The following is a 118,697-nucleotide window of genomic DNA, read 5'->3' as shown; positions in this document are numbered from 1 at the left end:
TGCACAATCGGAATCACAAATCTCTTAGGTGACAAATAGTGATTGAGATGAGAACCCCATCAACCTCCTGGCCCAAACTCCTGGGGAAACTCCAGAGGGAAGAATTAAGAAACCATCCTCCTAGGCATAGAGTGATAGGCCATCTGCTAAAATAAAGCCAGGTCGTGGTACACACTTCAAAGTAAATCAGGAAGCCTGTAATTGTGAAGTCTGCTTGGCAAGAACAAAGAATGCTTATCCACAGAAGATATGCATGTGTAAATCTTGTAACAATCCTGGCTAATTGGAAAGCGGATAAAAGTAACATGAGTTAGCCAACTTGCAGATCTCAGCTAACAGGGATGGTCTGCAGCAAATCAAATGTGTATTAGATAATTCCTAGGGCATTCATTAGCCAAGGCTTGGGAACAGGGACAGCTAGAGACCAATAGAATAAATTGTAGAATTATTACTAAAATGTTTATTAGATGAAATTTCTTATTATCTGACTTTGTCCCACCTTCTCCTTTAGTGAAAATGTATAAAACTTACTCAATCCTTGGCATTTTGACCAGGAGCCCTTTTCCTTGGAGTACTCCAATAAAAAGCAATCAGAAAACCTGAACCTCGTGTCATGCCCCTGGTGGAGACTGACTCTGAGGAAGAGGAGGAACAGCCAACAGGGAGTGGGAGTGTGGCTCCAGAGGTGGTGGAGGAGGCTGGGGAAGGGCAGAGGCCAGCTGAGCAGTCAGAGGATCATCCAGGCCCATCCCCTATGCATCCTAGGTCACGCAGGGAGGAGACGATCAGGGAAAAGCGAGGTCTACTCAAGAGGAGATTACCATGATCCTCCTTGTGGTTGTAGGTGGGAGCTATGTATATAAGTTTGCAACTGCACAGTTAGAATTTGCAGGAGTAAATTTAGTGTTCACCTTGAAAGAGGTTTATCTTTGCTGGCGTTCTTCCCATGGACTTTTCTCGGTTATTTTCCTGGAGTTTATGATTAGTTATCTTGTCTTGCTTCGGAACTCTCATCAATGCGGTTTGTTTTAGTTTTCTGTTTGTCTCATTATTTACTTTTGTGATTTTAAACTGTGCCTAATAAAACAGTGAAGTTAAGTTGAAGGCCTTACCGGACTTTAATATATGTTTTGGGTTATTTTGAGAGACTACGGGTCATCACATCTCATGTCTGGTGTTCATCATTGGCTTTGGCACCAGACTCAGACCCGAATTGGGGACAACAATCTGGGGGCTCATTCCGGGATTCCACACCTGGATTCAATTGGAAGACACCAACTACTACCAGAGGAGGGCCCCTGGATGGGTAAGACAGTGGCTGAAAGATGTGTGAATGCTTTGAAATAAAACTCCCGGTCAGTGACCAAGACTGTGTGTTTCTGCATTGGCAGCTGCCCTCAGGGCTCATGACTTTTGACAGTGATTGAGTACTCTGAAAAGCAAGGGGTGATGCAGAGATCAGTGTGTCTCACTGATGCTTAGAGTGGATTGATTGATTGCAATAAGCCACTGTCTAAATGAACGTCCAGCCTCGGTAAGATCCTTGGTGACTTCTTAATTGAACTCAAAGGCTAAAGCCCTGAAGAAACCGAAGAGCAGGAACAACCACCTGTGGAGGGAAAAGAGGCAAAATTTGGAGGAAAGGGAAGGACTGGACAGGAGACGTCCCAGGGGATAAAGGGTATCTGCCTGAGATCCAGCCCTAAGTAAAAGGCAAACAAAGATAAAGACCAGACAGGAGAGCCCCAGGGGATAAGAGGAATCCACCTGAGTTCTGGCTTTGAAATGGGAAATGCTGGTGAGTTGTATTTTGCTTAATTTTGAGATATTAAGAGAACTAGATATAGGGATCAAAGGCAGCCTTTTCTCATTATTGTATGTCTGTCTGGCCTCAAATTCCCTTGAACAATCCAGGTGATTTTTGGCTGTTTCAGGGACTCATAATGTGGAACTTATTGAGCAACTAAAAGCAATATTGGAGAACAAAAGAGACAGACAGAGATACAATATTTGAGTTTTTTTGTGAAACTTGTTAATAGTCTACTTCTGTTAGAAGAGTGTGGAGATAGTGTATATGTGTGTCTATGTTGTGTTATTTCCAAGATTTGGGAAAGGAGCAAGACCAGGGGTGGGATTCAATTTTTTAAACAACCGGTTCTATGGGCATGACTTAATTGGTGGTCATGGCTTGGTGGTCATGTGACTGGGTGGACATGGCCAACTCAATATCACTCACATCGAGGCACGCATCTCCTCTCCTGGCCTCTCATGACTGTGGGGATGCTGCAACAGTCGTAAGTGTGAAAAATGGTCATAAGTCACTTTTTTCAGTGCCATTGTAACTTTGAATGGTCACTCCACACAAGCAAAGTACCAGCAAAGGAGGGGGAAAAAACTCCAGAGAAGTTCCTGAGACAGGAAGTCTAGTCCTGCCAAGAATGTAATAAGGGTTAACGGAGAGGCAGTTTCTGTAAGCAACACCAGAATGTTTCCTTCCTGCCTTCCTTACAGGATTAGGCCAGTAATTTCTTCTAACAACCGGTTCTCTGAACTGCTTAGAATGTTAACAACCGGTTCTAGTGAATAGGTGCAAACTGGTAGAATCCCACCCCTGAGCAAGACCCTCTCATAACAATAAACAAAAGGCATTATTATTATTATTATTATTATTATTATTATTATTATTATTATTATTATTATTATTATTATTATTATTATTATTATTATTGTTATTATTATTGTTATTATTGTTATTATTGTTATTATTGTTATTATTGTTATTATTGTTTGTTATTTGGAAAAATGGAGCTCATTGGCTTGTGAAAGCTCCCTAAAATAATGATAATAATGAATGGTTTGCCTAGAGAAAGTATCAAAGGAGATATTTGTGGATTTTTTTATGCAAGCAGTTTGAATGGAGGATAAATGTGCAAGTATGCTGATGTCTAATGCTTGTGTGTGTTGACTCCCTATCCTAAACTATGAAAGGGGTTAATTAGTTTGATTCCCTTTCTTATAAAGAAACCCAGTGCTCCTCCATTTATGCTGGAGGACTCTGAGACTGCTCTGCCACCCCCCTATTTACTCATGGAATGGGACAGCCCAGACAAGGAGATCCCAAAAAAGGGGGGAGGCTGAGGAACAATGTAATCAAACAGTGAGTGACTCCCCTGACATCCAATCTCGATCAAAACTGAAACCGGAGATGCAGGCTCCACTTAAGAGAAAATTTAGTGGTAGGAGGAGGAAATAGATTCCGGAGTGCTAGTTTACACACCATTTACTACTTCAGACCTTTATAACTGTAAGCAACAGAATCTCGTTGTAGAATACCTTATGCCACCAGACTTGAAATTCTAGAACTAGAAAACCTTGAATTACGCCGTCTTCGGTCTGACTTAAGCATGGTATATAAAATCATACATTGCAATGTCCTACCTGTCAATGAATACTTCAGCTTCAACCATAACAACACAAGAGCACACAATAGATACAAACTCAAAGTTAACCGCACCAAACTTGATTGCAGGAAATACGACTTCAGCAACAGAATGGTCAATGTCTGGAATACTCTACCTGACTCTGTGGTTTCTTCCCCAAACCCCAAAAACTTTAACCTTAGACTGTCTACTATTGACCTCACCCCTTTCCTAAGAGGTCTGTAGGGGGAGTGCATAAGCGCACCAACGTGCCTACCGTCCCTGTCCTATTGTTTCTCTTATTCTTCTTTTATTTTTCTTATATGTACCCATTTCATGTATTCACAACTATGTATACACTTATACTTATTATCTTGTAAACAATTGGCAAATCAAATAAATAAATAAAAAATAAATAAAAATAGAATCCCAGTTATAGGGAAGACCCAGAGAAAATGCACTCTCTATTCTTATCTATCATAAGGACACATAACCCCACTTGGACAGACAACTGCTGACAATGTCCTTTCACAGAGCCAGAATGGGATCTGGATGATGACCGGGACAATAAGGGATTATGAAACTATCAATTCTTACTCTCGTATGGAATCCAAAATGGAGTTCTTAAAATTAAGAATCTTGCAAAAGTATATGAATAAGGCAAAAGAAAGAGTAAAGTCCTGGAGATTTTCTTGAAAGAATATACCAGGCTTTCAGGCAATACATTGATTTAGACCCTGAAGCCTCAGACAAACAGAAAATGCTAAACATGATTTTTTTATAGGGCAATCAGAAGAAGAGACAAGAAGAAAGTTACAGAAAGTAGAAGGGGGTCCAGGGAAAGGCATTTCAGAATTGGTTGAGATAGCTTATAAAGTTTTTACTAACAGAGGACAAGAAGCAAATAAGAAAGAAACTCAGAATGCTTGCTGAAATGCTATCTTCCTAGCAGATGCCCTTAGGCAGGAAAAGCGGGGAGGGTTTTCTCCGGTAATATCACACTACTAACTAGAACATACACATTTGCTAGACCAATACTTGAATACAGCTCATCAGTCTGGAATCCTCATTATGTATCTGATATTAATACAGTTGAGAAAGTCCAGAAATATTTCACAAGAAGAGTTCTCCACTCCTCTACTCATTGCAGAATACCTTATGCCACCAGACTTGAAATTCTAGACCTAGAAAACCTAGAACTACGCCGCCTTTGGTCCGATCTAAGTCTAGTACATAAAATTATATATTGCAATGTCCTACCTGTCAATGAATACTTCAGCTTCAAACATAACAATACAAGAGCACACAATAGATACAAACTATTGTAAACCACACCGAACTTGATTGCAGGAAATACAACTTCAGCAACAGAGTGGTCAATGTCTGGAATAACTCTACCTGACTCTGTGGTTTCTTCCCCAAACCCCAAAAACTTTAACCTTAGACTGTCCACTATTGACCTCACCCCTTTCCTGAGAGGTCTGTAGGGGGCGTGCATAAGTGCCTTCCGCCCCTGTCCTATTGTTTCCTTTTTATTTTTCTTATATGTATCCATTTCATGTATTCATAACTATGTTTATACTTATACCTGTTATCTTATAATCGCTTGACAAAATAAATAAAATAAAATAAACCGGAAGAGGACGGTGAGGAGGGGGAATTCAGGTATCTCGAGGAAGTAGTATGGGCATGGAAGAGGAAGGTCTCCTTGGGACCCAACCAGTGTGCTATATGCAGAAAGGAAGATTATTGGAAGAGTGGATGCCTGATGGCTACAGCCATGCAAGCAGAAAAAGAAGAGTGAAGAGGCCAAGAGCAGGGAGCTATTGCTCCCCCAACCTCCAAACACCTGGTGGAAGTCCAAAGTGGAAGATCTAAACATAAGATGTTAATAGATACAGGATCCAGTATATCTGTCTTTAACAGACCTATTGCTCCCCAGACTACGGATGTGATACCTTTTGTTGGGGCTTCAGGGAAGGCTACAGTGTGCCTGAAACAACATAAGCTCAAATTGCACAGCAGGAAGTTAAATACTTAGGGTATGGCATCTCTGTAGGACAGCAGAAACTGTTAGCCTCAAGGAGGGAAGCAATATGTCAATTAAAGCTCCCTGTTAACAGAAAACAATTGGGATTCTTGGGGATGGCTGGTTTTTGCAGAATTTGGATTCTTAATTTTTGATTAATTGTCAAGCCCCCTTACCAGGCTGTTAAAGGGGGGGATGGAAAATATTTGAAACAATTAGGTAATGCTAAGATTCACACAAATAGAGAGTGAGCTTATGGGAGCACTGGCACTGGGGCTTCCAGACCCCGCTACACCTTTTACTCTCTTTGTACACAAATGGAAAGGGATTGCCGTGAGTGTTCTCACCCAGAAATTAGGCTCATGGCAAAGACCTGTGGCACTGGGGTGGCTTGTGAATAGTGGCAGCAACAGCCCTGCTAGATGAAGAAGCCTGACTCTGTGGTTTCTTCCCCAAACCCCAAAAACTTTAACCTTAGATTGTCTACTATTGACCTCACCCCTTTTCCTAAGAGGCGTGCATAAGGGGGCGTAGGGGGCGTGCATAAGCGCACCAACGTGCCTACCGTCCCTGTCCTATTGTTTCTTTTTATTTTTCTTATATGTATCCATGTATTCATAACTATGTTTTTACTTATACCTATTTTCTTGTAAGCAATTTACATAAATAAATAAATAAATAAATAAATAAATAAATAAATAAATAAATAAATAAATAAATAAATAAATCTGACACAGCACTAAAAGTGGAAGGCCTGGAATCTTCAATAGATCATTTCCAGAGTGAGAAATATCCACGATCTACTATTCCTGATTCTTGGACTGAGCAGCCTCAGATTTCCTCAGTAGAAGAACTGGGATTTAAGTTGTTGTTCCAGAAACAAAAGCCTCTGAAACCACAGCTGCATGGGGTGGGGTGGGGGAATACTACCCCCCATAGTCATTCTCTCAATTAGAAATTTTCCTCAAAAGGTATTAGTAGCTACCCACTTCACCTGAAAGGAAGGTTAGAAACCATAGAGACCTTGAACAATCCACTATCCGAAGAACTACCAACACCCTACTTTGTTCAGTGGGCGCTGGTCCCTCAATAATGTCGTGCATTGTATACAGGCAGTGGAGAAAACCCTAGCTATTGAGACGGCTCTAGATATGGTATTGGCATCCCAAGGAGGTGTGTGTGCACTACGTGGACAACTATGCTGTGTGCATATTCTGGACAAATCGGGAGGAATTCCACAGCTGAACTACACACATTGCAAAGATAGCTGCAACCCCCACCCCCACTCCACATGGATGAATGGAAAGCTGGCGGTATTGGCACACAGGATGGTTGCCTGATTTCAACTGGTTAAGAACCTAATAACGACCTTGGCAGGCATAGTCATTGTTCTCTTGATCACCTGTTGTGCATTACAATGCCTTCTGCTTTGCTTTTTCCACCTGTAAGCAAGTTATAGGGTCTACCAATACACTGATATTGATGTTGGGTGAATCTTGGAAAATTAAATCATTTTCAGATTCAAAGGGGGGAGATGATGGGCCATCTGCTAAAATAAAGCCAGGTCATGGCACACACTTCAAAGTAAATCAGGAAGCCTGCAATTGTGGAGTCTGCCTGGCAAGAACAAAAAATCCTTATCCACAGAAGATATGCAGATGTAAATCTCCTAACAATCCTGGCTAATTGGAAAGCAGATAAAAGTAACAGGAGTTAGCCATCTTGCATACCTTAGCTAAAAGTTAGGCCTGCAGCAAATCAAATGTGCATTAGATAATTCCTAGGGCATTCATTAGCCAAGACTTGGGAATAGGGACAGCTAGAGACCAATAGAACAAATTGCATAATTTGTTTATTAGCATAAATAAATTGCACTAAAATGTTTATTAGATGAAATTTCTTATTATCTCACTTTGTCCCACCTTCTTTAGTGAAAATGTATAAAACTTACTCAATCCTTTGTTCTTGGCATTTTGACCAGGAGCCCTTTCCCTTGGAGTACTCCAATAAAAAGCAATCAGAAAACCTGCACCTCGTGTCTGGCATCTATCATTGGCTTCTTTGGCACCAGGCTCAGACCCGAATTGGGGACAACACAGAACTAATATCTAAATGAATAAACCATCTATGCTTTAACCGTTTAACATGATGTGGGGCATGGCATCGTCTGGTGTGCTGGGAGAACCAGTTGGTGGTGAAAGGCTGGAAACCAGGAAACCGAGTTCCAGTCCTTGCACACCTTGTATCCAACTTCTTGCACACGGGGTTGCAGCCTTGCATGCAAAGCCAGCAGGAGCGACTTCGGCAGGTCGCTTCTCTCAGCCTAGGAAAGAGGAGGGGAGGGAATCCCCTTTTGAAAACGGGGCCGCGAAACATGCAGGAAACTGTCCAGGAGTCAAGGCTGCTTTGAAAGTAGAAATCTCTGCTTTCCAAATCTCCCCCGCCCCGCAGGGTTTCTCCCGATGAAATGGAGGGGTAAACGCATCCCTCGTCTCTGCGGTCCTCATTCCATGTCCCCCCAAGAAGCAGCGCGATGGTTCGGAGCTTTGCTTCCTCCCCTGCCTGGCCCGTGCATGCACAAGGGTGGCAGGGGAACATGGGACCCCGGGATCTCCCATTCCCATAACTCCGAACCTGACGAACTTTTGCAGGTCGCCACTCTCACCTCCAACAGCAACGTCTGGATCTCCATCCGTGTAAGATTTCCCTGCAAACTCTTGGCCTTCTGGAGAAAACTCAGCCCAGGGCTCCCAGCGAAGGGGAGCCGGATCGGACACGGTAGAAAAGCCAGATTCGCTCCCAGCCTTTTCCGGGGGAGGCCCGTAGAACACTTGCATCTGTTGACGGGGAAAGAACAAGGCGCATGCTCTGTTTTCTTCAAAAGGGGGATGGGGAGGCGCTGCCCAGCTCTTCCAACGGCTACCGAGGGAGCCCCCTGGGGGATCCAGCCAGCGATGCCAGAGGACACGGAGGGCGTCATCACGTTCCTTGCGGGACTCGGATGGTGGCTTAGAAGGAACGTGTCTTTCTCTAACATTGCCTGGATAAGAGAGGAGGTATTGTCTCCAGCATGCGGTAGTTTCAATATTTTCCTCTTTTTAAAGCCTAAGAACCGTCTGCGGTTTTGCGAACATTGAGAAAATCTCTTGTGGAGACTCAAAAGCCGCTTTCCTCGAGAGCAGCTTCTCTGCTGAAGGGTCTGTAGGAGGCATCAAAAACGAGCAACAATCCTGTCAGAAATGGCAGGTCAGTCAAAAGACAAGAAACAAAGCCTCTCTTTGAAAGACAAGCTTCTGTGTTGTGGTTGTTGGCAAACTCAACCTTGAAGTGATGGTAGATATTATGGGGGCTGGCAAAGACACAGGGAGGAAAGAGATACGTTTGGAAAATTAAGATTTGTATTGACTTTCTTTAGTGAGTTCAATTATTATCGCTGCCTTTTCAAACTCATGCCTCTGGGTGACCAAGGAGGTTGGAAGCACCAAGAGGTAGCCTGAAATAATAAAAATAATCCTGAGGAAACAGTCCTGATGAAAAAAAGACCCCCAAAAGAAATCAAGTAGCAAAATAGAGAGAAAGCTGAAATTCATCGACCTTTTAGAAATTTTACCTCAGAATTTGTGACCTCAATCTACCACTTATTAATTGGACCCAAAACGAATATACAACTGTACCCATACATGTAACCCTGTACAATGCTGTAACTAATCTGGGACTGGATCAACTATTAACCAACACACTAGACTCAACAACTGCCTCGATCTCATCTTCTGCACAGTTTAAACTCAATTTATGAACTACAAATACAAGATCCCTTTTCCAACAGTGACCACAGCATGATTGACTTTTGTCTCAACATATATCCTCACAAAAATCATCATAATAATGGGATCCCCAATTATAACTTTAAAAAAGCCAACTATGATCTCATAGACACTGACCTCTCATCTCTTCATTGGCAAATTCTATTCACTGGCTGCATACTGCTGAAGACCATTACAACATTTTTTAACTTGAAGTGAGAAGAATCATTAAACTATATGTACCACTAATAACCCCCCAAACCAGGAAAAACAAATTAACAAAGCTCCAAAAAAAAAGTCTCTTTGGTGAATAAACAAAACTGGCTATGTAACTAACTTTAAAAAACTTATGCCACCAGATGAAGACTGAATACACCAATTATCACATCAAACAAGAGGAAAATCTTCTGTGCATGAAATCCATGTGTGCCTTCTATAATTTTGTAAACAACAAACTTAAAAGACTCAAGATCCATCCCACCCCACGGTAAAGACTGTAATGATGAAATCATTAAAGCCAACCTCTTTAACACATTCTTCGGCTCAGTCTTTGTAAACAGCAATGGCTCATGTCCAATATTTCATAGTTCATGCCACAGATAGTTGCAACAATCTAATACATATCGATTTTACAAAAGATAACATTGAAAAAGCACTATGCAGTCTAAAACCATCTCTATTTATTGGACCCAATGGACTATGTGCCTACTTCTTTAAAAAGCTTTCCACTGCCATAGCAGAACTTCTAAGCATAATCTTTGAAAAATCTTTCAGGACCAGCTCCTTGCTCAACCTATGGTCACTAGTCATGGTCATCCCCATCTTCAAAAAGGGAGACCTCAGCCTAGTTGAAAATTACAAACCAATCTCTTTATGTTGCATCACCTGCAAAGTCATGGAATCAATCATTAACCAATTCATTACCTTCCACTTAGAGACAAACAACCTATTCTCTAACAAACAATTTGGTTTCAGAAAAAAATATCCTATAATCTGCAACTCCTACACTGCAAAAACATATAAATTATACAACTCGACACAAAGCAATAGACACAATTTACATATTCTGTAAAGCCTTTTTACAAACTACTTCTAAAACTAAAATCTTATGGCATCTCGGGACCCCTGTATAAGTGGATAGCTGCATTCCTGTCAAACAGGCAACAAATGGTCAAAGTAAGGATAGGGTAGCCCTATTAAATCCTGTATCTGTTAACAGCGGTGTCCCCTAAGGCAGTGTTCTAGGACCAATTCTCTTTATAGTTTACATAAATGACCTTTGTGATCATATTAAAAGCAGCTCTTTGCTGATGATGTAAAACTGTTCAACACCACCGACAATGCTGCTGCCCTTCAAAAAGACTTTGACTATGTGTCAGAATGGTCAAACAAGTGGCAACTTCAAATCTCAACCAACATATGCTCTGTCTTGGCAAAAAAATATATTGGCAAAAAAATATATCAGAAAATAAAATACACACTGGATGGGTATGACCTTGTAGACAACCCTCACTCTATCAAGGACCTTGGAATACTCATCTCTAATGATCTAAGTGTTAAAGCCCACTGTTAACAATATTGCCAAAAAGGCATTACGAATTGTTAACCTAATCCTGCATAGCTTTTTCCTGGTAATATTGTACTGCTAACTAGAGCATACAAAACATTTACTAGACCAATTCTCAACTACAGCTCATCTTTCTGGAACCCGCACTGCATATTGGACATTAATACAATCGAGAGAGTCCAGAGATATCACGAGAAGAGTCCTTCACTCCTCTACTGGCAAGAGAATACCTTATGCCATCAGACTTGAAATTTTAGGCTTAGACAACTTAGAACTACCCCACCTTCAATCTGACTGAAGCATAATACATAAAATTTTCTATTGCAATGTCCTACCCATCAATGACTACTTCAACTTCAACCATAACAATACATGAGCATACAATAAATACAAACTCAAGGTAAACTGCATCAAACTCAGTTGCAGGAAATACGACTTCAGCAATAGAGTGGTCAATGCCTGGAATACACTACCTGATTCTGTGGTTTCTTCTCCAAACCCCCGAAACTTTAACCTTAGACTGTCTGCTGTTGACCTCACCCCATTCTTAAGAGATCTGTAAGGGGTGTGTATAAGCGCACCAACATGCCTACCATCCCTGTCCTAATGTTCCCTTTTATTTGTATCCATTTCATGTATTAATAGTCATGGTTATATTTATATCTGTTATCTAATACATGCTTGACAAAACAAACAATAATAACAAAACAAGGTGCCATGATGGAGAAAATGGTGAATGGAAGATTTAAATCTCATGTGACTGGAGAAAAGGTGGAATTACAAAACTAGGAAAGGCAAATATTGAAAAGTAAATATAAGGCTCAAATACCATGAGGCAAAAAAAGAAGACAAAAATAGTTTTATTTTAAGTGTTCAGTCAGGAATACACCAGTTGTGGTATTCAGCAGGTTCGGACTACTGAAATACACTGCAGGAAATATGAGTAGGAACCTTAAGACCTTTGGAGTAAAAAAGGTGCATTTTTTCTAGCCAAAAGAAATGAAGACTTCACTGGTTTGAAGAGATTAGTCTGGATTTGGATGTGACAGCACAAGAACAACAAAAAGATTAATAAAATAAAGAAATGGGGAAATAGGGTAAAGAAATAATTTTAAAAGGATGGAATTAACACCTCTCTCTTGCCAAAAGCCTGCTTCTTTTCAGCCCATTTTTTTCTGAAGAAAAAAAGATTTAGTTACAATTATTGAAAGAAAACATGTAAATAGAAGGAAAATAGTAGTTAAGGAGCAATTTTAAAAGAATGGCCTTAACTTGTCATTCTTGCTCTGCTTTTTTTCACCCCATTTCTTTATATATCAAGACTCCTAAGTACCACCTGTCTAATTTTGTCAATCTTTTATTCTGAAAAAAATTAACATGATTACAAAACCAAAATCGATACCCTTTCACCTGTTTGATCCAGAACCATCAGTCAAAAAGAAGACTCAATCACCCAGCCAAAAGTATCTAAAAAGATTAAATCATGGTGATGATTTAAATCAGGGGTCGCCAACCTTTTTGACCTCAGGGACCACCAAACTCATAATTTTAAATCCCAGGGACCACTAACTGGTTCTGTGGGTATGGCCTAATTTGTGGGTGTGGCTTGGTGGTCATGTGACTGGCTGGGCATGGCTTGTATATAAATATATAAATATTGAATTTTTTATAAAAAAAAGTGATGAGTCCAGGGGTGGGATTCAACTGGTGTTACAACCGGTTCGGTGAAAGCGTGTTTTGCCACGCAAAGCAGCTGACGTTGAACAAGCAGGAAATAAAGGACAGCCAAGAGCCCAGGGGAGCGGGTTGGTCAAACAGATGACCAGAAGGTCATCGCAGCAAACCGGTTCGGTGTCAGCTGCTCTTCGAAGCTACCGGTTCTATAGAACCGGGCCGAATCGGTAGCATTCCACCCCTGTAATAGTCCATCTGGTTTGATACTGTGCATCCCACAGTATTGTATCTTAACAAGAAGTAAGTTGTGGTCAATCTTGCCTTTCTAAAGTCCATGTATACTATGTCCATAGCATTTCATTGGTCCTAATTTAGTCACTTTGTCAAAGAGTTGGCTAATTTAATCCTGTAGTTCAGGAGAATTTTCCTTTCTCAAAAGATGTCCTGTACAACCCATTACATCACAGGCAAAGCTAAAAAGTGGAAAGAACCTTGTTGAAGAGCTCGTGTACAGTTTGGAGCTTCCACATGGGACAGAAACACTGTCATGCCCCTTTCAGACTCTGATTCGGAGAGCAGCTGACGGAGTTGGAGTGTGGCTCCGTTGGCTGTGGAAGAAACTGGGGAAGGGCACAGTCCGGCTGGGCAGAGCAGGGGAGAAGTAGAGCAAGGGAGAGTGAATTTGGGGGAAGACCCAGGCCCACCTCTCCTTCATCCTAGGGCACACAGGGAGGAATGGAGAAGGGAGCAATGTGAGTTGCGTGGCTTACGGGGGAGGAAAGGGCCTTGATTCCCTTCATTACTGCAGCTGGGACACAGTGTTTAAAAAGGGAAGCTGCGCACAGCACTTGTTGGGAGCAAAACGTGAATTATCTGGTATCATTGAGGATTATCTGTGTTCCTGGAGTCTTCCCAACTGTGTGTGTTTTGCTATGCTTTCAAGTTTGCAATTCCTTCTCCTGCCCTGTCCAGTTAATTACTGCACCGTGGTTTGTTTGGAGTTTTAGTTATAGTTTGTATGTACTTTGTTTTCAGACTGAATTTCCTCCACTTAAAGGCTGTTCTTTTCTCCAGCCAGAAGGTAACCTGGACATTGTGGGCAAAGTTGAAGATAATAAAGGGACTCTTCTTGCTTATTTGACTGTGTTGCCTTTGTGCCACACCCAGGTTCATTCACAGACACCAATTTCTCATGCATTTCCTATTTTAATGGCTGTAGCTGTCAGCAAATGTTCAATTCTTGGACAGAGTCAAACAGCTGATTTCAGAAAGACTGCCTAGGAATTTGTTCTGCATTATGTTTTGATGAGATTGCCAAATTTTCACCTCTTGTAAAGGGCTTCTTCGAGATCCTGGAGCTCTGTCTCTTCTGTAGAAACATTTTGCTGTAAAAATAACAAGATTCCCACAGATGCAGCGTCGGTCAACTTTCCTAACTTGTAACCTGTGTACAAGCTGAGGCTGGTATTGATCTGACCTTGTATGCTCAACAGGAACTAAAATGAGAAATAATGAGAATGGTCAAACAAATGGCAACTTCAAATCTCAACAAATAAATTCTCTGTCTTACATATTGGCAAAAAAAATCAGAAAATAAAATACAAGCTGAATAGTCAAGATCTTGTTGATGACCCAAGCTCTGTAAAGGACCTTGGAATACTCACCTCTAATGATCTAAGTGCTAGAGCCCACTGCAACTACATAGCCAAAAAGGCATTAAGAGTTGTTAACCTAATCCTACGTAGCTTTTTCTCTGGTAATATCACACTACTAACCAGAGCATACAAAACATTTGCTAGACCAATACTCGAATACAGTTCATCAGTCTGGAACCCACATTACATATCTGATATTAGCACAATTGAGAAAGTCCAGAAATATTTCACAAGAAGAGTTCTCCACTCCTCTACTCGTTGTAGAATACCTTGTGCCACCAGACTTGAAATTCTAGAACTAGAAAACCTTGAATTACGCCGTCTTCGGTCTGATTTAAGCATGGTATATAAAATCATACATTGCAATGTCCTACCTGTCAATGAATACTTCAGCTTCAACCATAACAACACAAGAGCACACAATAGATACAAACTCAATGTTAACCGCACCAAACTTGATTGCAGGAAATACAGGGAGCCCCACCCAAGGCTTTTTCTACCCTCTATGCCACATTGTGGAAAAGAGGCAGCCAAGATGGCTGCCACAAAGCCAGTGACAGTGTAACATCCAAGAAGAGTGCAGGAGCGGACTTAGTGACAGTGTCAGAACTGGGTGAGAACAATCTTTTTTATTTAAAGTGCAACCCCAAGAAGAATATTCAGAAAAGAGGAGTCATAATTATCTTTAAAGTGGTGGCAACCTAACACTGGAGTTAAAATTCTGAATGATGAAAACGGAAGGAAAAGGAATTAAAGGAAGAAAATTGAAAATTTGTTAAATATATATATATAAAAACAATTTTTACTCTGGACAGATACTGGCTGTGGATAGGCCTTTTAAAATGCTGTAATCATATAACAAAAGAATTATATAACATCTATTTTTGAAATATATCAGTAAAATTTGAAAAGAAAACAAGACAAAGTGAAAACTAATTTAAGACCACCATCTGCTGTCAAAGGGAGACATAACATACTCCCAAAGTTTTGGAAAGGTTTGGTTTATGGAGAATTAAAAGTGAGAAATAAGAGAACTTTATTATCAAAAGACCCCAGAAAGCAGTACAGCAATACAAAACTCAACTGGAAGAGGGATTTGTGAAGGTTTTACCCTTGGATTAATTAAAATAACAGATTGATTAATTCTATGACATAAGGTCTCCTGGACATTGGACATTGAACTTTTTGTTTGAAAAGTGGCTTTGGTTTGAACAAAAGATTGTTGGACTATTGGATAAAAAGAAACAAAAGAAACAAAAACAAAGATGAGTGGAATTTGGAAAGAAATTGTGTCAGAAATTCAGGATATAAAAGACACCTTGACAAGTGGATGCGAGGAGATCTTCAACGTAGAGCTGGAAATTGAGACACAAATGACAAAAAGAAAATAGGAAGTCCAGGAAGAGGAGGAGTCAACTTAAAGAGCAGCCAGATATGTTGTTGATATAAGAAAAAATAAAAAAACTTATTTAAAAAAAGATTTGTATTGATGTTTTATTTCCATTATTTCAGCTGCCTTTTCAAATTCATATCTCTGGGCAGCTAACAGCAGTTCAAAATAGCAAGTGGCGGCAGAAAAAATGGGAAGAATCCAGAAGAAATTATCTTGCTTGAAAAGCAACATCAAAAGGAAACGAGTTTGAAAATGCGAAAGCTCAAACTCATGGAAGTTTTAGAAATTTTATCTCAAAACAAGGTGCCATGATGGATAGATGAATGGAAGAATGGTGTCTCATAGGTGACTGGCGGAAAGGTGCAATTACAAAATACAGGAAGGAAAATCTTGAGAAATACACATAAAGTTCAAATTCCATGAGGCAAAAAAGAAAAGTGGCTTCGTTTTTTCAGTAGGGAAGACAAGCTCAGGAAATATGAGTTGGAAGTTGAAAGACAATGTAAATCATCTAGATGAAACAAAGTAAGGATTTTCTTCAAGCCAAAAGAGCTGAAGACTCCCACGGTTTGAAGAGATTAGTGTGGATTTGAAGGTGACCCTGCAAGAACAACAAAGAGATTTATCTACATTAATGAAAGAAAAAACAGGGAAATAGAGCTAAGAAGTGATTGAAAAAGAATAGAATTAACTCCTCTCTCTTGCCCAAAACCTGGTTCTTTTGAGCCCATATTTCTCATTCTTCTATAATGGAAAAACCTGACACAGTGGCTACAAAACTAAAATTGATGCCCTTTCATCAGTCTGATCCAGAACCATAATTGAGCAGTATTTTAATAGCTTCAAAGCAGTCTGAGTCTCTGAAAACCTAAAGTATTCCTTCCCTCCTCCAAATCCTTCCAAAGGTTTTCCTGTGTGTTTAATGTTTAATTCATTAAAAAGAATTTTAAAAAATGTCTCATGGACTACCATACCAATGATATTTAATTTTATTTATATCCAAAATTAATTTTATTCCATTCTAATTAAAATCCAATTAATTTCAATTAAACCCAATTTATTTAAATTGAATTTAGAGATTTCCTTATTATCATGTGATAGAAAGACAAAATAGCAATAGCTATAGCACTTAAACTGATATACCGCTTCATAGTGCTTTATAACACTCCATACACAGTTTATAGAATCGGCATATTGCCTCGAACAATTTGGGTCCTCATTTTACCGGTTTCAGAAGGTTCAATCAACCTTGAGCAGGTCAGAATCAAACTCTTGGCAGTCAGCAGAAATAGCTTGCAATACTGACCAGAATCTGACTGAATCGGAAGCAAAATCAATGGAAAAGGCTGATTCCCTTAACAATAGTGTTATTAACTTAACCACTGCAATGATTGACTTAACAAATGTGGCAAGAAAAGTTGTAAAATGGAGTACAACTCACTTAACAACTGTTTCGCTTAGCAATAGGAATTTTGGGTTCAACAGAAGTCATAAATCTGTATCTTTTCTTTTTTAAAAATATTTTTATTGAATTTTCACCTTTAAAAAATGAATTCTATATACATTTTTTGCAGTTCTTTGTATCATCGGTTATTCCATGTTCATGTATGTATGTATGTATATGTGTATATATATATATTGTCTAACCAGACATACCATTTTCCCCAGACAGTATTGAATTCTTTTTCTTCCCTCTCTTGCAATTTCATTGTGAGTTTATTCATTTCAGCACGACCCATTACTTTCTTTATAATCATATTCTCTGTGGGGCTATTATCAACTTTCCAATTTTGAGCATATAATATCCTGGCCACTGTTAATATTTGTATTATTAAGCTTTCAATATCTTTTGCATATTCCCCATTAGTTATTCCTAGTAAGAATGTTTCAGGTTTGGATACTATCTTTGAGCTTGTTATTTCCTGTAACCAGATCTTTACTTTATTCCAAACTTTTATCGCTTTTGGGCAGGTCCACCACTTGTGAAAGAAGGTACCTGGTCTCTTTTTGCTTTTCCAACATTCTGATTTCAAATTTGGATAGATTTTGGCCAATCTCGCTGTGCTAGATGCCAACGATAAAACATTTTATACAGGTTTTCTTTATATGAAGCTGCCATTAAGTTATAATTTCTCGTTCATAATCTTTCCCATTCTTCTAGTTGTATACTGTATTGAAAATTTTTCATCCAGACTATCATTGTTGGTTTCACCGCCTTCTCTTCTCTGTTGAATTTTAATAAATAATTGTACATTTTAGTTATAAATTTTTCCTCTGTTCCTAATAATATTTTATCTATTTGTTGTGGAGTTCTATCTATGCTGAATTCTTCTAAGTCTTTTTTGTATTTTGTTTGTATTTGTAAGGGCCACCAATCTATTATTATCCGTTCCTCTTTCAGTTTTTGGTTCATTTTCAAAATCCCTCGGTCATCTAATAATTGGTTATATCTAATCATTTTATTTATTTCTAAGGTATTTGGGTAGATCATAGCTTCCGTAGTGGAGAACCAATCTGGTATTTTCATGTAATGTGTTTTCCTGATTTTAGTCCAGATCTCTAACAGTGCATCTCTAATTTGACGGTTTAGGAAGTGTAAATTTGTCTTATTTCTCTTTTTCCACATAACAGCATGCCAACCAATTTGTAGATCATGTCCTTCAAGTGTTAATAGCCTCTTATTGCTTATGACAATCCATTCCTTGATCCAAATTAGTGCTGCTGCATGTTGGTATAATTCTCAGTCTGGGAGTCCAAAGCCACCTCTGCATCTACTCTCTTGCAATAATTTTAACCTTATGCGGGGGTTTTCCCCCCTCCCATATAAATTTAGTCACTGCCCTATTCAATTCTCAAAAAAAAAATATTTAATTTTATAGGAATTGTCTGAAATAGATATAACCACCTTGGTAGCAGGTTCATTTTTATTGCTGCAATCTTTCCTACTAGGGATAGCTATATTTTTCCCATTTCTACAACTGTTTTCATTTGACTCATTATCATAGTCATCCTCTTTTAAAGACGAGCATCTTGATGTCAGACAAATACCTATTTAATCTTGTTCGTAATTTGCAATTCTGTTTCCTTTTCTAATTCTTTTGATATTCTGTCAGGTTTTTAACAAGCATTTTAATTTTAGTTTTATTAATCTTGAGTCCTGCTACATACCAAATTCTTCTATTTCTTTTAATAGAATTTTTCTGGTCTCATTTGGGTTTTCCAGAATGGTTTCGACAGGATCCATGCATGGGATGTATTCAGCTCTGTTCAGCTATAGACTGAATAGAAAATCTGAAGACACACCCCTTCCGGGCCACCGTCTCCAGTTCTTCTATTCAGTCTCGGCGGAGATAGACATTTTTAATCTTGCTCCTCTATACTTTATCCATAGAGGGGTGTTTGTAGTATTTTTAATTCAGATTTGTTATTTTGGACTAACCACACAACAGTCCTTAAGGGACTAATAGCACCTTAGGCTTTTCAAAAGCCTCGATGCTTATTACAATCACAAGCCTCTATTCCATCGGCTTTTTCAAGCAAATAGACTTCCACAGTCTGGAGTTTGCAGATATCACTCCCAAAAACCTGGAATAGAGTTTTGGGGGCATTAAAGAGGCACCTTTTGCCTGCCCGTATAAGGGAGTGCTAAGCAGTCTGAGCACAGAAAGCACCTTTATTCAAAAAGACTGTCAGACAGCCTTGCCCAAATAAGGGAGCACAATCTAAGCAGAGCTGCTGTGTTAGCTGCAACGAGGTTCCAGCAAAGATAAAATCAACTTGGTGATGGTTTAAATTGGCGGGAGCGCCATTTTGTAGAAGCAGCCATTTTCTAGCCAGCTCTAGTGTGCCTCACAACTTGATCTATACCTCTCACAGACAGTTAACCTTGAAAGATTCTGGTTATTGGGCTATTTAATTGTCTTCAAATTGGCGGAATTCTGTCCTGAGGGGCAAAGCCTCAGAAAAAAGACAATAGGTATTTTCCCTCAGCTTTTCTACCCTTGTATGCTGTGTGCCTCACGACTAGAGCTGTACTGCTTATAGACAGTTAACCTTGAAAGATTGTGGTTATTGAGCTATTTAATTGTCTTGAAATTAGTGAAACTCTGTCCTGAGGGTCAAAGTCTCAGAAAAATATTTTCTTAAAGAATTTAATAAGACGCATTACAATTAAGTGTTGTTTCTATTTTAATTTGATATAGTTAGAGTAATGTTACAGTCAGTTATAGACATTATGGAGGAATCTTCCAACACAATGTCTTCACATCTGATTGCTTCCAATCAACAAAAAGGTAGGGGTAAAAGAACCTGTAAGACCAGAGGATCAGTTCAGGAGGCAGCTGACAAAATCAGGGCCAAGGCCAGAGCTACTAGGAAAACTAAAGCTGATGAGCAGGCCGAGCGTAGACTACATAATGCGTTGGTAAAGTAAGTAGAGGAGAATTCAAAAGAACAAATGAAATCACTGCAACTAAGTACTCCTAAGGGGGAATAACACAAGTCAATCTATTCTACCCCAAGTGGGATCAGACATGGACAATTTGGGCCAAGTAGTTTTCTAATACGCAGGATTCTGAACTTCCAGGGTGTTCTTACTTGAGTAATCCAAGACCAATGGCTCCTCCTTTAACTAGATAAGGGCAAATGCAACACACTGGAACAGGAGGGCAGTTAATGCCACTGGGGATTCAGCAGTGTTTTTACGTAACTTATTGGTCAGGGAATGATGGGAGAACTTCAGACTAACAGTCCAAATCAGGTGGGCTCTAGAGTAGGTCCCTCCCACCATAGGAGGCATTCCCACTCCCTTAGACACACACTCATGACATGGTCTCCTGATACTTCAGAGGATAAACAATCTGAGTATTCAGTAGAGGAAGGCAAAATAGCCCAGTCCAATGATTCAATTAACAAATGTGGGAAGAAAAGTAGTAAAATGGGGCAAAATTCACTTAACAACTATCTTCCTTAGCAACAGAAATTTTGGGATCAATTGCGGTCATATTATGACTACCTGCATTTCTATTGAAGCTCTTCTGATAATTTCTTTATTGATAATGGTTTCCCCTGTGTGTTGGTCCCTCTATGGCAAGTAAGAGCGTTACTCCTTGCAAAACTCTTACCACACACCATTCATATTGTTTTTTTCTCCCGTATGGATCCTTTTATGGGAAGTGAGATCACAACTCCTTCTAAAGCCTTCTCCACAGTGCACACATTTATATGGCCTCTCACCTGTGTGGATTCTTTTGTGGGAATTAAGACTACCATTACTAGCAAAGGTCTTTCCACACTCCATGCATTGATATGGTTTTTCTCCTGTATGGATTCTTTTGTGGCAGGAAAGAGCAGAATTCCACCTAAAGCCTTTTCCACATTCTACACATTTATAAGGCCTCTCTCCTGAGTGGATCCTCTTGTGGGAATCAAGATGTCTGCTGCAACTAAAGGTCTTTCCACACTCCATGCATTGATAAGGTCTTTCTCTTTTGTGATTCCATTGATGTCTTATGAGAGAGTCATAATAACAGAAGGTCTTTCCACATTCCATGCATTTATATGGCTTCTCCTCTGTATGGATAGTTTTATGGTGAATCAGAGCATATTTCCTACTAAAGCTTTTTCCACATTCCATGCATTGATATGGCTTCTCTCCTGTGTGGGTCTTCTTGTGGGAATTAAGACTACTGGTAGAAGTAAGGATCTTTCCACAGTCCTTACATTGATATGGTTTCTCTTCTGTGTGGATCCTCTTATGTGAATTGAAATTACTACTGCAAGTAAAGGTCTTTCCACACTCCATGCATTGATATGGTCTCTCTCCTTTGTGAATCCTTTGATGGAGCATAAGAGAACGATTATAACAGAAGGTCTTTCCGCACTCCACACAATGATATGGCTTCTCTATTATGTGGATCATCTTATGGGTCTTCAAATGACTGGCACAAGTAAAGCTCTTTCCACACTCCATGCATTTAAAAGGTCTTTCTCCTTTGTGATTCATTTGATGCATTATAAAAGACTTAGAATAACAGAAGGTCTTTCCACACTCCATGCATTGATACGGTTTCTCTCCTGTGTGGATCCTCTTATGGGAGGTAAGATGACTACTCTTGCTAAAACCCTTTCCACATTCCATGCATTGATATGGCTTCTCTCCTGTGTGATTCCTATGATGAATTATAAGAGAGTAATTATGAGAGAAAGTCTTTCCACATTCCTTGCATTGATATGGCTTCTCTCCTGTGTGAATCCTCTTATGGGAATTAAGACAACCACTAGAAATAAAGGTCTTTCCACACTCCATGCATTGATATGGTTTCTCTCCGGTGTGGATCCTTTTATGGGAATTGAGATTACTGCTACAATTAAAGGTCTTTCCACATTCCTTGCATTGATATGGCTTCTCTCCTGTGTGGATCCTCTTATGGGAATTGAGACCACTACTAGAAGCAAAGGTCTTTCCACATTCCTTGCATTGATATGGTTTCTCTCCTGTGTGGATCCTCATATGGGAATTGAGACTACTACCACAAGTAAAGCTCTTTCTACACTCCATGCATTTATAAGGTCTTTCTCCTTTATGATTCCTTTGATGTCTTATAAGAGATTTATTATGACAGAAGGTCTTTCCACACTCCATGCATTGATATGGCTTCTCTGTATGGACAGTTTTATGGTGAATCAGAATGCTTTTCTTGCGAAAGTGCTTTCCGCGCTCCATGCATTGATATAGCTTCCCTTTCCCAACTTTCAAATGGATCGCTTGGCATTCCTCCTTGAAATTCTTATTCTCGTGCCCATTATAGCCTTAAAAAAGAAAAATGGAAATTGTAGTAAGAATAGGGGAGCAATCAAACATTTTCTTATTAATTTTAGGCAAAAAATCATCAATATATTTTGGCTGCTTTGTTGGCAAACATGATTCCAAACTACGACTTTAGCAAGGAACCACTTCCAAATGTATCCCTATTGTTATTCATATAACCAGATTGGATCACATCACAATGAATCTAAGACACAACCTAATCTTTGGTCTGGAACTATTTCATGGGGCCACAAACCCCTGAAGTCCATTGGACACGGTATCATGCTGGGTCAACAACATGCCTACCTACCAGCTCCCCAACTTCATTGGAAATCTCATCCCCACTTGTCTGCAGGGCAGAATCTTTGAAAGCCAAGGGGAATTTCTGGATGGCAATAGCTCCCCACCCTCAATTAGGCTGATGTCAAACACAAATGGGCACATCTCAGAGAAGGGACATCCCACTCTGGACCCATCCAGTCTTGGTTACAGCAGCTCAGGGCCATTGAAGATGAGATTCAGGAGTAGGTAGAATCTTGCTCAAGAGAGGCACATCATCCCTGAAGCCTATCCCTCAGATTCTTGCTAATATCTTCTGAAGCATGGAGATGATTATTTTGTAATTTATGACCAGAAAGCATTAAAACACATTTCCTTTATGTAAGGAGAGAGGCTATGCAATTTTCCAAGTTTTCTTTCAATAAATTTCCTTCTTCCATTAAGTCAGTTTAGTCAAATGGTGAAGGCACCAGGCTAGAAACTAGGTGAGTGAGTTCTAGTTCAGCCTTAGGGATGAATGCTGGTTGGGTGACTTTGGGCCAGTCTCTCTCAGCTCAACCATGTCACAGGATTGCTGTTATAGTGAAAACAGCAGGAGGAAGGAATATTTGGTTTGTCCGCTGCCTTTATTATTTCCCAAAAAATAAAGGCAGGATACAAATAAATTGTTTTTTAATCACTTATTTCACTTAATCTATTTCTGAACATCTAAGCCCCCCTCCCTGACCCCATGACTTTTCAATATTTCTGAGCAGAGATAAGGATTCTTACCCAGAGAAGCCAGATTCCTGGAATTCTCCAGCATGACTTCTCTATGGAGAGCTTTTTGGTCAGCATCTAGTTGAGACCACTCCTCCTTGGAGAAATACACGGCCACGTCCTCAAAAGACACACCACCCTGAACAAGGAAACAAGTTTTCCTTTTAACATATCATGTCAATTCAAGGAGAGAGATCCAGTGAACAAAATGGGCATCTTGTGCAGAATTCAGAATGAGATCTCACCGCTTTTAACTGATGGCACATTGGATCATGTTGGAAGTATGTGGAATGCCTTTCAGTGTAGCCAACTAAAATAGTTTTCTTGGTCAATTGGTAGTTGGGTCTTAAATTCACTAGTTATCAGTTGCCCCAATTCTTCCTAGGATGTGCAATGCCAAATACTGGCAAAAGCCACCCGACATTTTTGCCAATGGCTTACTTTATTTACTGAGGGGGAAATGTAACCAAACTTTACACCTTCATGAAGGTGTTAGAAGAGCTTGTAACAGGATATGTCTATGGAAATTCTCAATCATCAGGTCATGGTTGTCCCAAAGATGCTTTTCAAAAGGTGCAAAAAAAAAGTAAAAAAGTGATGGAGAAAGTGCCTCACAAAGGATCCCCTCAGAAGAGAAAGAAGCAGTGGTGGGATTCAAATAATTTAACAACTGGTTCTCTGCCCTAATGATTTCTTCCAACAACCAGTTCACCAAACTGCTCAGAAAGTTAACAACCGGGTCTCCCGAACTGGTGCAAACTGGCTGAATCCCACCCCTGGAACAATATCTAAGCTAAATATGAATTATGAATCTAATATCAGATTTGTATTGCTTAGAAACAACAATTTATTACATTGAACTCCAGAACAAAATTAAAAGCCACCCAAGATTCATGGACCTTTTCTGATGTTTCCTCTTCTTACCTGAAATAGCGGTTCAGCCAATCCTTCTCTACCACAAAGATGAAATGATTCTAAAAAGTCCAAGGACAGCTTTCTACTCTCTGTGAGAAAGAGAGAAGTAGTGTAAGCAGATTTGTTAAGAAACATTCCAATCAAGAGGAGCAGAAGAACCAGCTAAATGTTGAAATCTCACATCACAGAGAGCTTTTCTTACTTGGCGTGGTGTCCTGACTTTGATCTTTGTGTAAGGTCTCTGTGAACAGCAGCTCTTGAGAAGTTCTGAATGAATCTTTCCTCCCCTTGGGATACTCTGTCATAGCTTCCAAGGATTTCTGGACATGATGTGATATGAGAAACAAAGAAAGAGCAATAAGGAATTACCATACTGCACCTTAAAACTAGCAGACCCCAATGTCCTTTGGCGAAACTCGAAAGAGAATGGAAGACTTGCCCCAAACACATCTCTGGAAGAAAAATGGAACAACTGGCCTTAGGTATTAATAATCCCAGAAAACTCTACCAAAATGGAATTGACAAATTCAGAGAGATTCTCTTTAGAGCTGAAATGATAACATTCTCACACCTGCATCTTTTCGGACTCCTGGGTCAAGAGGAAGCCTTCGGCCAGGGCCACCGCCTGGGAACTAGTTTGTGCTCTACACTCCCGCACCCATTTCTTTATCTCTGGGGGAAGGAGAGCCAGGAACTGCTCCAGGAGCACCAAGTCCAGAATCTGAGCCTTCGTGTGTCTTTCCGGCTGCAGCCATTGATGGCAAAGGCGGTGAAGCTGAGTGCAAACATCTCGGGGACTCTTCCCTTCCTGGAACTGTACTTTTCTGAGGTGACAGTATTGAACCTCTGAGCTGTTGGCTTCCTCTTCTTGGCTCCTCTGCCCAGAATTTGCCTCATTTTCCCCACAGCTCCAAGGCTCAATAGCTGGAGGACCTTTTCCAACTCCTGCATCTGCTGGGCATTGTCCCTCCATCTTTTCACTGGTCTCTAATCCAGCTCCAAAATGAATGGATGGATCTCTCAAGCGTTACTAATCAGAAGACGTCTGGCCAAATCTCCTAAAGGCCATTCAGCTCTCTTTCTTCACAAGATACTTCAGACTCCAAGGTAATCAGGAAATATTTCCAACTTATCTGAAATGGAAAACAAAAGAAACTTCCAGAAATACAGGCTGACCAACTTATCAACTGAGCATCCACAAAAACCCAAATAAAAAATTCTTATGAACCCAACAGTATCTGGAAAGAGGGAGGAAATCTTACTATTGGTAGACTACCATATCTGTATGTGGAAAAAATTATGTAGTAACCTTCTGTATCAACTATGATCAAGGACTAAAAACTTTGGGATACATATATTTAAAATGTTTTTGTTTTTTTAATTCCTACTTATTCAAATAATTTTGATGGCTGCTTAAAAACAATCTGTGTACAATTCAGGTGATAAATGTCTCCGGCCACAAACAGCCATTGAAATGAATGGCTTTCTCAAATGCAGATATAATCTCGATACAAGAAAGATGCTAAAATGTATGGTTTTAATAAAGAATTAACGGATCTGGACCAGATACTAAGTGGAACCAATGAAAAATTGATAAAGAAAATATATTGTTATTTATTGGGTATTAAACTTGAAAGTGAGCAGGTAAAGGAGACAATGATTGTTTGAGCTAAAATTTTTGGATATGCTATAGAATTAGACAAATGGCAGAAACTGTGGGACAGAAATGTTAAATGGACTATGTCAACTGTATATAAAGAAAATCTGTATGTTTTACAGAGGGTATTTTGCATCAACAAGATTGGTGGAAATGTATAAGAATAGATCTGCTAAACGTTGGAAATGTAATCAAACACCTGATTCATATTACCATATGTGGTGGACATGTCCACAAGCTAAAAAATATTGGACGAAAATACATAGCTGGTTGGAAAAAATGATAAAACAGCTTATAGACATGAAACCAGAAATATTCTTATTAGGCATTCTACCAGAAAAATATGATAAAGAGACTGTGTACTTGATTTTACATGTATTAACTGCAGCTAGAATTGTATATGCTCAACAATGGAAGTGTGATGAGATCCTGACAGATTAGAATGTAATTCAGAAAATATTAGAATGTGCAGAAATGAAGGACAAAAAAGAAACTGAATATTTTTGACATGGGACTCATTTTATCAATGGCTAGACAATAAAAACAGAAGTTAGAAAGAAAAGGACATAAAAAAGATATATGTTAAAATGTGAATTTGTTAAAATGGACAAAATATTGTTACTACAGTATTAATCTTGTGATGAACACCTTGATTAAACAATTGTACCCAGACAACACAGTTTGATTGAAATGAATTTTGATATACTATATTCATACTATAATAAAACAAATAAAATTTGAGATGAGTGGCTTTCTAAATCGATTTAACAGGTAAATTAATATTTAAATTTCCAGTATAACTTTATACTGGAAGTTCTGTTACTAGATAGCAGAACCCCATTAACCTCCTGGCCCAATCCGCTAGGGTAGCTGCAACATCACATCAACAAACCACGATTCAATGCAGAGAGTAATACCCGAATCAATAAACCAGCTACGACCTAACTTGATATTTTGATGCAGGCATCTCCTGGAAAGAGGTTTCTCACTTTTCGCCTAACCCTGAATGGCTCCGACTTTTCTGGTGGTCCCGATTTTCCTCCTGGAGAACATGGGACAAGGGGCTTCCCACTTTCCAGGACTCCAAACTTGATGAAGTTTTGCGTCTCTCCACGCACGGTCCAGCCTATGGAAGAAAAAGTGTCCCGTCCCCCCGACTTACTGAACTCCGGAGTCAGGTCTTAATCTCCCTCCGTGCAAGGCTTCCTTTGAAGCCTCTTGGACTGCTGGAAAGGCTTCGCCTAAGGCTCGCAGCGAGGGAGGGGCGGGTCGAGAGGGAGCAGAATCGGGCACTGTAGAAAGGGCGGACGCGCTTCCACCCTTCCCTGCAAAATGCCCCGCGAGGCTTTCGGACCTGGTGAAAGAGCGCATGCTCAGTTCCCTCCTGAAGCGGGTGAGGGCCGCCCCTGCCTTTCTAACGGCTACCTGGGGAGCCCCCTGGTGGATCCTGCGTGCAACGCCAGGTGGACCCTGTCAGGGCATAGGGCAGTTCATCATGTTCCATGCGGGCCTGGGATGATGGGCATTGGAGTAGAAGGAAAGGCTTCTTCTAGCATTGCCTGTCTGCAGCAGGCAGCAATTTCTAGACTTTCCCGTTTTTTTAATGGTCTAAGAACGATCTGTGATCTTGTGAATATTGAGAAAATCTCTGTGGAGGCTCAAAAGGAAGAGAGGCCTCTCTTTGAAGCCCAGATTTGTATCATGTGGTTGTTGGCAAAGTCAGCCCTGAAGTGAGGGAAGATAAGAGGGCAGGCTGGCAGAGTTAAAGGATGGGAAGTGAAGGGTTAGGACAATTAAGATTTTTATTGATGTTTTATTTCCATTATTTCAGCTGCCTTTTCAAATTCATGCCTCTGAGCAGCTAACAGTGGTTCAAAACAGCAAATGGCAGCAGCAAAAATGAGAAGAATCCAGAAGAAACGTTCTTGCTTGAAAAGGGGGCATCAAAAGGAAACAAGATCCAAAATGGAGAGAAAGCTCCAACTCATTGAAGGTTTAGAAATTTTACCTCAAAACAAGGCGCCATGATGGAGAGACGAATAGGAGAATGGTGTCTCATAGGTGACTGGAGGAAAAGTGGAATTAGAAAATACAGGAAGGCAAATCTTGAGAAATACACATAAAGTTCAAATTCCATAAGGCAAAAAAGAAAAATGGCTTCGTTTTGGTTTTTTAGTAGGGAAGACAGCTCAGGAAATATCAGCAGGATGTTAAAATACAATGTCAGTCTACCAGACTAAACAAAGCACAAGTTTTCTTCTAGCCAAAAGAGCTGAAGACTCCCATGGTTTGAAGAGATTAGTGTGGATTTGGAGATGACAGTGCAAGAACAGCCAAGAGATTTATCTAAATTAATGAAATAAAGAAATGGGGAAATAAGAGTTAAGAAGCAACTTAAAAAGAATGGAATTAACATCTCTGTCTTGCCCAAAGCCTGGTTCTTTTGAGCCCATTTTTCTCAGTCTTCTATAGTGGAGAAAATTGACATAATGGCTACAAAACCAAGATTGGTGCTCTTTTATCACTTTGATCCAGAACCATAAATGAGCACTATTTCAATAAATAGCTTCAAAACAGCCTGAGTCTCCGAAAGCCTGAATTATTTCCCCACTCCAAATCCTTCCACAAGTTTTCCTCTGTTTTTAATTTTTAATTTACTAGAAATAATTTAAAAATGTCTCATGAATAACCATACCAGTGAAATTTAATTTTATTTAAATCCAAAATTAATTTTATTGAAATCTAATTAAAATCCAATTAACTTCAATTAAATCTAATTTATTTAAATTGAATTTAGAGATTTCCTAATTATTCTCATATCTTAGAAAGGCAAAATAGCAATAGCTATAAGCACTTAAATTTACATACTGATTCATGGTGCTTTACAACACTCCATAAACGGTTTACAGAGTCTGCATATTGCTCCATACAATCTAGGTCCCCATTTTACCAGCCTCAGAAGAATGCAACGTTGAGTCAACCTTGAGCCAGTTAGAATTGAACTCTTGGCAGTCACCAGAATTAGCTTGCAATACTGCATTCTAAGCACTGCACCCCCATAGCTCTAATGCTTCAAAAATGTATTTGAACATGGATTTCACTTCTTATTCTGCTTTTTTGTGGAATGGAATTCTTCATCCTGAAACTCTTTTCACATGATACATTGATATATATGTGTTGTGGCTCCGAGTCCTGAGTCTGCATTCTTAGAGGAAGAGGACTCGGAAGATGAGGAGGTGGAATTGGGAATGCCTTCCCCCCCAGAACCTTCCTCTTCGGCAATGCCTTCCTCCCTGATTATGCCTCAGGTTTCGGCAGATAACCGAGAGGGACAGCCTGAGGCTAATCAGGCGGAGGAGGGCATATCGGAGCTGCTTTTGATAGAGAATCAAGCAGACGAATGCTGGCTTGATGCTAGGCAGCGTCACAGGAAAAAGTGTGAGCTGCAACGCAGGAGATGTGGACGAATCAGAGACTGAGCTGAGTTAGTGACACACCCCACAGGGAATAAAAGTGGGTGTGTTTTCTCTAGGAACTCTGTACGGGACAAAGTGTGAATTTTCTGTGGAGCTTCGGTGTATCTTGTTTCCTGAAAGCGTTCGTGATTAATGTTTCTGTTATCTTGTCGAACTTGGCAGGCAGCGTGTGTGATACTGCCAAGAACATTGCTGGCTCAAAGGAATTAACTCTGTAAATACTGAATCTCCTTGCCTGCTTGTATTTGGTCAGAGTTTTGGACTTCTCATCTTCTTTGTAAAGGTGAGTCATAACATATATGTGTTTTTGTTCTATTGCTTGAATTATTTTGTTTTATTGCTTGAATTATGTTGAATTCCCAGACAACTTTCAACAGTTTGTCTAGTTACCAAATTTGCAACAGCAGTGAAAAGTGACTTATTACCATTTTTCACATTTATGAGTGTTGAAGCATGGTCACATGATTTACATGTGGATGCTTGACAATTGACTCACGTTTATGAAGGTATAGTGTCCCAGAGTCATGTGATCACATTTTGTGACCTTCTGACAAGCAAAATCAATGGGGAAGTCAGATTCACTTAACAACCACATAACTAATGTAACAATTGCAGTGATGTACCTAACAAATGTGGCAAGAAGAGTCATACAATTGGGGCAAGCCTCACTTATCAAATTTCTCAGTAACATAAATTCTGGACTCAATTGTGGTCGAAAGCTGTGGACCACCTGTAGTTCTTGGTTAAGGAATGGTATTTGGATCAGAACTTCCATCGCTAAGTGATGTGGTCATAAAGTGTGACATCGAATAAGCCACCACCAATGTTGGTCAGGTGTCAGTACTTTACCTGCTTACATTAATATAAAATAAAAACAAGAGGAAACACCAGAGAGGAATTGAAGACAGTCCAGGGTTTATAAGAGTAATAATATTATTGTATAAGCGATGGCTTATATGTACACTGAAAGCTTATGCACTGGAGAAAAATTCCCTGTGTGTCCAATCACACTTGGCCAATAAAGAATTCCATTCCATTCCATGTACAGTAGCAATAAACAATATACTTGCAGTAGAAATAGTATAATATAGCATAAATTAACAACTGTATATAACTGTGATGGTGAACCTATGTTCTGTGTGCCGAAAGTGGAACGCAGAGCCATGTCTCCAGCTGTTGCCCGTTGCTCTTCCTGGTTCCAGTGCACGCGCGGGGGAAACTAGAACCTTAGCTTCCCAGTGCGTGCATGTGCACCTGCCAGCTTGTCTTCATGTGCATGGGAGCGGGGGAAACCAGAAGCTGATCTTCCGGCATGCATGCGCATTATAAACTGGAAGATCAGATGGCCAGGGCAGATGCACGCCCCAGGAAGCTAACCTTCCGGTTTCCCCCACTCCTGCGGGCGTGAATCAGGGAGCTGCTTTTCGGGGTATCCGGTGCGCACGTTTCAGCATTCAGTGGCGAGAAGGTTAGCCACCATTGGTATTAGAAATAATATTAGTAATAATATATTAAAAAGGACATTGTATAATATCAATATACTAAATATCTAGTATAAGGGAACATAGGAAGAACTTAAACGTGGCTTCTCTCCTGTGTGGATCATTTTATGAAAATTGCTACAACCAAAGTTCTTTCTCCTTTGTGATTCCTTTGATGTCTTATAGGAGAGTCATAATAACAGAAGGTCTTTCCACACACCATGCATTGATATGGCTTCTCCTCTGTATGGATAGTTTTACAGTGAATCAGAGCATTTTTCCTAATAAAGCTTTTTCTGCACTCCATGCATTAATATAGCTTCTCTCGTGTGGATCTTCTTGTGGGAGTTATGACTATTGCTGCAAGTAAAGGTCTTTCCACACTCAATGCATTGATATGGTCTTTCTTCTTTGTGAATCCTTTGATGGAGTATAAGAGAACGATTATAACCGAAGGTCTTTCCGCACACCAAACAATGATATGGATTCTCTTTTCTGTGGATCATCTTATGGCCATTAAGATGACTGGTACACGTAAAGGTCTTTCCGCACTTCATGCATTTATAAGGTCTTTCTCCTTTGTGATTCCTTTGATGAATTATAAGCGATGTAGAGTAACAGAAGGTCTTTCCACACTCCATGCATTGATACGGTTTCTCTCCTGTGTGGATCCTATTATGGGAGGCAAGATCACTACTCTTCCTAAAACGCTTTCCACACTCCATGCATTGATATGGTTTCTCCCCTGTGTGGATCCTTTTATGGATGGTAAGAACAGAATTCAATCTAAAGCCCTTTCCACATTCCACACATTTATATGGCTTCTCTCCTGTGTGGATCGTCTTGTGAGAATTAAGATTACTCCTACCAGTAAAGGTGGTTCCACACTCCATGCATTTATAAAGTTGTTCTCCTTTGTGATTCATTTCATGAGTTTTAAGAGAATGATTATTACAGAAGATCTTTCCACACTCCCCACATCTATAAGGTGTTTCTCCTTTGAGATTCCTTTGATGTCTTATAAGAGTGTAATGATAACAGAAAGTCTTTCCACACTCCATGCATTGATAAGGCTTCTCCCCTGTGTGGATCCTCTTGTGGGAATTAAGATTACTCCTACCAGTAAAGGTCTTTCCACACTCCATGCATTTATAACGTTGTTCTCCTTTGTGATTAATTACATGAGTTCTAAGAGAGTGATTGTTACAGAAGATCTTTCCACACTCCCCGCATTTATAAGGCTTTTCTCCTTTGAGGTTCCTTTGATGTCTTATAAGAGAGTAATTATAACAGAAGGTCTTTCCACACTCCCTGCAAGTATATGGCTTCTCTTCTGAATGTTTTTTTTTATGGGAAATGAGATGATCAGATTTATTAAAGCTCTTTCCAGACTCCATGCATTGATATGGTCTTTCTCCCGTATCAATGTTTGTATGGTTAGAAAGCCAAATGACCAGAGGAATGTCTTTTTTAATTCCACTTTGTGATTGCTTTGTTTCATTACTCTTTGGTTGTAACTGATATGCAAAGTTCGTTTTTCCCTCTTTCAGATGGATTGCTTGGCATTCCTGCTTGCTATTCTTATCCTCTTGCCCATTAAAGCCTTGAAAAAGAAAAATGAAAACTGTAGCAAGAACAGGAAAACAATCAAACCCTTTCTTCCGAAATTTCACCAACGAATCATCAATATATTTTGTTGGCAAAGATGCCAAACTAAGATTTTAGCAAAGACCCATTTCCAAGTGTATCTCCACTGATCCTCATATAAACAGGATTAGATCATATCACAATGAATCTAAGACTCAACCCAGATCTAATCCTTGAGTTGGGACAGTTCCATGGTGCCATTAGAACAGTCCCATTCCTGAACGCCATTGGACATTGTGTCATACTGGGACAACAACATGCCTACCAGCTCCTGCACTTCATTGGAAGTCTCATCTCTACTTCTCTGCAGAACAGAAACTTTTAAACCCAAGTGGAATATCTGGATGGCAGTAGCTCCCCAACCTCAATTAGGCTCATGACAAACTTGGTACACAAGTGGGCACATCTCGGAGAAGGAATGGGAACATCCCACTAAGGACCCATCCAGTCTCAGTTATATCAACTCAGGCCCATGGGGAGCCAGTGACCAGATTCAGGAGTGAATATCGAACCCTGGAAGGCAGAACTTCCAGGCTCAAGAGTGGACACACCACCCCTACCTGTAGTCTGTCCCTCAGATTCTCACTAATACCATCTATGACCTGGAAATCAATATTTTGTATTTTATGAGAAGACAGCATTTAGAAAAAAAAAACCATTTCCTTTGTGTAAAAAGGAAGGCAATGCAGTTTTCCAATGTTTCTTTCAATAAATTTTCTTGTTCCATAAGTTCAGTTTGGTGAAATAGTTAAGGCACCAGGTTAGAAACTAGGTCAGTGAGTACTAGTTCAGCTTTAGGGATGAATGTTCGCTGGGTGACTTTGGCCTAGTCTCTCTGAGCTCAACCCATGTCACAGGATTGCTGTTGTAGGGAAAAAAGCGGGAAGAAGGAATATTGGGTATGTCTGCTTATTTAGATATAAATAAATGTTTTTAACAGAAACAATATCTAAGCCCCATGATTTTCTATATTTCTGAGCAAGATAGAATTCTTACCCAAAGAAGACAGATTCCTGGAATTCTCCAACATGACTTCTCTGTGGAGCGCTTTTTGGTCAGCATCCAGCTGTGACCACTCCTCCTTGGAGAAATACACGCCCACATCCTCAAAAGACACACCACCCTGAACAAGGAAACATGTTTTCCTTTTAATAGATAACCCAAAGTATAATTTGACAGTTTTCTTTCACCAATTCAAAGAGAGAGATCCAGTGAACAAAATGGGCATCTTCTGCACAACTCAGAATGAAGTCTTTGTTTTGGCTGGCGGCACAAGTGAATTACATTTGATTAAGTTACAAATAATTAGAAAGCCAAATTGATTGTTGGGTCTTAACTCTACTAGTTATCAGTGGCTCCAATCTTCCTAGGGTGGGCAATGTGAAATACTGGCCAAACCCACCTGACATTTTTGCCTACTTTACTTTTACTTTTGCTTACTTTATCCACTGAGGGACCAACTCCACATCTTCATAAAGGTGTTAGAAGAACTTTAATAGTATATGTCTATGGAGATTCTCAATCACTAGGTTACGGTTGTTCCAAATATGTTTTTGAAAAAGCAAAAAACTATTTTTTAATGGTATGTAAGAAGAACCCTGGGAGACAGAAGGAAGAGCCCCAATGCTGACAACAATCTGGTCAATGAAATCTGAAGGCGAAGTAGGAGAGGTGGAGAAAGTGTCTCACAAAGGATCCCCTTCAGAAGGGAGATAGGCTAGGCTGCATATCAGTTTTGAATGACCGGATGTCAGATTCGCAGTGCTTAGAAACAGCAATTTGTTACAATAAACTCTAGAACAAAATGAAATCCATCCAAGATACATGGACCTTTTCTGATCTTTCTCCTCCTTACCTGAAGTTGCGGTTCAGCCAATCCTTCAGCCCCACTAAAAGGAGGAAGTGCCTCTAAAATTTCCAAGGACAGCTTTCTACTCTCTGTAAGGATAAAATGGGGGAAGCAGATTTGTTATAAAGAGGTTCCAATCAAGAGGAGCAAAAGAATCAGCTAAATGTTGAAATCTCACATCACAGCGCAGTCTCCCCATTTGACCTGGGGAAGATAGGACAGCCATTATTGTGACAAGTGAAATGGAAGAGAAGGAAGAAAAGATCCTATAACAGTGTAATTGATCTGGGTGAGAATTTTCTAATTTTTGCTGTGGAATTTTCCCCAAAACACCCCTTTTGGAAAGTGAGACTCAACTGAGATGGAGGTAGGGTTTTCCCCTGCACCCAAAGAAGAGCGGCGACCAAGACCTCGAGCTACTATCAGATCCAGAAAAGAAAGAAAAGAAATTGTAGAAAGAAGCAACCTTAAAGATAAAGGATAGACTGGATTGGCTAGTTTTCATCAATTTAAATTGTTTTAAAATATTGGATTATACTTTTGTTGTCACTTTGATTTGAGGGACTTTGAAAAATTATTTAAAAAATACTTTTGGAGACATTTTACTCGCACCAAAAATGGAGAAAAAGTGAGAGCAGGGAAGACACTATACTGGCTGGGAAAGACACTATAGAGCTGAAAAAAGTGAAAAAACAAGTGAAAGTTGTTTTGACTGGGATAGAGAAGCTGGAATACACTAAACAACACCTGCAAATTGATTTTACTTGGTGTCTGGAAACAGACTGTGAAAACATTCAACTTTAGAATCTTTGAGGATTACAAATATGCTGGACAGTGTGAGAGTGTGAAACAGTTTGGATTTCTTTTGAACTAAGAGGAAGTTGCTAATGGACTATTTAATTTTGTGATTTTGTGAACTGCTCTAATATTGGCTTTTTTGGTGTGACAGATAATTGGAACATTGGGATCTTGAAGATTACTGAGTAATATTTTAATTCACTAAAATAAGGAAAAACGTTACAACAGGAAAAATAAGTGTATTACTAAAAGAAATATTATTGAAGTGATGACAAGGAATGATAGGGAGATAAAGGAATTGATACATGATATAGTTGTGAGACCAGAAAACCATGAGCAAATGATACTGAATAATGAACAAGAAATCCAGGAAATAGAGGAGAAAATAGAAAGAACAGAGGAAAGGACAGGGGAGGAAAAGAGACAAATGATACAAAAAGATAAAAAGGAAGCGATATTAAAAGTTTATGAAATAGAAAAGGCAAATTACACTTTAAGAGATCAAAATGTAAAAGAGAATACACAGAAATACATTTCTGAAGTGAGGAAAGAACCATTGAAAGGTGTATTGAAGCCTCAACAGAGTGAAGGAGCTGTAGAGATAGATGAAATACTTAGACAAACATGAACAATGTAAGAAGATACAAGATCCCAAGGGAGGAGCATGGGAAATATGCCAAGAAGTCAATAAGAGTTGAAATATGAAAATGTACAAGAGATGAGGAATAGATATAGAATGTGTCCTAATACAGGAGTTGTTTTTATTAAGAATTAATATAGAGGTGGAAACTAGAAATGGGAAAATTATTACTATGTATATTATTACATAACATTACATCACTATTAAGTAAAGATTAGAAGTTGAAAGACAACCTGTGTTTTATTAATGGTTAAATAGAAGCAAAAGTTAGAAACTAAAAAAGAACGATTAATCAAATAATGAAAATTTATTAGTATGGAGAAGCAAATATTACTATCAATATGTGAATACAATTACAGTTATGAATATTACTGTCATTATTATTAATACTTTTTAAAAGGTACCCAATCAACACACTGTAGATATAGAGCTTTTATGTAATTTTAAGAAAAAAATTATAAATAAAATAGTAATAACAATAATAAAAAAGAAATCTCACATCACACATAAAGAGCTTTTCTTACCTGGTGTGGTATCGTAACTTTGATCTTTGTGTAAAGTCCCCCTGAACAGAAGCTCTTGAGAAGTTCTGAGTGAATCTTTCCACCCCTTGGGATATTCAGTCAAAGTTTCCAAGGATTTCTGGACATGACGTGGTACAAGAAACAAAGGAAGAGCAGAGAAATAGATATCAATTATTATACTGCACTTTCAAACTTGTAGACCCCACTGTCATTGCTGAAACTCAAAACAGAATGGAAAAATTGCCTCAAAGTGACATCCTCTGGAAGAAAAATGAAACAACTGTCCATAGGAATTAATAATCCCAGAAAGCTCTACCAAAAAGGGATTGACAAATTCAGAGAGATTCTCTTTAGAGTTGAAATGATTACATTCTCACACCTGCATCTTTTCCGACTCCTGGGTCAGGAGGAAGCCTTCAGCCAGGGCCACCGCCTGGGAACTGGTCTCCACTCCACACTCCCGCACCCATTTCTCCATCTCTGGGGGAAGGACAGCCAGGAACTGCTCCAGGAGCACCAAATCCAGCATCTGAGCCTTCGTGTGTCTTTCTGGCTGCAGCCACTGACGGCAAAGTTGGTGAAGCTGATTGCAAACATCTCGGGGACCCCTCCCCTCCTGGAATTGCACTTTTCTGAAGTGACAGCATTGAACCTCTGAACTGTTGGCTTCCTCTTCTTGGCTCCTCTGCCCATAATTTGCCTCATTTTCACCACAGCTCCAAGGCTGAGTAGCTGGAGGGCCTTTTCCAACTCCTACATCTTCTGGGAGTTGTCCCTCCATCGATTTTCTGGTCTCTAATCCAGCTCCAAAACAGACTTGATGGATTTCCAAAGTTTTTATTAATCACAGGAGGTCTAGCCAAATCTCCTAGGGTCATTGAGCTCTCTTCCCACACAAGATATTTGGACTTCAGAGGAACCAGGAAAAATTTCCAACTTACATATCTGAAATGGAAAATATAGCATGTTCAATATGGTGACAAATCTGTATACTGAGCAACCTCTTCCTCCTCCAAAACAAAGAAAGAAATCTAGCAATATTTCTAAGGAAGGGGTATCTTATTAGGAAGACTGACTACTGCATTAAATTCAGGATCGCCCTTCTAGATAAGCTTCGAACAAGGACTGAAAATATTGGATAAATACATTTAAGAAAGTTTTGGACTTCTAGTGTCTGATTATTTACTCGAATAATTTCGCTTCTCTCAGCCTAGGAAAGAGGAGGAGAGGGAATCCCCTTCTGAAAACTGGGCCACGAAATATGCAGGAAACTGTCCAGGAGTCAAGGCTGCTTTGAAAGTAGAAATCTCTGCTTTCCAAAGCTCCCCCGCCCCGCAGGGTTTCTCCCGATGAAATGGAGGGTAAATGCATCCCTCGTCTCTCGTCATTCCCCACCAACCCCCACTCCCAAGAAGCAGCGCGATGGGCCGGAGCTTGGCTTCCTCCCCTGCCTGGCCCGTGCATGCACAGGGGCGGCAGGGGAACATGGACCACGGGATCTCCCTTTCCCGTAACTCCGAACCTGATGAAGTTTTGTAGGTCGCCATGCTCGCCTTCAATAGCAACGTCTGGATCTCCATCCGTGTAAGATTTCCCTGAAAACTCTTGGGACTTCTGGAGAAAACTCAGCCCGAGGCTCACAGCGAAGGGGACTCGGTAGAAAAGCCAGACGCGATCCCAGTCTTTTCTGGAAAAAGGGAGGAAAAAAAGAAGGGCACGGAGAACACTTGGGACGGGGAAAGAACAAGGCGCATGCTCAGTTTTCTTCGAAAGGGGGAGAGGGAGGGGGAGCTGCCCAGCTCTTCCAACGGCTTACGAGGGAGCCCCCTGGAGGATCCAGCGAGCGATGCCAGAGGACACGGAGGGCACCATCATGTTCCATGCGGGACTCGGATGATGGGCATTGGAGTAGAAGGAAAGTGTCCTTCTAACATTGCCTGGCTAGAAAGGCCGTGTCGTCTCCAGCAGGCGGCAGTTTCGAGATTTTCCTCTTTTTAATGCCTGAGAATCGTCTGCGGTCTTGCGAACATCGAGGAAATCTCTTGTGGAGACTCAAAAGCCGCTTTCCTCGAGAGCAGCTTCTCTGCTGAAGCGTCTGTAGGAGGCATCAAAAACGAGCAACAATCCTGTCAGAAATGGCAGGGCAGTCAGAAGACAAGAAACAAAGCCTCCCTCATAGACCTTTTAGAAATTTTGCCTCAAAAAAAGGTGTCATGATGGAGAAATTGTGAATGTAACATTGAAATCACATGTGACTGGAGAAAAGGTGGAATTACAAAACTAGGAAAGACAAATATTGAAAAGTAAATATAAGGCTCAAATACCATGAGGCAAAAAAGAAGAAGACAAAAATAGTTTTATTTTAAGTGTCTAGTCAGGAATACACTGCAGGAAATATGAGTAGGAACCTTAAGATCTTTGGAGTAAAAAGGTGCATTTTTTCTAGCCAAAGGAAATGAAGACTTCACTAGTTTTAAGAGATGAGTCTGGATTTGGAGGTGACAGTGCAAGAACAACAAAAAGATTTATCTACATTAATGAAATAAAGAAATGGGGAAATAGAGTTAAGAAGCAATTTTAAAAAAATGGAATTAACATCTCTGTCTTGCCAAAAGTCTGTTTCTTTTCAGCTCATTTTCTCTCAAGAAAAAAAAGGAGATTTAGTTACAATTATTGAAGGAAAACATGTAAACAGAGGGAAAATACCCTGTTTCTCCAACAATACGGCCTCCCCCAATAGGAAGTCCCAGCATGTTTTATAGGCATGAAATGAAATTAAAGCCCCTCCCTCCAAATTAAGGCCTATATTAAAACATGCAAAATGGGGGGGGGGTTGCTGTTAGGAAGTACTTTTGTTGCACACCCGGATATGGTGCTGCCTGCGTTGACCCCGATACGAAGTGCCCCACCAACGCCGAGGTCAACATCCAAGCCATTGCCACCCGCCCGCCCAAAGATGCAAGCGGGGGGAATTAAGTCACCCCCGAAAAGACAGCCTAGTCATTTTTTCGGGGCTCAAAAAAAAAAAAAGACCCGGCCTTATTATATGAGGAACACGGTAGTGGTTTAGAAGCAGTTTTAAAAGAATGGCCTTAACTTCTCATTTTGCTCTGCTTTTTTCACCCCATTTCTTTATATATCAAGGCTTCTTCTAAGTACCACCTGTCTAATTTTGTCAGTCTTATATTATGAAAAAAATTGACATGATTACAAACCAAAAGCAGTGCCCTTTCAGCTGTTTGAGCCAGAACCATCAGCGAACAATATGCAAAAGAAGATCGAAAAGTTTAAATAATGGTAACTGGATCAAAGTTTATTAAACTGAGACATTTTGTTACTCATCCAAGTAACTTCTTCAGTCAAAACGAAAAATTTTGGTTAGGCATAGAGCCAGAGAGTTGTCGGAATGTACTAGCTCTGCCATACTGATTGCAGGAGTTTCCCCAAAATGAAATGCAATATGTAAATGAAGACTCAATCATCCAGGCCAAAAGTATCTAAAAATATTAAATCATGGCAATGATTCATGGCATCAGTGAACAATGTTTGAATAATTTCAAAGTAGCCTGATCCTGTGAAGTATCCTTCCCCAGCACAAACCCTTCAAAAAGTTTTTATGTGCTTTTAATTTTTACAATTAGAACAAAACAAAATTTCATAGTCTCACGAATAACCATACCAGTGCTATTTAATTAGCTTTATTTTAAATCAATTTTGAACTATTACTTAATCCTTGTCATACCTTAGAAAGACAAAACATGCTTGAAAAAGGTGTTTTTGAATATGCATTTCATGGGCTTCCCCTCATTCTGGCTAATTTTGAGAGAGGAATTCTTCATTCTGAAGTTTTTTACACACAGGATACATTGATATATATGTGATCAGTTTCTCAAATAATAATAGGCCTTTGACCAAATACATTTCTAAGAGTTGCAAGTATGATGATCAAGAGCCTCTTCTCCTTACCTCTGTCTATCAGAAACTGAAGTTATTTTTTGCAGTAGTTTTTCTTACTTTTATTTTATTTTATTAGGTTTTATTTATTTTGATTATCAATAAACCAAATGTCTCCCTTGTTTGATTATTTTCAATGTCAGTACCCTGAAGTCATTTTCATTCTCATGAATATGTCTAACTTGGCAGAAAGAGAGAGAAAGAGACTAAACTCTATATAGTTTTATGAAACTTCAATTCTCTTTGGACTTATAAGCTAATGTGTATTCTTCATTATGGAAATTTCAGTCCACTAGAACTTTGCCAACAATCTTTGGGAAAACTGAATGTGTCCGATATCATTACACATGCCCACAGTCACTGTGGAGTGAGATGGGCGGCATATAAAGTTAATGAAGATAAGTAAAAAAAAATTCCATTTAGGAATAGCAACATGGCCACATGTGGAACTGCAAATGAAACAACTCCATTGTAGCCAAATCTGTCACATTGTATGAATGTAACCATTGCCTCTGCTATAAAATCGTTATGTTCCCTGCTTGATTTTTGCAATACAAACCTCTTTCTTCACATGGCAGCATAACCAAATATTTCATCTTGGATTCTGTTTTCAGTATGAGAAAAAGGACCACACTCTTGGTGGCTGGCATTGACCTCACCTTCAATTCAGTAAAGAACTAAAAGGTAGAAATAACTTTCTGATTTCACTATGCTTAGGGAAATGCAGGCTTCTTTCTATGTAGATGTAGTTTAATTGAGGACTACAAATTGAGTGCCATTGGTGAGCCAGTTACAAATCCATCTGGTTGTGATATTGTCTATCCCACACCCCTGTATCTTAACAAGAAGTAGATTGTGGTCAACCTTGCCTTACTAAAGTCCACATATACTGTGTCCATAGCATTTCACTGATCCTAGTCACTTTGTCAAAGAGTTGACTAGTTCAATCCTGTAGTTCAGGAGAGTTTTTCTTTCTCAAAAGATCTCCTGTACAACCCATTATGTCATAGGCAAAGCTAAAAAGTGGAAAGAACCTGGTTGAAGAACTCATGTATAGTTTGGAGTTTCCACATGGGACAGAGACACTGATTTCTCAGGGATTTCATATTGCAGTGGATGTGTGTCAGCAAATGTTCAGTTCTTGGGAGGTTAAACAGAGTCAAACAGCTGATTTTAGAAAGACTGCCTAGGGATTTGTTCTGCATTCTGTCCTGGTGAGATTGCCAAATCCTCACCTCTTTTAAAGCGCTTATGCGAAATCCTGGAGCTGTCTATCTCTTCTGTAGAAATATTCTGCTCTAAAAAGAACAAGTTTCTCACAGTTGCAGCATCACTCAGCTTTCCTAACTTGTAACCTGTGTACAAGCTGAGGCTGGCATTGACCTGACCTTGTATTCTGAACAGGAACTAAAATGAGAAGTAACTTAGGCCTGGGATCTTCTCCCGCTTAATTTTGGGAGTTAAAGCTAATGAAGCAGATGGCTCAATATTTAAGTTTGGCAGAACAAAATATTAGAAAAGTGTCAACCAGTCCCAAGATGAAGAACTCAATGGATTAACATCCATCCTATTCATCTATTCAACTAATCAAGTAGGCTGTCCCTGAGTGGACTTAAACCACCATCCTTCTGGTTAACAGCCATGCATATTAATCCCTTGCACCAGGGAGACTCGACACAAGTTTGACATCAGTTTTCCTTGGCTTGACAATTCAAGGTATCTTAAGTCATAAAATATAGTTTGTTTTTCCCCCTTTATCAGATGTTTAAAATGAAACTTTGGGCTATAAAGGAAACTAGATTGGATCCCTACTTGGCTCAGTTGACCTTTAGCTGGCAGAAGCTGTGAAATGTCAACCTAAGGGAGATCAAGTCACAAAAAAGTTTGTGAAGATCACAAAAAAGCTGTGAACTGTCAACCTGAGAGAGGTCAGGGTCACGAAAAGGGCTAGCATTTAACATTGTTAGCCCTCAAGGATATCTATGGGTGCCCCTTCCTCAGTGAAGTGGCCAAATTATGAAGTTCATGGACTGCCAATTGATAGAGATCATAAGTCATAGAAAAAGACCTCATATACAGTTCACCTGTAGGAATGATGGTCAAGAGGTCAATTGTCCTGGCTGGAAAGGAACATGCCTTCTTGCAGGTAGGAGGACAAGTACAAACCATGGCTGTCAGGAATGTATTGATGGCTATATTCCAGCCCTTTCATCTCTTCAATAGATGGGTCATGTTTCCAGTTCCTATAGGTTCAAAGTCAAAGCCCATAATAATAGCTATGTATCCTGAAGCTCCTGGTCATGATAATGAAGGCAGATAGAGAAACATAATGTTTCTTTGTTCCTCTCCAAAGTTCAGCTGCCAGACAAGGTCCCACAATAGCCTCAGATTCAGGCTGCCTAGTAATGCTGTCTTCTATGGCCCTCTCTACTATGGAAAGAATACATCCTTGAGCCAGTCCTGCAAAGCCATTTCAGTGGTCTGGAGTCATCATGGTAGAATCCCAATCTTGGGTCCTGTGTCTGAGTCCTGGCTGCTAAAGATATTCCTATCTCTTTTACAAAGTGAACATGGCTGAACCAAATGTTTTCCCGTGCAGGCTGCCCCACTGACAAAAAGACTTGACTTGTAAGAATGAGGATGTAAGCATGAGCATACCATCACAAGCATAAAAATCTCCATTTGCTGTGTTTTCACTCAACTACCTCACCGCCCATGATGGATGTAAAACAGGGATCAAGACAATGAGCTATACAGGTAGTCCTTGATTAAGGAATAGAATTTAGATGAGAATTTCCATCACTAAGTGATGCGGTCGTAAATCGTAACATCGTGTTAGCCAATCCCAGTGTTGGGAAGTGCCAATGCTTTACCTGCTGTCCATTAATAAAGAAGAAAAACAAGAGAGGAAATCCCAAAGAGGATTTAAAGACAGACCAGGGTTTGTAAGAGTAAAACTATTGTTGTATACTAGTAGAAATATAGTAGCAATAGTTAACAATATACTTGTCGGAATAATATAATATAGAAAGATGGACAATAATATATAGTATTATACAGTATATATTATATGGACAATAATAAATAGTATAATAGTATATTAGAGAGAACATTGTATGGTACAAATATACTAAAAAACTATTATAAGAAAACAAACAAAAAGAACTTACACGCTATTTGTATATTTACTATACTATAGATGTACAAGATAAAAAACAGAAAAAATTTGCACAATATGTTTCACTTTTGAATCTTGGATATTTTTTTCAAAATAAAACATCTCCACAAATAAAACATCTTATTGGTGACAGAAAATGTAAATTATCTAGAATCCAGTACTTTTGATGGATGTTTTCAGCTCAAGTCAATCAAACTGGGAATGGTTTAAAAAGAACTTCTGACAAAGGGACTCATTAAGCACTGTGTATGAAAACAAATCTTAGCTGCTAAAGAAAGGGAATTTAGAGTGTAAGCAACCAACAGACAACATCCTGGATGCAGCAATCAGACTTCTCACTGAAATCTTCTTAGACAAGCAGGGACAGAAAAAGTAGAACAGCTAGAAAAAGGGCTCGATGAAGATACTTGGGCCAATATCAGAACAGAAACATTGAGGCAAGAGATATCAGATAACCTCTAATAATTTTGTGGGATTTTTTTTAACCTAAAAGATAGTTGAAGAAGAATGTGATACTTGTGTTTGAAATTTTGGAATATTTGAAACAATATAATGAAAATCAGTAATATTTCTACATGCAGATAAGGCCTTTGAACTATTTGAACTTGGAAAAACCACAAGCAGGATTAGGGATCCACCCTGTTGTGATTTGCAATAGAAAGGCAATTTATGGACTCCAGTTTATTTGGATTATTCCTCAAATGGACCTTGCATGAGATTTTTGACAACTATAGATAGTCTTCAATTTACAACAGTTGTTCAAAGTTATACAGCACTAAAAAAAGTGACTCATGATCATTTCTCACACTTATCACCATTGCAGAATCCCCATGGTCACCTGAGAAAACTTCAGATGCTTGACAACTGACTCATATTTATGACAGTTACAATGTCCCAAGGTTGTGTGATCACTTTTTATGACGTTCTGACAAGCAAAGCCAATGGGGAAGCCCGATTCACTTAATAGTTTTACTAAGTTACCTGCAGGATTCCCTTAACAAATGTGGAACAAAAATTATACGATAACGAAGTCCACTGCATATAAAGAAAACCAAAATAAAATGTTTTATCGTTGGGATTTAGGCCCCAACAAGATTGGCAAAAATGTATCCAAATTTAAATCCAAATTGCTGAAAATATAAACAGGCACAGGGTACCTTTTTTCATGTATGGTGGCTTTGCCTGGAAGTCAAAAAGTATTGGACTAAAATACAGAAATGGTTACAGGACATCACAAATTCCCGAATAGAATTCAAGCCAGAACTGTTCCTCCTGGGGATTATTAAGGGAAAGCATACGAAAGCATACGAAAGAGATAAAATATCTAATCCTTCATATAATTACAGCAGCGAGAATTGCACTCACACAATGTTGGAAAAAAGACACCATGCTGACAAATAGTCTAATAATCCAAAAGATATTTGATTGAGCAGAAATGGATAGACTAACACTAGAGTTAAAAAATAAGGAAGACTTGCAATATTATACAGTTTGGGAAAAATGATATCAGTGGATAAACAATAGGAATCAGAAATGCAGACCAGAAATAAATAAATAAATAAATATAAATATAAAATATATATATATATATATATATATATATATATATATATATATATATATATATATATATATATATATATATATATATATGTATATATATGTGTATATATATATATATATATATATATATATATATATATATATATATATATATATATATATATATATATATATATATATATTGTTTATCCACTGATATCATATATATATATAGGCATTCAGCTTTGTTAGGGTATTTTCCCACGCCATTGGAGTTGTGCTTTTAAAGTTGTAGCACGTTTGGCAGAATCTCATCTGCCATCATCAGGCTTCTGTATAGTGTTCATCTGTGAGTCAGACTTTTACAGTGGTTTCAGTTTTAAATTTGGGGCAGCCTATTGCTTTGCCAGAATGTGAAACCACTGTAAAAGTCTGACTCACAGATGAACCTACTATACAGAAGCCTGATGATGGCAGATGAGATTCTGCCAAACGTTACAACTTTAAAAGCACAACTACAATGACGTGGGAAAATACCCAACAAAGCTGAACGCATATACATGTAAGTACCCCGAAAACTTAAGAAAATGTATATTGTAGTTGTGCTTTTAAAGTTGTAGACGTTTGGCAGAATCTCATCTGCCATCATCAGGCTTCTGTCAGATGAACACTATACAGAAGCCTGATGATGGCAGATGAGATTCTGCCGAAACGTTGCTACAACTTTAAAAGCACAACTACAATGACGTGGGAAAATACCCGAACAAAGCTGAACGCTATATATATATATATATAAATAAATAAATAAAATTAGGAATGTATACAAATGTATTTGAAAAACAAATTGATATATTTGTACTGTCAAAGATGATTGAGTTTCATACAAACTTATTTTTAAAATTTATTTGTATTTTAATGTTTTAAAGTTTCAGTAAAGACTTTAGTAAAATGGGGCAAAAGTCACTTAACAACTGTCTTGCCTAGCAAACAGAAATTTTGGGATCAATTGCAGTTATGAACTGAGGACTACCTGCATTTATATTGAAGCTCTTCTCATACTTCCTTTATTGATATGGTTTCTCCGGTGTGTAGATCCTTCTATGGCAAGTAAGTGTTACTCATTGCAAAGCTCTTACCACACACCATTCATATTGTTTTTTCTGCCGCATGGATCTTTTTATGGGAAGTGAGATCACAACTCCTTCTAAAGCCTGCTCCACAGTGCACACATTTATATGGCCGCTCACCTGTGTGGATCCTTTTGTGAGAATTAAGAGTACTGTTACGAGCAAAGGTCTTTCCACACTCCATGCATTGATATGGTTTTTCTCCTGTGTGGATCCTTTTATGGGTGGTAAGAGCAGAATTCCACCTAAAGCCCTTTCCACATTCAACACACTTATATGGCTTCTCTTCTGTGTGGATTCTCTTGTGGGAATTAAGACTACCATTACAAGTAAAGGTCTTTCCACACTTCATGCATTTATAAGGTCTTTCTCCTTTGTGATTCCTTTGATGTCTTACAAGAGAGTCATAATAACAGAAGGTATTTCCACATTCCATGCATTTATATGGCTTTTCTTCTGTATGGATAGTTTTATGGTGAATGAGAGTATATTTCCTACTAAAGCTTTTTCCACACTCCATGCATCGATATGGATTCTCTCCTGTGTGGATTCTTTTATGGGAGGAAAGATGACTACTACTGCTAAAACCCTTTCCACACTCCATGCATTGATATGGCTTCTCTCCTGTGTGATTCCTATGATGAATTATAAGAGAGTAAGTATGAGAGAAGATCTTTCCACATTCCTTGCATTGATATGGTTTCTCTCCTGTGTGGATCCTCTTATGGGAATTGAGACTACTACTGCAAGTAAAGGTCTTTCCACACTCCATGCATTTATAAGGTCTTTCTCCTTTGTGATTCCTTTGATGGATTAAAAAAGAGTTATAATAAGAGGTCTTCCCACATTCCATGTACTGATATAACTTATCCTGTGTATGGATAGTTTTATGCTGAATCAGAACGTTTTTCCTGCTAAAGCACTTTCCACACTCCTTGCATTGATATCGCTTCCTTTTCCCCTCTTTTGAATGGGTCGTTTGGAATTCCTCCATGCAATTCTTATTCTCCTGTCCATTATAGCCTTAAAAAAGAAAAAATAAAATTGTAGCAAAAGATAGAACTATCAAAACTTTTATTCTGAAATTTAGCCAAAAAATCATCAATATATTTTGGCTGATTTGTTGGCAAACATGATGATTCCAAACTAACACTTTAGCAAGGAACCATTTCCAAATGTATCCCTACTGTTATTCATATAACCTGATTGGATCACATCACAATGAATCTAAGACACAACCTAATCTTTGGCCTGGGACTATTCCATGGGGCCACAAACTCCTGAAGTCCATTGGACACAGGGTCATGCTGGGTCAACAACATTCCTACCAGCTGCCCAACTACATTGGAAGTCTCATCCCCACTTGTCTGCAGAGCAGAATCTTTGAAAGCCAAGGGGAATTTCTGGATGGCAATAGCTCCCCACCCTCAATTAGGCTGATGTTAAACTTGGTACACAAGTGGGCACATCTCAGAGAAGGGGCATCCCACTCAGGAATCCTACAGTCTTGGTTATAGCAGCTCAGACCCATTGGTGGCCTAGAGGTTAAAGGATCAGGCTAGAAACAAGGTCAGTGAGTACTAGTTCAGCCTTAGGGTTTAATGCTGGCTGTGTGATTTTGGGTCAGTCTCCCTCAGCTCAACCCATGTCACAGAGTTTCTGTTGTAGGGATAACAGCAGAAGGGAGCAATATTGACTTTGTCCACTGCCTTTATTATTTACCAAAAAAAGGCAGGATATACGTAAATGATTTTATAAAATCACTTATTTCATTTAATCTATTGTTTAATAACATCTAATCCCTCCACCCCATGAATTCTGTATGTTTCTGAGCAGAGATCGGGATTCTTACCCAGAGAAAACAGATTCCTGGAATTCTCCAGCATGACTTCTTCATGGAGCGCTTTTTGGTTAGCATCCAGTTGAGACCACTCCTCCTTGGAGAAATACACGGCCACGTCCTCAAAAGACACAACACCCTGAACAAGGAAACAAGTTTTCCTGTTAACAGATAATCCCAAAAATAATTTGACAGTTCTCTTCTATCAATTCAAGGAGAGAGATCCAGTGAACAAAATGAGCATCTCGTGGAGACTTCAGGTTTGTCGGCCGCGAGCGGCAGGGATTTGCGAAGCTGCGCGATCCCTGCCGCGCTAGCGCTTTTGGGGCTCCGATCCGGACGGGTACGGAGCTAGGCTGCCCTGCAGGGGCAGCTGAAGGTTAGGGGATCCGGAGAGGGGTTTGGGGGTGTTGCAGACCCCCTCCCGGCCGGCAGAACCCCTTTTCCCAGGAGTGCAGCGGCGGTCCGTAATGGCCGCCACAAAGAAGCTGGCAGCCGGGTAAGAATGCGCAGGAGGAAGTGGAGAAAGTGCTTGAAAGGAGAAAGTTTTCTTGGTTCCTAGGACTCTAAGACATATTTAACAAAATTCCTGAAAAGTATGATTTTCTGAATGATACCTTCGAGAAGAGGAAAAAAAGCGGCAGTTTGATGGTGCTGAAAGGATAGCTTACCCTCTTTTTCTACGGAATAAAAAGTGAATATTAAGAAACCTATTTTTTTTAGGTGAAAACTGGCTCTAAGCGATGAGTGGGAAAAGAGAGGACTAAAAAAAAAAAAAATTTGTATGCTAAGACTTTGTTGGAGGAAATGCCTTAAGGATTGAAAGACTAAAATATATTGCAATAAGATTTTAAGAAATAGATTTGGACTTTCTTTTTTCTGATTGATACTACCCTAGGAGGAGAGAGTGGGAACTCTGTCTTGGTTTGGACTGATTGATAACTTTGGGATTGTTTTATTTTTCCTTTGGAATATTTTTGGTTGTTGTAAGAGAAAAGAAAAGAAAAGATTTATAATGGCCCCTTCTATTGAGGAACTGAGAAGGGACTATGAGCAAGCAAAAAAAAATGGTAAAGCTGGTTTGAAAGAAGCCTGCCTTTTTTTTGGAAATGGCGCTCATTAACTATCAACAAACATTGCAACAGATGAAGACAGCAGAAGAAGAAGAAGGAGAGGAAGCCATCTTTAATAAATCTCAGAACTCACCAAGAGGGAAGGAAGAGGGAAAGGAAGAGAAATAAAGGACTTAAGATTTAAAAAATATTTAAGAAAGGGAAAAATAAGGTGCAAAATCAATATAATGATGGTAAACAAAAGGGAAGAGGAATACGACAGAGAAGGGAAGCCAGTAAGGCAGAGGCTAGGATAAGGGGGGGTAGAAAGGTTTGTTGGGAGAAGAAAGAAAGGGAAAAGGTGGAGAAAAGCTACAAAGTTTTGAAATTAAATGGGAAAAAAGGAATCTTTTTTAGGGATAAAGGATAAGTATTATTTCTGCAAAGAGATTTTGCAAGGTACATAAGATGATATTGTAGTATTGTATTAGAAATAGAAAACTTAAATGGCTTAAGAGTTGATAAGAGATTAAAATGTTGAAATGTTAATAATGATTGGTTTTATAATTTAATAATATGAGGGAGATTTAGAATATTGAGCTTTAATTAAAGAGTTTAATAAGATTATGGTATTGATGTTATTATAAAATTTTTATTATAGTATTTGTTTTTAATATTTAGATTTATTGTTTAACTATGTATTTAATTATTCTGGATGTATTATTCAGTTAGAATGTACCAAGCAAAATCGGATTGGGTATTGGGTGTTATTTTAAAGATTAACTTGATTAATTTAGTGGGGAGATAGAAAGGCATCATACTCTGATTAGTGATTTCAGGAGAAATTTCTTTTTTTTTATAAGGAATGAGACAAAGGTACAATAAAGAATGGATAAAAGATACAAATATAATGACTCAAATTAAGATGATTAATTAAGATAGAATTAAAAAGAGTGAATTATGGGGAAAAGTTAATATAGAAGACTTAGAATGGTAAATAAAATAAGTAATGATATGTAAAATGAGCATGAATACAATTGAAGTCCATGAAGAAAGAGATACCTGGGTCCAAGTTACTTTCCAAAAAGATCTTTTTATGTTTTGTGTGTTGTGTATATATGTTTTTTGGGGGGAGAATTAATGAAACCTTGCAGAAATATAGAATGAGAATAATGGTAACTAAGTCAGAAAGAAATAGATGAAATAATAATAATAAAATGGAATAAGAGTAAAGAGAAATAAAGAGAAAATGGATAAGAGGTTTTGTATGTTTATATGGAAATGGTTTAAAACAGAATTATAGTTCATCTGACTTGTTAAATTTATAATGGAAAAAGGTTCAAATATGTAATGGATAATGATGATTTGTGTGTTTTGAAAATTAATAAAACTTGTTTAAAAAAAAATGAGCATCTCGTGAAGAATTCAGAATGAGATCTCACCACTTTTAACTGACAGCACAAATGAAGTACATTGGATCATGTTGGAAGTATTGGGAATGCCTTTCAGTGTAGCCAACTAAAATAGTTTTCTTGGTCACTTGGTAGTTGGGTCTTAAATTCATTAGTTATCAGTGGCTCCAATTCTTTCCTAGGATGTGCAATGTCAAATACTGGCAATACCCACTTGACATTTTTGCCAATGGCTTACTTTATCCACTGAGGGCAAATGTGACCCAACTGCACACCTTCTTGAAAATGTTAGAAGAGGTTGTAACAGGATATGTCTATAGAGATTCCCAATCACCAGGTCATGGTTGTCTCAAAGATGCTTTTCAAAAGGAAAAAAAAAGAGGATATTTTTGTAATGGTACGTGAGAATAACCTGGGAAAGTGTCACACAAAGGATCCCATCAGAAGGGAGAGATAGGCTAAGCTGAATATGAATTTTGAATCTAATATCAGATTCGTATTCTTAGAAACAGCATTACAGCAAAATGAAACCCATCTAAGATTCATGGACCTTTTCCAATGTTTCTCCTTCTTACCTGAAGTAGCGGTTCAGCCAATCTCTCAGCTTCACCACAAAGGGGAACTGATTCAAAAAATTCCAGGGACAGCTTTCTACTCTCTGTGAGAAAGAGAAAAATGGTGGAAGCAGATTTCTTAAGAGAAATTCCAGTCAAGAGGAGCAGAAGAATAGGCTAAATGTTGAAATCTCACATCACACAGAAAGAACTTTTCTTACCTGGAGTGGCATTCTGACTTTGATCTTTGCATAAGGTCTCCCTGAACAGCAGCTCTTGAGAAGATTTGAACGAATCCTTCCTCCCCTTGGGATACTCTGTCATATCTTCCAAGGATTTCTGGACAGGATGTGAGATGAGAAACAAAGAAAGATAGGAAGGAATTATCATACTGCAGCTTTAAACTAGCAGACCTCAATGTCCATTTGTGAAACTTGAAAGAAAATGGAAGAATTGCCTCAAACACATCCTCTGGAAGAAAAATGGAACAACTGGCCTTAAATGTTAATACTCCCAGAGAACTCTACCAAAAGAGAATTGACAAGTTCAGAGAGATTCTCTTTAGAGCTGAAATGATAACATTCTCACACCTGCATCTTTTCAGACTCCTGGGTCAGGAGGAAGCCTTCAGCCAGGGCCACCGCCTGGGAACTGGTCTCCACTCCACACTCCCTCACCCATTTCTCCATCTCTGGGGGAAGGACAGCCAGGAACTGCTCCAGGAGCACCAAGTCCAGCATCTGAGCCCTCGTGTGTGTTTCCGGCTGCAGCCATTGACGGCAAAGGCGGTGAAGCTGAGTGCAAATATCTCGGGGACTCTTCCCCTCCTGGAACTGTACTTTGCTGAAGTGATAGCATTGAACCTCTGAACTCTTGGGTTCTTCTTCTTGGCTCTTCTGCCCAGAACTTGCCCCATTTCCCCCACAGCTCCAAGGCTGAGTAGCTGGAGGACCTTTTCCAACTCCTGCATCTGGTGGGTATTGTCCTTCCATCTTCTCTCTAATCCAACTCCAAAATGGATGAACGGATCTCCCAAGTTTTACTAATCAAAAGACGTTTGCTAAATCTCCTAAAGGCCATTTAGCCCGCTTTCCTCACCAGATACCTCCGACTCCAAGGGAACTAGGAAAGATTTCCAACTTATATATCTGAAATGGAAAACAAAAAAAACTTCCAGAACAACTGAGCATCAACAAAAACCCAAATAAGAAATTCTTATGACTTGAACAATATCTAGGAAGAGGGAGAAAATTTTATTAGTTGGTGGACTAATATATCTGCATGTGGAAAAATATATGTAGTAACTTTCTGTATCAACTTTGATCAAGGACTAAAAACTGGATGCATAAATTTAAAACATGTTTTTGTTTTCGAATTCCTACTTATTTATTCAAATAATTTTGATGGCTGCTGGCAACATTAAAAACAATCTCTGTACAATTCAGATCATAAATGTCTCAGGTCACAAACAGTCATTGAGATGAGTGGTAACTGAAATCGATTTTATAGATAAATCAATCAATATTTGAAATTCCAGTATAATGTTAGATAGCCGAACCCATTAACCTCCTGGCCCAAACCGCTATGGGTAGCTGAGAAATCGCAATCAACAAACCGCGATTCAATGCAAAGAGAATAATAACCGAATCAACAAACCAGTTACGACCTAACATGATGTTTTGATGCAGGCAACTCCTGGAAAGAGGTTTCTCAACTTTTCGCCTAATCCTGAATGGCTCCGACCTTTTTGGCGGTCCCGATTTTCCTCCTGGAGGCAGCGCAGCGGGACCGTAACTTTTGATTTCCTCCCTGCCTTCCCCGTGCATACACAGGGGCGGCAGGGGAACATGGGACAAGGGGCTCCCCACTTTCCAGGACTCCGAACTTGATGAAGTTTTGCGTCTCTCCACGCACGGTCCAGCCCTTGGAAGAAAAAGTTACGGCTACTTTCCAAAGCTCCTCCACTCCGCAGGGTTTCTCCCAATGAAATGGACGGTAAATGCATCCCTCGCCTCTGCTGTCCTCATTGCCACCCCGCCATCCCCCCAAGAAGAAGCGCGATGGCCCGGAGCTTTGCTTCCTCCCCTGCCTGGCCCGTGCATGCACAGGGGCGGCAGGGGAACATGGACCACGGGATCTCCCTTTCCCATAACTCCGAACCTGATGAAGTTTTGCAGGTCGCCATGCTCGCCTCCAGTAGCAACGTCTAGATCTCCATCCGTGTAAGATTTCCCTGCAAACTCTTGGGACTTCTGTAGGAAACTCTGAGCATGCGCTCCCAACCTTTCCTGGGAAAAAGGAGGAAAAAAAGACGACTTGTGACGGGGAAAGAACAATGCGCATGCTCAGTTTCCTTCGAAAGGGGGAGAGTGGGGAGGCGCTGCTCAGCTCTTCCAATAGCTACCGAGGGAGCCCCCTGGAGGATCCTGCGAGCGATGCCAGAGGACATGGAAGGCATGCATCATCATGTTCTGGATGATGGATGGGCATTGGAAAGTGTCTTTCTCTAACATTGCCTGGCTAGAAAGGCCGTGCCGTCTCCAGCAGGCGGCAGTTTCGAGATTTTCCTCTTTTTAATGCCTGAGAACCGTCTGCGGTCTTGCGAACATTGAGGAAATTTCTGTGGGGACTCAAAAGCAGCTTTCCTCGAGAGCAGCTTCTCTGCTGAAGCGTCTGTAGGAGCCCTCAAAAACGAGCAACAATCCTGTCAGAAATGGCAGGGCAGTCAAAAGACAAGAAACAAAGCCTCTCTTTGAAAGACAAGCTTCTGTGTTGTGGTTGTTGGCAAACTCATCCCCATCTTCAGAAAGGGAAACTGTAAAGAGCTGGCCTGCGTCGCTGTACTCCAGTCCACACCATTCTGGCATGCATGCATGCACACAGGAGGCAGTGGGCACACAACCACACACAGGCCCACTTCTCTGCCACTGCGTGGAGGGCAAAAAAAATAGTCTATGGGACTATGGTAAAAAGAATAGTTCAGATCTGAAAAAACAGGTAAATAGAACTAAGAAGCGATTGAAAAAGAATAGAATTAACTCCTCTCTCTTGCCCAAAGCCTGGTTCTTTTGAGCCCATTTTTCTTAGTCTTCTATAATGGAAAATCGTGACACAGTGGCTACAAAACCAAAATTGGTGCCTTTTCACCACTTTGATCCAGAACTATAATTGAGCAGTATTTGAATAAATAGCTTCAAAGCAGGGGTGGGATTCTACCAGTTCGCACCTATTCGCTAGAATGGCTAACATTGTAAGCAGTTGGGAGAACCGGTTGTTAGAAGAAATTAGTGGCCTTATCCTGTAAGGAAGGCAGGAAGGAAACATTTTGGTGTTGCTTACAGAAACTGCCTCCATTAACCCTTATTACATTCTTGGCAGGCCTAGACTTCCTGTCTCTGGAGCTTCTCTGGAGTTTTTTCTCCTACTTTGCTGGTACTTTGCTTGTGTGGAGTGACCATTTAAAGTTACAATGGCACTGAAAAAAGTGACATGACCATTATTCACACTTATGACTGTTGCAGCATCCCCACAGTCATGAGAGGCCAGGCGAGGAGATGCGTGCCTCGATGCAAGTGATGTTGAGTTGGCCATGCCCACCAACTCAGCCATGCCCACTGAACCGATTGTTAAAAAATTTGAATCCCACCCCTGCTTCAATGTAGCCTGAGTCTCTGAAAACCTGAAGTATTCCTCCCTCACCTCCAAATCCTTCCAAAAGTTTTCCTGTGGGTTTATTTTTTAATTCATTAAAAAGGAATTAAAAATGTCTCATGGACAAACATACCAATATTTACTTTTATTTTTTAACAAACTTTATTCAGTTTTTCACATTAAAAACAAAAATCTCTTTTTAGTGGACAACATTTTCTCTTTTCCGGGTCATCACCTTTACATACAAATATGACAGCAATTATACATTGATATATGCATACTTAATTCTATCATTACCTTTTCCATTCCAAATTTTCAGTAAAGAGATAAACAAACGCATTAATTCTAGCCTCTTTCATTAATCTCAATCAAAACATCTTTTTGTTTCATTTCAATTATTTCAAATATAATCCTTTAAAATTTATTTTAAAAATAAAGATAAACAATATGTGTTTGCCTAACAATAACAATAATAACAACAATAACAACAATAATAATAATAGGTTGCCAATGTCTCTCCTTGCTTTTAATAGTGTATATTAACTTATTAATTTAGTTGGTTCTTTAGTCTGTCATGTTCCCTTTCCATTACACATTCTTTTTATAAATTCTAGATTAATACAAATGTTAACACTAAAAAAAAAGTATAGGTTTCCCCCCTTTTACTGTTTTGAATGTGACACCTCAATGATTAAAATATACCTTTATTCTCTCATCTTAATTCCCAATAAACCATTATTTTAAAGAAGTTACAATAATAATCATTCCATCTTTTCACTTGAATTCCACAGCATATTTCCCCCCCTTGATTTTTAATAAGTTATCAATATCTATATTACCCTATTTTCTAAATATTTTTAATTGCAGAAATATTCTTATTAATCCTTGTCACCCTGCAGAATCCCCCTTTTAATTCATCAACCATTATCTCTGAAAAAACAATTTCTTTTCAACATTTTACTATTTCCGTATTTCTTTATTTCATGCACCTGTTTCTTACTGCTTCTCCTTCCCCTCTTTTCCCCATATCTTTTCTCATTCCAGTTTATATCTCTCTCTTTCTTAATATCTTCCTTTCCCCTTTTCTGCTGGGTCTTTCTGTCTTTCCCAACTTCACAGGTATTCCCCCTTTTGATTGCCTTCTTAAATCTCAACTTTTTAACCTCCCTTCTTTACCCACTTCTTTGTAGTGTTCTTTGTGTTAATTGTCTATTTAAAATGCCTTCTCCTTGAATCAACTCCTCCTCCTCTGAAGCTCTTTCTTCTTCTTCTTCAATCGTCATTTCCATTTTTTCTAACACAGAGCAAAGTGATTCGCCTCTTTCCTGTAGTAATTCTCTCATATTTTTAAGTTCCATTTTTAATTCCCGAAGAGATATCATCATTACACACTCTTATATTTTTTTGATCGTTAAAGATGACTGATACAACCAAAGCTCTTTCCACACTCCATGATGTTTTATAAGAGAGACATAATAACAGAAAGTTTTTCTGCTTTTCAAAAGGAAAAAAAAACGATATTTTTGTAATGGTATGTGAGAATAACCCTGGGAAGTGAGGGAAGAGGGTGGGCAGTCACAGAATGGGAAGTGTAAGCCTAGGCTAGTGTCAAAGCAGGGGTTCTGTCCGGCTCTGTAGAACCGGTAGCTCTGAACAGCAGCAGACATAGAACCAGTTCTGTCTGCTGCTGGTTTGGCCCGCCCGCCTGCCCGGGCTCTTACCTTTATTTCCTGGTTTGCGAGGTACAGCTGCAGTTGAAAAAGCAGGAAAAAAGTGCTTTTTCAAATGCTGCTTCCCTGCACGCAGCACTGCTCAGCTGTCAAGGCAGCAAGCTGACGAAGATTTCCATGCGCGTGCAGCGAAGCAAATTGTAAATCACCGAACCAGTAGTTAACCTGTCAGATCCCACCTGTGTCAAACACGGGCCCATGATGAGGTCAAATCTGGCCCGTGCTGTTGTCCCCAATTCAGGCCTGAGCCTGGTGCCGAAGAAGCCAATGATAGATACCAGACACGAGGTGCACGTTTTCTGATTGCTTTTTATTGGAGTTCTCAAAGGAAAAGGGCTCCTGGTCAAAATGCCAAGAGCCAAGAACAAACGATTGAGCAATTTTTATACATTTTCACTAAAGGAGAATGTGGGACAAAGCGCAATAAGACATATCATCTAATAAACCTTTTAATAATTCTACGATTTGTTCTATTGGTCTCTAGCTATCCCTATTCCCAAGTCTTAGCTAATGAATGCCATAGGAGTTATCTAATACACATTTGATTTGCTGCAGACCATCCCTGTTAGCTGAGACCTGCAAGTTGGCTAACTCATGTTACTTTTATCAGCTTTCCAATTAGCCAGGATGGTTACAAGATTTACACATGCATATCTTCTGTGGATAAGCATTCTTTGTTGTTGCCAGACTCCACAATTACTTTGAAGTGTGCGCCATGACCTGGCTTTATTTTAGCAGATGGCCCGTCAGTGCAGCCATCCTGGAAACTGTAAGGAGCCGGCCTGCGTCGCTTTACCCCAGTCCACGCCATCCTGGCATGCATGCATGCACACAGGAGGCAGTGGGCACACAAGCACACAGGCCCATTTCTCTGCCACTGCGTGCAGGGCAAAAAAAGTAGTCTATGGGACTATGGTAAAAAAATATAGTTCAGATCTCCTGAAAAAACAGAGAAATAGAACTAAGAAGCAACTTAAAAAGAATAAACTCCTCTCTTGCCCAAAGCCTGGTTCTTTTGAGCCCATTTTTCTCAGTCTTCTATATTGGAAAAACATGGCCCAGAGGCTACAAAACCAAAATCGGTGCCTTTTCACCAGTTTGATCCAGAAACATAATTGAGCAGTATTTGAATAAATAGCTTCAAAGCTGCCTGAGTCTCTAAAAACCTGAAGTATTCCTCCCCCCCCCCCAAATCCTTCCAAAAGTTTTCCTGTGGGTTTACTTTTTAATTCATTAAAAAGGAATCAAAAATGTCTCATGGACAACCATACCAATGAAATTTAATTTTATTTATATCCAAAATTAATTTTATTCCATTCTAATTAAAATCCAATTAATTTCAATTAAACCCAATTTATTTAAATTGAATTTAGAGATTTCCTTATTATCATGTCATAGAGAGGCAAAATAGCAATAGGTATAGACTGCTTCATAGTGCTTTACAACACTCCATAAACAGTTTACAGAATCTGCATATTACCTCCAACAATCTGGGTTCTTATTTTACCAGTCTCAGAAGAGTGGAAGGTTCAATCAACCTTGAGCTGGTCACAATCGAACTCCTGGCAGTCAGCAGAAACAGCTTGCAATACTGCATTGTAACCATTGCAACACCTTGGTTCTAATGCTTCAAAAAGTGTCTTTGAACACAGATTTCACATATGAATACCAATTCATCTTTATTCTTTGTTCCTGTAGTTCTTGCTTAGATATGAGTTCACCCTCTTCATTTAATACTTCATTGTATCTTATTGCTTGTTACATTTTATAAACAATTGGATATGCAAATGCCTCTATAGTTGACAACCAGACTGGTATTTTCATGTAATGTTTCCTAATTTTCTCTCATGTTAATAAAGCATCGCGAATATAGTGTCTCCTCAAATACCCATGTGTTTTACTTTCCTTATACCATAAAAAGGCGTGCTATCCCAATAATAAATCATGACCTTCTAATGTTAACAATCTAGTATTTCACTTCTCATTCTGATTTCTTTTGTGAGAGGAATTCATCATTCTGAAATTCTTTTCACATGATACATTGATATATATGTGATCTTGTTCTACGGCTTTTGGTTGAATTATGTTGAATTCCCAGACAGATAAACTTCAACTTAGAACAGTTCGTCTACTAAAGTTTGAAATTAGAACGGTACTGAAAAAAGTGTCTTACGACCATTTTCCACACTTCTGACTGTTGAAACATGGTCACATGATTTACATGCAGAAATTTGACAAATCACTCACATTTATTATGGTTAGTGTTCTGTGGTCACGTGATCACCTTTTGTAACCTGACCAGCAAAATTAATGGAAAAGCCAAATTCCCTTAACTAAATAGTGTTACCAACTTAACTACTACAATGATTGACTTAACAAATGTGGCAAGAAAAGTAGAAAAATGGATCACAACTCACTTAACTGTTTTGCTTAGTAATAGGAATTTTGGGCTCAACTGCAATCATAAACCTATTTTCTATTGAACCTCTTTCCATACTTCCTTTATTGATATGATCCTTTTATAGCAAGTAAAGAGCTTTACTTCTTGCAAAGCTCTTTCCACACTCCATGCATTCATATGGTTTTTCCCCCTGTATGGATTCTTTCATGGGAAGTGAGATCACAACTCCTTTTAAAGCCCTCTCCACACTGCACACATTTATATGGCTTCTCTCCTGCATGGATCCTTTTATGGGAATTCAGATTTCTGCTACAATGAAAAGCCTTTCCACATTCCACACATCTGTATGGCTTATCTCCTGTGTGGATCCTCTTGTGTGAATTAAGATGAGTGCTCTGATTAAAGCTCTTTCCACACTCCTTACATTGATATGGTTTCTCTCCTGTGTGGATCCTTTTGTGGGAGGTAAGAGCAGATTTCCACTTAAAGCCCTTTCCACATTCCACACATTGATATGGTTTCTCTTCTGTGTGGGTCTTCTTGTGGGAATCAAGATTAGAGCTACAAGTTAAGGTTTTTCCACACTCTAGGCTTTTATAAGGTCTTTCTCCTTTGTGATTCCTTTGATGTCTTATAAGAGAGTCATAAGAACAGAAGGTTTTTCTGCACTCCATGCATTGATATGGTTTGTCTCCGTGCTGGGTATTCTTGTGGGAGGTAAGCGCAGAATTCCACTTAAAGCCCTTTCCACATTCCACACATTGATATGGCTTCTCTTCTGTGTGAATCCTCTTGTGGGAATTAAGATGACTAATACAACTAAAGCTCTTTCCACACTCCATGCATTTATATGGCCCTTCTCCTTTGTGATTCCTTTGATGTTTTATAAGAGAGACATAATAACAGAAAGTTTTTCTGCACTCCATGCATTGATATGGCTTTTCCTCTGTATGGATGCTTTTATGGTGAATCAGAGTATATTTACTACTAAAGCTCTTTCCACACTCCATGCACTGATACAGTTTCTCTCCTTTGTGACTCCTTTGATGTCTTGTAAGAGAGTAATTATTAGAGAAGGTCTTTCCACACTCCATGCATTGATACGGCTTCTCACCTGTATGGATCCTCTTGTGGGTATTAAGATTACTCTTACAAGTAAACTTCATTCCACACTCCATGCATTTATAAGATTTCTCTCCTGTGTGGATCCTCTTGTGGGTATTAAGATTACTCTTACAAGTAAACTTCTTTCCACACTCCATGCATTTATGAAGTTGTTCTCCTTTGTGATTCCTTTCGTGAGTTCTAAGAGAGTCATTATTACAGAAGGTCTTTCCACACTCCCTGCAGGTATATCGTTTCTCTTCTGAATGTGTCTTTTTATGAGAAATACAATGATCGGATTTATTAAAGTTCTTTCCAGAATCCATGTATTGATATGGTCTTGCTCCCACATCGATGTTTGTATGGTTAGGAAGCCAAATGACCCGAGGAAAGCCTTTTTTAATTTCACTTTGTGATTGCTTTGTTTCATCACTGTTTGATTGCGTTTGATCTGCAAATTTCCCTTTTTCCTTTTTCCGATGGATGGCTTGGCATTCTTCATTGCAATTTTTATTCTCTTTCCCATTAAAGCCTTCAAAAAGAAAAAAGGAAATGAAATGTAGCTAGAAAAGGGAACAATCAATCTTTTTCTTCTGAAATTCAGCCAAAGAATCATTTATATATTTTGGATCACATCACAATGAATCTAAGACACAACCCTGATCTAAGCTTTGACCTGGGACTATCCATGGTGCCAGGAACTCCTGAAGTCCATTGGACACAGTATCATGCTGGGTCAACAAGATACCTACCAGCTCCCCAACTTCATTGGAAGTCTCATTCCCACTTGTCTGCAAGGCAGAACTGTTGAAAGCCAAGGAGAATTTCTGGATGGCAATAGCACCCCACCCTCAATTAGGCTGATGCCAAACTTGGTACACAAATGGGCACACTTGAGAGAAGAGACATACCACTCAGGACCCATCCAGTCTTGATTGTATCAGCTCAGGCCCATCGGGAAGCCAGCGACAACATTTAGGTATGAACACCGAACCCTGGTAGGCAGAACCTTGCTCAAGAGATTACATCATCCCTATGTGACCCTCAAATACTCGCTAAAATCTTCTATGGCATGAAATATTGCATTTTATGAGCAAAAACATTAAAAATAAACCCCAATTCCTTTATGTGAAAAGGAATGCTATGCAGTTTTCAAAATTTCCTTCAATATATTGCCTTCTTCTACAAATTCAGTTTGGTGAAACGGTTAACACACCAGGCTAGAAACTGGTTGACTGTGAGTACTAGTTCTTTCTTAGGCATGAAGGCTGACTGGGTGACTTTGGGCCAGTCTCTCTCAGCTCAACCCATGTCACAGGGTTGTTGTTGTAGGGAAAACAGCATCAGGAAGGAATACTGGGTTTGCCTTCTGCCTTTATTATGATTAAAAAATAGAGGCAGGATATAAATAAATAAGTGATGTTTTAATCAGTAATAACATCTAAGCACACAGCCCCATAATTTCTCTCTGTTTCTGAGCAGGGACAGGGGTTCTTACCGAGAGAAAACAGATTCCTGGAATTCTCCAGCATGACTTCTCCATGGAGAGCTTTTTGGTCAGCATCCAGTTGAGACCACTCCTCCTTGGAGAAATACACAGCCACGTCCTCAAAAGACACAACACCCTGAAAAAGGACACAAGTTTTCCTTTTAACAGATAATCCCAAGAATAATTTGCCAGTTTTCTTCCACTAATCGAGAGAGATCTAGTGAACAAAATAGGCATGTTCTGCTGAATTCAGAATAAGATCACTTGTAACAGGTTATGTCTATGGAGATTCCCAATCACCAGGTCATGGCTGTCCCAAAGATTATTTTGAAAAGGCAGAAAAGAGTATTTTTTTTGTAATGGTGTGTGGGAATAACCCTGGGAGACAGAAGGAAGAGCCCAGATGCTGACAACAATCTGGTCAATGAAATCTGATGGCAAAGCAGGACAAAGGATCCTCTCAGATGGGAGAGAGAAGCTAGGCTGCATATCGGTTTTGAATGACTGGACGTCAGATTTATATTGCTTAGAAACAGCAATTTATTACAATAAATTCTAGAACAAAATGAAATCCATCCAAGATTCATGGAGATTTTCCAATCTTTTTCCTCCTTACCTGAAGTTGAGGTTCAGCCAACCCTTCAACCCCACCACAAAGAGGAGGTGATTCTAAAAATTCCAAGGACAGCTTTCTACTCCCTGTAAGAGAGAGAAAAATGGTGGAAGCAGATTTGTTTTAAAGAGAGAGATTCCAGTCAAGAGGGGGAAAAGAATCAGCTAAATGTTGAAGTCACATTACACAAAAAGAGCTTTTCTTACTTGGCATGGTATTGTGACTTTGATCTTTGTGTAATGTCTCCCTGAAGAGCAGCTCTTGAAAAGAACTGAATGAATCTTTCCTCCCCATGGGATATTCAGTCACAGCTTCAAAGGGTTTCTGGACATGATGTAATATGAGAAGCAAAGAAAGAGCACTCAGGAATTATCATACTGCACCTTTAAACCAGCAGACCCCAATGTCCTTTTGCAAAACTCAAAAGAGAATGGAAGAATTGCCTCAAACACATCCCCTAGAAGAATAATGGAACAACTGTCCATAGGAGTTAATAATCCCAGAAAACTCTACCAAAAAGGAATTGACAAATTCACAGAACTCCTCTTTAGAGCTGAAATGATTACATTCTCACACCTGCAACTCTTCTTGCAATTTCTCCTCCTGCTGAGTCAGCAAGAAGCCTTCAGCCAGGGCCACTGCCTGGGAACTGGTCTCTGCTCCACACTCCCGCACCCATTTCTCCATCTCTGGGGGAAGGACAGCCAGGAACTGCTCCAGGAGCACCAAGTCCAGCATCTGAGCCTTCGTGTGTCTTTCTGGCTGCAGCCATTGACAGCAAAGTTGGTGAAGCTGAGTGCAAACATCTCGGGGACTCTTCCCCTCCTGTAACTGCACTTTTTTGAAGTGACAGTATTGGATCTCTGAAGTGTTGGCTTCCTCTTCTTGGCTCTTCTGCCCAGGACTTGCCCCATTCTTCCCATAGCTCCAAGGTTGAGTAGTTAGAGGACCTTTTCCAATATCTGCATCTGCTGGTCCCTCCATCTTCTCTCTGGTCTCTAATCCAGTTCCAAAATGGACGGATGGATTTCACAAGAGGTCTAGCCAAATCTCCTAGACTCATTCAGCCCCCTTCCCATACAAGATACTCTGGACTCCCGAGGAACCAGGAAAGATTTCCACCTTAGATATCTGAAATGGAAAACACAGCGAGTTCAATATGGTGACAAATCTGAATACTGAGCAACCACTTCCTCCTCCTACAAAAAAAGAAAGAAAGAAATCCATCAGTATCTGCAAGGAGGGGTATCTTATTAGGAAGACTGACTACTGCAGTAAATTCAGGATTGCCCTTCTAGATAAGCTTTGAACAAGGACTGAAAATATTGGATAAATACATTTAGAAAAGTTTTCGACTTCTAGTGTCTGATTATTTAGTCTAATAATTTCGATGGCTGCTTGCAAAGTAAAAAAACAATCTTTGCACAATTGGAATCACAAATCATAAACAGTGATTGAGATGAGAACCTCATCAACCTCCTTGCCCAAAACTCCTGGGGAAACTCCAGAGGGCAAAATTAAGAAAACATCGTCCTAGGCATACAGAACTAATATCTCAATGAATAAACCACCTATGCTTTAACTGTTTAACATGATGTGGAGGACCGTGTGATGTGCTGGAAGAACCAATTGGTGATGAAAGGCTGGAAACCGAATTCCAGTCCTTGCACACTTATGTCCAATTTCTTGTACATGGAGTTGCAGCCTTGCATGCAAAACCAGCAGGAGCGACTTCGGCAGGTTGCTTCTCTCAGCCTAGGAAAGAGGAGGAGAGGGAATCCCCTTCTGAAAACGGGGCCATGAAATATGCAGGAAACTGTCCAGGAGTCAAGGCTGCTTGGAAAGTAGAAATCTCTGCTTTCCAAAGCTCCCCGCCCCGCAGGGTTTCTCCCAATGAAATGGAGGGTAAATGCATCCCTCGTTTCTGCGGTCCTCATTCCCCCCTCCCACCCCCGCAAGAAGCAGCGCGATGGTCCGGAGCTTTGCTTTCTCCCCGGCCTGGCCCGTGCATGCACAGGGGCTGCAGGGGAACATGGGAACACGGGATCTCCCTTTCCCATAGCTCCGAACCTGATGAACTTTTGCAGGTCACCATGCTCGTCTCCAATAGCAACCTCTGGATCTCCATCCGTGTAAGATTTCCCTGCAAACTCTTGGGACTTCTGGAGAAAACTCAGCCCGAGACTCACAGAGAAGAGGAGCCGGACTGGACACGGTAGAAAAGCCAGATGCGCTCCCAGCCTTTTCTGGGAAAAAGGAGGTAAAAAAAGAAGGGCCCGTAGAACACTTGCGACGGGGAAAGAACAATGCGCATGCTCAGTTTTCCTTCGAAAAGGGTAGAAGGGGGAGGCGGTGCACAGCTCTTCCAACGGCTACCGAGGGAGCCCCCTGGAGGTCTTGCGGGTGATGTCAGAGGACACGGAGGGCACCATCATGTTCCATGCGGGACTCGGATGATGGGCATTGGAGTAGAAGGAAAGTGTCCTTCTAACATTGCCTGGCTAGAAAGGCCGTGTCGTCTCCAGCAGGCGGCAGTTTCGAGATTTTCCTCTTTTTAATGCCTGAGAGCCGTCTGCGGTCTTGCGAACATCGAGGAAATCTCTTGTGGAGACTCAAAAGCCGCTTTCCTCGAGAGCAGCTTCTCTGCTGAAGCGTCTGTAGGAGGCCTCAAAAGCGAACAACAATCCTGTCAGAAATGGCAGGGCAGTCTAAAGACAAGAAACAAAGCCTCTCTTTGAAAGACAAGCTTCTGTGTTGTGGTTGTTGGCAAACTCAACTCTGAAGCGATTGAAGATATTATGGGGCCTGGTAGAGACACAGGGAGGAAAGAGATATGTTAGGAAAATAAAGATTTGTATTGACTTTCTTTAGTGAGTTCAATTATTACAGCTGCCTTTTCAAAGTCACGCCTATGAGCTGCGACGGAGAGTTGGAAGCACCAATAGGTAGCCCAAAATAATAAAAATAATCCTCGGGAAACAGAAAAAAAAACCAGACCCAAAAGAAATCAAGTTCCAAAATGGAGAGAAAGCTGAAACTCATAGACCTTTTAGAAATTTTACTTCAAAACAAGGTGCTATGATGGAGAAATGAGGAATGTAACATTGAAATCTCACATGTGACTGGAGAAAAGCTGGAATTACAAAACTAGAAAGGGAAATAATGAAAAGTAAATATAAGGCTTAGATAAAGGTAAAGGTTCCCCTTGCACAGATGTGCTAGTTATTCCCAACTTTAGGGGGTGGTGATCATCTCTGTTACAAAGCCGAAGAGCCAGCGCTGTCCAAAGATGTCTCCATGGTCATGTGGCCGGCATGACTAAACGCCAAATTACCTTTCCACCAAAGGTGGTCCCTATTTTTCTACTTGCATTTTAACATGCTTTTGAACTGCTAGGTTGGCAGAAGCTGGTAACAGGAGCTTACCCCATTGGGCGGCACTAGGGATTTGAACCAATGAACTGCTTATCTTTCAATTGACAAGCTCAGTGTCTTAGTCACTGAGCTACCATGTCCCTTCAAATACTATGAGGCAAAAAAGAAAAGATAATAGTTTTATGTAAGTGTTCAATCGGGAATACAATGTAGGAAATATGAGTAGGAACCTTTAGACCTTTGGGGTAAAAGAAGGTGCATTTTTAGGCCAAAAGAAATGAAGACTTCACTAGTTTGAAGAGATTAGTCTGGATCTGGAGGTGACAGTGCAAGAACAACAAAAAGATTTATCTACATTAATGAAATAAAGAAATGGGGAAATAGTGTTAAAAGTTTTAAAAGAATAGAATTAACACCCCCCCCTTGCCAAAAGCCTACTTCTTCTCAGCTAATTTTGTCAGCCTTTTATTATGAAAAAATTGACATAACAACAGCAAAATTGGTGCCCTTTCACCTTTTGATCCAGAACATCAGTCAACAATATGTAAATGAAGACTCAATCATCCCAGCCAAAAGTTTAAATCATGGTAACTGGACCAAAGTTTATTAAACTGATACGTTTCGTTATTCATCCAAGTAACTTCTTCAGTCAAAATGAAAATTTTTGGTTAGGTATAGAGTCAGAGTTGTCGGAATATACTAACTCTGCCGTAGTGATTGCAGGAGTTTCCCCAAAATGAAATGCAATATGTAAATGAAGACTCAATCGTCCAGGCCAAAAGTATCTAAAAAGATTAAATTGTGGCAATGATTTAAATCATGGCATCAGTGAACAATGTTTGAATAGTTTCAGAATAGCCTGATCCTCTGAGAGTCTGAAGTAACGGCACTCCAGCACAAAGCCTTCCGAAAGTGTTAATTTCTTTTAATTTTTAGAGTTAGAAAAAAATGAAATTTAATAAAGTCTCACAAATAACCATACCATTGCTATTTAATTAACTTTATTTTAAATCAAATTTAGATTTTTACCTAATCCTTGTCATACCATAGAAAGGCAAAAAATGCTTGAAAAATGTGTTTTTGAACATGCATTTCATGGGCTTCCCTTTGTTGTGGCTTATTTTGTGAGAGAGGAATTCTTTATCCTGAAGAAATGGATGAATAAATTTCCATGATTTGCTAGTATGATGATCTCCATATCTAAGAGCCGCTTCTCCTTACCTCTGTCTGTCAGAAACTGAAATTATTTTCTGAAGTAGTTTTTCTTAATTTTCTTAATTTTATGTTATTTTATTAGGTTTTATTTATTTATCAATAAACCAAAGGTCTCCTTTCTTGCTTGATCATTTGCAATATCAGCACACTGAAGTCACTTTCATTTTTATGAATCTCTCTAACTTGGCAGAAAGAGAGAGAAGCGACTGTCGTGTCCGGCGCAGGAAGGAAGCTCGGAGTCAGTGACAGAGTTCAGCTCTTTATTGTGCTCCAGTACATGCTTGAGAAAGGAAGGGAAATCCCGGCTTTTTATTTCCAAGCCGCGGCGGCCCGCGACCAATGACATCGTTTGAATCTCCCGCTCTTGGCTCAACCAATAGCGGGAGATTCCTAACGGATAATCCGGGCGGCTTGCCCGACCATCCGTTGCCGCGCGCAGCCATCGCAACGCGGGTTTGCAAGTATGTTAATTCTTTGTACAGAACACCCCTCCCTCTTGGTTCGTTCCTACGCAACGTAGTCCCGTAAGTAGGGGGCTCCGTACTTGTCTACTGGACCTGCGCAGGTCAGTTGTTTCCTGGCTCCCGGCCTGTTTGGTCGGGTTTTTGTTGTTCTCAACCTATTTGATGGAATCGTCTGGAGTGTGGGCCTGCTGCTGCAGCTCCCTCCCGGTCTACCCGGGTTGGTCGAGCTGCGGCTTTTGCCGCTCCCGCTTGGTCTTTCAGGCTGGTCGAGCTGGCTTGGCTGCTTCTCCCTGGTGCGGCTTCGAGTTGGCTGATATCTGGTGAGTATTGTTGGTTGTGTTCTATTCTTTCTTGGTCCCCTGTATTTTCCCTCCCCCTTGGTTTGTGTTAATGGGGTTGTCTGTGCTTGTTTGCGTGTCGGTTGTGTTTTTTATTCGAGATCTTAACTGATCTATGTGGCGTTCCACGCTTGTCCATCCGTTGTTTGTAGTCTGTATGAATGGGGACCTGTTATTTGGGTTATAGTTGCCGGTACCCATAGTGGGTCTCCGGTAAGGTTTTTGCGTAGACTGCATCGCCTGGTTTAAATGCCCGGTGTTTGCTTGATGAGTCCGGGGTCTTTCCGGGTTGTATGTGGGGTGCAGTCTGTCAAGTGGGGACCTTAGTTTCCTCCCCATCAGTAATTCTGCCGGGCTTTTGTTTGTTGTCGTGTTAGGGGTTATATGTTGTATTAGAAGCAGTTTATTTATTTTTTCCTGTATATCCCCGTGCTCGATTTTTTGATAGTTTTTTGTGAATTGGACCATCCGTTCCGCCCTACCGTTGGCCGCCGGATGAGCCGTCGCTGTCAAGGCGTGTCGTATGCCCTTTTCTGCTAGGAATTTTTGAATTCCAGCGAGGTGAATTGGGGCCCGTTGTCCGACACGATGACATCAGGAAGGCCGTGGGTCGCGAATAGTTTATTTAGTACCCTGGTGACGGCTTCAGTTGTGGTGGTTTTCATGTTGCTTACCTCCAGCCAATTGGAGTAGCGTCCACCGTGATGAGGAATGTGTGTCCCCTTGTGGGACCGGCAAAATCTATATGTATTCTAGACCACGGTCCCCTGGGGGTCTCCCATTCTAATATAGGCGCGGCAGGGGGATTTGGTCTGGTTTCTTGGCAGCGTGAACACCTGGCCACCCACCCTTCAATTTCTTTATCTATGCCTGGCCACCACGCGTAACTTCTGGCCAGGCTTTTGTTCGTACGATGCCTGGGTGCCCGTCATGCAGAAGTTTTAATACTTTCCTTTGCAACTTCTCTGGTACGACCACCCTGTCCCCCCATAACAAACAACCTTTCTGTAGAGATAGTTCTGTTTGTCTGTTTCTGAAGGATTTGAATGATTCGTCGTTGTCTTTTTCCGGCCACCCTTTCTCTACCCAGTGCAATACCCGCGCCAGACGTTTGTCTTTATTTGTTTCTCGGGCAATGTCTGACGCGGTTATGGGCAGGTCGGGTAGCGCCTCTATGCTGAGGGTGGTCGTCGTGGGTGCTGGGTCATCGTCGAGGTCGGGTAATGGTGAACGGCTCAGTGCGTCTGCATGGGTGATTGTCTTACCGGGCGGTGAGTGAGCCGTAGTCGTAAGCGGCGAGGAATTGACCACCTTGTCATCCTGGGGGATAGGATGTTCGGTGTGGCCCTGTTTCCCGCCAGGATTCCTAGCAACGGTTTGTGATCTGTGATAATTGTGAATCGGCCGTAAAGATACCGTGGAATTTCTTTACGGCTGCAACGATGGCAAGGGCTTCCTTGTCTAGTTGACTGTAGTTTCTTTCTGGCTTGCTAAGTGTTCTTGAGAAAAATGCAATGGGTGCTTCTTTTCCGTCTGTTAGGGTATGGCTGAGGACGGCACCGACGCTTAAAGGTGAGGCGTCGCATGTGACGGTAAGGGGTAGAGTCTCGTTGTATTGTATGAGGACGGCGTCCGAGGTTAGCAGGTCTTTTGTTTTCCTGAATGCGGTTTCCTCACGCGTCCCCAGGACCATTTTGTTGTTTTGTCCAGGAGCCTATGCAAAGGCTCCGCCCATGATTGCCTTTTGGGGTAAGAACACGTTATAAAAATTGAGTAGTCCCAGAAATGCCTGTAACTCTGTCTTGTTTTTTGGGGTGGGCTTCCTTGATGGCTTTTACTTTGTTCCCGGTCGGGTGGATGCCATGTCGGTCTAGGAGGTACCCCAGAAACTCGACTTTCTCTGTGTAAAGTTGGCATTTCTCCCTTTTCACTTTTAAACCGGCCCCTTTGAATTTCTCTAGTACTTCCCTTAGGCGACCCTCTAGTTCTTCCCGGTTTGTTTCTGATACTAGTACGTCATCGAAGTAAGGGACCACCCCTTTTATTCCTTGTAGGAGTCTCTCCATGAGGCTTTGAAAAATCCCGGGGCCACGCTGACTCCAAACTGAGTCGGTTACAACGAAATGCCCCGGTGGGTGACAATAGTTTGTGCCTCGGCGGTTTCGTCATCGACCGGCAGCTGCTGATAGGCTTGTGCCAGGTCGAGCTTTGAAGACTTTGCCCCCCCGTGAGTGAAGTAGATGTTGCACGACTGGGACGGGTATGCGCTTTGTTGCAAGGCGCAATTGAGGGTGGCCTTATAGTCCCCACAAATCCTTATTGACCCGTCTGGCTTGACTGGGGTGACTATTGGGGTCTCCCACCGGGCGTGATCAATTGGCTGTAGAACCCCTGTTTGGCAGAGCTTGTCGAGCTGCTCGTCTATTTTCCCCGAGCGCGAAGGCACCCGCCTCGGCTTTAGGCGGATGGGGTTGACGTTTGGGTCTAAACTGAAAGAGATAGGGGGTCCCGGTACTTGCCTAAGGTGCCGTCGAATACTTCCTGGAAGTCCTTAGCCAGCTGCTGTTCCCAGTCGGTTTCCTCAGTGTGGTTTATCCCAGTGACCCGATGCCCAATGGTGCGAACCATTGGGGTCCCAGGAGGCTTGGTCGGTTCCGGTCCACTATTGTGATGGGAAGTTTTGCGGTGCGGCCCTTGAAGGCTACGTTGAACTGTCCGGTCCCGATGACGGGATGCGGTTCCTTGGTAGTCTTTGACTATCAATCTTTGGTTCTCTAGCTCAGCCTTGTGGAGATTTGGTACTAGTCGCTTGATTTCTTCCCAGGCGATCATGGAAAGGTAGGACCCGGAGTCCACCTCCATGCGGCAAAGCTCGCCCTCGATGCTTACTTCCACGTAGACCTTACGGGTATTGTTGGTCTCGGCGTGGCCAATTGTGAGTGTCTGGTGGGTTTCCTCCCTCTGTTGGTCTCCCCCGTTTCGCCGGCCCCGGCTGTCCCTGTTCCAACGAGTGTCGGGTTGGTGCTCTCGGTGCCTGGGGGAGGTGTTGTCTCGCCGCCGGTTGCTCGGCTCTCGGCGTCGGGGCTGTATAATTTTTCCTAAGCCGGCAGACTCGGGCGATGTGGCCCCTCTTGTTGCAATTCCGACAGGTCGCGTCGAAAAACGGCAGTCTGCTCGGTAGTGGTTGCCCCGCACCCCGCACACTGGGTCCCCGACTTACGACCTCGTTGGTCTCATCGTGTCTGGAGTCGATGGACGTCTTCTTCTTCTCCTTCGCCTGGGGTGTCCGAGGCGGAGTCCAGGTCGCCATGGTGTGTGGTGGTTTCTCGGCGGTTAGCTTCGGGGTTGTCGGCGCGGTCCCGTTCTCCGTTTTCCGTAGTCGAGCTGCCGATTTCTTGGTGGCTTCGGCAGCAGGCGCTTCTGCCAGGGCGACATCGAGACTGATGTCCCCCTTTGCCATTAGACGGCTTTTCAGTGCCTGGTCCCGGAGACCTAGGACTACGCGGTCTCGGAGGATGTCGTCTAGTTCATGGAATTCACACAAACCCCGAGGTCCCTTAGAGCGGCTATGAAGTCGTTTATGCTCTCGTCCTGCCGCTGATTTCGCCGGTAGAATTCGTCTCGTCGGATGAGGATGGGTACGGTGGGAGCGTAGTGGTTTTTAGCAATGGCGCAAGTCGGCCCAGTCCATCGTCTTTACGTCTGCGGGTTTTGCGAGGGCTTTCGCCATTTTGAACACTGCGGCCCGCTGTGTGTCAGGAAAACAGCCCTTTCTTGTTTCCGTTGGCATCCTTCAAGTTGCTACTCTCGAGGTACATCTGGAAACGATCAGCGTACGATTCCCAGTCCTCGGTAGCCGGGTTGAATTGTGCGGGCGGAGTGAGGCCGCCATCGTGTTGGTCTTTGTCTTCCTCCGGACACGTGCTTGGTGGTTCCTTCTTGGATCCCACCACCGTCGCCAGTGTCGTGTCCGGCGCAGGAAGGAAGCTTCGAGTCAGTGACAGAGTTCAGCTCTTTATTGTGCTCCAGTACATGCTTGAGAAAGGAAGGAAATCCCGGCTTTTTATTTCCAAGCTGCGGCCTCGGCCAATGACATCGCTTTCGAATCTCCGCTCTTGGCTCAACCAATAGCGGAGATTCCTAACGACTCAATCCGGGCGGCTTGCCCGACCAATCCGGTTGCCGCGCGCTTTAGTCGCAACGCGGGGTTTGCAAGTATGTTAATTCTTTGTACAGAACAGCGACAGACTAAACTCTATATAGTTTTATGGAACTTCAATCTTCTTTGGACTTATAAGCTCATATGTATTCCTCATTATGGAAATTTCAGTCCACTAGAGCTTTGCAACTATCTGGAGACATTGGCAAAACTGAATGTGCCCAAAGTCGTCAGAAGTGCCCACAATCACTGTGGAGTGAGATCGGCGGCATATAAAGTTAATGAAGATAAGTAAATATGTTTTTCCGTTTAGGAATAGCAACATTGTACAATGACCCTGGGCCGGTTCCCACATGTTGAACCCGCAAATGACCCAATTCCATTTTAGCTACATCTGTCACACTGTGTGAATGCAGCCATACAGTTGCCAATTACTACAAAATCTTTGTTGTTCCCTGCTTTATTTTTGCAATACAAACCTCTCTTCTCTCTTCTGCTTCTTCACATGGCAGCATAACCAAAGATTTCATTCTGGATTCTGATTTCAGTGTGAGAAAAAGGACTACACTCTTGGTGGCTGGCATTGACATCACCTTCAATTCAATAAAGGTCCCAGAAGTTTCCTCGAGCCACAGAGATTAAAATGAAAGACAGTCAGATCCCAAAAGGAGTCACAGTCTGGCCTGGCAGGATAAGAGTTTGGGGGCAGGAAGAACTCCCCCTTCCCAAAGCCCCTCTGGATCTCCCCCAAATTCCTCCCCTTGCAGCGCTTGAGATGAATAGGAGAGAGAAGAGGGATTTCCCCAAGTATCTTCACCATCAGTTGGTCCTTGGACCTCAAAGCCCTTGTTTCCCTCCCTTCCTCCTCCCCATACAGACCCCAGTGGGGCCACTCACCTGCGAGGGGGCTGCTAAATGGCCTGGTTCCTCCCTGCATTGGAGAGACAGACACAAAGAGAGGACAGAATGGGAATGGGAGTAGAAATGCTTTGTCCTGATCCTCTCTTTACCATTAAACCTCTGCAGCTTCATGAATCTCTCAGAGGAGACCAGCCTGTTTATTTATTTTATTATTAAACTTCTATGCCATCCATCTGTTCAAGATGATTCTAGGAAGCTTACAATAAAATGCCATGTAAAACATTTAAAACAATAAATTAAAAACCAGATTTCCCCCACTAGATCACATTGCTATGACTCCAACAAAAAGATCATATCACGATATGAGAAAGATGTTAAAATGTGTGGCTTTTATAAACAACCCACAGAACTAGATCAGATATTAACTGGGATGGATGAAAAACTATTTTAAAATATAGCTACTTATTGAGTATTAAAATGGAAGAACAGCAAGTAAAGGAAACAATGATAGTATGGGCTAAAAAATTTGGTTATATTATAGATAAATGGCAGAAATTGTGGGATAGGAATTATAAATTAACAATGTCAACTGCATACCAAGAAAATCTGTATAAAATGTTTTATAGATCAGTGAGTGGTCGGCAACTGGTGGGATCCATTGGTGGTCCGTGAAATTTTTTTGGTGGTCCACAAAGAAATGACCCCCCAAAGCAATTAATCCAGGCTGTGCACCGCCCACATGGCCCACCCACCCACTGGCCCCCACCCTTTGGCTGAGCGCAAACCTGCAAAAAGCGGTGTAGCCCTCACTGGCCAGGACGAGGTAATGGTACTGTTGCAGCAAGAGAGGGCTGGCAACACAGGCGGGCTGGAGGGCGATGGAGATGGCCAGAAGGTGCAGGAGCGCTGCGCTACTTGCATTTGCACGGCACTCCCGCACCTTCCAGCTCACCTGGGCAGAAAAAGTACTGGGAGGGGGCAGAAGGGCAAGTCTGCACTCACCATCCAGTTCAGAGGTCCGAAATGGGGTGTCGGCGGCATCAGTGTCAGTTTTGTCATCCCTCTCAGCGCTCTGCTCTGCTAAGACTGGAGTGCAGCACAACGGCCAGGCACCTGGAGCCTCTTCCTCTTCCTCCAACCTGGGCTCACTGCTGGTGGGTGGGGGCATCCTTGGGAGATGCCCTCACCGCGTGGGGAGAGCCCAGCACCTGTGCACTCCAGGGAGAGGCTGGAGAGAGGGACCATTCTCTGCTTGGAAGCGGTGGGAGAAACCTGGAGCTTAGTCTCAGGGAGTCCTCTTGTGTTGAGGCCAAAGGGTGGGGTGTCGGATACCCAGACCAAAAGAGTGCCAAGGAAGATGGGCTCCTAATAACCAGGCAATCCCCCCGCCCTTCAGCCTCCACACAAGAGGACTTCAGAACAACTCTCCGTGCTCCTCCAGGCCTGGCTTGCTGAGTGGGGGGAGCAGCCCTGACATCTCTGCTGCCCCACCCCCGGCCCCAGCCATCACTGCCCGGGGAAGGCACAGGAAAAGAAAGCGAGCAGAAACATAGCTCTTGCTGGGGTAAAAAAGAGGAGATAGGGGAAGGCACAGGAAAAGAATAGCGAGCAGAAACATAGCCCCACCCTTAGCAGAGCAGACCGTCGAGAGGGATGACAAAACTGACATTGACGCCCCATTCTGGACCTCTGAACTGGATGGTGAGTGCAGACTTGCCCCCTCCGCCCCCTCCCACCAACCAGTACTTCTCCTGCCCCAGCTGTCCCTACAGCCTGCGGCCATCGAGGAAGAGCCTAGGCCTGGAGAGGTGAGCTGGAAGGTAGTGTGGCCTCCTGCACCTTCCAGCCCATCTCCATTGCCGTTTCATCCCACCTGTGCCGCCAGCCCCCTCTTGTTGCAACAGCACCATTACCTCATCCTAGCCAGTGCTGCTTTTTGCACATTGCACCACCTGCAAATTTGCATATTATAGGTGCCACCACTTACAGCGGAGACCCCACCCTGGGCCGGTCTCATATTCCAGAGCTGCAGTAGTCACAAGACTGGCCCTTTGATTATCCCGGAGCAGCTCATCCATGGCAGGCCAGTGCACAGGCCAGTCCTGTGACTACTGCAGCTCTGGAATATGGGACCGACTTTCCCACCACCGTCAGCAAGCCACCGTCAGTCAAAATTCATATTAGTGGTCCGCAGGATTTAAAATTATGAGTTTGGTGATCCCTGAGGTCCAAAAGGTTTGCGGCCCCTGTTATAGATGGCACTTTTCAACCACAAGATTGGCAAAGATGTTTAAAGACATGGCCACTAAATGTTAGAAATGTAATCAGACTCCAGGTTCGTATAATCATATGTAGGGGACATGCCCAAAGGCAAAAAAATATTGGACAAATATATATATATGGTTAGAAAAAATGGTAAAGCAACATACAGATCTCAAACCAGAAATATTCTTGTTGGGCATTTCACTGGAAAAATACAATAAAGGGAACACATGCTTAATTTTACATTTCTTAACAGCAGCTAGAATTGTGTTTGCACAACAATGGGAAAGTGAAGGGATCCCTGCAGTGGAAAATGTAATTTAAAAAAAATACTAGAATGCGCAGAAGTGGATAGATTAACACTTAAAATTAAAGAGAAGGAAGAAACCAAATACTTTTTAACATGGGACTTATTTTATCATTGGCTAACTGGCAGAAACAGAATTTAGAAATTTGGAAGCATAAGAAAATGAATATTTACATATGGAAGGTTTATCAATTATTATGTGACTAATATTAAGATTATGAATGTTATTGTTATTATTACTATTTCTCAAAATTAATTGTACTTGGACAACACACTGTTTATGTAGAATTGGAATTTTTTTTTTTTTGAAAAAAAATTTTTTTTATTGTTTTAACAACAAACAAAAACACATAAAACATAAGACATAAAACATAAAAGCATCATCATCCTTCATAAATTTACAAACAGTGTATCGGTTGGTTTACCACTTTTTTTTGTGCATCCATTTCATAGTCTCCATTGTAGTTGTGTTACAAAATAGCTCATATTATCAATCAACAATTATATAGCCTGATATCATTATTAAACAATTATTCGACTATAATTTTATTAATTCATACTTTAATGAGATAACTATGGTTTACTTAATTTATTTTATAGCAAATCATAAAGTCATAATAAGTCTACCTTAATAAAATTTTATAAAGATACTATCAAAGAAAAAAAAAGTTTATATTCATTATTTCCTAAGTTTCTAAATATTCTATTATTATATTTTATTATCTAACCATTGATAGAAAAGGTCCCAAACTTCATAGAATTGTTTATCTTCTTGTTCTCTAATTTCAAATGTCAATCTACTCATTTCAGCACATTCCAATATTTTCTTGATAATTTCTTCCTCTGATGGTATTTTCTCACTCTTCCAATTTGTAGCAAATACAATCCTAGCCGCTGTTAATACATTTACAATCAAATACTTCAAATTTTTATTATATGTATCAGGTAAGATTCCCAATAAAAAGATCTCTGGTTTCAAATCTATATGTTTCTTTGTCATTTTTTCCAACCATATGCGAATTCTAGTCCAATATTTTCTAGCGTCTTCACAAGTCCACCACATATGGTAATATGAGCCAGGTATCTGATGACATTTCCAACATTTTTCAGATTTATTCTTGAACATTTTTGCTATTCTTGTCGGGGAAAGTGCCACCTGTAAAACATCTTATACAAATTTTCTTTATATGCTGTTGACATTGTCATTTTATAATTTTGAGACCACAATTTTTGCCATTTCTCTAAATCAATCCCATATCCAAAATTCTTCCTCCAAGCAATCATTGTTTCTTTAACTTGTTCTTCCTCTAATTTAATTTCCAGCAAATAACTATATAATTTTTAAATCACTTTTTCATCAGTACCTGTCAAAATCCTATCTAGGTCAGTCAATTTATCATAAAATCCCTCTATTTTAGAATCTTTAAGATACCTTGAATGTATTTGTGCATATGAAAACCAATTCATCTTTATACCTTGTTCTTCTAGATTTTGCATCGTTTTAAGTTCACCCTTTTCATCCAATATTTCCCCATATCTAACTGTTTGTTCCTTCTTATATATTGTAGGATAAGAAAAAGCTTCAATAGTTGATAACCAAACTGGGATTTTCAAATAGCATTGTTTCTTAATTTTCTCCCAATAGAATTGGAATTTTTTATATTTAATGAAAACTTTTTAAAACTTGAAAAAAAAAGAAGATGATCATATCTGGTGTTTATTGACCACTGCCTTGGGTCGGGTCCGAGATGATCTGGGAGAGGCCTATGGCCACCAGGGTGGCCTCAAACTCCCAGGCCGCTTCCGAGGCCAAACCCATGGATGGCAGGTTGCAGTCTCCCAAGTCTAATAAAGGAGAATATTTGGAGCGCAGGGTTGCAATGAGGGGTCCTTGGTGTTCTCTGAGCTTGTTTCTTTTCTTGCAGATGTTTCATTACCGTAACTAGGTAACATCCTCAGTGCTAGTCAGAGAGCACCAAGGACCCCTCTCGCAAGACCATAATCCTGGGGAACTCCACTACCAACCCCAAAATGATCTCCAGTACTCAGGCAGGGAGGTGGCTGTTAGGAATATAAGTCACCTTGTTAGGGATATACACCCTAGCAGAACCTGCACGGCAGTCAGGCAGGCATGCAGATATGTGAGATAAACGTTGTTGTAGTTTACACTCAGTAAAACAGATACAATGTGCTAGTTAAATAGTTTTTATTCCAGTAAGATTTATATGCATAGTCAAACAGTCCATATATCATACACTAAGTTCAGTCCGTCCAGGGATTAATCAGTTGCAAAGTCCAGTGTCGAAAAAAAGAGGTCAGTAAACTAACAAATAATCAGTCCAGTAATATATCTCTTTTTGCAGTAGAGATGTGAAGAAAATCAAACCTCTTTTCTTCGTTCAGCAATAGCAGGGAAAACACGCAGTTATCACCATCAATCCATCATTATCAGCAATCCAGTAAAAGCCAGCACAGTGAGCTCTCTTGCTCCCTCTTATGGTGATTTTACAACCGCACCCAAAATACATGTTTTACATTTAAAGTGACACACACAATCATAGTCTATATATATTATTTTACCCAAACTAAGTTAGGTAACCATGTTATTCCTAACACACCTAACAGGTATTTGGTTTAGAAATATATAAGCCAGGATAGACATTTTAGTACTATGTCTTTAAGAGATTGCAAAAACTGCAATTGGGTGTGGTTTTTCAAACGGCCATAAGATGGTGCCAGAAACCTGGGTTGTTTAGTCTGAGTCTCAGAAGAGAGTGTGAGTGTATCTCTGTTTCCTTCTGTTGGAAAGTATTGCCGTTGCTCCATTTTTCCTAATTGACTGATATTCCTGGATTTAATGTAAGTCTAATACTGAACTGTTTTTTGACACTGGACTTTGATATTTGGATTATCCTTGGACTAAAAACTGACTGATCTTACCTGTGAATGACTTTGGACTGTGTTTGGACTTTGCTTAAACCTTTCTGGAAGTAAAAACCTACATTTACTGTACAGTGTATCTGTGTTCTGTGTGCGTATTATTCAAACACTACTCTCAAATACGTCTCCCTGTATGCGCTCATTCTCCTAACGGGGAATTACCTCAACAGTGGCCACTCAGTAGGGAGGCTGGTTCAGTAGGAACAAGCCCAACTGATTCCATGATCTTCTATATTATATTATTATTATAATTATTTTAATTTTTAAATACTCTGTCGTGTGATTGTAATGTGGTGTTTGGGGGCACTGTGCTGGAGAAGCTTTCAAATTTCATTGTATTTGTGGAATGCAATGACAATAAAGGTATTCTATTCTATTCTGTTCTGTTCTGTTCTGTTCTGTTCTATGAACCCAGCTCCAAAACAGGGAGTAACAACCAGAAATTTGGGGCACAAGGCCCCTTGAAAGCCAAAAGAGATTCTCAGATGACCATGCAATCCCACCCGTGCTACGTCCTGGGGTATTGGTTGGTGCCAAACCCTAAACCCACCTGGGCACATCTCTGACAGGGGACTCCCCCCTTCCAGAGTCAGCCAGGTCTCAGCTATCCCACCAGAAGAGTCTCTAACCACTGGGGATCATGGCATTGTGGCGGTTTTCCTATTTCCCACCAAAGAATGAAGGGCTCTTTCCTCCAAAGGCTCCACCATGCAGACTCTGGGCTGCCTTCCCTGCCTGACTGAAAGGGCCTGGAAATCCAACAGGGAGAGTTTCCCTTCTCCTCTGCAGGAACAAACCAGTGCAAAGAAAGTGAATTCTGTAAGTTCCTCCTATTTGGAAAACGGAGCAGCTTCTCACTCAGAGCAAATATTTCACCCAGGTGGATCTTCTCATCCTCTTGAGGGTTTCTTGTCCTAGATCTTCACTTCCAATATCAGCCTGACTGTTATAAAAAGGGGGCCTCCTCCCCCAGCTTAGTTCTTAGGAGGAAATAGCACAACTGCAGGTTCATGAATTTATTTTGTGATTAAACACACACATACATACACAAGTCTCAAGTGATGGTGCCTTTGAGGCCTGTTCTAAGTTGGAAATTACATGTACTCACCTGGTACTGCATTGTAGTCATCTTGATGTCTTTCTGCAAGGACAAAAATCAGTGAAAGCTCAAAAGAATCCTCCAGAGATCACCCAATCTCTCCCTTCATAGGAGGAAGAACTCCAGTAGACATTTCACAGACCCTTTGTCCCATTTATAAAGACAGAAAGACCTTCAAAATACAAATCATCTCCTGACTTGCCCCAAAAGAGATCTGCTGCCTCCGAGATAGATGGGTGGGAATTGGGGGAAAAGCAGCAGCATCAACTGAGAGGGGAGGAAGGTTTTCATGGAAATCCTTCTCTGTTGCTCCTTGATCAAAGCCTTTGAAAGGGACAGAACTGAGATGCCTCTTCCCAACTCAGAAGAAAACAGGACTGCCTGAATCTCAGACTCAGCTGAATTGAGACTGGAGTTCTCAGAGGGCTATGAAAAGAAGACAGAAGGAAGGCCAGAAGAAGCTCCCCAAAGGGGTGCCTTCTATCACCCCCACCGCAAAAAAGATACTTACTGAAGAATACCAGGATCCCAGCAATCACACACATCAGGATAAGAGCATCCACAATGCAGCCGATGATGACCCCCAGGTTGGATTTTGAATTGGTTGGTTCTGAATTGGGAGAAAGAGCAGAACATTGAAGGAGAACCCCAAACAATCTTCCCAATCAGGGATGAGACCTAAAGAGGTGAAAGCTGGAAATACCCAAAATTAAGAAACTCCATGGGCTCATTTTTGTGTCCTTTTCAAGGTAACATGAAGGAGCCATAGGGTGTAAATGGATATATAAGCTAAAGACAGGTGTAGATGGGACTGTTACCCATAAAGCCAGGTTAGTAGCACAAGGGTTCAATCAGACAGCAAATGACTATGATGAGGTGTTTGCACCTAGTCTGAAGGCCACTACATTACGAGCAGCATTAGTGTGGGCAGCTGAGGAGAAATATATTATAAATCATTTGGATGTAGAGACAGCATATCTGTATGCACCATTGCAACACACTATATATTTAAAGAAACCTTTAGGTCTCAAAAATGATAATACTGATAATAATGATTGCTGGAGATAGAAAAAGAGTCTTTATGGTTTAAAGCAATCAGGATATGAGTGGAACCAATGTATAGTTATAGAATTAACTAAGATAGGTTTTGTAGCTGGCATGGCTGATCCATGTTTGTTTAAAAGAGAAAATAATGGTGTAATTTCATTATTGCTATTATTTACTGATGACATAGCATTAATCACCAAAACTGAACAAAAAGCTACTGATATAATTTCACTATTGGAAAAGAAATTTAAGATAAAACAATTAGGAGAAATCAAACAATATCTTGGTTTAAAGATAGATAAAACTATGGGAGGATACAAGATCTCACAAGCAGATAAAATTAACCAATTACTAAAAAGTTTTAAAAAGTTTTAAAATGGAACTTTGTAAGCCGGCTAAGACACCAATGAGCCAGAACTTTAGCCATAGTGATGTTCAAAGTCTTGTTTTTGATAAGAACATTTATCAGTCCTTATTTGGTAGTTTATCTTCTCAGTAATTGGTCAAGGCCAGATATTGCATACAGTGTTAAACAATTAGTGAGATTTAATACTGAGCCAACTGAAAGGCACTGGCAAGCTGCTAAACGTGTGTTAAGATATCTGAAACAAACAATGCATTTGGAGCCAAAAGATGAACTGAATTTGACTGCATATGCTGATGCAAGTTTTGCTACAGGCATAAATACACGAAAATCTACATTGGGTACTGCTGTATTACTGGGAAAAGCATTGATTGGATGGAGATCTATTAGACAGAAACATCTAAGTTTGTCAACAATGGAGGCTGAATTTTCATGTTTGTCTTTATTATGTACAGATTTAGTTTTGTATAAACAATTATTAATTGATATGGGAATTAATGTAGCAGATCCTATTGTTGTTTATGAAGACAACCAATCAGCAATACAGATGGCTTCAAATATTGCTGTTAAAACAAGAACGTAACACACAGATTTAAGATATTTAAATGTGAGACAATGTGTGCAAAGTAAAATGATTAAGCTAGAATACTGTATGTCAGAAAACAATATAGCAGATCATTTTACAAAGGCCCAAGGCTCTATAAAGCATAAGGCTTGCTGTGAAGATTATGGACTTAGAATGTAAGTATATATTGTCTTACCCAAAAGGGGAGAATGTTAGGAATAAAAGTCACCTAACAGGTATTTGGTTTAGAAATATATAAGCCAGGATAGACATTTTAGTACTATGTCTTTAAGAGATTGCAAAAACTGCAATTGGGTGTGGTTTTTCAAACAGCCATAAGATGGAGCCAGAAACCTGGGTTGTTTAGTCTGAGTCTCAGAAGAGAGTGTGAGTGTATCTCTGTTTCCTTCTGTTGGAAAGTATTGCCGTTGCTCCATTTTTCCTAATTGACTGATATTCCTGGATTTAATGTAAGTCTAATACTGAACTGTTTTTTGACACTGGACTTTGATATTTGGATTATCCTTGGACTAAAAACTGATTGATCTTACCTGTGAATGACTTTGGAGTGTGTTTGGACTTTGCTTAAACCTTTCTGGAAGTAAAAACCTACATTTACTGTACTGTGTATCTGTGTTCTGTGTGTGTATTATTCAAACACTACTCTCAAATACGTCTCCCTGTATGCGCTCATTCTCCTAACGGGGAATTACCTCAACAGTGGCCACTCAGTAGGGAGGCTGGTTCAGTAGGAACAAGCCCAACTGATTCCACGATCTTCTATATTATATTATAATTATAATTATTTTAAGCTTTCAAATTTCATTGTATTTGTGGAATGCAATGACAATAAAGGTATTCTATTCTATTCTATTCTATTCTATTCTATTCTATTCTGTTCTGTTCTGTTCTGTTCTGTTCTGTTCTGTTCTATGAACCCAGCTCCAAAACAGGGAGTAACAACCAGAAATTTGGGGCACAAAGCCCCTTGAAAGCCAAAAGAGATTCTCAGATGACCATGCAATCCCACCCGTGCTACGTCCTGGGGTATTGGCTGGTGCCAAACCCTAAACCCACCTGGGCACATCTCTGACAGGGGACTCCCCCCTTCCAGAGTCAGCCAGGTCTCAGCTATCCCACCAGAAGAGTCTCTAACCACTGGGGATCATGGCATTGTGGCGGTTTTCCTTTTTCCCACCAAAGAATGAAGGGCTCTTTCCTCCAAAGGCTCCACCATGCAGACTCTGGGCTGCTTTCCCTGCCTGACTGAAAGGGCCTGGAAATCCAACAGGGAGAGTTTTTCTTCTCCTCTGCAGGAAAAAACCAGTGCAAAGAAAGTGAATTCTGTAAGTTCCTCCTATTTGGAAAACGGAGCAGCTTCTCACTCAGAGCAAATATTTCACCCAGGTGGATCTTCTCATCCTCTTGAGGGTTTCTTGTCCTAGATCTTCACTTCCAATATCATCCTGACTGTTATAAAAAGGGGGCCTCCTCCCCCAGCTTAGTTCTTAGGAGGAAATAGCACAACTCTGCAGGTTCATGAATTTATTTTGTGATTAAACACACACATACACACACAAGTCTCAAGTGATGGTGCCTTTGAGGCCTGTTCTAAGTTGGAAATTATTGAAAATGGTACTGCATTGTAGTCATCTTGATGTCTTTCTGCAAGGACAAAAATCAGTGAAAGCTCAAAAGAATCCTCCAGAGATCACCCAATCTCTCCCTTCATAGGAGGAAGAACTCCAGTAGACATTTCACAGACCCTTTGTCCCATTTATAAAGACAGAAAGACCTTCAAAATACAAATACATCTCCTGACTTTCCTTGTCCTCTTTAACCCCTTGTCTCCCCACCTCCCTTTTATTCTGCTTTCCCCCTTTCTGTTGTTTCTTAACATAATGTCCCTTTTCCACCTTATTCTTCTCTTTTTGGGCTGTTTTTCCAGATCTTAAAGACCTCCGCTTTTTCCCTTCTCCAATCAAAGTCCTTTTCTAATCAAAGATGGCTTCTCCTTCTTCTTTATCCCCATCATCCTCATTCTGCTTCACATAAATATAAACCGCCATTTCTAAGTATTGGAAAATAGTGCCAAGTCCATCTTAACCTCCTTGTTTTTTCTCTTTCAAATTTTTGATATATAAGTTCCAATTCATCCATAGATGATGCCATTGTGTAGAGAAAAGTTTTTCCAAACAACCACCCAGATGATTTAATCAGAAATAATTTCCAAAGGTTCCAAAATCACCAAACAATCCAAACAGACTGTTTCTTTTAGATACCTTCTTCTTCTTGACTTTCTCTTTCTGGGGTTAAAGTAATCACAAATCCTTTTCAAATATATTTTTGGAAGTTTTTAAACTCTTTGCAATTCTAGGCAATCTTCTCCTTATTTTCAAATTTTGCTCAGATTTTTTTCACTCTCCCTTCCCACTCACAGCCAAAAAGATTTTTTTCCGGTGTCACTTTAGGAAGGAGAGTCGAACAAAGAAAAAAAAACTTTTCCCTTTAGGGTATTCGCAGCTTGTAACTCTCACAAGGAACAATAGATACTTAACAGCTTTCAAGGTTCCAAATAACTTTCTCCCGTCTTGTCCCAGCCAGAAGCAACTTTCACTTCTCTTTCAGCTCTCTCCCTCCTGCTCTTGCTTACCCGGCTGCAGCTTTCTTCGTGGCGGCCATTGCTGACCACCGTTCCTCCGCCTCGGGAAAGGGAGTTTAGCCGGCTGGGGAGGGGTTTGCGGCACCCCAAACCCCTTGCCGGATCCCCCTATCTTCCGCTGCCTCTACAGGGCAGCTGTATCCCCCAGATCGGAATGGATCGGGGGAACCTTGGCGGTGAACGCAGCAGGGATCGCACAGTGGCAAATCCCTGCCGCCGCCGCAAGCTAGCAAACCGGAAGGCCGCAACTTCTTTCTTAGAGCAGCAACGCAGAGTGACCTTTTGCCCTTTAAAGCAGGAAACCCTGCGAGTCTCTGATGGGAAAAACTCAGACTTGGTAGCCTCTTTATTGACTCCTGATGCATCAGTCCAGCCACTCTCTGCATTTCCTGAAGTCAACTGCAGTTCATCAAGACTCCTCCTGATTCTTGTACTTTTAAGAATCATAAACAAAAGCAAATCTATTTCTGGTGCTCAGCGTAACTGCTGCTTTTCTACTGGGGATAAGAAACAAGGCCTAAGAGAGGATCTAAGAGCATTTCATCAGGATCAGCCAACTCTTGTGATGGGATTCTGTAGTTTCCATGACCTGAAGTCAGTTCTATGGTCTGATCTCTGCAACCTCGAACACTGGAAAAACCAATGGATGAAAGCTCAGGTATGTTCATAACTGGACACAGCTGGGGTCAGATTCCTCTCCCACCACCTTCCAGCCTGCCAAAGAGCCCAGCATTTCCCTCCCTGCAGCATCTCACCCTTCAGGGCCATGTCCAGAGGCTCCTGCAGGCCGTTGTGCTCCACATGGCACTGATAGCGGCCCCTCTCTTTGGGATCGATCTGGATGCTGAGCCAGGAATGACAGGTGCCATCCGCGTTGGGGACCACAAATCCATGGAGGGTGTCCTCCAGCCACACTTCCCCATCCCTCCTCCAGGAGGCATCAATCTCCCTGGAGTAGAAGCCATGGATCCATCAGATGTGCATCTCCATCCCATCTTCCACCTCTGTCCTGCTACTCACTGTCACCACTGGGGGCTCTGCAAAAATGGCACCTCCAGAATTAACTCCGAGGCCCTCCAGAGTCTGGAAGGTGGATGAGAAACTTGGAGGGGCAGGAAAATCTCCACACCTGTAGCATCTCTAGGGGTTTTGGGAAATGCTTTGAATCTGGAAAATGTTCAACCACAAGGACTCCTGATTTTGAGTCCTTCCCAGGGACAGCCTGAAAAACCTCTGGCGGCAAATTGAGGTTCCAAAGCAGTGGTGGTATTCGACTGGTTTGGCCCGGTTCTAGCGAGCCGGTAGCAGCGATGAGCAGTGGAGACCAAACCGGTTCTCTCCAATGCTCTGCTGTTGGGCCCACCGGCCCGCCCGCCTGCCCGGGCTTCCATACTCACCTTTATCCTCTGAATTTGAAGCACAGCTGCTTTGCACAGCACAGAATAGTGCCATGTGGCAGCTGCTGAAGCAACCGGGATCGTGCAGGCTTGCAGGTGAGTTAGAACGCCTCTGCGCCTATGCAAACGCCTTTGGCACATGCGTGCACACAAAATGTGTGCACGTGCACAAAGCGCGCCCACCAAGCCACAGCCACTGAACCAGTGGTAAACATATTTGAATCCCACCACTGGTCCAAAGAAATTCATTTCTGATTGCTTTGAACTCTGACTGATTTTGGGCTGCTTCTTTCAGGGGAAGGATAGTGGAGATGGTCTTTTAAAGTTCCCTTTCAAGACAACAACAACAATCCTGTGGTTTTGCCCTACTTTTTGTGTCCTCTTCTGCTCTCCCGAATCTGAGGCTGGTTCAGGCCTCTTTCCAAGGGAGACAACCCCAGATTTAAGAGGAAGAGAGTATTAGATTTTGTAGCAGAAATTCAAATCCAGAAAACATACACAGATGACTGATTCAGGATTCATAAACTTCTTTATAAACATAATAACACACTGAAGTAAAATTTACAATACCAATAGTAGATTCTTCCAACTGGTAGAAAGTTACAGGCAAAAAAACAAGCAGCAGCTTCCGGAGCACAGAACAGATTAATTTTAGTTTTTCTTTCAGAGCTGAGAGCAGGAGCTAAGCCATGCCTAGACTCCTTCCAGTCTCAGCCCCCACCTTGTTAACCATGTCTCTGCTAATTCATGAATATTCTGACAGGGAGCCAGAATCAAAGGGAATCTCATACTGCTCAATTTGGATAAGAGATTTTGTCTCTCAGAAGGGAGGGGACAGAGAGAGGTGATGCCAATGGAAGAGAGAAAAGGTCCTCCCTGGGGAGGGAGGGGCTGTTGGCAATCATCCCTGGGGGGAGGGGAGAATTTCCCCATTAATTCTAATCTCATGCAGCTGATCCTGGAGGGATCAAGGATCCCAGAGGGGAAGGGGTAGACCTAGGGGGGAGAGCTGTGGTGGGATTCAAAAGTTCCCACCACCAGTTCTGTGAGAGTGACTTGGTGGGTGTGGCTGCAGGAATGGGATCACGCAACTTGCTTGACTGCGCGCGTGCATGCGTTAAAACAGTAAAAACTAAGCTACTGCACCTCTCAGCTATTTAGCACAGCAATTACTCTGCTGCGCCAAACAGCTGTGAGGTTAAAAAGGACCTAGGAGCAGGAGCCAGCGGGTGGGCCCAACTGCAGAGCTTTGGAGAGGCTCGGAGCTAACTGGTTCTTTGCCAGCTGATCTTTGGTGCTACCAGTACGCCAGAACCGGGCTGAACCAGTAGAATACCACCACTGGGGGAGAAGTATTGTAGCTGGTAAATTAATACAAAAAATGTAGGAAAAGATTATAATGTGAGCCCCCCCGTGAGATGAGGTGGTGTTCCTGAAGGATCGGGAGGGAGTTATTTTGAGGAAAGAACTATGTCAGAATTGTGGCAACCTATTTGAGGTTTAAGGGAAAGATTGACAGAAACTTTGCCCCCTCCCCAGGGAGAAAATCCCTCATCCATGGCCTTTTTTGCTGAAGTGGGGGCCCTAATAATCTCTTATTAATAGAAGTGGAGCCCCCCAATGGTGGGCATGGGAGGTGCACCATCAGGGGCAAGACTGGGAGGGAGCCCCCTGTGGCATGTGGGGAGAAGCAAAGTTAATGGGGGGAAATTAAGGATGCCTACTATTCTTGACTACAGTTTGGCTAATGGGGATCTCAAACCTGAATGGTTTCCTCTTTGTGTGCAGTGAACAGGATACCCTTAAGAGATTTTGCTGCCAGGCCAAGGCTGCATTTCCTGGTCCATTTAATGGCTGCCTGGCAATAGGAACCAACAGGGCTTCCTATGTCCTGCAGAGTTGCTGGAGGAGGAGGAGAAGGAGGAGGATCTAGACAAGGGACCCAAAGGAGCCAAAGGCATCAAAAAACCCTCCAGCCCTAAAGGAGGAAAATCCAACTTGAACCCAGATACTCACCTCTCCTCAGCAGTGTCTTATTCCCGTAGGACAGGTACCTCTCCAGTCACTCAATGCAGATTTTCTCCAGGTAGGCCTTCTCTCTCTCATTCTTTCCTGGAATAGCATCCCATTTCCTCTGGGTGATCTGGGCCAGGGGGTCAGGAGCCACCCAGGTGAGGGTCTCCTTGTCGAAAGTGATGAAGGTCTTCCCATTGTAGCCATACTGCACAAACCCTCCTTTGCTCCCATCTCTCCAGAGTTCACAGCCATACATATTCTGCCATGTGTGAAGGACTAAAAGACAGACTGTCAACTCATAAAACATTTATATGCCTGTTTTAGACTTGCTATGAACAGAAAGGGGGCAGGGTGGGGGAAAGAAATTTGAAAGAGCAGTGCAGCAGTTTGGAAGTGAAAGTACATTCCATTCTTATCTTGCAAAGATTATAACTAAGCTACCGGAATTTCTGCCTCGCAAATCTCTAATTGGAAAATGTGATTGATGACTTGGTTATGAACGTGTTTCGTTGGAGAATATGAATTATGATACACCCAAAGAGGTGGGGGGAAACCAGGGTCAAGGGTGAAGGTGAATTACATGTCTCAGAATCAGCTTCATACAGGTCATGCCGACATGTTCGCTCCTAATAAATCCTTTGAAGTTTTTGAAGCTTGGCTCGAGGTTCTTGATTTAATTAGGGCAACTGCCGGAATACGGACAGCAAGCCAATTCTGAGACATGTAATTCACCTTCACCCTTGACCCTGGTTTGCCCCCACCCCTCTGGGTGTATCATAATTCATATTCTCCAACAAAACACATTCATAGCCAAGAGTCGTCAATCATGTTCTCCAATTAGAGATTTGCACGACAGAAATTCCAGCCAAGCCTTGGGGGTGGGGCTTCACAACCCTAAGTTCTAGACCGGCACTCAATTTGTTTTTATTTTGTGTTGTACAGGTCACCTTCAAGAAGTAAGGGCGTTTTTCCGGTTTGTCGGCTTCGCGAGCGGTAGGGATTCGCGAAGCTGCGCGATCCCTGCCGCGCTAGCCGTTTTGGGGCTCCGACCGGACGGGTGCGGAGCAAGGCTGCCCTGCAGGGTAGCTGAAGGTAAGGGGATCCGGAGGAAGGGTTTGGGGGTGTTGCAGACCCCTCCCTGGCCGGCAGAACCCCCTGTTACCAGGGCAGTGCAGCGGCGGTCCGTAATGGCCGCCACAAAGAAGTTGACAGCCGGGCAAGTATGCGCAGGAGGAAGAAGAGAAAGTTATTGAAAGTAAAAGTTCTTCTTGGTCGACCCAGGGCTTTGAGATTTATCTAATTTAATTCCTGGAAAAGATGGTTTTCTGATGATTTCTTCCACAAGAGAAAAAAAAAGCGGCTATTTTGAGGTGCTGAAGGAAAGTTTACTCTCCCTCCCGACGGAATTAAGCCGGAAGGGAGAGGATAAAGAAAATATATAAATTTGGATCTTGTTGGAGGAGATGCCTTGAAGACTTGAGGACAGAAATACAATCTTAATAAGGCTTTAAAATATAGACTTGGATTCTTTTTTTTTTATTTGTTTGATACCACCCCTGGAAGAGGAAGGGGAATTTTGGCTTGCTTGGATTTATTGAGGATTGTGGATTTTGGGATTGTTTTGCCTTTCTCTCGGAATATTTGGTTGGTGTAAGAAGAAAGAGGAATAAAGAAAAGAAAAGATTTATTTATAATGGCTTTCCTTTTTGAAGACCTGAGGGATGAATATGAGCAAACAAAAGCAACCTGCAAAGATGGCATGGAAAAAGCTTTTCTATTTCTAGAAATGGCGCTGGTCAATTACCAACAGACAATGGAACAGATGGAAACGGAAGAAGAACAACAAGGAAGAGACGAAGACGCCATCTTCATTGAATCCCAAAACTTATCTAAGGAAGAAGGAAGGAAGAGAGCAAGGAAAATGAAGGACTTAAGATCTAAAAAAACATTTGAGAAAGAGAAAAATATGATTCAAAGTAAATATAATGATAACAAACAAGAGAAAAGGGAACACAACAGAGAAGGGATCCCAGCAAGGTAGAGGTTAGAAGAAGAAGGGGGGTAGGAAGATTTGGTGGGGGAAGAAAGAAAGGGAAAGGCGGAGAAAAGCCTCAAAGCTTTAAAATTGGATGGGAGAAGAGGGATTTTTTTAGAGACAAAGGATGAAATATAATTTTCTGTAAGAAAGATTCTGCTAAGGTACAGAAGATGGTATTGTAACATTTATATTTGAAATAGTAAATTAGAATGGTTTAAGATTTAATAAGAAATTAAAATGTTGAAGTTTTTAATAATGATTGATTTTTAAAATGTAATAAAATATCGAAGGAAAGGAGGATACAATGTATTTAAACATTTTTGGTGGATAGAATGTACCAAGCAGAACCAAATTGGGTATTTGTTATGCTGAATGTTAATTTTACTAACTTAGGGGAGGATAGAAAGGCATCATACTCTGATTAGTGATTTCAGGAGAAATTTTTTTATTATAAGAAGAGATAGAGAGATAAATGAATGGGCAAAAGATACAAATTTAATGATTTAATTAAGATGGATTAAATAAGATAGAAATGTGAAGAGTGATATGTGCTATTATTTTAGCCCATGCAAAGAGAGGTAACTGGGGCCAAGGTACTTTACTAAAAGATTTTTTTTATGTTTGTTTGTGTTTGTTTGTGTTTTATGAGAATACTGGGGAAATTATTGTAGAAAGACAGGGAAAGACTTAATATGTAATGATTTGTTTGTTGTTGAAACTTTTAATAAAACTTGTTTTAAAAAAAAAAAAAAAAAGAAGTAAGGGGAGCCAAATGTCAACTTAATTAGGGCAACTGTCGGAATCCTGACACAGACAGGAGGATGGTTTCAGGAGTCCTGTATATCTTCAGAGCTGCCCCCCACCCTGCAGGGACTTTAACACAGCACTGACACCCCCATTTCCTTCCTGGCATTCAAGGGAAAGAAAGCACCCATCACTAACTGCCCTTCTCCCCTACCTCGACCTGCTTCCCTCCATTTCCCCACCCAGGATGGAGTCCCTGAACCTCCCCAGGAAAAGGGAATCTGGAAAAGCCAGCAGAGGATCCCAAGAAAGACTGAGAAAAGAAGGAGTTGCAGAAGAAACAGAGGGACAGAGATCTTTCCATCTCTCCTTCTGCCATTCTTCTGTTGGGGAGACTCTTGGGAGGAAAGGAAGGGATCCCAAAGAAGGAACAGTAGCCTGAATCTGCAGCTGCAAAGAGGGACTGAGAATCTCATGGCCTCAAAGAGGATCTGGTTGATCTAAACAAAAGTTTGCAAGGATCCCTCTGACAATAAATTTTGGTCGATGTTCACAAATAGCACCAAGTCACAAGGGCTAGTCCTCACTTTGGGCTAACCATAAACAAACCAGGGTTTAGTGCAATGAGGGAATGAAGCTTCAAAGGGCCACAAAGGACTATTTTCCTTAGCAACAGCAGCAAGTGGCCCAGTCTGATCTGGACACCCAAAGGGTTACTGACCTTTGAAAGGAGCTTGAATTTTACAGGCTCTGCAAGGCCCTGGAGAAGATGTTTCGACTTCAAGTGACCAGTTTCTTGGATTTAAAAGAAAACTGAATGTTTGAAAAAACCAAAAGGATGTCCTGAAATGTTTCTACTCCTGTTTGGGCTTGAGAGAGAGAAAGGATGCCAGAAACTTTCAAATCTAATGGAAAACCACCTGTAAGTACAGTTGAACCAAACTGACCACTGTTGTTCCTTCTTTTCTACACCCATGAATGACAGGGTGAGGGACCCTTTCTCTGCATCTTCTGCTCAGCCTGAGAACTTCCCTTTGGAGGAAGAGGAAGATCCTTGGGAGCTGCAGTTTGATCCTTCCCTTGAGAGGAGATTCCCTGATCTCCCCATGGGAAAAATAGTTCTGGATTTCTGCCCAAGAAGAATCTCCTGCCATTCACAGGAAGGCACTAAATATTTGGCTGCAGTTTTCAACTCCTGAAAATAAACTCAGTCTTATTTCAGAAGCACCAGAAGCTAAGGCAGGAATTGTCTTATTTCAGCTGAAGATGAAGTAAGTGTGAACTTATCTCACATTTGGCACATAATTGAATATTTTGTTCCGCAAAAAAAGCACAGGGAACACATTGAAAAGGCAAGTTTCATTTTTGATGTTTAGTGTAAGAACACTGTTAATGCATCTCTACAGGCCTACACATGAAACAATTCTGGGCTATTTCTGATCCTGGATGTGCAAGGGATTCCTAAGGCCTGAAAAATAGTTGAGAATTCCTGCAGGGTCAAAAGTCTGAGGAAGGCTGCTAAAATATATTTATGTTTACAACTGCTATGAAGACTATCAGAAGCTATTTCTTTCCATCTTTCTTGCATTTTTAAAAAATTTTCTTTGATTTTCTTTCTTAACTTTATTTTTTATTACTTTCTATTAGTTCTTATCTTCTTGCTGAAAAGTTTTAGTAAAAAATTTTATGTAAAAATTAAAAAGACCAACAAGATGTCAGGGATCATTAAAATGGTATGAAAACACAGAGGCTAATGTCACAAAGTCTTTGCATAAATCAAGGTAGAACAACCGCATCTGGAATATTGTGTGCAGTTCTGGTTACCAGACCTCAGAAAAGGACCGGAGGGAGCTGGGGAAGGTCCAGAGGAGGTGACTCAGGCGATGGGAGGGTGGAAGCAGCCTCCCTTTGAGGAAAGGTTGGGACATTTGGGGCTGTTTAGCCTGGAAAGGAGACTCCCCTCCTCTCTAGTTGGTCTCCTTCCTCCTTCCTCCACCAGGGGGAGCCCTCTGGGTCCAGCTCTGCTCCTCTGGGAGGCCAGCAGGGGGCCTGGAGGGATCTGAGGGGGGGATCCTGGGGGAACAGGGGCAGAACTGGCAGAACTCTGGGATCTGCCTGGAGGGGGAAAAGGGGGGGGGGCTGCACCTTGGGATGAAAGGAGGAAAAATGGCTGAGGTTTATCTCAGCCCAAAGCAGCCTATCGTTACACACAGATTTTCTTGCATCCCCTCCCCAAATAAGGTTCCTTGAAGGTGAATCTTATCTGGCAAAGATGGCAGAAGGGGGGCTGCTGAAGAAAGCCTCCCTCCCCTCCAGGGCAGCTCAAAGAAGGCAGTACAGGAGTTCAGCTGAGGGATCAAGAATGGGAAGCCATGACAGCTCTGAGCGACTCTGGAAGGGCCCCAAATGGAGGTTTCTTTCTTTTCTGTCCTCCCCCCTCAAGATTGGGAGGATCCTGGCTCTGTGGCCTCTCTCCAAGAACCCCCTCCCCATTTGATCCTTCTGGAGGATGAGAAGAAGCTCCTGGCATTTGGGCCGCCTCCATCCCTCCAAAAAGGGTGAGAAGGAAAGGGATCTAGTCTCCCCACGTGGATCTGCACTTGATCCCTCATTTCTCTGGGGTGGAAAAGATAGAAGGACGAGGACCTGATTCCCCCAGGATTTCCTTAGGATCCACTTTTTTGCGAGGGGGGGGAGATATGTCCACCAAGGCCAGGACCCCCAACTGTCATGGAGGGTGTTTTGATTTAAAGTGTTCTGTCTGGTCTGAGGAAAGAGCGGGAGGCAGCACGAAAGCTGATTGACTACTGCGTCTGACAGCGCGCTATATAAAGAGCGCTGTCAGCCACAATCAGCTGTTGCCTGTCAGCCACTGTGTTAGCCCGCGGTTTGATGTTTACCCTTGTTAGCTTTTTAAATAAAAGGGTTGCCCTGATCTACTGGTCTGTCTCAGTAATTCCCACTCTAATATAACAGAGGGGAGGGGAGATTTTGGTCTCTTTTTACCTCAGTTTATATCAATATCCATATTAAGATATTGATATTAAGAAAGACAGATGGATAAATTTAAACATGTTTTTATTAACTGCAATTGGCAGAAAATGCCAGGACAATCTTATATTGATTTAAAAAAAAGAATAAACATATAAAAAAACTTTTTAAAGGGGGTGGAGGCAGCCTTTCCTGTCATGCCCCTGTTGGAGTCTGACTCAGAGGAAAAAGAGGAACAGCTGACAGGGAGTGGAAGTATGGCTCTGAGGTTGTGAAGGAAACTGGGGAAGGGTACAGGCCAGCTGGGCATTCAGAGGAAGATGCAGGCCCATCCCCTCTTCATCATAGGGCACGCAGGGAGGAGCGGATAAGGGAGAAACGTGAATGGTGTGGTCTACGGAGGAGGAAAGGGCCCTGATCCCCTTCATGGGCTGCAGCTGTGAGGATTTTTTAAAAGGACAAACTGCGCATGGCCCAGTGTTGGAAGCAAAGTGTGAAATAATTCTAGTCTTTCAGTTCTTATCTGAGTTCTGGTGTCCTTCCCAGTGTCGATATCTTGGACGTATTCAAGCCCTTATCCTGCCTTCTCTCATTAATTGCTTCAGTGTGGTTTGTGTTGTTTTTTTCTATTTATAATTTATAGGTATTTTGTGTTTGAATGGCATTTCTTTTCGCAATTGTTTGGGGGGAGGAGTTTTTTCTCCAGTCAATAGTTGGAGTTTTGAAGCCAAGTTGAAGGAATTAAAGGGACTTCACCTGTTTGTGTGACTTTGTTGCTTTTTTATCTCACTCTGGGTCACCATTTCCCTTTGAAGGGACCCCCCCTCTTTCTCCCCCCTCTGGTTCCTGGGGAGGGAAATATGGGGCCGGAAGAGCCACCTGACCCATCACTCACCTTTGCTCTGATTATAGCGACTCCTCAGGTTCTCCAGGCTTTCTCTGAATATCTGCTCAGAGACACGCGATTTCTGAGTCTGTCTGTCCCAGTATTGGGGGTACTCCTTCCCTACCTTCTCTATTCAGGAGACTCGAGGATTCAACCTCTGGCTGTTGCAGTCATAGTGAACAAAGGCCTGACTGTCCACATACCCCACCATGACAAAGTGGAGCAGCCCCTGACTGGGATCCAAAATGGTGGTGGAGAAATACTTAATGGAGTGGGAGGAGGTACCTGGAAGGGAGTCAAGAGGGGAAGAGTTAGGGGGCTTCGGTCAAGGACCCTGATCCCATGGAGGCTCCCATCTGAGCCTCTGGGGAGAAATGAAGAAGGAAGAGGAAGAAAGAGAGGGGGGGTGAGGATGAGGAGGAAGGGAGGAAAGGGAGGAGGAGATGAAGGCAGGAGGTGAAATGAGGGAGCCACCCAAGAGGAAAGAAGCAACTTCTGGAGGGCCTAAAGGGTTGGAGGGCTGGGAAGGTCTTTACCTGCCCTCCGTGTGCCCTCCCCCTTCCAGAAAGACCTCCCTCAAACCCCCTTCTGGGTTGCTCAGTCTCTGCCCCAAGGAGGCTGCAGTCACCCCACAGGTAAATGGGGGGTTTCCATCCCAGAAGCTAAAAAGCAGCAGGAAACCCCACCTGGTCACCCCAACTTTCCATTCACAGAAAAAAAAAATCTCACTTCACTGAGGGCCAAAGTGGATGGTTAATAGCTGCAGATTTTAGGGGAGATTTTATAAAATGGGGGAGAGGAAGAGGAAGTGGGAATCTGGGTGACACCAGAGGCCATGGGATCCTTAGGGGAAACCTAAATATGGGAAAGAGAAAGGGGGGAGGGAAGGAAGCAGCAATCAAACCATGAAGCCCTCCCCTGATCTTCCTCCTGTCTCTCCCCCCCCTGGGAAAATCCCCCCTCCCCTCCCAGAGTTCAGCCATCTGAGCAGGAAATAGGCTTTGAACACTGGACTCAGAGGGGCTCCCCCTCATTCCACAGAAAATTTCACTTATCCGAAGATTACTTCTGTTAGATTGCGGGAAAAGAGACTCGAGACCAGTGTGACTTTCAGCTCTTTATTTCTTTGTTAAGATATGTGCTGGACCTCGGAGCCGCGGCAACCCTTCTTATAGGGATTGCTCGCGGCTTGCAGCCAATGATGGCTCTTTGAATCTCCCGCGATCGGCCGGGCCAATCGCGGGTGATCCTTAGTGAGCCAATCCCAACAGGGTATTTGAACCAATCACTGTGCAGTGTCTCTGGACCAATCAGAAGAGGGTATTCCAAGTATGTTAATATGGAACACCCCTCCCCTCTTGGTTCAGTCCAACCTACGTAACGTAGTCCCGTAAGTAGGCGGGGCTCTTAGTGTGTCTACTTGACCTGCGTAGCTCAGTTGTGTTGTTGCCTTCGGCTGGTTCAGACGGGATCGTTGTTTCTCCCGTCCTTCTCGATGGAACCTCCTGGAAGGGTGAGTCAGGCCTACTGCTGCTACTCCCACCCGGTCTACCCGGGTTGGTTGAGTTGGCGGCTCCGTTGCTCCCGCCTGGTCTTTCCGGGCTGGTTGAGCTGGCTTGGCTGTTTCTTCCAGGAGAGGCCTTGCATTGGTAATCCGCTGCCGGTTCCCTTCTGCCGAAGTCGTCTGCCGGTAAGTAGCGTTGGTTTATTTTTTGGCCTATTGGTGTTGGTTGGGGGTGTTCAGTTTGTTGTTGTGTTCTCAGAGGGTTTTCCCCTCCCTTTTGGTTAATGTTTGGGGGCTCTCCCCCCCCTCTGGTTTTTTTTATTATCGTCTATTTGGTGTAGTATTTGTGTGTGTGGTTTATCCGTGTTGTCGGTGTTTTTCCCGGTTGTTCTTGACCTCAGTTGGTCAATGTGCCTTTTCCAGCTTCTTCCATCTTCCATCTCCAGCTGGTACGACTGGGCCCCCGTTACTTGTCTTATTTTTGCTGGTATCCAGAGTGGGTCCCCTGTAAAGTTTTTTGCGTATACTAAGTCCCCTGGTGTAAATATGCGGTATTTACTGGAAGAGTCTGGCAGTTTCTCGGGGTTGTATGTTGGGTGCAATCTGTCTAATTGTGATCGTAGCTTCCTGCCCATCAGGAGTTCTGCTAGGCTTTTGTTTGTTGATGTGCTGGGTGTTATGTGTTGTATCGTCAGCATTTTATTTATTTTGTCCTGTATGTCCCACATGTCCATTTTTTCTAGTGCGTCTTTAGTATACCGAACCATGCGTTCCGCCTGTCCGTTCGCCGCCGGGTGAGCGGGCGCTGTTAAGGCATGCTGTATGCCTAGTTCGGCGAGGAATTTTTTGAATGACAACGCCGTGAATTGCGGCCCATTGTCTGAAACTAGCAAGCCCAGTAATCCATGGGTTGCGAATAGTTTTGTTAGTTGTTTGATGATTGCTTCTGTAGTAGTGGATTGCATGACGCTGACCTCCAGCCAATTGGAGTAAGCGTCGACAGTTATTAAAAATGTATGTCCCTTTGTAGGTCCCACAAAATCTATATGGACCCTTGACCAGGGCCCCCTAGGTGTCTCCCACTCGAGGGTGGGTGCGGAAGGGGGGTTTGGTCTGGATTTCTGGCATTTGCTGCATCTTGCCACCCATGCCTCAATGTCTTTGTCCACTCCTGGCCACCAGACGTAACTCCTGGCCAGAGACTTCATTTTGACGATTCCCAGGTGTCCTTCATGTAGCATGGCCAACACCCTTGTTTGTATTTTTTCTGGAATTACAACTCTGTCCCCCCCATAGTATGCATCCCTTTTGTGTAGATAGTTCAGTTTGTCGGTTCCTAAAGGCTTTGAACGGCTCGCCGTCATCGGTTTCCGACCACCCTTTTTCCACCCAGTTTAAAACCCACGCCAGTTGCCTGTCTTTTGCAGTTCCTTGGGCAATGTCTGATGCGGTCATGGGAAGGTTGGGTAATGTCTCTATCTGTAGTGTGGCTGTGGTGGGTGCTGGGTCGTCTTCCAGGTCAGGTAGGGGGGAACGGCTCAGGGTGTCAGCGTGCGATATGCTTTTCCCTGGCCGGTGGATTAGTTGGTAGTTATGGGCGGCAAGGAACTCGGACCACCTTGTCATCCTTGGTGACAATATGTTTGGGGTGGCCTTGTTCCCTGCCAGTATTCCCAGGAGCGGCTTGTGATCGGTAATGAGGGAGAAAGTCCTATCGTACAGGTACTCATGGAACCACTTTACTCCGGTGATCGCAGCTAGTGCCTCCCTGTCCAGCTGGCTGTAGTTCCTCTCTGCTCTGGACAATGTCTTAGAGTAGAACGCGATTGGTGCTTCTCTCCCGTCCGGTAGTGTGTGGCTTAGGATGGCTCCGACGCCGAATGGTGATGCGTCGCAAGTCACGGTCAACGGTAGGGTTTCATTGTATTGTATGAGGACCGATTCAGATGTCAGCAGGTCTTTTATCCGTTGAAATGTGGTTTCTTCCCGCTTGCCCCAGGACCAGGTGGCTGCCTTGTCTAACAGTCTATGTAGAGGCTCCGCCGTTGTTGCCTTCTGTGGCAAGAAAACATTATAAAAGTTAATGAGTACTAGGAATGCCTGTAATTCTGTTTTGTTCTGTGGTCTGGGGGCTTCTTTGATGGCTTTAATTTTCCTTTCGGTGGGGTGGATTCCATTTTTGTCAATTAAATACCCCAGGAATTCCACTTTCTCGGTGCACAGTTGGCATTTTTCTTTTTGAACCTTGAGTCCTGCTTCTTTACATTTTTGCAGGACTTTTCTGAGGCAGCTTTCCAATTGATTTTTGTCCTTGGCCGATACCAGCACATCATCAAAATAGGGCACCACCCCTTTTATTCCTTGTAGCAACCGTTCCATTAAACTCTGGAACACCCCTGGGGCCACACTGACTCTGAATTGGAGCCTTTTGCAACGGAATGCTCCCCTGTGGGTCACAATGGTCTGTGCCTCAGCTGTTTCGGGGTCGACTGGCAGTTGCTGGTATGCCTGTGCCAGATCGAGCTTTGCAAAGACTTTTCCTCCCCCCAGCGAGTGTAGAAGGTGCTGTACCACCGGAACGGGGTATGCACTCTGCTGTAATGCATGGTTGAGGGTGGCCTTATAGTCTCCGCAGATTCTCACGGACCCATCTGGTTTAATTGGGGTTACTATCGGGGTTTCCCACCGTGCGTGGTCTATCTGTTCCAGGACCCCTTGTGCGATGAGCTTGTCCAATTGCTCACCGATCTTCGGTTTGAGTGCAAAGGGGACTCGCCTAGGCTTTAAACAGATCGGAGCTATGTTTGGGTTCAAATTGAATGAAATTGGGGACCCACGGTACTTGCCTAGCTTCCTGTCGAATACGTCCTGGAAGTCCCGCATGAGGTTCTCCTCCCAGTCTGTCTTGGTGATGTGGTTGATGCCTGTCACTTCGATCCCCAATGGCGCGAACCACTCTAGACCCAGCAGGCTTGGGCGGTCTCTGTCTACGATGGTCAGTGGGAGGGTTTCTGTGTGCCCCTTGAAGGTTATGTGGAAATGTCTGACTCCGTCTACGGGGATCCTGTTTCCCTGGTAGTCCTTTAAAGTCAGTTTTTGGTTTTCCAGCTCACGTCTCCGTATGCTGGGTATTAGGCACTTGATGGTGTCCCAGGATACCATAGACAGGTATGATCCGGAATCCACCTCCATGTTGCACTGTTGGCCTTCGATGCCAACCTGTATGTGTACTTTCCAGGTATTGGTTGCGCTCGAGTGCCCAATGGTGACCGTTTGATGGGTTTCCTCCTTCCGGCGGGTTTCGCTGAGCTGCTTGCTTCTGCCTTCGCGGCTCCAATGGCTCTCCGTGTGCCTGTCTCTGGTCCTGGGGGGGGGGTGCTGTCGCGTCGCCTCGGGGTATAGTTCTTTTTATTATGGCAGACCTTGGCGATGTGCCCCCGTTTCTCGCAGTGCCGGCAAATAGCGTCTAGGAACCGGCACTCTGAACGGGGGTGGTCTCCACCGCACCCGGCGCACTGGAACCCCGACTTATGACCTCTCCTCTCCCGTCTGTCTTGTTCTGATTGGAGTCTGTGTATTTCCTCCTCCTCCTCGTCAGTCTCGGAGAGGGAATCAACGTCCTCATGGTGTGTGGTCGTGGTGGTGGCTTTTTGGTTTCCCTCTGATCTCTTCTCCTGGGGCTGGCTGGCTTCTGTCGGTGTTGGCTGGGCTCCCGCATTTCATCTGCTGCATGGCGACTGCTGACTTCTTTGCCACTTCGGCTGCGGTGGCCTCAGCTATGGCTTCTGTGACCGTGATGTCTGGGTGGGTCAGTAAACGGCTCTGGATTGTGGGGTCTCTTAGTCTGAGGACCACACGGTCCCTCATGGCCTCGTCCATGTTAGAAAACCCACATGCACCTCCGATGTTCCTTAGCACCGTTATGAAATCTCCGACGCTTTCCCCTTCCTTCTGGTCCCGTCTGTAAAACTCGTGCCTCCGGATGAGGTTGGAGACGGCCGGTGCATAATGAGCCCGTAGTAACTGGTCCAGATCTGGCCACGCCATCTGTTTAACATCCCCAGGCTTGGCCAATGCCTCGACCATTTTGAACACTGCGGGCTCGCAGTGTGTCAGGAACACAGCTCTCTTCCTCTGGTCAGTTGCGTCCTGTAGGTTGTCACTTTCGAGGAACATGAGAGAACCGATCGATATACGATTCCCAGTCCTCTGCCTTTTGATCGAATGGTGTGGGTGGCAAGTTGCTGCCGGCCATCTCGTCAGTTGGTCAGTTCTGGTCGCCACGTGCTCGACTGGTCTCCTTTGCCTCAGTATCCCATCCTCGTTGCCAGTGTTAGATCGTGGGAAAAGAGACTCGAGACCAGTGTGACTTTCAGCTCTTTATTTCTTTGTTAAGATCTGTGCTGGACCTCGGAGCCGCGGTAACCCTTCTTATAGGGATTGCTCGCGGCTTGCAGCCAATGACGGCTCTTTGAATCTCCCGCGATCGGCCGGGCCAATTGCGGGTGATCCTTAGTGAGCCAATCCCAACAGGGTATTTGAACCAATCACTGTGCAGTGTCTCTGGACCAATCAGAAGAGGGTATTCCAAGTATGTTAATATTGAACAACTTCATTTCAGCAACCCAGTTAGGGCCCTGAAGCCATCATTCACGGACGGTTTCCATTGGACCAGATTTCCTCTGAATCTCACCCTTCACTTTCTAAAGAAGCTGCAGGCTAAATTCACAAGATATAAAACTTTACTAACAATGAGGGGAAAAAATCACATTAAGTCACTGTTTAGTTTTGTCAAAATACAAACACAGGAGAGACTCTAAGGCTGCTCAATGAACAGAAAAACAACAGCTTCTAAGTGGGTTAAAAGTATCAAAAAAGAAAAGAAAATGAATAAATGCTGCTGGGAAATCAATTCAGCTGGAAAATCCCCAAGGCCCCTCTTTGGTGTCCAATTTAAAAGCTCTTCAGATCAGAAATTCTTCCAGAGCACCCAAGATTTTAAAGATCATTTTGAGGATCGTTCATGGGATTTATTTGGGCAGAACCTGGGTCTGCATACAAAAGGGCAGGACCTCCAAAGCCCAGAGAAATAAATACAGGTAATCCTCGACTTATGTCCATAACTGACCCCACATGTTTTGTTGCTAGTGAGACATTTGTTAAGTGAGGTTTTTTGCTCCATTTTACAAATTTTCTTCCCACAGTTGTTAAATGAATCGTTGCAGGTGTTAAATTAAAAACCCGGTTGTTAAGTGAATCTGGCTTCTCCACTGACTTTGCTTGTCAGAAGGTTGCAAAAGGGGCTCACGTGATATGGGAAGACTGCAACCGTCATAAACATGAAGCAGTTGCCCAGCATCCGAATCTCGGTCATGTGACAATAAGGACGCTAAAATGGTCATAAGTGTGAAAAATGGTCATGCTGTCACTTTTTTCAATGACATTGCAACTTTGAATGGTCACTAAATGAACTGTTGTAAGTCGAGTCCTACTGCCCATTCCCTCCAGTATGGCCTCCCAGTCCTTCCCAGTCCAAGGCAAAGGCCTGGCCCTCCTTCTTCCTGCTCCTCCCCCCACAATCCCGGAGGCTTCTCAGAGCTTTTGGGCAGAGGGAGCCTCAGATCCACTTCCTGCTCTGGGGAGATTTCGGAATCCAAAAGGGATCAGAGCTTTTCTCCAACAGAAGGAGGGGGGGGGATCGGACTCTGTGTGATCCGGAACTGGCTCATTTCCCTTGTGGGGCTGAACAGTGAGGAAGTCTGAAGTCTGCCTAAGAAGAGAAACGTGTGAATCTAAGGCAGGTTACAGCCATGAATCCACGAATCCACGAATCCTCTTCAGGTCAGTTTGGGCCTGACTGTGTCCAAGCAAGCCACTCTTTTCATGCCCAGCCTCCAGAGGTTCTTCTCTTCTTCTGCCTCCAACCCACCCGATTTGACCTTAAGATCCTGACAGGTTTTTTAGTGCCTTTTGAAAAGCTGCTCCATTGATAAGTTTCTCAGAGCAAACAGCTAGGAAACACCCCCAAGGCCCCTTCCTGATTCCTAAGGAATAATAGTACATTTTAAATATTTTGGATTCTGCGGACTGACCCATGCTGAGCGCTCCTGAAATGGAAGAAGGAGGATTTTGGGTGGTAAAATCCCTGCCTGCCATAGAAAAAAGCTCTGGGGCTATTGGGGTTTTAGGATCGAGGAGAAAGTGAGCATCCTAAAGGTGGATCTTTAGAAACATTATTCAAGGAGCGTTTCTCTCCAGGCTGTTCTCCTGCTGCATCCACAGGGCAGCCTTATCCCGATGCTTCAATGGCACCAGCCTCGGCATCTCCCAAAACACTGAACCGGTCCTCTTTCTAGTCCACTCCCCCTCCCCCTCTGGCCCCTCTCAGAAAGGACCCCAAAGCGTGGATGGGACTCTGCTGCCTCCCCCCCCCAGAAACCAGCCGGGTCCTCCCAGCACTAGAAGCCCCCAAGAGCCCCCGAGCCCTCACCCCAAAGGCAGGAGAGGCAACCCAGGCGGAGGGGTCGGGTGAAGGCAGCCAGGAGATTCGTGAGCTGACCTGATCCCGAGCAAACACTGCTTTCCCACAACCTTCGCTTTGAAACTGAGGAAGGAACTACGCTTGGTGGTGCCCAGGTAGACTGGACTGAGATCTGGAGGGGCCGCCCTTGTCCTGCTCCCAGAGGGGCTCTCCTGGTGGGGGGGTGAGGCAGTAGAGTCCCATCCACGCTTTGGGGTCCCTTCTGAGAGGGGCCAGAGGGGGAGCGGACTAGAAACAGGACCGAATGAGGATTCTCTTTCTGGGAAGAAACTTAGCCAGGTCCCGCTGCCAAAGCAGAATCAAGGCCATCATAGAAGATCCCTCACACCCTGGCAATTATCTTTTTCACCTGCTGCCGTCTGGACGGCTCTTTAGGTCAATAAAATCCCACACCACTAGACTAACAAACACTGAACACTGAATGTTTTTCATTGTGTAAATATGGAGAAAGATATAGGACAAATATATTTGTTTTCCTTGAGACCAATTCATTGCCGCATCCACCAAACACCAGTTTGAAGAGACATGATTTCCTTTCTTCTGGTTGTGTGGATGCACTCCATGGTGGTGGGACTCTTTGACTTTTATATCTCTGAGGCTGTGTGTAATTCCCATCCCAAGATGCCAAGATCTTGAAAGGGGTGGTTGGGAGTGTTCCTGATGTATCTGGGTCAGTTGTCGGAAAAATTATGATTCTTGTTTGGAGAGAAGGTACATTGATATACATACCTTGGTATAGAAGGGAGAGCTGGGTGATTGAGTTAGAGGGGGTAGCACGGGGTGTCAAACTCAAGGCCCGCAGGGTGCTTAAACCCAGCCCATGGGACTAGCCTGGAAATATAAATGCCCGCAGTACCTCTAGTGGCTAAAATGGGCCGTGTGCCTCATTTTCACCCTCCAGCACTCTGCTGGCCGAAACTGGTCTGGAACCCAGGCCCAAGACAGGCTTAAAATGGGCCAAAAATGGGCCCCAAATGACTGAAAAATGGGACTAAAGCTGGCCCTGTTGGAAGACTTATCCTTCTGGGTTCAGTTCCAAGTGGGGAAAAAGACACTGGAAACATGGAGGCTGTTTGGAAAGCTGGTTTAATGGTGGACAGGACCACATGGCTTGGAGTTCCAAAGTGGATGATCACATGCTTCAAGGTGAAAAGAGAAGGGAAGGCCAAGATGCTGAGAGACCCTTATATACCCTCTGTTGGGTACCATCTTAGTGTTTCCTGTTCCTGTGCAAAAAATGTATCCCATTGGCTGTCAGACTCCCGGGGGCAGGGGTCTTAGCTAACTTTGTAGGCTTTGTCTGGACCACATGGCTTCACCTAAGTGCTGGCTGATGAAATCTTCCCAGGCCAAGTGGTGAGATGGGCTGAGGCCTTTGTTATGTAGAATACTCTGGCCCATGCCTTAATGGCCCGCCCATTAACAAAGGTGGGGGTGAGCTTCTGCTTCTGAGGTGAGTTTCTGCTTCTGAGTTTCTACTTCACTTTTTAGGGGAAATATTCTGCTTCTTTAATATTTCCTAGGATATTTCATTTTTCTAGGAGAGGGATGGGGGCTAACTTCCTACAGCCCCAAAACGGGCCAAAATGGGTCCCAAATAGCCAAAAAAATGGGCCCAAAACAGGCCCATTTTCAGCCAGCAGAGTGCTGCAGAAGGTATCCGTCCCCCCCCGCCAGCCCGTAGAGGAGAACTACAATGCTGATCCGGCCCTTGGAGAAATACAGTTTGACACCCCTGGGGCAGCAGAAGCATCCTGGTGGTGATGTGGAGAGGAAGGGCCATTCTTGGGAACATCTGGTCTTGTTTTTGAATCTATTCCCATTTTACAGACCTGGGCTTTTACTCTCAGTGCCTGACTACAAGATTGTTTGTGGTCCTGGATGAATACACAGCTCTTAAGGCCTGTGCCACAGTCCAGAATGGGAGTTAAATGACATGGTTGTCCATGGAGAGGGTCTCTTCCTGGGAGAGAGGCTCCAGTTCCTCTTTCTCTGGACATTTTGCCTGGTCTGTCAAAGACAAACCATGTTTGGAATAGGAACAAGGAGATGCTTTACTTACAAATTGTAGTGTGGAAAAGTAAAGGGCCTGAATATTGTTAGGTGTTGCCATTTTAGGAAAAAAATGCACTGAGTAATTGTGAAAGGGAGAGGCCTCCATAAACAACTGCAAAGTGATTGCAGGATTGAGGATTGATGGATAAAACCATGAGAAAAATGCCATGGAAGATTATTTCAATGTATCATTAGTGTCACAGGATCGCAAGATTACTATATGTACAAAGTTAGAAAGAATTCAGCACTACTCACCACTGAGGAATGGTTGGTGAAATTGTCAAACTTGCCGAGATGGACAAACTGACATCTTTGATTAGAGAACGGATAATATCTACATTTATTGGTGACTGGAACACACTTAACGACTTTTTGCATAAAAAGTCCACAAAAATGAATGTGCGATTTATGATTTTCATGATTAGACAGGATAGATTATAGAAAAAAGAAAGCCACAATGTAACTTTAGACAGAGAGTTTAAAATATTTCAGACTTTATTTTTGGTTTTCTCTGTTTTAATTTAGTTTATATTAGACTTTATTAGAAGAGTGCCAGGGTGTGCCTTGTGAAGAAGGGGGGGTGCTCTCCTCCCGAGTCATCAGGTCAGCCTGTACTGTTCCTGCCTTCTCTCCACTCTCCGTGCTCTGGGATCAGGAGGAGGCGGTCCTTGCTCATCACTCTTCATTTCCACTGCCTGCCCTCTCTCAGCCATCCTGCCCCTGTTCCTCCCTGCTAGCAAGCCATCCCAAACCTGAGGGGTCCGAGGCTGCCTCATCCTGCTCCTCCTGGAATTCCTCTGAAGCCAACAAGGCCACCCCCTTGACCTCCGTCAGCCCCAGCTCTGACTCGTCCTCCTCCACAGATTCAGGCTCTGACGGGGGCATGACAGTCCATGAAGGGACTAAGACTAACATCTCCTCTTAGATTGCCACCATGCTGGCCTCCTACAAAATCCAGGAGGTATATGTATAATGTTCTGCAGCCTAATTCCCATGCTGTAGGGGACACTAGGAACAGCTGCCACATCTGAGCAGAATGAGAAGATAAGCAATCCCTGCACCAAAGTTTCTATTACACTTATGTCAACTCATAAAATATTTCTGTGGCCTTTTAGAGTTTCCAACAGAAAGGGAGGGGGGAATAGTGTAGCAGCTAAAAAAATGAAACTGCATTCCATGGCTGTTTCATAAATAGTTTCCAGGCGACTGAAATTTCTGCCATGCAAAATTCTAACTGGAGAGTATGATTGATGATTCTTGGCTATGGATGTGTCCCATTGGAGAATATGAATTATGATACACCCAGGGGGTGGGGGAAACCAGGGTCAAGGGTGACAATGAATGATGTGTCTCAGAGTCGGCTACACCCAGGTAGCACTGGCATGTCTTCTCCTAATAAATCTTCTCCAAGCTTTGAAATTCAGGCTAGAGACTCATGATTTAAATGGGGGTCACTACTGGAGTCCTGACAACTTGCTTCTTCATAACAACCGCCATGTCTATAATATTTTTATTTTTCTGTGAAAAAAGCAGCTCACACTATTGCATGTTGTTAATGTCATCTTTTCATTCTTTTTCAGATCAACTCTGTTTTTTAGGAGAACAAAATTCAGTGGCATTCAGGCCCCTTCTGCTTCTATTACACAGTTTGTAGAAAAAGCATTTCATTTTCCTTGTTTCAAACACTATTTTTCAGAGGAAGGCTAAACAAGAAAGTCACAAAAAGATGATTTAGATTCTTCCTTGGTGGAGATTGAAAGGATCTTGTCCCTAAAAAACACAACTAAAATTGTGAATTTTTAGAACGTCCCACCTAACCCCACTATATATTGCTGGCATATCAACAAGATTCCCATTGCACAAGTGTCATGTCTCAAAAATCTGGGTGTGGCATTCTAAGGCCACTGGACAGATCTGGCACCTTGAGGATTTAAAAAAACTTCAATGGATATCTTAGAATTTTATTGTACAAGGTTGGGGACAATATTTTCCAATCACTTTTAAATATTTCCACCAAAATTGTTGATCTCCTCATGTACGGAAAACAACTTGGACTACTTTCTAGATGTGGACAGTTGGAAAATGTTGAAAGTTAAAATTCCTCTGGCTCACATTTCTACCTTTTTTCTGGTTGTTAGCTGTTCCTTTGTATTCAGGTCTGGCCTCAGAATGATAATGAAGCACTTGGGAATGAAAATGCAGCCCAGCAGCCCAGCATTGGAGGAGAAGATGGAGAAGACCTGCACAGCCACCATGTATTTCCCTTTGGTACTCAGGTAGGTGGGCACAAAAGTCACCCAGACACTGCAGAAGACCAGCATGCTGAAGGTGATCAGCTTGGCTTCATTGAAGGCCCCTGGCAGATTCCTGGCCAGGAAAGCCACTGTGAAGCAGATGGCAGCCAGGAAGCCAAGATAGCTGAGGGTGATGTAGAACATGAGAACAGATCCTTCGTTGCATTGCAGGATGATCTCTCCAGGCTGGGAGTGAAGGTCAGAGTCAGGGAATGGGGCAGACACTCCCAGCCAGATGGAACAGATGATAATTTGGCCGGCAGAACAAGAAAGGATGATGGAATTGGCCAAGCTTTTCCCCAACCATCTCTTCACTCGGTTTCCTGGTTTTGTGGCCAGGAATGCCAGCACCACTGTGATTGTTTTGGCCAAGAGAGAAGAAACAGCAACTGAGAAAACGATGCTGAACACTGTTTGTCGAAGAAGACAGGTGGCTTTCCTTGGTTGGCCAATAAAGAAAAAGGAGGACAAGAAGCAAAGCAGGAGGGAAATCAAGAGGATGTAAGAGAGGTCCCGGTTGTTGGCTTTGATAATGGGAGTTTCTCGATATTTAATGAATATAATTAAGACGAATGCTGTGATTAGGAACAAGAGTAGGGCAAGAGAGACCAGGATGATGCCCAGATGTTCATCATAAGACAGGAAGGTTATAACTTTGGGGATACATTGGACTCGGATCTCATTTGGATATTTATCATCTGGACACTTGGTGCATATTTCTGTATCTGGAAAAAATATTTTTTGAAAAATATTCTGTTACATTTCAAGAAATACCATTTTGGGGAGAAAAGTTGTTAATAGGAACATTTTCCAAGATCCATTTATTAGCATCTCCACAGAAAGATAACGTCTTTTTCTAAAAACTTTATGGCTAAGGTCTAAGAAATTGAGGGAAGTCCGAGAACCTGAATGATAAGAGCCGTGGTGGCACAGTGTTAGAATGCAGTACTGCAGGCTACTTCTGCTGACTGCTAGCTGACTGCAATTTGGCAGTTCAAATCTCACCAGGTTCAAGGTTAACTCAGCCTTCCATCCTTCCGAGATTGGTAAAATGAGGATCCAGATTGTTGGGGGCAATAGGCTGACTCTAGTATAAACCGCTTAGAGAGGGCCGTGAAGCCATATTTAAGTCCGTGCTTTTGCTATTTTCTGCTTAATGTTGAATACTTTGCTAGCACCCAATATTATTAAATATAATGTAAATAATGAGCCATTTAATCTTTCTTTCTCAGTCCTGCCAGGTGGCAATTTTTAATATACTGGACTCAAAGGATGCCTATCTTTTGAAATCTACTTGCTGGCAGATAAAGCTGGCCCTGCAGATAATTCAGAATGGCTAATGGGAGCAGTGGTAGTATATGTGGTATGAGGTGCACCCATAACTGTCCACTGTCAACTCATAAAATAGTTCTATGGTCTTTTTAGAGTTGCCATCGAAAGGGAGGAGGGAAAGGGGTTTGAAAGAGCAGTGCGGCAGCTTGGAAACCAAAAGTGCATTCCATAAGTAGTTTTCCAAGATAGTAACTAGGTGACTGAAATTTCTGCCATGCAGAATTCTAACAGGAGGACATGATTGATGATTCTTGGCTATGGATGTGTCTCATTGGAGAATATGAATTATGATACACCCAGGGGGTGGGGGAAAACCAGGGTCAAGGGTGACAATGAATTGTGTGTCTCAGAGTCAGGTACACCCAGGCAGTGGGTGTAGTGGGACATGTTAACTCCCAATAAATCCTTTTGAAGTTTTTGAAGTTTGGCTCGAGACTCATGATTTAATTGAGATAACTGCTGGAATCCTGACATCCACAACACTTCATCGTGGACCAGAAATACCTTCACAATGACCCTAAATGGAAGTACCATATAGTACGTATTGCAATAATGCTCCCAGGAGGTGAACCTAAGATAATTCCTGAAGAAATCAGGTATTTCCCGAAGGTAAATGTAGCATGTCACATCTCAACTATAAAGTAGAAGAGACATTTATTCTGGCAGTAAGTAAAGCTTCCCCAATCTGCCACACCCTCTTCTCCTAGCCCCTCCTTCAATTTCTTTCTGCCTTCCTTCCACTTTGATAAGAAAATGTGCAGCTTGAAAATAAACAGCAACAACAAACATTTGAACTTCAATCTACATTTTAACTTCCACTTTCATCATCACGCTCTGGATAATTCTTCTTTCATGAGCCCTGTCCTTTTTTTTTCATTGTGACCCACCTTCCTGAGTGGAGATTGTCCCCTCTGGACAACGAATGCAGTCATAGCAGCACACAGGCTCTCCTTGTTGTGCCCGCTTGACAAATCCAGGATGACAATTTTCCACACATTTGGACTGAGGCAGAGACTAAGCACGGAAACAGTGAATGCCAAAGAAAATATGTTAAGATTCACCATCCTTGAAGAATGGATGTAGACATGATCAGTAGCCAAATTGCTTCTGGGCTTCAATTACGTACGTATGAAATTTCTCACTAGTTCCAAATGTTTTTAAGGATTATATTACAAGAAAGTAATTTACCATTTAAGAAAATCTGGAGTGATGGAACTATGTAAAGTTCCAACCATTAAGGCCTTATTAATATGCATTCCTCCATTCTTTATCTATCCATGTTTTAAAACTATAATGATCTACTTATACTCCTCCTTCTCCTTCTCCTTCTCTTACTCCTCTTTCTCTTTTTCTTATTCTTCCTCCTCTTCCTCTTTCTCTTCCTCTTCCTCCTCCTCCTCCTCCTCCTCCTCCTCCTCCTCTTCCTCCTCTTTTTTTTCTTATTCTCCTCCTCCTCCTCCCTCCTCCTCGTGTCTGCAGGTGCAGGTTTCAGGACAAACAAGCACCATCTTTTGTGATCAAATGCAGCATCTGTCCAACTGGGCACTTTTCATGTCAGCATTTGTTGTATGCTAATGATCCAATGATCTATTTATACTAAATTTTGCAATAAAGTGTATTCTAATTTTTTTTTTGTTAAATATGCATTTTATTGAAAACAAAATTGATGAAGAAAGAAATTTCTGACTCAGCATGCTTGGAATGGATCCTAAGATGTTGAAAACAGGATAGAACGCAACATTCCGCCCACCTTGTTGAGTAACTGTAGCCGTAACAGAGCATTTTGGTAGATAACAAGTCTCTGCCTTTCAAAACTCCCCACTTTCTGTAATATGGTATCATTCATGGAGAAAACCAACAAGCTCCCAATGTTGAGATCTGCTGCTACATCTCCATTTTGGTCCAAGTACAATTTCCTCTGGGAAAGATTGCAAAACTCATTCTTCTCCAGAAATGGAGGGAACTAGAATGGAAGGAATTTTAAAAGCAGATACCTTGGTTTCTTACCCCAAGAAGCAGTCAGCTGCTTCACACGGGACAGCGGATTGCCGCGTGTCAGCTGATTGAAGACACAGGGAAAATGCAGGATTGCAGAACGTCAGTATCAAACCCTTTGCATGCGCGCAAAGCGCGTCTACCAAACCATGCCCACAGAAATGGTGAGAAAAAAAGTTAAATCCCACCACTGCCCAGCCTGGTAACAAAACATACGGAAACCAACCCACAAGCTCGGAGAACGACTCTTCACCTTCACCTTCAGTTGTGTTCACTATTGTTCCAGACTGTTGGACATGGAAATATAGGCTATCAAAAGAAAAGAGATTCTGGCTAAATGAGAGAAAAGGCATCCTAAAAGGTGGAACAGTTTTAGAACTGAGCCAGTAAAGCAGAGAAGTTCAGTTTTCCTTAAAAGGATGGTCCTTATGCAAAGACAGAGCAGCCATAAATAAGAGAAGCCTTAACTTGAATTCCTGCAGGGAGGAGAGATTTTCCTAGGCGGTCTCAGAAGCTCCTTTAAATTTATAAAGGTAAAACCCTATGATGGCAGTCACAAAATCATAGATACAAGAATGTATTTTAATATTCATACATTCTTTTAGAATCAATAGTACAACGTCAACATTGTTCTGTCATGGCATAAACTCTTTGGAAAATTATCCCCTGGTCAATTAGATTGGCAAATCAGTTGGCCTCTTGTAACATGAAGAGGTTGAGATGGTTCCTCTCCTCATTTGGATTCATTCTCCAAAGGAACTAATTTTGATAGACCCTTGTTGGGGCATCATACCTGCCAAGGCTGCAGCCTTGTAGCCGCCAAACTCTCTTTGCCCTCCTTCCTTCTGCTCCTGGATCTGGAGAAATACGCAGCATTAAGGACATGAGCCAGAGTCATAACAATACTGTAAGCATAGTCAGCATTTGTTATCCGTCTTCTGTTCCTTTGGTTTTGGGTCTCTAGTGGTGCTTTCTGGGTGCATCTTCTCCGGCCTTTTATAGAAAAGACATGCTTTGAAAAAGAACAGTGAAAAGACTGATCTTCAAACTGTGGATCTACAAAGAAATAGGGTTCAAAGGCAGAATCTTTTGTCCTTTCTTCCACCTGAAAAGCAAAGGTCCAAATACTATGAATGTATTTGAGAAGTCTGTGTCTTTTCATTGAATATGTTCCCAAGCCTGTCATGATCCAGACTTTCTGTTGGATGGGTCCTATCAAACTTTCAAATGCTGAATGGAAAGGAAGAATTCTGTCAAAAATGGAAACATATTCTATGAAGTGAACATAGACGTTGACTTGTTTCCACTTATAGAAGGCATGTGTGATAGGCATTGTGTGTCCAGTTGTTGAGAATAGTTGAGATATGACAACACAAATTCCATTCCTGATAAGCATAGGAGTAAATCTCCTCATGAAATTCTCTCCATTCTCTGTGTCTGAAGCAAAGAGACCAATCAAACTCCATCCAAAATGGAGGAGCAGTTGGACAATTCCTGGGTAGAGGAACCCATTTTTGGGGAGTATCCGATGGAAAAAAGGGAATTGACTTTTATCACTCAGATCCTCTGAAGCAATTCTCTCACTGATCTGAAAAAGCAATGAAGACTGTTGTGTTATATTTGGGGTCAGATCAAGGCCTAAATATTATCTTGTAATAAATCAATGTGAATATATTATAATATAATATATTCTAGTATATTGTATATTCTAATATATTGTGAATATATTAGAATATATATTAGAATAATATATTGTTGATTAACCACTAGGCCAAGGTGCAAAATATTAAAAATCAAATTGTTAACAAGACTACATGGAATACAAAACATTAAGTAAAGAAAGAATAATTACAAATCATATTTCTGTACTACAGTTTAGCAAAATGGGATGCACACGTGCAGATGTCAGCTGAAATGTTTAGTTCCATAAAAATTCTTCACACTAATTGGAATTTGTTCAACTTTAAAATAATGTTATTATTATGACTAAGATTATGGACAAAACATAAGCTTCCCAATACTGCTGTACCTTCCTTTTGTACAGAAAACTCTTTTGTGCTACACCTTTCTATTGTACAGAAGATCCTTTAATGAACCGAGAGCCTCTCCTCATCTTCACAAGTGTGCAGCAGAAACCCCCAAAGCAATGGGGATGGTGTTATGAGAGAATTTGGCTGCTTTGAACTTTGCCCCCTCCTGGCTTTGGTCTACCCAATTGGGAATTATATTATCAGGCCGTAATATTGATGTGGATGAAAGAGTGGATTGTTTTAAGAAATACTATGCTGTTAACATTGGAAGGGCATGGTCTACAATTGGGGTGGCATGCTTTTTTATGGTATAAGGAAAGTAAAGCACATGGTTATTTTCGACAACATTATGTAAGAGATGCATTATTGTTGATGTGGGAGAAAATAAGGGAACAGTATTTGAAAATACTGGTCTGGTTATCAACAATGGAGTCATTTGTGTATCAAAATGTTTTTAAAATGGAATACATTGCCAGATATAATGATGTTTTAAATGAAAAGGGTGAACTCAAAACAAAGCAAGAACTAGATGAACAAGGGATGAATATGAATTGGTATTCATATATGCAAATACATTCTGGATATGAGACAGATGTTAAGACAGATGGGTTTTATGAAGAATTGACAGAATTAGATAAAATCTTAACAGGTACTGAAGAGAAAATGATTAAAAAATTGTATGGTTATCTATTAGGAGTGAAATTAGAAGAAGAACAAGTTAAAGAAACAATTATTGCTTGGGGGAAATTTTTTGGATATGGAATAGATTTGGATAAATGGCAGAAACTATGGAGTAGAAATTATAAATTAACAATGTCAAATTATAAAGAGAATTTGTATAAGATGTTTTACAGATGGCACTCTGGCAAGACTGGCAAAGATGTTTAAAGATAAAACAGCGAAATGTTGGAAATGTTACCAGATACCTGGATCATATTACCACATGTGGTGGACTTGTGCAGAAGCTAAAAGATATTGGACTAAAATACACACATGGTTGGAAAAAATGATAAAACAACATATAGAAGTAAAGCCTGAAATATTTTTGTTGGGGATTTTACCAGAAAATTATAGCGAAGAAATAACATATTTGATTATTCACCTATTAACAGCAGCTAGAATTGTATTTGCTCAAAATTGGAAAAATGAGAAAATTCCGATGGAGGAGGAAATGATTAAGAAAATAATGGAATGTGCAGAGATGAGTAGATTAACGATGGCAATTAGAGAGCAAGAAGAGGAGTATTATAAGATTTGGAACTTATTTTATGGATGGTTAGAAAGTAGAGCAAGGAATTAAAGGATATGGTAATAAAGATATATAGTAATTGACTATTTCGGATAAGTCATGATATGAATATAATTTAGTAAGAGTTGAGATTTGCTATCAAAAACAGATGGTATGAAATAAAAAAACTTAAAGATATTGTAATAATGGAAAAATATGATATATAAGGTTAATTAAAATATAAGATGAATGTAAATGTAATGAGAAATGTATACAAATATTAATATGTGCACAAGATGACTCAGATGACACACTGCACAACTGAAAGATGAGTTTTATTTGTTTTTGTTGTAAAAAAAAGAAGAAGAACTTTGCCCCCTCCCCACTAAGGATCCTAATGCCAAGCCATGACATCTCCAATGGTCCTGGTGAAATGTGGATATTGAATTCCACATAGACGATATAGTTGGATATATTGTTCATCTTCTGCCCCCACTCTCATTTCACCCACAAAAAAATATACAAAGAAACCTGTGCAACTTTGTAGGTGCCTACTAATGTTGATATCTGGATGGAGATGTCCCTGGCAGCTCCATCAAGCAAAGCCAAAATGTTATCCTTCCTTCCACATCTGTAGTTGGGAACATTGGCTTCCCCAGTAGAGAGCATGTCCAGCAAGGCATCTGAAGTGCCAATGGTGTTGAAATAATTGTCATGGATGTTGTAGCCAAGTGTGAGATTCTGCAGGAGCTGTGGGTTCTTGTTGACCACTTGAACAGCAAAAATGTAGCATAGGATTCTTGACTTATCAAAAAGGAAACTAGTGTAAAAAAAGCAGTCATATTATCATCACAAACAGCAATAAAAATACTTTTCAAAATTTATTCCTCTTTGTTTCTACAAGCATACTGAGTCCTAAGCTGGTACCGATTCAAAACCACAGGCCAACTGTAGTCATCCATTTATATTTTATTTTAATGAGTGCTGGGATGATGGAATGGAAATAGTTCCTCCATCAGAGTTAAGAATCAGAAATACTCCACTGTTTGTAGCAGTACAAATTTCATCTGTCCACTAACTAGTATTCAAAATCATTCAATCATTGAAGTAGAACCACTGTAAAAGAAAGAGGATGTTTCATAAATGACCAGAATAGCTATTGTTAAAAACAGGTCAACCTCTATTTCTATAAGGATTAGGCACTGCTTGTCAATGACCCATTACAATGATAATGAAAATAGACACTACTTTAAACAAAACCAATATTCACATAGTGAACACAGTATTGGATTGGGAGAGGAAAATAATGGAGACTTCTTCAAAGATATTTTTTTTGCCCGATCTTTGGATTTGAGTCTCTTCCACAAAATAAGAGAGAAGCCATGGAAATCAAAGCAATTCAAGAATTTAGACAGGTCTTACAATATAGGAGAGAAAGTGAAGAAGAAGTAGAAGTAGAAGAGAAGTAGAAGTAGAAGAGGAGAGGAGGAGGAGGAGGAGGAGGAGGAGGAGGAGGAGGAGGAGGAGGAGGAGGAGGAGGAGGAGGAGGAGGAGGAGGAGGAGAAAAGCATTAGAGCTTCCAACTGAGTGAACCATCACTTTGAATAACTTACAACTGGGATTGACTATAAGGGTCCATGTTGAAAGGCAATGTTGTAGGTGATGTTATTGTTGCCGTGATGATGATACTAATGAGATGGTCTCCTGGCCTGTAATAGCTCCATGGCTTGTTTTCATCTTTGTTCTGCAAAGTCAGTGGGCACTTCAATCTAAGCTTCTCATAGACTGTCTGCGGCATCAGCAGCAGAAGAATCAGAAACAGCTTCATCATAATTGATAAGGCTAAATCAATCCCCTTCCCATTTCTAAAGCCATAAAGACCAAGAAGACTTAGAAGAATTTAGAACCCTCTAGCAATATGGAAATGCTGGTGGCTTTTATGATTCAAAAAGAGACAAACTGAATTTCCCCTGGAAAAAGGAGAGAAAGGTATGGTATGTTCAAACACACAGTCCCTGCCCTTCACAAACCTTGTGCCACACAGGGAGTGTGACCTGAGCCACTTATCCCTTTCTGATGTAAGATTCCCTTCCACGTTGCTTCAATCTGATGTTTACATCACAGACAGTCCCTGGAGAAGTAGCAAGGAAGTATCAAAGACTGGGATGGTGATAATTAGAATGAGGAACAATTTCTCCTCTAGGGATCCTAAACTACTTCTGGACTTCAGGTGCAATGGGGTAGCAGGAAAAAAGAAATCACGTCGGTGAAAAATAACAGATCCTCCCCTTGGGTCACTATTCAGCAGTGATTGTGGTCTTTCCTGTCCATACATGTCCAGAAAGTAATGCTGAAGGAAGATAGTTCAACAGCTGTGGCATTTTCTCTCCAGGGATTAGTAGAGAAGGTCACCCAGGGCAATTGAGTTTGATGCCATTCTAGATAAATGACACTAAATTTTAGTTCTGCCTGTCTTCTAACACTAAACAAATGATCAGGACTCTTGAATGCTCCTAATTTAAGAGTATGGCCTGTTTGTGATTTGCTTTTGTAGAACACCCCCCATATCTATATCTGTCTGTCTGTCTGTCTGTCTGTCTGTCTGTCTGTCTGTCTGTCTGTCTGTGTTCATCTATCTCACCCAGGGGTGGGATTCTACCGGTTTGAACTGGTTCAGCCGAACTGGGTGTTAAATTTGCATCTGGTTCACCGAACCTGTATTTCAACCGACTGGCTGGCCATGCCCACCCTGCCCCTCTCCTCCCAGGAGTATCCACACATCCCATTTTCGATGGAGGTAAGTGCAAGGTCCGCATGGAGGCTCTGGGAGGGGAAAAACGGGCCATCCGGAAGTCCAGAAATGGGCCTGTTTCTGACTTCCAGAGGACCTCCAGAGCCTGGGGGAGGCTGTTTTCACCCTCCCAGAGGCCCGAGGGAAGCCCCCAGACCCTTGGGAAGGTGAAAAATGGCCTTCACAGAAGTTCCAGTAGGCCACGCCCACCATGGCCACACCCACCCAGCAACTGGGCAGTAAACTGGTTGCTGGGATTTTTGAATCCCACCCTGATCTCATCTACCTATCTCAACTATCTATCTCATCTATCTATCCATCCATCCATCCATCTATCTATCTATCCATCCATCCATCCATCCATCCATCCATCCATCTATCATATCTCTATCTCTATGTGTGCGTGTATGCACGCGTATGTATGTGTGTATACCTCTTTCTGGCTCATGGATTGTGAAAACATGTTTTTTCTTTTTTACAAATTTATTTTATTCAGAAGATTAAAATCCAAAATCCAAAAGAAAAAAAAATTAAACAGAGGCAAAACAAAACTAGTCAAAAGCATTAAAATATGAATTAAAAAACAAAGGACAAAAACACATATTATCCCCCTCTAGTGGAAGGCTGACTTTGAACCTGCAATCGCTTCTCCCCCCCCCCTGCAAGGCTGGTCCAAAATTTATAAGCTTGTACATTTATTTACAACCCAACTGACCTGTCCATACATTACATATATGAAAGAAAGAAAAATACATTAGTTAACAGGTTAAACAACAGCATAACGTTCAAAGCACTCTGTTAGTCTGTTATTGTATTCGTAGAAAGTCTTACATGGTTCCTTATTTACCACAAATCACCCCAATCATTCCAAGTCCAGGAACAAATATCCTGGTTTGATTCTTAACAATAAAACCTTTCCTTAGGGTTTAATTGGGAACTTTCCCAACAATTGCCTCTCATTTTCAAAATTCACAGGTCTCTGTTGTAAATACCTACTATGGCTGCACACATGAATGGACGCTCCTTCTTTCAGTGTATGGTGTGTATGATTCTGTGTGTGTTTTGGATTCTTTCCAATTCAATGTATACCGTGTTTCTCATATAATAAGGCTGGGTCTTATTTTTTTTTTGAGCCCCCCAAAAATGGCTAGGCCGTCTTTTCGGGGGTGACTTAATTCCCCCCCCCTTTGCATCTTCGGGCGGGCAGCGACGGCTTGGATGTTGATCTCAGCATTGGTGGGGCACTTTGTATCGGGGTCAACGCAGGCAGCACCATATCCGGGTGTGCAACAAAAGTACCTCCTAACAGCAAACCCCCTCACCATTCCCCCCATTTCGCATGTTTTAATATGGGCCTTAATTTGGGGGGAGGGGCCTATAAAACATGCTGGGACTTCCTATTGGGGGAGGCCGTATTGTTGGAGAAACAGGGTGGAATGTGAAGGATGTGTGTTTGTGTTTATTTTCATAGTCATAATGTACACTGAAGATGGTATTTAATTTCATTGTACTCGTTGCAGAATACCTTATGCCACCAGACTTGAAATTCTAGACCTAGAAAACTTAGAACTATGCCACCTTCAGTCCGATCTAAGTATAGTATATAAAATCATACATTGCAATGTCTTACCAGTCAATGAATACTTCAGCTTCAACCATAACAACACAAGAGCAAACAATAGATACAAACTCAAGGTTAAGTGCACCAAACTTGATTGCAGGAAATACGACTTCAGCAACAGAGTGGTCAATGTCTGGAATACTCTACCTGACTCTGTGGTTTCTTCCCCAAACCTCCAAAACTTTAACCTTAAAGTGTTACTATTGACCTCACCCCTTTCCTAAGAGGTCTGTAGGGGGTGTGCATAAGCACACCAACGTACCTACCATCCCTGTCCTATTGTTTCTTTTTATTTTTCCTATATGTATCCATTTCATGTATTCATAACCATGCTTATACTTATACCTGTTATCTTATAATCACTTGACAAAATAAAAGAAAATAAATAAATAAATAAAGTAAAGTAAACTCTTGTTGCAGAAATGTCATATTTTGAAACCTGACTGTAGTTTCTCAGGCAAAGGGCAGAGGACAGCTTTGCTCCTTTGAGGGTTCAACAGAGCTCTGTGGACATCTTGGAATTGCACTGGACAAATACTGAGGATTCGTCCAGTTGCCCTTTCATTGTTTCAAGCAAAATCATTGCCCACTCATGCATGGAGAACAACTTGGACCATTTTCTAGGGGTGGCCTGTTGGAATATATTGAGACTTGAAATTCCTGTATCAATTTTTTACATTTCTTCTGGTTGTAAGCTGTTCCTTTGTATTCAGGTCAGGCCTCAGAATGATAATGTAGCACTTGGGAATGAAGATGCAGCCCAGCAGCCCAGCATTGGAGGACAAGATGGAGAAAACTTGTACAGCCACCATGTATTTCCCTTTGGTGCTCAAGTAGGTGGGCACAAAAGTCACCCAGACACTGCAGAAGACCAGCATACTGAAGGTGATCAGCTTGGCTTCATTGAAGGCTCCAGGGAGATTCCTGGCCAGGAAAGCCACCATAAAGCAGATGATAGCTAGGAAGCCCATGTAGCTTAGGCTAATATAGAACATGAGAACAGATCCTTCGTTGCATTGCAGGATGATCTCTCCAGGCTGGGAGTGAAGGTCAGAGTCAGGGAATGGGGCAGAAACTCCCAGCCAGATGGAGCAGATGATAATTTGGCTGGCAGAACAAGAAAGGATGATGGAGTTGGCCAAGCTCTTCCCTAACCATCTCTTCACTCGGTTTCCTGGTTTTGTGGCCATGAAAGCCAGAACCACCGTGATGCTTTTGGCCAAAAGAGAAGAAATGGCAACTGAGAAGATAATGCTGAAAAATGTTTGTCGGAGAAGGCAGGTGGCTTTCCTTGGTTGACCAATAAAGAGAAAAGGGGACAACAGGCAAAGTAGGTGGGAGACCAGGAGGATGTAAGAGAGGTCCCGATTGTTGGCTTTGACAATGGGAGTTTCTCGGTATTTAATGAATATGAGTAAAACAAGAGCTGTGGTTAGGAACAGTAGCAGGGCAAAAAAGATCAGGATGAATCCCAGATGTTCTTTATAAGACAGGAAAGTTATTCTTTTGGAGATACATTGGACTCGGTCCTCATTTGGATATTTATCATCTGGACAT

The 118,697-nt window shown here is 41.7% G+C and overlaps 4 protein-coding genes and 1 pseudogene across 10 annotated transcripts; all 5 read right to left on the bottom strand.

Moving 5' to 3' along the window:
• Nucleotides 1-19,713: 19,713 nt before the first annotated feature.
• LOC148131728 (uncharacterized) lies at nucleotides 19,714-53,194 on the bottom strand. Of its 3 annotated transcripts, XM_087952918.1 has the most exons (8): nucleotides 52,748-53,194; nucleotides 26,905-26,946; nucleotides 24,873-25,434; nucleotides 24,504-24,621; nucleotides 24,311-24,390; nucleotides 23,399-23,525; nucleotides 20,669-22,350; nucleotides 19,714-20,576 (listed from the first exon to the last, which is right to left on the bottom strand). In XM_087952918.1, exons 3-8 carry the CDS (start codon nucleotides 25,272-25,274, stop codon nucleotides 20,493-20,495), a joined length of 2,493 nt encoding a protein of 830 aa, XP_087809044.1. In that variant the 5' UTR covers nucleotides 25,275-25,434; nucleotides 26,905-26,946; nucleotides 52,748-53,194; the 3' UTR covers nucleotides 19,714-20,492. The 3 variants fall into 3 exon arrangements, with proteins under 3 accessions (XP_087809044.1, XP_087809045.1, XP_087809046.1); XM_087952919.1 differs by lacking the exons at nucleotides 26,905-26,946; nucleotides 52,748-53,194 and adding an exon at nucleotides 27,121-27,341; XM_087952920.1 differs by lacking the exons at nucleotides 24,873-25,434; nucleotides 26,905-26,946; nucleotides 52,748-53,194 and adding an exon at nucleotides 27,121-27,338.
• Nucleotides 30,333-64,330, bottom strand: LOC148131727 (uncharacterized). Of its 4 annotated transcripts, none has more exons than XM_087953010.1 (6): nucleotides 64,113-64,330; nucleotides 36,753-37,309; nucleotides 36,374-36,491; nucleotides 34,418-34,500; nucleotides 33,559-33,685; nucleotides 30,333-32,518 (listed from the first exon to the last, which is right to left on the bottom strand). In XM_087953010.1, exons 2-6 carry the CDS (start codon nucleotides 37,152-37,154, stop codon nucleotides 31,197-31,199), a joined length of 2,052 nt encoding a protein of 683 aa, XP_087809136.1. In that variant the 5' UTR covers nucleotides 37,155-37,309; nucleotides 64,113-64,330; the 3' UTR covers nucleotides 30,333-31,196. The 4 variants fall into 4 exon arrangements, with proteins under 4 accessions (XP_087809136.1, XP_087809135.1, XP_087809134.1 ...); XM_087953009.1 differs by having other exon boundaries at nucleotides 36,753-37,318; nucleotides 64,091-64,171; XM_087953008.1 differs by lacking the exon at nucleotides 64,113-64,330 and adding an exon at nucleotides 53,193-53,279 and having other exon boundaries at nucleotides 36,753-37,318.
• LOC113427631 (uncharacterized) lies at nucleotides 45,879-64,230 on the bottom strand. Of its 2 annotated transcripts, XM_026690140.2 has the most exons (7): nucleotides 64,091-64,230; nucleotides 62,597-63,151; nucleotides 62,227-62,344; nucleotides 62,024-62,106; nucleotides 61,417-61,543; nucleotides 59,007-60,450; nucleotides 45,879-46,968 (listed from the first exon to the last, which is right to left on the bottom strand). In XM_026690140.2, exons 2-7 carry the CDS (start codon nucleotides 63,002-63,004, stop codon nucleotides 46,194-46,196), a joined length of 2,955 nt encoding a protein of 984 aa, XP_026545925.2. In that variant the 5' UTR covers nucleotides 63,005-63,151; nucleotides 64,091-64,230; the 3' UTR covers nucleotides 45,879-46,193. The 2 variants fall into 2 exon arrangements, with proteins under 2 accessions (XP_026545925.2, XP_087809218.1); XM_087953092.1 differs by lacking the exons at nucleotides 59,007-60,450; nucleotides 61,417-61,543; nucleotides 62,024-62,106; ... (1 more) ...; nucleotides 62,597-63,151; nucleotides 64,091-64,230 and adding exons at nucleotides 48,027-48,153; nucleotides 51,054-51,136; nucleotides 51,254-51,371; nucleotides 51,623-52,180; nucleotides 53,193-53,327 and having other exon boundaries at nucleotides 45,879-47,197.
• A 12,387-nt stretch (nucleotides 64,331-76,717) lies between the features above and the next one.
• On the bottom strand, nucleotides 76,718-98,445 carry LOC113427636 (major histocompatibility complex class I-related protein 1-like; annotated as a pseudogene).
• Nucleotides 98,446-105,939: 7,494 nt separating this feature from the next.
• LOC113427635 (vomeronasal type-2 receptor 26-like) lies at nucleotides 105,940-111,583 on the bottom strand. The gene is made up of 5 exons (XM_087958826.1): nucleotides 111,548-111,583; nucleotides 110,264-111,058; nucleotides 109,226-109,438; nucleotides 108,363-108,489; nucleotides 105,940-106,868 (listed from the first exon to the last, which is right to left on the bottom strand). The coding sequence occupies exons 1-5, from the start codon at nucleotides 111,581-111,583 to the stop codon at nucleotides 105,958-105,960; spliced, it is 2,082 nt and encodes a 693-aa protein (XP_087814952.1). The 3' UTR covers nucleotides 105,940-105,957.
• Nucleotides 111,584-118,697: the final 7,114 nt, after the last annotated feature.

The sequence above is a fragment of the Notechis scutatus genome, chromosome 2, assembly GCF_049901735.1.
Source record: "Notechis scutatus isolate UNSWTSFEM ecotype Mainland chromosome 2, rNotScu1.2, whole genome shotgun sequence".
NCBI lineage: Eukaryota > Metazoa > Chordata > Lepidosauria > Squamata > Elapidae > Notechis > Notechis scutatus.
The sequence above is the reverse complement of the archived record's forward strand: the minus strand, read 5'-3'. Positions and strand labels throughout refer to the sequence as shown.

Excerpts from the sequence above, each read along its gene's own strand:
- LOC148131728 (XM_087952918.1), bottom strand. The coding sequence starts at position 25,274 with ATGGAGGGACAATGCCCAGCAGATGCAGGAGTTGGAAAAGGTCCTCCA. Across the intron at positions 23,526-24,310 it reads TGGCTGAACCGCTATTTCAG|GGTGGTGTGTCTTTTGAGGA; the intron begins GTAAGAAGAGGA and ends TTCCTTGTTCAG. Across the intron at positions 20,577-20,668 it reads AAAAAAACAATATGAATGGT|AAGAGCTTCAATAGAAATGC; the intron begins GTGTGGTAAGAG and ends AGAAATTATCAG.
- LOC148131727 (XM_087953010.1), bottom strand. The coding sequence starts at position 37,154 with ATGGAGGGACAACTCCCAGAAGATGTAGGAGTTGGAAAAGGCCCTCCA. Across the intron at positions 36,492-36,752 it reads AGGAGTCGGAAAAGATGCAG|AAATCCTTGGAAACTTTGAC; the intron begins GTGTGAGAATGT and ends CGTCATGTCCAG. Across the intron at positions 33,686-34,417 it reads TGGCTGAACCGCAACTTCAG|GGTGGTGTGTCTTTTGAGGA; the intron begins GTAAGGAGGAGA and ends TTCCTTGTTCAG.
- LOC113427631 (XM_026690140.2), bottom strand. The coding sequence starts at position 63,004 with ATGGAGGGACCAGCAGATGCAGATATTGGAAAAGGTCCTCTAACTACT. Across the intron at positions 62,345-62,596 it reads AATTGCAAGAAGAGTTGCAG|AAACCCTTTGAAGCTGTGAC; the intron begins GTGTGAGAATGT and ends CATCATGTCCAG. Across the intron at positions 46,969-59,006 it reads TCCCATGAAAGAATCCATAC|AGGAGAAAGACCTTATAAAT; the intron begins AGGGGGAAAAAC and ends AAGGAATCACAA.
- LOC113427635 (XM_087958826.1), bottom strand. The coding sequence starts at position 111,583 with ATGAGGAGAGGCTCTCGGTTCATTAAAGGATCTTCT. Across the intron at positions 109,439-110,263 it reads CAAGGCTGCAGCCTTGGCAG|TTCCCTCCATTTCTGGAGAA; the intron begins GTATGATGCCCC and ends CTTCCATTCTAG. Across the intron at positions 106,869-108,362 it reads GACAATCTCCACTCAGGAAG|ATACAGAAATATGCACCAAG; the intron begins GTGGGTCACAAT and ends TATTTTTTCCAG.